This window comes from Malaclemys terrapin, chromosome 4 (assembly GCF_027887155.1).
Source record: "Malaclemys terrapin pileata isolate rMalTer1 chromosome 4, rMalTer1.hap1, whole genome shotgun sequence".
In the NCBI taxonomy this organism is placed as follows: domain Eukaryota; kingdom Metazoa; phylum Chordata; order Testudines; family Emydidae; genus Malaclemys; species Malaclemys terrapin.
The window spans coordinates 7,317,080-7,445,651 of NC_071508.1; the positions used below are offsets into that span (position 1 = coordinate 7,317,080).

Below are 128,572 nucleotides of genomic sequence, written 5' to 3' on the forward strand. Positions count from 1 at the left end.
AACTTGCTCTTAAATATCTCCAATGATGGAGATTCCACAACCTCCCTAGGCAATTTATTCCAATGCTTAACCACCCTGAGTTAGGAAGTTTTTCCTAATGTCCAACCTAAACCACCCTTGGTGCAATTTAAGCCCATTGCTTCTTGTCTTATCCTCAGAGGTTAAGTAGAATATTTTTTCTCCCGCCTTCTTGTAACAACCTTTTATGTACTTGAAAACTGGTATCATGTCCCCTCTCTGTCTTCTCTTTTCCAGACTAAACAAACCCAGTTTTTTCAATCTTCCTTCATAGGTTAGGTTTTCTAGACCTTTCATCATTTTTGTTGCTCTTTTCTGGACTTTCTCCAATTTGTCCACATCTATCCTGAAATGCGGTGCCCAGAACTGGACACAATACTCCAGCTGAGGCCTAATCAGCGCAGAACAAAACAGAAGAATTACTTCTCATGTCTTGCTTACAACACTCCTGCTAATACATCCCAGAATGATGTTTGCTTTTTTTGCAACAGTGTTACACTGTTAACTCATATTTAGCTTTTGATCTACTATGACCCCCAGATCCTTTTTCGCAGTATGCCTTCCTAGGCGGTCATTTCCCATTTTGTTTGTGTGCTTCCCAAGTGGAGTACTTTGCATTTGTCCTTATTGAATTTCATCCTATTTATTTCAGACCATTTCTCCAGTTTGCCCAGATCATTTTGAATTTTAATCCTATCCTCCAAAGTACTGGCAACCTCTCCCAGCTTGGTATCCACCACAAACTTTATAAGTGTACTCTGAATGCCATGTGGCTACAAGCCACAGTGAGTGTGAATACAGCCTGCCTTTCACTGTGGCGTGTAGTTACACATACCCTACACATCACTGCGAGCGTAGACATGGTCAGAATGATATCCCCTTAGACAAAAGGGAAACACCACTTTTAAGAGGGTGTCTGGTATGATAATAAAACTAGGTACAGGAAATAATCCTGTAAAATATAACAGGGCTGTGAGTGAGAAGAGAGGGGTTTCTTCCACACGGTTAACAGAGAGGTGCTGTAGCCTAGTGGATAGGGCTGTGGATTGGGATTCAGAAGATTGGATTGGGTTCTATTCCTGGCATGCCAGCTGATCTGCAGCCACTCATTTCTTCACTCTATGACTGTGTTTCCTTTGTCGATTTAACTTAGAAACACATCAGGGCCATGGCTGCTAAGACCACAGAGCATCACACAGCATCGTGGGACGGACAGACGAGACACCACAAACCAAGCCCGCAAGTGGCTCCAGCTAGCAAGGTGCCGAGAAAAACCCACAGAAACCCCAGTGTCAGACACCTGTCAGGGCACCACTGGGAGGGATGCACATATTTGGATCTGGGAGGTGTGCATACCAATGCAGTGTGGGTTTGCAAGTGAGCTTGGAAAGCACATGTGATGGGGTTCCTGGGACCGCAGTATGGGACTGCGGAGCCCTCTCTCCCACCAACCTGGGGATTCCGTCGCACACTGTGATGTGGATGTCAAGCTACAAACCTTGGATAGGCACTGCACTTACACAGCCATCCACAGGCAGGGACACGCCCAGCTGAGTTACATGAATGATCTCCCAGCTACTCATGAACCATCAATACAGAGGTTCCAGCCAATTGTCCCCAGCCTTGCCCCCAAGAGCTGTACTGTCTTCTTGCCCTGGTCAGAAGCATGACCAGTGTAGGTTCATTACCCAGTCTGCCCCTTATTCAATGTGAGTGGACACACATTAACCTTTGTAACCTGAGCTGAGATCTCCCAAGCACTTCAACCAAAGCACACTGTTTTAGGTAAAATATAAAACAGATTTATTAACTACAGAAAGATCGATTTTACGTGATTAAAAGTAGCAGGCATAGAGATCAAAGTTGGTTATTTAAGAAACAAAAATAAATTCACAGTCTGAGTTCTACAAACTAATCAAGCAGTGTCTCACCCTGACTGATGGTTAGGACCCTTTGTTTTCGGTTTTTATTTTATTTAGATTCCCCCAGGAATTTATTGATGTTTATTACTACAACAAAAACAGGTCAAAATCAGTGGGAAAAAAAATCATATTTTTCTGGGTAAATATTGGAGCTTATTTTGGTGGACGGAAGGACTGGGGAAAAAAGTATTCAGTAGATTAATGCTTTGATAAATGGAATTCAATGTGGTTTACGGCAGAACTAAAACAGAACTCAAAACACAATGCCATCTCTGAGTTTAAGAAAACAATATATCTCTAATCCCCAAATAAAACTTCTCATTTGAATAAACAGTTTACTGCTATAGATTTAGACTTAGTAGCCTATAAATAATATTTACATATAATAATTGGCCCACACGCTTGGCAGCGCATACACTCAACTTCATCCTTTTCTCCTGTTTTTGTTTTTTAAAAGCTTTCGAATACTTCCTTGTGTTCTGAAATGTATTCTGATACAGATTTTCATTTTCTTCCCATTTTAGTGCATCAGATCTTTAAAAAGTTATCTACTAACAGCTTGAAACATGTACGTGGTGGGCATGAGATTCATCAGGACATGCAGATATGCGCACACACCTCAGAGCTTGCATGCGTGCTCATTTATTGTGTGTAGCTTCTAGACTAATACATAGCTTTACTTTAATAGGCAGCTTTGCATATACACACAGACTAATAGATCATCATAATACATATTTGAATGATTCAAAAGTAGGGTGAAAAGCGGAAAAAACTAATCAAGCAGTGTCTCACCCTGACTGATGGTTAGGACCCTTTGTTTTCGGTTTTTATTTTATTTACTTTTTGTAAAATCTGGGAATTTTTTGGGATAAACTGAAAACGAAGGGGCTTACAAATGGTACAAGCAGGATACAGATTCTCAATACATAGGGTGAGACTCTTTCCTGGCCTGGGATCACCCTCCCCCAGTTCAGAGTCTTTGTCCTCCAGATGTTTATTCCAGGTATGAGTTGGGGGGACACAGAGGTGAAGTGATGATGTCACTTTCCCTCTTTTATAGTTTCTTCCAGAGTGCTGGAAAGTCCTTTGCTGTGACATGGGGGTCTGTCCCCACTGGTCAAGCCATCTTCATTGTCTACATGTTCTCTCTGAGAAGTGTCCACTGTATACAGGTCCTGGGATAGTGGATTCTTTTCTTGATGGGTGTTGATGGCCCATTAACCGCTGTCTGGCTACTCCATTGTTGTACGTGAAAGACTGGTTGTGGGTGTTTTCAACTTCACAACATAGTTCAGTAACATATACAGCAATACTTCATAACCTCACCTACAGTGATAGCATATACAATCCAACAGGATATGAATGTTCAACAGACCAAGACCTCACAAGGCATGTTTTGAACAAAGAATCTATAATAATTATATCAGCATGGTGAATATGGAGGTTCCAGGGTGCTGCTTTGAGGTGCAGAGTGTCACAGCACAAGTACCATGACCTGGGTACGCTACAGAGTGCAGACTCGTCCTAAGTTACGCTGGAGGCTGAGCAGAGGATCAGGAAAGGAGCAAGGTGGCTTTTAGCCTCCATCCCCCCCGCGTGCTGAGCACAGCAGGATGGGGCCCACAGATGAGAGGGCACAGCTAGGGCACAGTGAAGAATCAGAGATAATGGAAATACAGGAGAGTGGCCCTGAACTACAGCATCCTCCACAACAGGGAACTGCTCGGGGGCGGATGACACTCGTCACCCATGAGTCTCCTTGGAAGCAGTTCAGGGGTTAGTGTAGACAGGATGAGTTCAGCTCACTGGTCAGTGCCAGCTTCTCCTGATGAGGGGTAAAGAGGTGGCAAGTTTTGAGGGAACGTTGGATCTTGTTCTCAAGAACGTTTCCTAAGTATATGTAAGGCTGATGTAAAGCAGTGTCTATGGGACAAAGTTGTAAAGTCTGTGGATGAGATGTTTTTTTAAGAAGAAGAAAAGGAGCAGGTTGACCCAGAGGTGGATTTGAGTACAGGCTTCTTTATTGCGATACTTGTTCCTCTCGACCCAATTGTCGAGTAAGCACTGGATTAGTTACAGGACACCCTTTTTATCTACCGTATAGACTCGTTCATAAGCCGAATATTTTTGGTAAAAAATGATGCATCAAAGAGCGGGGGTTGGCTTATAAACGGGTCTACACCAAAATGTGATGATTTTAAACTCTATGGAATCATTGAATTGAATATCTAATACATCTAATACATTGTCGTTTTGTTTACCTGGAGCGTCTGCAGGCATGGTGTCACTTCCCGCAGCTCCCATTGGCTGGGAATGGCAAACCGCGGCCAGTGGGAGCTGAGGGGCTCCGTGCCTGTGAATGCTCCAGGTAAACAAAACATCCAGGCCTGCCAGCGGCTTACCCTGACGGGCCAGGAGCCAAGGTTTGCCAACTCCTGAAATATAGGGTTGGCTTATGAAAGGGTCATACAGTTCTTGCTGTTTCTACCTATCCATCTTGGGGGGTTGGCTTATAAACAAATGGGCTAATCAGAGAATATCAAGGTTAGAAGGGACCTCAGGATGTCATCTAGTCCAACCCCCTGCTCAAAGCAGGACCAATCCCCAGACAGATTTTTGCCCTAGATCCTTAAATGGCCCCCTGAAAGATTGAATTTATAACCCTGGGTTTAAGCAAGCCAATGCTCAAACCACTGCGCTATCTCTTCCCCCTGAATGAGTATATATGGGTAAGTTAGTATGTAAACACCTACATCCAGTACAACACCCCAAAACCCCTTATTAAGTAATAGACTCACCCATACAATTAGCATACCCACCCCTATCTATTGTTCACAGCATGTTATACAGGCATTTGTACCTTGAAAATACATTTCTTTGCAATAATCTATTGCTAAAAATGTTCTCTAATCAGCGGTTCTCAGGGGAGGGAGGAAGGGGCCATGAGCCAGGGCTTGTTTATGTAGCTGGGAAAGGAAGGGAAGGGGAGATAACATTTCTTTTACCTTCTTTCACACAAAGGATATTTATTAGACAACTACATTTCTCATGCAGCTGCAGGCCTTATCAGTTCTTACAAGCAACAGGGAAGGGAAAAATATGGAAACTTATTGATCACACAAAGAAATACTGCCTGCTTATGCCTTTATCCCTTAATGCCACATCAGCAACTTCCCAGGTCTTTACTTCACCCTAACATATCCCAACACCTTCAAACAAACTCAAGTGTCTATTGAGGGCAGGCCACACAAAGGGGTTTAAAACTGGTGGGAAGGGAGGATCCCATTTTGCCCCTAGGAAGGGAGAAGCGGGTTGGGAGCCTAAACATTCTCTTACCCAAAAACATCCCTCTACTGCTCACCCTCATCCCAAATCTCCAGTAGAAGCAGAAGAGCCCCAAAGGTGCTATCAGTGTAATGTCACGGATCACCTGAGGAATAAATGCCCTGTGCTAGGAGGAAGCAGGCGACCAATGGCTCATGTTAGTTCTGCTGCCCTCACCACTGAAAGCCCCCAAGCAATTGAAACCGATCATGTTGGTTTTGTGAGATTAGCCTCCACAGAGCCACACAGGGAGCATGTTAAGGTTGTCGAAATTAATGGCAGGGACTACTTGGGGCAGAAGGATACAGGGGCCCAGATCTCTCTGGTTAAGCAGAGTGTGGTCCCAAAGGCCAGTATGTTACCTGGCCAAATGGCAGAGATTGTGGGGGTGGGCGAAAGCAGATTCCTCGTACCACTAGCTAAAATCCATGTGGTTTGGGAAGGTTTGGAAAGTGTTTTGACTGTGGGGTTAATGGAACACCTCCTAGTCGACCTGCTCCTTGGTAACGAAAGTATTTGCCTGCAGCAGGAGGGAGTTTTATGCTGGGACCCCCGAGGGAAAGGGTCAGGTCTCAGGAACTGCTGAAAGAATGGGAGAGAGTCTCCTTGATTCCTCTGCAGCAGGGAGAAGCCACATGCTTCCAGATGGGAGGGTGGCTGAGACCAATTCCTGCACTGCAGCTGGAGGCAACGCCACATCAGGAAGGGATGGGGGTGTAATGCCTGCCAGGGAGAGAACTGCCCCGGTTGTCAAGTATCAGAGGGGTAGCCGTGTTAATCTGGATCTGTAAAAAGTGACAAAGAGTCCTGTGGCACCTTATAGACTAACAGAAGTATTGGAGCATAAGCTTTCGTGGGTGAGTACCCACTTCGTCAGATGCATGTGGGTATTCACCCACGAAAGCTTATGCTCCAATACTTCTGTTAGTCTATAAGGTGCCACAGGACTCTTTGTCACTGCCCAGGTCGTTAGCTGCCAGCAGGTCGCAGCTGAACCAGAGGCCAACCCGACTCTAGGGAGCAGAGAGAAATGTGTCCCAGAGGAGAGCCTAGAGAAGGGGCAGGGGATCTCAGAAACCACTGAGGTGGGTGAGGATTTCTGTGACTCTGTAACAAACAGAAGCAGGGTGCTTTCAAGTATGTGAGGGGCTGAGACTAGCTCCTTTCCAGCAGAAGGCAACATGCCCTCAGGCGCAGAGACAGGAGAAGTGTGGTCAGTGATTAAGGAAACTAGAAACTGTCCCAGTTGTTAGCTGGCAGAGTTTTGCAGATGAACCAGGGACACGACCCTTCCTAGGGAGCACAGAGAAATGTGTCTTAGGAGGGGGCCCAGAGGAGGAACCTGGGGAAGGAATAGTGAGGGTACAGGAATGTCTCCTCACTAGTCACTTGGGGCAGGATGCCTGGGACACTAGGAGGATGGCTGGGTCAGCATCTGTGCACCCAGGCACTCAGCCTGTGACCCAGGTTTTGAGAAGGAACTGTTTAACTGACCTCCTGGAGGGGAGCAGTCACACAGCTGACTTCTCAGGGACAGAGAAAGGGGTGGCGGAGGGTACCCCAATCCAGGTCCCAGTTTTTCAGGATGCCGTTTCTGATAAGTTTTTTGGAAAGTAACCGTGTCTCTTTAAATCAAGATGCAGCTCCAACCCCCATGATGACAGAGGAGTTGAGACCGGGAAATTGCAAGGTGGTACTTTGCCAGAATACAAATGTCCCAACTGACAGAGAAGGGGGTGTTTTCCCCAGGCTGGTGAGACACAGAGAACAGTTATGGGAAAGCTGCTGGGAAAAGGTGAATCTGATCGAAGGGTAAACACACCTAGCCCACAGATCATAGTCCTCTAGGAAAAGGGGGCAGGGAAGGACTCAGTGCTGGGAGGGGGAAACACAGGGTAACCCCGAAAGGGGAGCTGGATTTTCTGCATATGTACAGTCCTGGGGTTGGGAGACTGCTCCCCGAAGGGGCAGCCGATGTGCAGGATCCGCCTGAACACCTGTCTTGCCAGACCCTGAGGCACCAAAATCCCAGAAACATGATTAAATTAAGAGCCCACACAGAGGGGAACACTGGAGGGAAGGAAAAGCCAGTAACTGATTACATGGGAGAGAGTCAAAAGACACCGTGGGTAATGAACAAACTAACCTCAAACTACACTATCTGAACAGAGGGGGATAGTATCATAAAGATATTTGTAAACACCCATCTGTGATAAGAATCTTGGTATTAATGTCAAGTTTTGGGATAAGAATTTTGTTACTGATGCTAAACCATATCTATCTCATAGAGCTGGAAATGACCCTGAAGGGTCATCAAGTCCAGCCCTCTACCTTCACTAGCAGGACCAAGTACTGTTTTTGCCCCAGATCCCTAAGTGGCCCCCTCAAGGATTAAACTCACAATCCTTCATTTAGCAGGCCAATGCTCAAACCACTGAGCGATCCATCCCTCTCGCCTCTGGAAATAGGTTTAAAGCTTATCACAGCAGAGAAACCATAAAAAACCTGGTTTGCTGTGTGTGAATGGGGAAATTGAGGCACACTGCCTCATGGCCTTAATGGCTGGATGCCAAAAGGACTATAACACAAACTGCCTTCGAGATAGTCAGTGACTAACCCTCTTGCAGTAAACTAAGGGGGGAGGTGTGACATTCTGAGCCTCGGGGGGACACCCAGCACCCCCATGTTCATCCTTATAATATGATTGTGTGGTATCTAATGCAGTTTGTCATGTTGGGTGTCTTCAGAAGGCTCATGATGTACTAAGCATTGTTGTTATGGTAATGTTATAGTAATCGTTGTTATAGTAATGTTATAGTAACGTTATAGGTTGTAATTTCATGTATATAGTTATGAGGCTGAAAATGTGTCCTCATGGGTTAAAGCAAGCCCAGGCAAAAACTCTCCAGAAGCAGAGGGGCAGTTCACACCTCATCAGGGCATGTCTGGGACAAACCCAGCCCAGTCTCACAGGAACAAAGGACGCTGGCCTAGGCAGCAACAAAGGATCTGTTGGACTCTCGAGTGAGTCACCCCCTTCCTTTGGTCAGTTTGGGACTGCGATGAGGTAATGCTCACCTGACTCTGAAGCAGCGTGGGGGCAAACCCAAGAGGGAAGAAAGGACAGGATAAAAGGGAGAGACGTTTGCCATGCTCTTCCTCTCTCTTCCACCTCCATCTACAGACATCACCACCAAGCAACTGAAGCGCTGATCAAAGGGGAGAGCCTGGCTGAAGGGCAACCAGCCAGCCTGTGGCGAGAAGCATCTAAGTTTGTAAAGGCATTGAAAGTGTTAAGATCAGCTTAGAATGCATTTTGATTTTGTTTCATTTTAACAAATCCGACTTGTTATGCTTTGACTTATAATCACTTAAAATCTATCTTAATAAATTTGTCTGTATATTCTATCTGAAGCAGTGAGTTTGGTTTAAAGCATGTCAGAGACTCCCCTTGGATAACAAGCCTGGTACATATCAATTTGTTTCTTAAATTGACGAACTCATATAAGCTTGCAGCATCCAGCGGGCATTATTGGACACTGCAAGATGGAGGTTCCTAGGATTGTGTCTGGGACCGGAGATATTGGCTAGTGTCATTCAGTTGCACAATCCAGGGAGCACTTTAAATGCCAAAGGCTGTGTGTGAACAGCCCAGGAGTGGGGGTTCTCACAGCAGAGCAGGGTAAGGCTGGCTCCCAGAGTCAAGGATTGGAGTGACCTAGCAGATCACCGGTCTGAATAACAACAGAGGGGAACATCACAGATACCAATGTGAGATTTCTAAAGTTACAGCACTCAACCCAAGGTTTAAGAATCTGAAGTGCCTTCCAAAATCTGAGAGGGACGAGGTGTAGAGCATGCTTTCAGAAGTCTTAAAAGAGCCACACACCAATGTGGAACTACAGAACCCGAATCACTGAAAAAGAAAAGCAACATTGTGCTGGTGGGATCTGACTCAGATAATGAAAATGAACATGTGTCAGTCCGCACTGCTTTGGTTTCTTATTGAGCAGAACCCGTCGTCAGCATGGATGCATGTCCCCTGGAATGGTGATTGAAACATGAAGGGACATATGAATCTTAGTGCATTTGGCACGTAAATATCTGGTGATTCCAGCTACAACAGTGCCAAGAGAACGCCTGTTCCCACTGTCAAGTGACATTGTAAACAAGAACAGGGCAGTATTATCTCCTGCAAATGTAAACAAATTTGTTTGTCTGAACAAGAAGTAGGACTGAGTGAACTTGCAGGCTCTAAAATTTTACATTGTTTTATTTTTGCATGCAATTTTTTTGTACATAATTCTACTTTTGTAAGTTCAACTTTCATGATAAAGAGATTGCACTACAGTACTTGTATGAGGTGAATTGAAAAATACTATTTCTGTTGTTTTTTTACAGTGCAAATATTTGTAATCAAAAATAAATATAAAGTGAGCATTGTACACATTGTATTCTGTGTTGTAATTGAAATCAATATATTTGAGAATGTAGAAAACATCAAAAATATTTAAATAAATGGTATTTTATTATTGTTTAACAGTGCGATTAATCGTGATTAATTTTTTTAATTGCTTAATTTTGTTAACAGCCCTAGTTAAAACACAACCACAACCACAAACTCCTGTGGCTCATTGGCCACATCTACGCTAGGAGAAAAGGTGTGTTGCGACGTGTTAGCTAGCCTGTTATTATCCTTGGCTGTTTGTTTTGTGGTTGTGCTTAGGAGCCCCAGTCATGGGCCACGACTCCATTGTGATAGGTACTGTACATTATGTATTAGGAGTATTACAGTAGTTTCTAGGAGTCCCAGTCATGGCATAAGAGTCAGACCCCATTGTGCTAGGCTCTGTACATTATTATGAGGTGTATTATGGTAGTGCCTAGGCAGCCCAGTCATGGCCGAGGACACTGTGCTAGGTGTTGTACATTATTTATTAGGTGTATTATGGTAGTGTTTAGGAGCCCCAGTGATGGCCCAGGTCGTCATTGTGCTGGGCGCTGTATATTATTTATTAAGTGTATTATGGTAGCACCGAGGCGCCCCAGTCATGGCCCAGGACACTGTGCTAGGCTCTGTACATTATTTATTACATGTATTACGGTAGCACCGAGGCGCCCCAGTCATGGCCCAGGACCCCATTGTGCTGGATGCTGTACGGCCAAAGAGCAAAAAGAGGGTTCCTACCCCAGAGAGCTGACAATCTAAATCCAACCCGTGTTCAAACCATAGTGTGTTTTAACCGGTGGTCGCTGGTCGAGGTAAACACTGGCTCCCCAGGAGGGTTTACACTAACACCTGTTCACACTGCAATCGCATGGCCAGAGTGTAGCTAACCCGTGTCCCAAACCCACTTTCCCCCTGGTGAGACACGGCAAGGGGTAGGGTTGCCAGTTTTGGCTGGCCGTATTTCTGGAGGTTTTGTCACATGGCATAATCTTTAATTAAAAGATTAATCTTTAATTCCTGGAGACTCCAGGACAATCCTGGGAGGTTGGCAACCCTACTCAGGGGAGCTCCTCAGAGGGTCTCAGCTCCATCCCGGAGCCGGGACGGCCAAAGGAGGCTTTGAGAAGCAGAGGGAGCTCCAAGAACGGCGGGAATTAGGACTCTAAGGCACAGCTAGCCCCTAAGCCACACTGCACTAGAACACACCGGCTGGCCCTGACTCGGGCCGGGGCTGCAGTGTAGCTGGAGCCTGGGATCTGTGACCTTCCCCCTTTGCAGGGTCCCAGAGCCCGGGCTCCAGCCCGAGGGTGAATGTGTCCCCTGCAATTTCACAGCCCAGCAGCTCTAGCCCAGGTCAGCGGATCCAGGCCAGCTGCAGAGGGTCTTTTGCAGCGTAGACATATGCAGAGCGGCCCGCTGGCCCCAGAGCAGCCCTGGCTTGTGGCATCACCCTGCTGGGCACTGCAGCAGCAGGCAGAGGACGGGGGGGTGTCCTCAGGCCTGGCCTACCCCAGCCCAGTCTGGTATGTCCTCTGCTCTGGGATCATTCATCAGGTGGGGGGCTGATGCTCGGGGAGGGCAGCCAGCACCAAGGGGACACAGGGCAGCAACCAGCTAGGGCCACAACATGCACACGCTGTGCCCCACACTAGCTTCCCAGAGGCAGGCGCCTCCAGCCAGGGATCCCAATCAGAGCCCTTACCCCTGAGCCTGCCAGGCCGGCCAGGAGGAAGAGGGGTGCGGCAGACAGAGCCGCCTAGGCCTGCCCCATAAAAACAAGCCAAGCCCCGAACCGTCAGTCCCCTGCTCCCCCAGACCTGGGCTCCCCCACACCCAGATCTGCTGGTGCCCCTCACTCCTGACCCCCAGCCTGCTGCTATCCCAGCTCACTGTGGCCTCGCTCTCAAACACCCCCATAATCCTTCAAGGGAGGGCAAGCGTGTGAGCCATGGGGAGGCTGGGGTGCGAGGAGCCGGTGGAGACAGACTGAGGGGGGAGGGAAGGGAGACTGTCAGGAGGAAGGGCCCTTTCTCCCTTCCCCCACCCTGGGCCAGGGTGGCAAGTGCCAGTTTCCTGATTACATCAGTTGGGAAAAGGAGGCGGCAGAACAGCCCATCCTCCCCAGGCCTGCCAGTACCGCGCCCACCTGTGGGCCCAAAGCGGAAGGGCAGCTCCAGATCCTGCCCCACACTTACCGTCAGTGAGAGCGTGTATGAGCAACCCCCCAGCCCCGGGGTACGACTCTTCCTCCACTTCCCTTAGCAAGGAAGGGAGAGGTCACGGGAGCGTTTCAGAGCCCTGGCCCGGGCTCAGCAAAGGGCCTGATTCTGAACTAGGAGAGCAGGGGGCTGTGGGTCAGGATTGAGGGGCACTGGCAGAGCTGGAGCTGCGGGAGGAGCTCAGGGCTGCATATCAGGGGGCGGGGGGTCAGGATTGAGGGGCACTGACAGAGCTGGGGCTGCGGGAGGAGCTCAGGGCTGCATATCAGGGGGCGGGGGGTCAGGATTGAGGGGCACTGGCAGAGCTGGGGCTGCGGGAGGAGCTCAGGGCTGCATATCAGGGGGCGGGGGGTCAGGATTGAGGGGCACTGGCAGAGCTGGGGCTGCGGGAGGAGCTCAGGGCTGCATATCAGGGGGCAGGGGGTCAGGATTGAGGGGCACTGGCAGAGCTGGGGCTGCGGGAGGAGCTCAGGGCTGCATATCAGGGGGCGGGGGGTCAGGATTGAGGGGCACTGGCAGAGCTGGGGCTGCGGGAGGAGCTCAGGGCTGCATATCAGGGTGCGGGGGGTCAGGATTGAGGGGCACTGGCAGAGCTGGGGCTGCGGGAGGAGCTCAGGGCTGTATATCAGGGGGCGAGGGGTCAGGATTGAGGGGCACTGGCAGAGTTGTGGGGTGGAAGAGCCCAGAGCTGGCTTAGCAGGGAGCATAGGCAGAGATTGAGGGGGGGCATGTAGGGGTGTTGTCCCCACAAACTGTATACCAGAGGTTTCAAACTGTGGGGTGCACCCCCTAGTGGGGCACAGAGGAACATTCGTTGGGGCGAGTGGTGATGCCAGGTGGCTCGGGCCAGCTAGCCAGCGCCATGCGGCGGGGCTTGGGGAGGGAGCGCCATCTCCAACCCCCGACAACTCATTAAGTATACTGTCATTTAATACCGCTAACCATTGGTAAATCCGGAATTTAGACCGCTACTTATTATTAATAGTATTAAGCCCCTTGCCCCCAAATAAAGAAGTCAGACGACGCCTATGATATGAAGCTGTGGGTCAGGACTGAGGGGCACCAGCAGAACTGCAGGGGGAGCCCAGGGCTGGAATAGCAGGGGGCTGTGGGTTGGGATTGAGGGGCACTGGCAGAGCTGTGGGGCGTGGGGTAGATCCTTGCAGTTCAGCTTCCTACTTCCCTCCTGGAACCGCAGGTCAGAGAAGGGGAGGGCAGATCCCGCCCGAGCCCCCTGTTGCTGTGACGCAGGCAACAGGCTCCGGCAGCTCCCGGATGGGCGGGGCCGGTGCTGAGCTCCCAGCATTGACTCTCGTTTACGTATTGGAGTGTGCACCTGGGGAAGGAGCGGGGAGTGTTGCTCAATGAGGAGCAGGGAGAATCGTGCCCAAGGGCTGGATCCTCCTGGAGATCCCACTTGACTGCAAGCCCCGCACACATGGCCCCGGGGCTCCCCCCACGGCTCCAGCCGCCCCTTGGCCTCTCTGCTCAGACTGACACCCCAGGGCCAGTGAGGACCAAGTCCCCTACCCTGCCCCCCTGAGTCAGCCAGCGCCCGGCCTTGGCGCCAGATCAGAGCCAGTGCCCTCTAGAGGTGAAAGGCCCCGTGTCCCATTCTCCGCCCCCATGAACCAGCCAGCGCTCCGCTCTGGGGCCAGATCAGCGTTGGCGCCCCCTAGAGGGGAAAGGCCCCATGTCCCATTCCCTGCCCCTCTGAGCCAGCCAGTGCCCCATCCTGGGCCCAGATCAGAGCTGGTGCTCCCTAGAGGGGAAAGGCCCCATGTCTCATTCCCTGCCCCCCTGAGCCAGCCAGTGCCCTGCCCTGGGGCCAGATCAGAGCCAGTGCCCCCTAGAGGGGAAAGGCCCCGTGTCCCATTCTCTGCCCCCTGAGCCAAGCAGTCCTCCACCCTGAGGCTGGATTGGAGCCGGCACCCCCAGAGGGGAAAGGCCCCGTATTCCATTCTTCACCCCCATGAACCAGCCAGCGCTCCGCTCTGGGGCCAGATCAGCATTGGCGCCCCCTAGAGGGGAAAGGCCCCGTATTCCATTCTTCACCCCCAGGAACCAGCCAGTGCCCCGCTCTGGGGCTGGATTGGAGCTGATGCCCCTTAGAGGTTAAAAGCTCCTGCCATGGCCCATCAGCTATGTTCCCTGGTGTCTCTAAAGTGGACGCTATTCACCCATTCCTCTTGCCTGCCAGCAGAGAGCCAACCACGGAGGGCTGGTTGGAAACCTGACCCTGTCTGATTTTCTTGCCCCCAGGAGATGGGTCCTTTCCCGACCACATAACCAGTGGTCACTTCGGCAGTGCCAATGGAAACTGTCTGGGTACAACTGTACTGGCTCCCCCAGCTGTGTACAAGCTGCAGAATCCCCTTTATTCTTCTTATCTGTTCCCTCGCTAGCTCCTATCTTCCTCCCCCCATGCCTGGGACACCCCCGTCTGCTCCCCCCACCCAGTCCTCAGGGTACCTATGTCTGCTCCCCTTAGCACTTGGGATGCCCCCCTCTGCTCCCCTGCTCGTCCTTGGGACACTCCCATCTGCTCCCCCCAGTGCCGGAGATGCCCTGTCTGTGCCCCCTGGGAGCCCAGGAGACCCATCTGCTCCCCCTGGGATGCCCCCATATGCACCCTCCCAGCACTCAGGATGCCCCCGTCTGCTCCTGCCAGCACCCAGGATGACCCCCCCTCTGCTTCCCCCCCAGTGCCCAGGATGCCCTGTCTACACCCTCCTGGTCCTTGGGATGCCCCCGTCTGCACCCCTTGGCTCCCAAGGTACCCCATCTGCTCCCCCAGTTTGTAGCTCTGCTGATGGCTTGTTTTGTTGGGCGCTGTCTGCACCGGGGCTCACACACAGTAGCAGCGTGTCTGTGGGTGGGTGCAGCTCTGAACTGATGCCCAGGTTCATCCCTTCCCCTGCCCCCTGGCTCATCCCGCCCATGCCCCCCATCCCTCCATGGTGATAACCCAACGGTTTCTGCAGCCAGTTCTTCCGCCTCCACTCCAGCTTCCCCAGGACTTTCCTTGCCGCGCTGAGGAACTGGGATTCCTAGGAAGCTGGTGAGTCACAAGGCCTGGGGGTATGATCTGAGCCAACAGGTGGGATATAAAAGCCCTAGTCAAGCTGCAGGTAGATGATCGCGGCGCCTCCTAGAATTGCCCTGAAGAACACAGGATGAGGCTGCGTGAGTAAGGGCTGCTACAGGGGAAGGCGGGTTACGTTCCACTGCGCCAGTGGCTGTGCTGCTCCCCAGCATCAGTCGCACAGGCTGCTGGTGTGAGGAGTTTGTCTGTGCTCAGCTGGAGGGGAAGGATTCACCCCAGCATTACATAGAGGCTGGGCACGCCAGTGGAGCAGGGCTTAAGGGAAGGGACTGTCACTCCAGGGCTTTCACTCGGGGCTGGGTGGTCGAAGGAGCTCAGCTCTCCTAGAGGCACCTGACTCAGCGCTGCCTTCAGGACGCAGGTTTCTCCTCCTAGACTTTAGTGCATTTGACCCATCATTAGAACGGGGCATAGGGCTGCAGAACTGTGAAGGGGGAATCCCAGGGCTGGGTTAGCAGGGGGCAGTGGATTGGGACTGAGGGGCAGGAGGGCATCATGACCCCGCTCTGGGATCGTGCCAGGGCTGTGTTCCTTCCTTCCTTCCTGGTGCAACGGGCAGGGATTGTCCTGTGCAGGGGAGCCAGGACTGGCACTTCTGTAGGCACCCATAGGCAAAGCAGCTGCCCTGCTCTGGGTGGGTGCTGTGATCTCACCTTGGCTGGGGCAAGAGGCTGTGATCATGCAGGATCCCATTGGGCTGGGATCCGCTCTCCCCAGGAAACCCTTCTATGGTGAGCCCATGCCATCCCTCAGTGGGGAGGGGTCAGGCAGGTGTGGAAGACAATAGATGAGTCATGGAATAACCAAGAGGTACCTCCCTGCAGCCACCAACTTATAGATGACGGGCCTGATCCTGTGTGAGCAGCTCAGGATCGGGCCCATAAGGGCCAGATTCTTTTCTCAGCCCCTCCTTCGCCCCCAAAAGTCAGTGGATTTGCCTGGGCCCATGAATGAAATGCCACGTTGTGGGGCTCTCCCAGAAATGCTCCCTCCCCATTTGGCCCATGCTCCGGCTCCCTGGGGGAGGGAGAGATGTGTGCTGTGAGAGTGGGGGCAAGGCTGGCAGGTGAATTCCTCATAGCTGGTGCAAATGGCCCATTCATACCAGCTGGGGATCTGGCCGCATTGACTCCGATGGAGCTATGGGCTTCTGAAGACCTGGGTTCCGATCCCAGCTTTGACCTTGGGTAAGGTCTGAATCTTCCTTGTGCCTCAGTTTCCCCTCAAGCTGTAGAGCAGAGAGAATCTGTTGCTGTCTCACAAGTGACTAAATCTATTTCTGATTGTGACGTGCTCTGATGCTACAGCTAGGCAGGTTGTAAAAGTATCTAGAGCAGGGGTCTCAAACTCAAATGACCACGAGGGCCACATGACGACTAGTACATTGGCCGAGGGCCACATTACTGACACCTCCCTGCGCCACCCTTGGCCCCGCCCCCACTCCACCCCTTCCATGAGGCCCTGCCCCCATTCCAACCCCTTCCCTGAAATCCCCACCCCAACTCTGCCCCCTTCCTGCCCCCAGGGAGGGCAGGAGGGGTGTAGGGTGTGGTGGGGGCTCAGGGCAGGGAGTTGGGGTGTGGGATGCAGGAGGGATGTGGGGTACAGCAGGGGGTTGAACTGCAGGAGGAGTGCGGGGTACAGCAGGGGGTTGGGCTGCAGGAGGGCCTCGGGGGGCGGGCTCCGGCCCGACATGCACCGGGGGCAGGACAGGCCGCCTGCCTGCCTGTCCCCACACCACTCCGGGAAGTGGCCGGAACCTGGAGGAGGAGGGGCACAGGGGTCTGTGTGTTGCTGTTGCTTCAAGGACCACCCCCAGCAGCTCCCATTGGCAGGGAACGGGGAACTGCAGCCAATGGGAGCTGCTGGGGGCGCTGCCTGAAGCAAGAGCAACACACAGACCCCTGTGCCCCCCCTTCCCCATGTTCTGATTGCTTCCCGGAGCGGCAGGGGGCAGGGCAGGCAGGGAGCCTGCCCTTCCCCTGGTACGCATCGGGCTGGAGCCGTTCTAGGTAAACGCTGGGGGAGGGGCGGGGGGGCCACGAGGAGCTCGCGGGCCGCAAAAAACAACCTCCCGGGCCGCGTGTTTGAGACCCCTGATCTAGAGGGACGTGCACATAAAAATTACTCAGGCCAGGGAGTTAAGATACAGAAAGATTCCTTACTTCTCTCTCTGAAACTTCTGCTGCATGGGTCTGTCTCTCTGCTGTGAATAACCGTTAACGATCCAAGATGCTGGATTTGCATGGGACACAGATGTCTGGGACTATGATGGAGGTAGTGTGAAAGTCAGGGCTGTGACCCATCGAGAAATGAAGCACAGTAGTCAAATGGAAAGAGCTGGTGTAATACATACAAGGGAGACCTAGAGGCCTCAGAGGGGAGGGGAGAGGCCAAGCAAACCAATGTGGCCCTGCTCTCTTTTGTTCTGTGTCTGTGCAGCACCAGACACAATGGGACCCTGGTCCCAGACTGGAGCCTTTCAGGCCCTACCACAATACAGATAATTAATATCAGATCAGAAGAGTTGGCAGCACTGGGCTTCTAAATGGCTCAGAAAAGTTATCCCAGAATGTGGGTTAGATTTAGCCTGCTAAAATCTTTCTCAACTCATTCATGTTGACTTTAATGAGGTTATAAGACAGGGTTTAAACCCAAATCTTTCCCCTTTTTGCCATTCAGAAAGCCAAGATAATTGTCTGCATGAATATCTCATCTACTTTATCTGTCTTATCGAACGACGGCTCCATCCCACATTTGTCAGCAAATGTAGCTCTGTTAATATCATTGATCTCAATGATAATAATCACCACTATTATTCTGACAGCACCCAGCCATGTGCTACATGCTGAGTCATTACCTAAGTTATAGCAACACCTGAGATTGCTAAAACTGAATGAGATAGAAAAAATGGAAAAGGCATTTCTCTCTTTGTTTTCTTTCTATCTTTTGGGGCTTTATGTATGCTAGTCAGTTTCACTCCTGCATTGTGAGTCAATTTCACTTCTTGCAGTTAGGGGAGATAGGAGAGCTGCTTCCATGTTTGGTTGGCTGTGAATATTTATGATCCTCTTCCCTGAAATCCCTTCACTGGTGAATTTTCCACAATGGCCACCCTGAGCCTTCTCGGGGGCAGGTGGGTGGGTGAGCAAGATGTCATCTAAAATCAACGAGATGAAATATCCTGAGTAAAACTGTTTTCATGGATTGTAAGGCCAGACGGGACTGCAGGATCATCAAGTCCAGAGAACCTCCCCCAGAGACTGCAAAGTAGAAACCTCGGTTTCATTTGTTCTCCTCTGGCTGAGGACAAGGAAATTGCCTGGCTTAGGGATAGAAGGAATCCACATCTGCCCGGGGTAACAGAATGTTAATCGGGGATCAGAGGGAAGGAGGTGGAAGAAACCCACCCCTGCAGATAGACACCAGTTATTATGGTGGAAATCAACACAGACGTTTATGACAGGTGGTGAGCCGGGGCTAGAATTTGCATCCTTCTGCCCCAAAATCACAGGCCTCTGCCATTGCAAGGGAGCACCTGTAGCTGGCAGCCGTTGCAGGTCCCTTATTCAGTCTGTGCACTCTTGCACTGTTGGCATGTATTGCTGGGCTTTACCGGGAGGTCTCTGGGGCAAATGGAGGGCTGGAAGGGACCTCAAGAGAGATCCCTGACAGGTGTCAGTCTAATCTGTTCTTAAAAACCGCCAAGTATGGGGATGCCACAGGCTCTCCTGAGGCCCTGTTCCAGAGCTTCACTAGCCTTAAGAGATATTCCTAGTATCTAACCTGAATCTCCTGTGCTGCAAACTAAGCCAAGTGCTTCCTGCCCTGGGACACAGGGAACAACTGATCACCAGCCGCTCTAGAACATATTGATGGAAGGGAGCTGTGTGCAGTGGGAGGAGGGAGCATGTGTCTGAGGTCTTGGGGTGGGAGGCAGCTGGAGGGATCTTTTGGGGCCAGGGTGACTGGGGGGATGTAGGGAGATGAGCTGCCCCAGATCAGTTGGATGACTGAAGGGTTGGATGGTGGGAACAGAAGGGAGCTCTTTTATAGCCCTGCCCTCTTTCCCAGCATTCTTTACTGCCTAGCCTACAGCTTCCCATCAGTCCTGGGAACTACGCCTCCCAGAATTCCCTAGGAACAGGCTAGCCTCCCTTAAAGGACCAGTTAAGCCGCTATTCTTCGTCCCCCTCCCTGCCTGATTGAATATGTGTGTGCTCAGTGGGGAGAGGTCCCCAGGGCCCCCTTGGGAGTGATGTCATCAGGTCCAGTCAGCCAATCAGAATATGACTTTGGACTGTGTGTGTTCCCCTCTGGAGGGACAGGGAGGTAACTCCGGTGTGTTGTCCCCTGTGCAGGATGGAATGACGTCTTGTCCCTGACCTCAGTGCTAGCTGTGCTCTGGTCCCTGGCCCAGGGGCGCCCTGGCCCCGCGTGCAATGCCGAGTGGCCCAATGCTCAGGACATCGCAGGACACCTGAAGAACTGCCTGGAACACCTGCATAAGCTGTTCCTGGTACGAGAGGGGCTTGCCATCCCCCCATGGGACCTACCCTCGCTTGGGCCCTCCCCATGGGACCCCCCACCCTGGCCATCTTCCCCCAATGGGCCACCCACCCTGCTCAGATCCCCTCCATGTGATCCCTGCCTTGACCATCTCCATCCCAGGGACCACCCTGCTCAGGCCCTCTGCCCCGCGTGCCCCCCCCACACCTGCCCCCTATGGGACCCTCCCATCCTGGCCATCTCTCCCACTGGTCAGGCCCTCCCCTGTTTCATGGGAACCCCATCCTGGCCATTCCCCGCCATGGGACCCCCACTCTGCTCAGCCCCCCTTTGGGATACTCGCCCTGACCATCTTTATTCCCATGGGGCCACCCTGCTCACGTCCCCCCTCATAGGCCCCCCCCCTCAGACCGTCCTAGGGCCCCCACCCGCCCATCCCCTCATCATGCATCTCCACGCTTGCAGGAAGAGGGTTACAAAGACGGAGAAAAGAGGAGCCGTGTCTGCCTCCCGACGAGCAGCGAGGCCAGTGACGGGGCCACAGAGCTGGTAAGGAGACCCATGGACCTTCCCAGCGCGGGCAGGAGATGCCCGGTGACTTGGAGGGGCAAGGCTGGGCCCTCGGCAGGATCAAGATCTTCCAGGCTAATGCCAGGTCATTGGCCTCTCAGGGGTCGCACTTGGGACCTGCAAGCCCGCACTTCTCCTGCCTGAGCTAAGGGGCCCTGCTGCGTTGTCTGAGACTGCAGCCAATATCTACAGGCAACCCAGCCCTCACAGGTGGGGGTGGGTTACGCTTCCCTTCCCCTGGGTCTGGTAGGCTGCCGGACTCCTGCCTCTTAGCCCATGTCTCCCTCCAAAGGGAGCGGGGTCAAAACACCTTGGGGCTTGGTTCTCCCGCTGGTGCCGCCTCGTATCAGCTCCTGCCATGGGGGAATCGGTCAGAGCCCCGACCCTCCTGTTTTGAAAGGCGGATTGCCTCAGCGCCTGTTTGGCTGGGAGGTATGGGAGGCCCGAGGTGGGGACTGAAGAGGTGCTGGAGGGCTCATTACAGCCAACAAAGCCTCGTTGTGGAATCATCACCCCCTGTTGGCAGAGGGGGAAACTGAGGCATGGGCCGGGATAGGGACTTTCCTGAAGCCATGTGGTGAGCTTGGAATGGAACCCAGGAGTCCTGGCTCAAAGGCCCAATAACTAGACAGCCAATAACTAACCATAAAGCAGGAGCAAGACTCCCCAAAGTGGCCAGTCAGGACTGTGGATCGGGTCCTTTCTGGAGCTCCCTGGACAAGGGCGGGAGCTAACTCTGCGAGTGCTGACCCAGCTCCTCTTCCATGCCACAGGACACGATCAGCACCCGGCTGTGCCAGTACAATGCCTGCTTGAGGCACCTGGCAAACAGCTTCTGGGGGACCAACCAGCTGCCGCTCAGCATCACCAGCGGCATGAGCCTCTGCCAGCGCCAGCTCTCCCACCTCAGAAACACCATCAGCAAGATGAAGGTAAAGGAGCCCGGACCCCTTCCCTGGGACAGTGCTGTAGCCTGCAGATAAACCACGGGAGAAACCATTGCTGTCTTTCGCTGTGGGGGGGAAGCAGAGCTGACATGTCTCTGCAGGTGGTTTATTCTGCATGTGATCATCACTGCGGATGGGTATGCGGCGCGCTGGTGCCTTGTGGATAAAGCCCTAGGCTGGGATCCAGGAGATAGCGGTTCAAGTTTTGGCTCTACCACAGGCTCCCTGTGAGACCTTGATCTCAGGGCTGGATTAAGGCAGCCCTGAATACCCCCCTCTCCCTGTGATGCGGTGGTAAGAAGGGCCTCTCTTGAGAGGGGGTGGAGCCCCCCCCGGCCAGCGGGGTCACTCTCCTTGGGAGCTGGGGAACATGGGCAAAAATAGTCTGTGATCATGTCATCGAAGCCTGTATCATGATGCACATGGCTCAGGGAGCTGAATGAAGGTTTCAGGGGCAGCTTTAATTCTGCTATTTCCTGACTGTTGAATGATTGACTTTGTGACCTTCACATTCTTTTCATGTAGCTTTTATGGATGTAATTTCCTAGGAATTTTAAAAATTACTGGGGGGGGGGGGAAACAGATCTCCCCCCGTGGAACCATTTTGACCCTCGCCTCAGTCATCAGCAGGGTTGGAATGTTCAGCTCCACCACACGGAGCTCTGCCTCTGGAGCTAGCGGAATTGGTGGGTGCAGTGGTAGGCTGTTATCGTCCAAGAGAATCAGGCACTAAGAACATAAGAACGGCCATACTCGGTCAGACCAATGGTCCATCTAGCCCAGTATCCTGTCTTCTGACAGTGGCCAATGCCAGGTGCTTCAGAGGGCATGAACAGAACAGGGCACATATCGAAGGCTCCAGCCCCTGTTGCCCAGTCCCGGCGTCTGGCAAGCAGAGGGTTAGGGACGCCCAGAGCATGGGGTTGTGTCTCTGACCATCTTGGCTAATAACCATCAATGGACCTACCCTCTATGAACTTATCTAATTCTTTTCTGAACCCCGTTCTACTTCTGGCCTTCACAACATCCCCTGGCGAGGAGTTCCACAGCTTGACTGTGTGTTGTGTGAAGAGGGGGTGAGGCCACGTGGCCAGTGGGTTTTACAGCTATTGGATGGCAGCAGAGAAATAGTGAGACTCAGGATGCCTGGGTTCCATTGCAGGCTCTGGAGGGGATAGACCCTACTGTCCTGTCCCCCCTTTGCACCCTCTGACTACTGCAACTTCTTCACCCTATCCACTCTCAGGCGGCTTCTGCCTCCCCCTCCACGATGCCTGGGCACCAACAGGGGACCATGGGGAGTACGGGAGAGACAGGTTCCCTGCTCTCAGTTCCAGCAATGCAGTGGTTCCTGGCAGCCAAGAGCAGAAATTGTAGGGAAAGTGCTGCTTCCCTGGGCTGGTTTGAGCATGCTCAGTGCAGACAGAATCACTGGACATTTTAGCTGCCTAATTCTTAGTCTCTACTGAGCATAAGCAAGATGTATACGTAGGTCAAATTTAGGTGGATTTTCACAGGCACAAAGTCCTGCCCCCTTGCAAGGGCTCCTCTAACCACTAGACCACACGCCTCTCCTAGAGTCAAGAACAGAAGCCAGGAGTCGAGATCACCTAACATTCTCCTGCTGTGTGACCCGCCACGAAGGCTATGCTGTGACGAGAGCTGGGAAGATGATAGATTTTTTTGGTTCATTGGCCACTCGAAAAGTTGGGGAAAAAAGATCTGTGTCAGGTTGGCCCCAAGCCAAACATTTCCAAAATTTGTGGTGGACGGAAAAAAGAAAAGCTTTGTTTTGGGTCAAATCATGCGTTTTGTTCTGACAACGCTGAAACATTTTGTTTTGATTTTGACCATTTTTGAATATTTACAAAATAAAATGAAAGGGCATTTTTTTGATGAAAAGTCTTTTTAAACTGAAAAATCAAAATGTTTTGAGTCGTTGAGCCTTTTTCTCCGTTTTTTCCCCCTAAACGAATGATTTGGTGAAACCAACACAAATTCATGAAATATTTCCGGCTCATTGAATTTGCATTTTTCTCCAGACGAAGAAAGTTTTGGCTGAAAAATATCACCAAGTTCTAGTCAAGCCTCTAGAGTCACTGATTGAATGTTATTGCTGTAACACCTGAGAAAGGGAGCTGTGGGGAAGATCTAAAGCCCAAAGGTTCAAACGTCCATGCCTTCATGGGCGTCATGGGCTTTTCTGTTTCCCCGATTTATAAACCTGGTTTATTTCATTTGCATGACGCAGACTTGCCCTTTCCAAGTGGTTTGATGGCTGGGGAATGTTGTGATCTGTCAGGCATAGGGAGTGACCTGCAGCAAAATCCAGGTGTTCTGTAGTTTGGTGACTTTTGGAGGGGCGACCTCCTGACATTTAATTCTCCATCTCTGTCTCTTTGTTCTGCCCAGCAGCCGCCAGCAGCACCGTACCCGTCCTTCTGCGAAGTGGCCTGGCCCTTTGCTGGCACCGGCTGGAGGGAGATCACCACCGGGCCCCAGCTCTCCAAGGAGCTTCTTGAGTACTTGAAGCAACTGCAATTCCCCTGTGGCTGAAGACGCACTTTTGTGCAGCTAGTGTGTGTGAGTGTGTGCAAAAGGTGGGGATAGGGTGAGTGTGTTTGTGCATTGCTCTGTGTATGTGTGTGCACGTGTGCGCAGGAACAGTTGAGACCTTGGGTCGACTGTTCCAACATGCCTATGTGATGAAGTCATTTCAGCTCCAGGCTTTCATTGATTTCAACAGAAGTGAGACGCCCCCTTTGTGGCTCTGGGCCTAAGTCCCATCTCTGAAAGAGACAGACACAGGTGCTCAGTCCCACTGAATCACTTTTGAAGAGAGGATTTAGGAGCCTGAGTCACTTGGCTGCTTTGGAAAACGCACCCAGTGCTCCAAGCCCAGCTGGAAACCAAAAGCACCTTTGAAGCGAGGAATGTGGCTCACGAGAACAAGAGGACTATGCTCTCCTGCGCCCCTTGGTGCGTGACTGCGCATCTCTACATCCATGCTACTAATAATTATATTTAATATCTATTGCCTCTCTCACCTTCCCACCGGGGTGTGGCCCCACAAGGTGGCTTTGGTGGCGAGTATATTTTTAAATAAAACACACATCTTTTCTAGTACTGCGACCATGGTATACCTGCATCTCATCCCTTTGGCTCATTTGCACACAACACGCCGGCTGGCTGGCTTGATATACCGCAGCGGAATATGCTCAGCCCTCCACTTGGCCAATCCAAGCGCTCCATGCTAATTTCCCCTTGCCTCTGACGCGTACCACTGCAAGGCCAGGCCAATGGGTGGCCGGCCCCCCCAGCTATCAAGCTACTGTTGGGTGGACTATACCACCTGGACGGTGGAGTGGGGCTGCCCCACTGGCTATGGTGCTAAATAAGGGGACTCCTTAGGGCAAAAAGAGAGATGGAGTGGGGGGCAGTGAGGGGCAGAGGGAGGCATCTGCTGGTGTTATGGGATCTCTCATGTACATGTATGTAGATCATACTAAGATCTTGGCCTAGGAAATCCTTGAGTCAGGTCCCTCCAGGGGAATTCAATGTGACAACAACTTGTGTGGGGGGGTAACTAGATCTGGATAATGACCCCTCAAGGCGTTATTTACCCTTGTGCCCCTACATTTACTACCCAGGGAGGTAACCGGACCAGTGGAATCACCCCCTCCACTCCACTTCTGGGTGCAGGCACTCTGGGAGGTGAGAAGGAGAGGCCAGGAAGCCAAAGTTTTCAGACTTTATTTACTGTTGGAAGAGGCAGCGGCTGCTGTGAAGGGGACAGAGTCGAGGGAGTGGGGAGAAGGGACCCCCCACAGATCAGCTCTTCCCTGTACATTTCAGAAGATCCGAGCCTGGGATGGTCACAAGCTACAGACAGTCAAGTGGGGAGAGGGAGGAACAAAGGGGATGAGAAAGGGAGACAGAAGGAAAATCCAGAGAGAACAGACTGTGGCGATGAATGGGATGTATTGGGAGATAGCTAGATAGAGGCTACGTATTGGGGATGCATGGATAGATAATAATAATCCCTAGCTCATCTACAGCCCTTTCTGTCAGCAGATCTTTAGTGCTTTACAAAGCAGGTCAGGATCATTATCCCCATTTTGTGAATGGGGAAAATGAGGCATAGAGCTAGAACGTCTCTTGATCAAGGACGCCTAGCAGCCGAACCTAGGTCTCTGTGAGGCCCAGTCCACTGTGCTAACCACTAGGCTACACTGCCTCCCAGGTCAGTCCCTTGATAGATGCTGTGTGTGGGATTGATAGCGAGGTAGAAGGGAGTACCTGGGGATGCATGGATGGTTATATACGAAGGGGGAGAGAGAGAGAGAGACAGATATTCCCCCCACTCAAAGCGTCACAGCCAAGCAGCACTTCGCGGGTACCCTGTTCAGTGCCTGTGGCACCAGGGCATACCATGCAAGTGACACTGGGCGTGGAGAGGGCTGGTTCACACTCTGGGGTCGTTGACGTGGCCCATGAAGATGGGGAAGCTGTGGTCGTCATTCCACAGCACGAAGAGGAAGGGCTGCTGCACGTCGAAGACCCAGGCAGTGCGGGCCACCGAAAAAGCCGTGGCAGCTGCGGCCTCCACCCCTTCCTCGTTCAGCTCCAGCATGGCCCGGTGCTGGGCGCTCGTCACCAACAGATCTTCTGCCTCTGAGATGCCGCACAAGTTCGAGTCATAGAAAATGCCGTAGTCTGGAGAACAGGCAGAGAAGGGAGGAGGTAGGAGCCACCCCTTAGTGCCCAGGAGTCTGCCCCACTCCTGGAGACCCCCCCCCCCCGGTTAGAGACCAGTGCCAGCGATCAACCATGGAGATGGGCCACTCAGAACCAGGGGAGCCCATGATACGTCCAGTGGTCTCATGGGACCAAGAGACATGGGACTGATCAGCCATGGGAATGGGTCATTCCAAGCCAAGGCAGCCTGTGATGTGTCCAAAAGTCAAATGGAGCCAATAGACATTGGTGTGATGGATCTGCCATGGAGATGGGTCACTCAGAACCAGGCGTCATGATCCACCCAGCAGTCTCACATATCCATCAGACATGGGATACATCAATCAAGGAAATGGGTCACTCAGAATCCGGGCGCTGCAGGGGGTGGGGGTCCATGGTGTGTCCACTGGTCTCACAGACCCAACAGACACTGGCGTGGTGGATTAGCCACGGGAATGGGTCCCTCAGAAGCAGCAGTCTGATGCCACCCCTCAGGAAATGACAGCATTGTTTATCCATTCCCCTCCAGGAAGTGATGTCACAACCCAACATTCCTGCTCTGATGTCCCTTCCTGCCCAGAGGGGGAGTGGGCTCTCTTGCCTCTTCCCCTCCCACCCCTCGTACCTCCCAGCCCCCACCCACCACCTGCCCAGCACCATCCTTACCCATCTCCCCCAAGATGTCCAAGAGGTTCTGGGAGCTGTCCAACTTCAACTTGGGCAGGCTCACCACGGTGGGCTTGAAGGGGGTGCCCATCAGCTTCTTCATCACCGCAGCGAAGGTCTCTTTGGTCAGCTTCTGCTGCACCTCGACGAGCATCTGGGACACAAGCTGGGGCACGATGACTATGAGGCTCACGTTGTGGGACAGCTGCAGCCGGCCAACCTTGGGGGAAGACGACACAAAGGCCTCTCTGTGCTGAGGGCCTGTCCTGAGCCCCAATCAAATGTCCCCTTCTCCCGTCCGTCCCTTCATGTGCCACAGCTGGGTCCTCATCACCCCATCCCCCTATTCCCCTTCCAATGGGACCTCCAAGCCACCTGTGGGCGTGAACCAGCATCATGCCACTGACTGCCATCTTGGTCAGCTGGGTATCAGGCCCTTTGTGCCTACACCTACCCTGCACCACCAACTGCAACCCCTGCGAGCCAGGGAATGGGTACATGGTGCCTTTGATGTCCCACTCCCCATCCCTGGGACAGCATCCATTTCTCCCACATGCTTTTGTGTCCTCAAGTCCCGCCCCCTTCCCGTTCTTGGTCCTGCCCACTCCCACGCCTGGGCAATTAGGGCTGAGACACACTTTTTCATCAAACCGTTTTCTTCCCCAAGAGAGCTGGCATTTTTCAACCACGTTTTCTCCAAAACTTCCCGCCAAACATATTTTTGGACAAAACAGTGGAAAATGAACATTTTCCATTAAATGGTTTCAGGTTTCAAAAGCCAAAAATGTTTCCGTTTTTAAAACTGAAAACCAATATTTTTTGCCAAAATCAAATTAAAAAATGTGTTTAAAACAAAACAAAAAAACCCACTTATTTTTTATGTACACTTTTTTTAACCAAAACCTGTTTTGTTCAAACCAAAAACCAATTTGGTTTCTTACTGAAAATTTCCCCCCTAATAAACAACTGATTTCCTTTTTAACAGAAAACTGATTTTTTTAACCAAAAAGCAATTTGATTGTTGTTCTTGCCAAAAACATGTTTACTTTCTACCCAAAAACTAATTAAAGGGACAAAAAAAAAATTCTTAAAGAAAACCAATTAAAAAAAAATTTCTTGCCAGAAACCAATTTTCTTTCTAAACAAAATGCAGTTGTTTTAGAGCACTAAACTCCGTTTTTTCCTTGCTAACAACTGATTTGCTTTCTAACAAAAAAAAACTGATTTGCTAATAAATTAAAATGTGTTAGTTTCTCATTTAAAAAAGTCAAGGCCAAACAAACAAACGCCCCCCGCCCCCCCCCCACAAAAATCTCTGAAAAATGTGTTGCCTGAAAATCATGAAAGAAACAAATGTTTTTGGACTTTTCCCACAAAAAATCTTGGTGTTTTGTGACCAGTTCAGCATATAATGCTAGGGTCAGTTGGAAATGTGGGACAATAAGGACTTGCATCTCTCTTAGGATCTTATCCCAGCCCCCAATATCTGGGCGCCTTGCATGTAGAACCAATGCTCTGCTGGAGAAAGGACTTCCCAGGCAATGACAGGACCCCCGCTCTATGGAGCAACGGATATTGGATGCCATGAGTTGAGAGTCCTCAGCTTGAGATCCCCATCTGCACCTCGAGCCTGCTATTCTGAGATGCTGGCTTCACACGGATGAGATGGGAGGTGGGGAGGGGAGAGGAGTGTGGAGAGGAGGGGCATAGGGGTAGGGTGACCAGATGTCCCGTTTTTAAAGGGACAGTCCCGTTTTGGGGAACTTTTTCTTATATAGGCGCCTATTATTCCCCACCCCCTGTCCCATTTTTTCACAGTTGCTATCTGGTCACTCTGCATAGGGGACATCACTAAGTGACATTATGGAGGAGATGCGATGGGGTGGAAAACAAGGAGACAGTAGAGAGGAGAAGGAGGGAAAAATGGAGTTGCCGTTGGAAGGTGGGCAAGGCAGGGGCCAAGAGGGGAGGGGTGTGGCACAGAGCACCCACGGGGGCTCACCTTGGCCTGCAGGTTGGGGTCATTGAAGAAGGCCAGCGGGTACTTCTTGCTGGTCATCATGGGCACCTGGATGGAGGCCTGGCCCGGGCGGTAGAACGTCTCATTCACTGTGTTCTTCACTTTAAAGGTCGTCTTCCACTTGGCTGGAGGGCGAAAGGACAGGGAGATATAGCCGGGGAGCACCCTCAGTGCAGGGATGCCACCAGGGGTATCCCAGAGGAGTCCCTCGAGGGCAGGGGGCTTGAGGGGCTGGGCAGCCTGGAGGAGTCCCTCGGAGCAGGGAGCTCCAGGTGGGCTCCCTGGGGGCTCGGCTATCTCAGGGGACCGGTCCCAGTGGGTGCATGGATTGCAGGGGTGGGTCGAACAGGAGTGGCAGCGGGAGCATGTCCCTGGAGACTCGGCTATTGGGGGGCAGGTCCAAGGGACTCGGGTTTCTGGAGGGGATGTAGGGGGCAGGGGAGCGGGTCCTGGGCATGGCGCGGTGCAATGCGCCCCTCCCTTACATTGGAAATAGACAGCGTTGAGCAGCACCAGCTGGACGTCAGGCTCCAGCTCCTTCAGCAGCTTCTTGATCTTGCCCTTGGTCATCACTCTCACCCACTTGTTTATGAGTTGCAGGTCCTGGGTCTCATTGCCGCTGAGCATCTGGGGCCGGCTGTTGTAGAAGTGCAGCGACTGGTTGCGGAAGGCTTCGTTCAGGTGCAGGCCTGCAAGCCGGGACGGCAAGGGGATGAGGAATCCAATGCCACCGCTGCCCTGTGAAGCCCTCAAACTCCCCTCTGCCACCTGGGCAACACCAACCTCCCCTTACTCCTACCCCCTAACCACGTCGCGAACCTTCTTCCTGACCATAGGAAGTTAGACAACCCCTCGCCCCTCCCGTTGCCTCAGTTTCCTCATCTGTACGATCAGCCTCTCTGAGCAGCATTAGATGTCGGGGCCCTGCAGGGGAAATCGCGAAGGGATAACTTGTTTATTTACACTATTTCCACCTGTCTGGAATGGGGTGGTCACAAACAGCACTCTGGCTAATCCCTTCTTTCAGAGATCCCAGTCCAGACTCCAACGCCCACTTCCCAGGAAGCAAGTCTGTCCCCAGAATTGACTCTAGTTACAGACATTAAGGCAGAGAGCAAAGCCTTCTGCTGTTCGTAACAGCTCCTCCCGAAAAGAAGCTGCATTACAAAACTAACAGCAACACAGCGTGTCTCCAAACCCTGAACACTTGCTCGCACGCTAAAAAAAAACTTCTAAGGCTCTGTGCAACAGTGCTGCCTTGGGACCCCTGCCATGACAATATATCCTTCCCTGAAGACATGCTGGGGAGGGGGAGTTGGAAAGTGCTTTGAGATTCTCAGAGGGAAGAGCAAAGCACTGGCATTTCTCTGCTGACCTGAGTGCCGATGTGAAGGCCACACTCCCACTCACCTTGGCGGAGGAAGAGCGCTGAGGCCGAGATCAAGGCCTGGGATTTGAGGAGCCGCTGCAGTGGAGCGTGGACGCAGACGAGATCTGAGGGGTAGGAGAGGATGGACTCCAGCCGCCCTTTGGTTTCCCCTCGGGCCCCTGCGTGAGAAGAACAAGTTCTCAGATGGGAGGATGAGGATTGACAGGGCTGGGGAAAGGGGCACTCCTGCAGGGGGACTGTCCTTGGATAATTCTGTATGTGGGTGGCACTGGGAGCTGGGCTGGAGATTCATCCCCATGGGATTGCTTGGCCTCTGGGGTTTCCTTGGTTGGCCGAGCCTCCCTTTCTCATCAGGGGCTCACAGTACCATTGGTAACACCATCTCATCCCAGCCACCCAGCGGCGTTGCTTTGGCCCATGGCCAATGGGAGAAGGCTCTTGGTGCACCATCCCTGAGGGAGGCAGAGCTGGGCATGGCCCCGTCAAGCTGGGGGTGAGTATGGGGGGGATGGTGGGGTGTGAGTGAAGGGGTGTGTGATGGGTGTTTGTGAGAGAGAGGTGGGTGTGAGCGATGGCTGTGTTTGTGAGGTTGAATGTGTGTGTGATAGTTGTGTGACTGCCTCTGTGTGTGTGGTGGTTTTGTGTGTGCAATGGTTGTGTGTGTGTATGTGTCAGATGGCTGCGTGTGTGCTGACTGGATTTGTGTAATGGTGTGTGTGTGTGCACATACACAGTGGTTGTGCGTGTGTGAAATGGCAGTGTCTGCACATGCAATGGCTTTGTGCACAATGGTTGTGCATACGATGGTAGTGTGTGCACGCAATGGTTGTGCGTGTGCGTGCACGCATGATGGCTATTTGGGCCTGTGATGTTTGTGTGGACATGTCTGGTGACTGTATGTGCGATGACTGTGTGTGTGAGTGATGGTTCTCTGGGTATGTGTGATGGGTGTCTGACAGCTGGATGCATGTGCGATGAGTGTGTGTGATGGCTGTGTGCATGCGATGTGTGTATGTGTGTGAGACGGCTGTGGGTGTGATAGGTTTGATAGTGCACAATGGGGATGTGTGTGATGGCTGTGTGTGTGCGCACAATGGGTTTATGTGTTATGGTTATATGTGTTTGATGAGTGAGTGTGTGCGATGGGTGTTTACACATGATGGGTGTTTTTGTGGTTGCTGTTCGTGAGCATGTATGATGGGTGTGCATGTGCAATGTGCATGTGTATGATAGGTGTGTGTGCAGTGTGTGTGTGACAGCTGTGTGTATGCACTCTGGGTGGGTGTATGATGGTTGTGTGTGTCTGTGATGGGTGTGTGTGTGATGGGTGTTTGTGTGACAGTTGGGTAGGTGTGCATGCACAATGGGGGTGTAGGTGTGACAGGTACATGTGCAGGCTGGGTGTGTGTATGATGTGTGTGTGTGTGCACGCGATGGGTATGTGTGTTACAGCTGTGTGTCTGCATGATGGGTATATGTGTGACAGGTGTGTGTGATGGCTGTGAGTATATGTCAGGGGTTCTCAGACTTTTGCACTGGTGACCCCTTTCACACAGCAAGCCTCTGATTCCGACCCCCCTTATGCATTAAAAACGCTTTTTTATATATTTAACACCATTATAAATGCTGGAGGCAAAGCAGGGTTTGGGGTGGAGGGTGACAGCTCGCGACCCCCCATGTAATAACCTCGCGACCCCCTGAGGGATCCCAACCCCCAGTTTGAGAACCCCTGGTATATGTGATAGGTGTATGTGTGACAGGTATGTGTGCAACATTTGTTGGTTTGCGTGATAGATATATGTATGATGTGTGTGTATGTGTGTGTGTGTGTGTGAGCTGTGCGTATGCATGATGGGTGTATGTGTGACAGGTGTGTGTGAGATAGCTGTGGGTATGTGTGAGAGGTATATGTATGATGTGTGTGTGTCTGTGTGTGACACCTGTGGGTATGTGTTATGGGTGTATGTGTGACAGGTGTGTGTGTGACAGATGATGGTATACATGGAAGGTGTATGTGTGGCTGGTGTGTGTGCAACAGCTGTGGTATGCGTGATAGGTGTATGTATGGCATGTGTGTGTGTGTGTGTATGAAGGCTGTGGATACGTGTAATGGTGTATGTGTCACAGGTGTGTGTATGTGACAGCTGTGGGTATGCATGATGGGTGTATGTGTGACAGGTGTGTGTGACAGCTGTGGGTATGTGTGATGGGTGTATATGTGACGGGGTGTGTGTGTGTGTGACAGCTGTGGGTATGCGTGATGGGTGTATGTGTGACAGGTATGTGTGTGTGACAACTGTGGGTATGTGTGATGTGTGTATGTGTGACAGGTGTGTGTGAGAAACAGCTGCAGCTGCATGTGCGATGACTGTGTGTGTGACTGCTGTGTATGTGTGCACTGCCCTTACCCAGCAAGAGGTGCGAGAGCGCCAGGGCCACGCTGAAGGGCGAGAAGACCACATTGGAGCTAGTGCCTTTCCCCTTGGCCAATTTTGAATAGAACTTCAGTGCAAAATCAGTCAGCGCCGTTGCCACCCTGGGGCTCTCCTCCTTGGCGTCGTCCCCACAGCTTCCCCAGGGGTCACTGGGCGGGCACCGCTGGGGTGTTGTGGTGGGTGCCGTAGTGGCCTCGGTGGTGGGTGCTGCAGTGGGCTCCTTGGTTGGTTCCTCGGCCGACTCCTTTTCGAGCTCCTTGTCTGGCTCCTTGGCCGACTCCTTGTCTAGCCCCTTGGCCGGCTTCTTGGACAGCTCCTTGTCTAGCTTCTTGTCCAGCTCCATGGTACTCTGGTTCTCTGATATATGTCCCTGGCCATGCATGCCAGTAGCCCGATCGGCCTCCCCTTCTCCCTCTGGCACGCTGGAGGCAGCTTTGCAACCTGTGAACTCCTCTCCCCCTGGCCCTTCCTGCACCAGCCCCTGCTGGGTCTCCTGCCCCTCCACCTCTCTCCCATCCTCCGCTCTCTTCCCCGAGGTTTGCTGAGGGCCTTCCCCGGTCTGCTCAGGGCCTTCCCCGGTCTGCTCAGGGCCTTCCCCGGTCTGCTGAGGGCCTTCTTGACAAATCACATGCTCTTGGCGAGTCCCATTGTTGGCATCCTCACCTCCTGTGGAGTTGTGGCCAGCAGCTTGTGGGGGGATCCTGGAAGCAGGACACTGTTTGTCCCCTTCTGCCCCATTCACCCAATCCTGCTGTGCCGACACCATAGAGGAAAGGAGAAGGATCCATCAGATAAGCGAGATCCAAGGCCCAAGGGGTGTGATTGGATCTGGTACCAACTAAGGGGTGATTCACTGCCCCTCACTGCTCAGGAACTGCTTGAATCTCCCCCCCTGGAGATTCAGCTGAGTGGGGAAATCCCCAAGGGGTGGAGCTACAGGGAAGTTCCTAGGAGGTGGAGTTTCCAGGAGGCAGAGCTGGGGGGAAGTTCCCAGGAGGTGGAGCTCTGGGGGAGTGGGTGTGGCCAGAGCACACCACTTTGGTCAATATTCTTTGTTCAAAATGTTTTTTTCAACAACAAATGGCTTTTTAATCAAAATGGCATTTCTGATGGGGGGAAAGCTCCATTTTTGGATGACAGGGGGTGGTTAAAAACCCAATTTTTCAGTTTTCAGCCACCCAAAACTGAAAAATGTCAGGACTTAGGGGAAAGTGTTCAGTGAAAGCAAATATTTCTGTCCAACTAGCTAAAGTTTTTTGCTTTCCAGTTGTCAGAAATAAAAACATTTTCAGTCACCAAAAACCATCATTTTTTCCAGTTTTAGGTTTTGGTTAAATAAATGAAATGTCAGAAAATGTTACAGTTTTCAGCAATGAAAACAAGTAACATCTCAGGTGGAAAACTTTCAATAAACCCCCAAATGTTTGCCCAGGCAGGTGAAAATTTGGGGGTTTCCAGTGCCTTAAACCCCCAAATTTTGGGAACATGGTCTAGTTTTGGTGGCCAAACATGGAATTTATTCCCCCCCCCCTTTTTTTTTTGTTTGTTAATAAAACCCCAAAAGGTTTTGCAGAAAAAATATAGGCAAAAATGAAAGAAAATGGTTGTTTTTGCCAATTGTTTTGCAGGGTTAATAAACCAAACATCCTCCACATCCAGAGTGCTGACCATCCCCAAATGGGCACTTACCAGTTGGCATAGCTCAGAGCAACCCCCAGGCTGCTCCAGTCTGTGCCGGGATTGGGGCAGAGTTGGGCAAAGACCCAGCATGCTATGCTGTGCCCACTGGCTCTGGCCCTATAGTCTGAAGAGTGGGATTTAAGGCAATGGAGCTGGTGCCAGGCTCTGCTATGGGCTTCTTGGGCCTGAGCCCTACCCCATGCCCCGGGCAAAGCAGGTGCATGTGGGCATGTGGTGGCACCAGGCCAGCGGATCCGAGATTCAGATCAGTCCCTGGTTCTGGCTACTTCCTCTGTTTGGGAGCCCAGCTCTGCCCACTCAAGAGGCACTGACTCCCCACTCGGGAACCGACTTTCAGGGCTGTGGGTCACCCACAGCTGCCACTGACATCAGTGCTTGTCCCCTGTATCAGCACCTCTGTATCTCCAGCCCTAGGGTCCTTGGAGCATTCATCTCCAGCACTCAATGGGTTAAACTCCCCACTCCCCAGCAAGGACAAGGCTCCCCCAGCGCGGAGGATGGACTCACGCCTGCAAAGATCGCCAACCACACCAGGATCAACCAGCTCTTCATGGCAACGAATCCTGCCAAAGCAATGCCCAGAAGTCAGTGAAAACCCTGCCCACCTTTGCCCTCTCCTAGCCCAGCTGCCCACAGTGCTGGGCCTGGCTGGGACCCCAGGTGCACCCCCTCCCCACTGAAGTAAAGTGCCCCCTCCTCAGCCTGCTCCGCCCAATGCCCTTTCCATTGCACTCCCTCGGCTTCTGTCTGTCTGGCCACCCCCTCTGTGCCAGTCTGTCTGTCCTATCTCTCTGTCCCCCAGTCTCCACATGTCTGTCTGCTCACCCCCTCTCTGCCTGTCTGCCCCCCAATCTCTTTATCTGTCTGTTTGTCCACTCCCTCAGTCTGTCCATCCACTCTCTCTATGCCTGTCTGTCTGCCCCCCATCTCTGTCTGTCTATCTGTCCACTCCCTTTGTGTCTGTCTGTTTCTTCATCTTAGGGCCTGTCTGTCCCCCACATCTCTATGTCTGTCTGTCCATCCTCCCACTCTGTCTGTCTCCCTCATCTCTCTGCCTGCCTATCCTTCAACACCCTTTGTCTGTTGTTCCCCATCTCCCTGTTTGTCTGTCCATCCCTTCTGTCTGTCTCCCCACTGTGCCTCTCTCAGTTTGTCTTTCCCACCCTTCTGTGTCTGTCTGTCCCCCACCCTCCCCACTTGTCCCTGTGTCTGTTTGCGCACCTCTCTCTGTGCGTCCGTCCGTCTGCCTCCCCCTCTCTGTGTCGGACTCTGGGTCTTCCCATTCTCTCTTTCGCAATCTCTCATCACATGGCCAGTGTGGATGCTAGGTTCACTCCCAGCAGCTCCCCACCCCTGCTGCTGAAAGCCAGGGGCTGAGAGGCTGAGCCAGGGAGTGGGAGGAAAAGACACCAGATGCAGAAGAGAGAGAGAAGTAAGAAGGGCTGACAGAGATGAAAAAGGGCTGCAACAAGCTTCATATCTGACCCCAGACCCAGAGCCCCACCTGCTCCCTGTGTTCTGGAGTGATCAGTGTCCAGACCTGAGCCCAGGCACTCAGGCCACAGAGGGTGGTTGGGGGTGGAGCATGGGGTGGAGGGGATGCACCCATTGGCTGGCTCTGGACCCGGCCCGTTAAAAATTAAGGATGATTGATTCCTGGTGTGATTTCCCGTAAATCAGGGGGCAAGAGGGGTGGGCAGCAGCCGGTGCGGGGGAGGCACTGGGTGGATTGTCCAACTCTGTCAAAGGTGCCAGCTGGAAACCAGGGCCTTAGCCCCTTCCCCCATGAGTATAGCCCCCTCTTCCCACCCTGGGACAGCAACTGGAGGCCAAAGGTACTGGCTTGAAGTGGTTTCCATCATAGCTACCTGTGGGGTAGGGGAAAGGGGGGCTCAGTCCTTTCCCTGTGTGTTTCCCCTGCTCGTTTGGCTGCTCTCCCTGGCAGTCGGGCAGGGCTCGCTCCCTGTCTGGGCTTGGCTGCTGGGGACAGGGGCCAAGCATGCCGGGGGCGGAGGGGGGTCCTGGCTTGCTCTGCCCCTGCCCCTGCCCACAGGGCCCAGGACCCTTGACCGCTTCCCTGCTCCTCGCCTCCGCCCTGGAACTCCCCCTACTCTCCACCCCCTGACAGCGCCGCCCTGGAGCACCAGGTCTGGCAGCGCTATAGCCGTGCCAGCCTGCACAGCCATGCTGCCCAGGCACTGGGGGAACTGTGACTGCGAGGGAGGGAGGGAGGGGAGCTGAAGGGGAGGGGCCAGGTGCTGCTGGGGAGTTGGGTTGGCTCCTCCGCAAGTCTGTCCTGACCCCGCTCCCTGGCAGGAGCTCGGGGCCCAGAGGGAAGGGCCCTGTGGACCGGATGTGGCCCACGAGTCATAGTTTGCCCCCCTCTGATATACAGGGTTTGCAGTTTGGTTCAATGGCTCTCGGCACCCCCATTAAACCAATTGTCCCAGAGCCCCTGCTGGGGTCCCATCTCCAGGGGCTAAGCCCTGTAAAACCCCTGCCTTGTTTAACTGTCCCTGTTTGTTGCTGCTGGGATCCGAGCTCCGTTTTTCTGATTAGGTCAGCAAGCCACAGCCCCGTATGAGTATTTCCGTGCAAGGGGCCCAATTCCCAACCCCCTCCCCTCACTCCCCCGTGTTCATCTGGAAGTCCATGGGATTGCACTGGTGGAATGGGAATCAGGATCAGGCCCTGCTCTCGCATGGGTGAGTCCTTTCAAAGCAAGGGTCTGTGGATAGGGTGGGAATCTCTTCTGTGCCACCCCGACACATTTCCCTCTTGTCCCATCTCTCTTCACTTCTCCGGAGCAGCTCAGGAGCCCAAGAACAAAATGTTGAAGCAGCGTCACAAGAGCAGCCCCGTCCTTCCCAATCCGATTCCAGGGAATGTCATGGGGCACAGAACCTTCTCGCAAATTCCAGGCCCGGCCTGGTTCCGGTTCCCTGTGGAACGCCCCAAAGGCACATTGCTTGTGAACAAACAGCGGGCCCGCATCTGAGCTCGCTCCCAGCCCTGATCCAAAGGGGATCAGTTGGTTGGAAGGCTCTGGATCAGATCAGAGACGCTCCAAATTGAATCCGGATTGAGCTCAGAATCCAATGTGAGGCTGGATCCTGTCTCTGGGCCTCTCCTTGTGCAACTGCTACTTTGACCCTAATGGAAGTGCCCTGGTTTTGATGGCCCTCCTTTCTGAAAACGGGGCCATTGTGACTCAGTGTCTGGAGCTTACAAACAGCTCAACAATGTAAGAACAGCGTGAAAACAAGCATGAGTGTGATAAGGACTCAGGCCTTATCGAGACCCAAAAGCTGCAGCGGGTTGGCCATCCTGGATCGTTAAGGAGTGGGTGCAGTTATACCGGCATATACAGTTTATATCCACTCCTATAAAGGTGCTTATACCAGTATAGACTGGTATAAAGGTACATACACTATTCCTGTGCGGGAAGGGGAATAAACTACACTAGTATAAGATACTCACCACTATGATGTCATTTACACTAGTGGCTGTAGTAGTATAACCATATCAGAAGAAAATCACGCCCCTAACTGATGTAGTTATACCCGTGCAAACCCACCACTGTATGCAGGGCTGGCTCTAGCTTTTTTGCTGCCCCACGCAGCAAAAAAAAGCGCCCTCTCCCCCCCCCCCCCAGCCGAGAGTTGCCGGAACCCCCCCCCCCCGCGCCGCCCCCCCTGCCGAGCGCCGTGCGCCGGAGCCAGACCCCCCCTGCGCCGAGCCCCGCGCCGCCGAAGCCCGCCCCCGCCCCCTGCCGAGCGCTGCCGGAAACCCCCCCTCTGCCGAGCGCCGTGCCGTCAGAGCCCGCCCCCCCCCCCCGTCGAGCGCTGCGCGCCAGAGCCTGCCCCCAGTGCCGAGCGCCGCCGGAACCCCCTCCCCGAGCGCCGAGCCCCGCGCTGCCCCGCCCCCCCGCCGAGCGCCGCCGGAACCCCCCCCCCCAGAGCGCCGCCCCCCCGCCGAGCGCCGCCGCAGCGCCCCCCGCCCGCGGAATGCCGCGCTGCGCTCCCCCCACCGCCCCTTACCAGGTGCCGCCCCAAGCATGTGCTTGGGTGCCTGGTGCCTGGAGCCGGCCCTGACTGTACGTATAGCAGATCTTGCTCAGGAGCGATACACTGACACTTTAAACCTTGAGCTCAAAGAGAATTACCAGACATTTTTATTTGCATCTTGAGAGAGTTGAAGTGTAAGCCCCCTCATGTCCAGAGTTTTTTCTGTACACCTGCCTGATGTCTGTTTCTTCCGGTGAAACTCAGAGAGCCTCATCATAATGTATAAGTGCCCAATCGACATCAAATCACAGAATATCAGGGGTGGAAGGGACCTCAGGAGGTCATCTAGTCCAACCCCCTGCTCAAAGCAGGACCAATCCCCAGACAGATTTTTGCCCCAGATCCCTAAATGGCCCCCTCAAGGATTAAACTCACAACCCTGGGTTTAGCAGGCCAATGCTCAAACCACTGAGCGATCCCTCCCCCCAAATGACATGCTGGTAGGGCTGAGAGTTGGAAGCAAGTCACAGTTGGAGCTTTCTGCCACCTGGGGAAGGCTGGTCCGTGAAAAAGATGGAGCTGTCTTGGTCTTAGGTTGCACTCAAGTCCCCTTTTCTAGCTTTTCTCTAGGACCAAGAAGAGCAAAGACTTACTTTTTTCTTTAAATCAAAGTTGAGATTCTCAGTTAATCACAGGATTCTAGGAGCTGGAGATTTCAGAAATACACGAAGAGTCGTGAGAAAATCACGAGAGTTGGCAAAACAGCTATGGGCCCTAGTCCAGAGAACAGCTAGCAGGAAGAAAAAGGATTGAGAGAGAGTGAGAGGGGAATGATGAGACATGGAGAGTAGAGGTGTGTGAATGATGTATGGAAGAGTGTCACCTCTCTGTCTCTCTGCGAATTTCTCAGAGAAGGTTGGAGTTTCCTCAAATACATTAGAAGCCCCTGTAAATGTCTGAGTAGTTTGATTGGATATCTAAGTCACGTGATGTTATGGTTTGGGCTCCCACTGGTGGGTGTGTGTGTGTGTGTGTGTGTGTGACAACTGAGAAACTGCTGCCCATGTGAGATCAGCAACAGTTGCTGAAAATCCACTGTTACCGGCACAAAATTCTCTTCCTCACACACTCTAGGGCATCCACCTTTACCCAGTTCTTAGGGCTCAAGGCGTAACCCTCTTAATTTAGGTACCCCTACCCTAGGGTTACCATATCCAGCAAATAAAAAAAGAGGACCCTCCACAGGCCCTGGCCCCGCCCATTTCCCCACCCCAGCCCCAACTCCGCCCTAACTCCGCCCCTCCTCCCTCCCACTCCCAGCTACGAGGAAAGGGCTGCCTGAGCGTTACCGGCTTCATGGTTTGCCGGGCAGCCCCCAGACCCTGCGCCCCCGGCCGGCGCTTCCCCAGCGCAGCTGGAGCCCGGGAGGGGAAGCACCCAGCCGGGGGCGCAGGGTCTGGAGGCTGCCCGGCAAACCGTGAAGCTGGTAGCGCTTGGGCTTCGGGCAGCCCCCTTGCCTCCGGACCCTGCACCCCCAGCCGGGCACTTCCCCTCCCGAAGCCGGTAGCGCTCGGCTCTTAAACAGAGCTGAAGAGTCAGGGGAGGAGCAGAGCCGCCATTTTCCCGGACATGTTCGGCTTTTTGGTCATTCCCCCCGGACGGGGGTTTGAGTGCCGAAAAGCCGGACATGTCCGGGAAAAAGAGGACATATGGTAACCCTACCCTACCCTTTCCCAGTTCCTAGGGCTCCAGGTGAAAAGCACCTAACTTTACCCCTCCGTGGGCTTCGGGTTCTACTCCTCCGTGGGCTCCGGGGAAACACCCTTTCCCTGTGGACTCAAGAGCTTAATCTTTTGCAGATTTACGGGATCTTTTACCAGTAATATACTACATAAGCTCTATTTATTAACAATCACCAAAACCAGACTGCACACGCTACACATACAGTGCTCACCACTCCCAATAAGACACATGAACTTTTCTTGATGTCCTGTCAAGATCAGGTCCATCTGGGGGACTCCAGGTTCTGTACGGTTTCATTGGGAGAGAGTTGAGGTCTGGCAGCTCTGATCTTTGGGGATGTGTCCTGGAGTTGGTCCCCAAATAACTTCCTTTGGGACCCCAGTTTATATAGCAAAATTTGAATCCTTTTAAGCTATACCTTAACCAATCATTATATTAAAATTTTACTAACCAATCCTAACATAGTGTAACAAAATTCTTTAACCAATCCTACCCCGCCACCTTAATTAATTTACGCCTAGCAAAATTAATTATGTAACAGACAGAAAAGAACTGGACAGAGACCATACAGATAAACAATAGGGAAGTGGGGACCATAATGACAAAACAATAAAGAAATGAGGATTTCACAACCACAATTATTGATAAGCAAATCGAGGGACGTGATCATTCCCCTCTATTGGCAGTGGTGAGTCTTCATCTGGAGTACTGTGTCCAGTTTTGGTCCCCACACTACAAGAAGGATGTGGAAAAATTGGAAAGAGTCCAGCGGAGGGCAACAAAAATGATTAGGGGGCTGGAGCACATGACTTATGAGGGGAGGCTGAGGGAACTGGGATTGTTTAGTCTGCAGAAGAGAAGAATGAGGGGGGATTTGATAACTGCTTTCAACTACCTGAAGGGGGGTTCCAAAGAGGATGGAGCTCAGCTGTTCTCAGTGGTGGCAGATGACAGAACAAGGAGTGTGGTGGGGGAGGTCTAGGTTGGATATTAGGAAAAAAAAGTTCACTAGGAGGGTGGTGAAGCACTGGAATGGGTTCCCTAGGGAGGTGGTGCAGGGCTGAGGCAGACTAGTCCCTACCTGTCCTGGCTGGCACCGCGCTGCACCTGGAATTGGCCAGGAGGTCTGGTCCTCGGGGTGGTGGCCACGGGGCTCCGTGCGTTGCCCCTGCCCCAAGCACCATCTCCACACTCCCATTGTCGAGGAACCAGCCAATGGGAGCTGGGGGAGACAGTGCCTGGGGGCAAGAGCCGCGCGTGGAGCCTCCTGGCCCCCCCCGCCTAGGAGCCGGTCTTGTTTGGCTGCTTCCAGGGCATGTGCAGCGCGGGGCCAGGACAGGCAGGCAGCCTGCCTTAGCCCTCCCTCCCTCCACTGCGCCATTGACCGGGAGCTGCCCGAGGTAAGCCCATGCCCCAATCCTGAGCCCCCCACAAACCTGGAGTACGCTCCTGCCCCCCAAATTCCTCATCCCTGGCCCCACCCCAGATCCTGCACCCCAAGCCCAGAGCCCGTATCCCCTCCTACACTCCAAACCCCTGCTTCAACCTGCAGCCTCCTACCGCACTCCAAATCCTTCGGCCCCACCCCCCAGCCTTGAGCCCCCTCCTGCACCCCAACCCCCTCATCTCCAGTCCCACCCCCTCCTGCACCAGCCCAGTGAAAGTGAGTGAGGGTGAGGGAGAGTGAGCCACTGAGAGAGGGGGGAATATAATGAGCCAGGGCTCGGGGAAGGGGCAGGGCTAGGCAAACTTTTTGGCCCTAGGGCCACATCAGATACAGAAATTGTATGGAGGGCCAGGTAGGGAAGGCTGGGGGAGGCTATGCCTCCCCAAACAGCGAGGCATGGCCTGGCCCCCTATCTACCACCCCGGAACCTCCACCCCCATCCTACCCCCCCTGCTCTCCACCCCTCCCTGACCGCTCCCGGGATACCCACCCCTATCCAATCTCCCCTGCTCCCCACCCCCTGACAACCTTTCCTGGGGTCCCCATCCAACCCCCCCTGCTCCCCACTCCTGACTGCTCCCGGGATCCCCGCCTCTATCCAATCTCCCCTGCTCCCCACCCCCTGACCACCCCTCCTGGGGTCCCCATCCAACCCCCCCTTGACCGCTTCCAGGATCCCTGCCTCTATCCAATCTCCCCTGCTCCCCACCCCCTGACCACCCCTCCTGGGGTCCCCATCCTACCCCCCTTGACCGCTTCCAGGATCCCTGCCTCTATCCAATCTCCCCTGCTCCTCACCCCCTGACCACCCCTCCTGGGGTCCCCATCCTACCCCCCTTGACCGCTTCCAGGATCCCTGCCCCTATCCAATCTCCCCTGCTCCCCACCCCCTGACCACCCCTCCTGGGGTCCCCATCCTACCCTCCCTGCTCCCCACTCCTGACTGCTCCCGGGATACCCACCCCTATCCAATCTCCCCTGCTCCCCACCCCCTGACAACCTTTCCTGGGGTCCCCATCCAACCCCCCCTGCTCCCCACTCCTGACTGCTCCCGGGATCCCCGCCTCTATCCAATCTCCCCTGCTCCCCACCCCCTGACCACCCCTCCTGGGGTCCCCATCCAACCCCCCCTTGACCGCTTCCAGGATCCCTGCCTCTATCCAATCTCCCCTGCTCCCCACCCCCTGACCACCCCTCCTGGGGTCCCCATCCTACCCCCCTTGACCGCTTCCAGGATCCCTGCCCCTATCCAATCTCCCCTGCTCCCCACCCCCTGACCACCCCTCCTGGGGTCCCCATCCTACCCTCCCTGCTCCCCACTCCTGACTGCTCCCGGGATACCCACCCCTATCCAATCTCCCCTGCTCCCCACCCCCTGACAACCTTTCCTGGGGTCCCCATCCAACCCCCCCTGCTCCCCACTCCTGACTGCTCCCAGGATCCCCGCCTCTATCCAATCTCCCCTGCTCCCCACCCCCTGACCACCCCTCCTGGGGTCCCCATCCAACCCCCCCTTGACCACTTCCAGGATCCCTGCCTCTATCCAATCTCCCCTGCTCCCCACCCCCTGACCACCCCTCCTGGGGTCCCCATCCTACCCCCCTTGACCGCTTCCAGGATCCCTGCCTCTATCCAATCTCCCCTGCTCCCCAGCCCCTGACCACCCCTCCTGGGGTCCCCATCCTACCCCCCTTGACCGCTTCCAGGATCCCTGTCCCTATCCAATCTCCCCTGCTCCCCACCCCCTGACCACCCCTCCTGGGGTCCCCATCCTACCCTCCCTGCTCCCCACTCCTGACTGCTCCCGGGATACCCACCCCTATCCAATCTCCCCTGCTCCCCACCCCCTGACAACCTTTCCTGGGGTCCCCATCCAACCCCCCCTGCTCCCCACTCCTGACTGCTCCCGGGATCCCCGCCTCTATCCAATCTCCCCTGCTCCCCACCCCCTGACCACCCCTCCTGGGGTCCCCATCCAACCCCCCCTTGACCGCTTCCAGGATCCCTGCCTCTATCCAATCTCCCCTGCTCCCCACCCCCTGACCACCCCTCCTGGGGTCCCCATCCTACCCCCCTTGACCGCTTCCAGGATCCCTGCCTCTATCCAATCTCCCCTGCTCCTCACCCCCTGACCACCCCTCCTGGGGTCCCCATCCTACCCCCCTTGACCGCTTCCAGGATCCCTGCCCCTATCCAATCTCCCCTGCTCCCCACCCCCTGACCACCCCTCCTGGGGTCCCCATCCTACCCTCCCTGCTCCCCACTCCTGACTGCTCCCGGGATACCCACCCCTATCCAATCTCCCCTGCTCCCCACCCCCTGACAACCTTTCCTGGGGTCCCCATCCAACCCCCCCTGCTCCCCACTCCTGACTGCTCCCGGGATCCCCGCCTCTATCCAATCTCCCCTGCTCCCCACCCCCTGACCACCCCTCCTGGGGTCCCCATCCAACCCCCCCTTGACCACTTCCAGGATCCCTGCCTCTATCCAATCTCCCCTGCTCCCCACCCCCTGACCACCCCTCCTGGGGTCCCCATCCTACCCCCCTTGACCGCTTCCAGGATCCCTGCCTCTATCCAATCTCCCCTGCTCCCCAGCCCCTGACCACCCCTCCTGGGGTCCCCATCCTACCCCCCTTGACCGCTTCCAGGATCCCTGTCCCTATCCAATCTCCCCTGCTCCCCACCCCCTGACCACCCCTCCTGGGGTCCCCATCCTACCCCCCTTGACCGCTTCCAGGATCCCTGCCCCTATCCAATCTCCCCTGCTCCTCACCCCCTGACCACCCCTCCTGGGGTCCCCATCCAACCCCCCCCGCTCCCCACTCCTGACCGCTCCCGGGATCCCCCCCCCCCGTTCTCCCCGCCCCACGTTACCTGTGGGGTGGGGGAAAGGGGGGGCTCAGTCCTTTCCCTGTGCGTTTAGTCGGGCAGGGCTCGCTCCCCGTCTGGGCTTGGCCACTGGGGGCGGAGGGGGGCCCTGGCTTGCTCTGCCCCTGTTCCCGGCAGCAGGGGCCAGGCCCCTTGACAGCCCCCCCCTGCTCCTTGCCTCCCCCCCGGAGTTGCGGGGGGGGGGGGGGGAGGGACCAGCCTGTCCTGACCCCGCTCCCGGCAGAGCGAAGGGACCCGCGGGCTGGCGTTTGCCCCGCCCCTGCGCTCCCCGAGGAGGCGGGGCAGAGGCAGCGTTCTAGCCCCGCCCCCTCTGTGCTCGGGGGCGGCTCCGCTGTAGCCACCGCCCCCCCGCAGACTCGCTGCTCCGCGCTGAGCCGGCCGGGCTGGGCTCGGGCCGGGAAGATGGCGGCGAGCAGGAGAGTGGGCAAGGTGCGGGGGCCGGGCCGGGCCGGGTCTCTGGCCCGCTCAGCCCCGCCGGGCTGATCGCCCCGGCCCGGGGGGGCTGGGAGTGATGGGGGGCTGCGTGAAGGGGGGGGGGGCTGAGGATGATGGCGGGACCGGGCTGGGGGAGTTGGGGGGCTGGGGGGGAGGCCGTGTGGGGGGCTGGGGGGTGAGGGGGCTGGTTGTGGGGTACAAGGTAAGGCTGTGGTGGGCGCTCTGCATTACTTTCACTTTTGTTTGGGTGCTCCTGGCTAGCCAGGGGGGTGCTGGACCCACCCTAGGTCTCTGATGGCCACCCCATGGGATGCGGGGCACTCCCGGTCCCACTGTGGCTCCAAAGGCCCCCTGCGATCAGGTTAACCCCTTCCTGTGTCGTCGTCCCCAGTCCCCCCTGCATCCCATCACACCTGCCCCTGCCCTTTGCTTGTCATGTGCCTGGAGCCGGATCAAAGGTGCAGCTGTGATCCCTGTGCAAGGGGGGGTGGCGGGGTTGTCTCCCACTCTGGTCAGCATCTGGCTGGACCAGATGGGAATAAAACCCAGACTGAAAAAAAAGACTTGTAACGTATCAAAATCACGCTGGTGGGGGTGGGGTGGCTGGACTGACCTACAGAAAAAAGTGGGGCCCTGGATTCCCCTTAGGGCGAGGTGATGGGGGCTGGCACAGAAGTTCACCCTTTGTGCCCTGGCCAACTTCAGACAAATGCCCGACGCTGGCCCTGGTGGTGCCGGCTTTATAAAGGATCCAGGCCAGATTGCCATGGAGGGGGAGCTGTGCAGGGATGGGGGAGGAGGGGGTTCGGGACCAAAGCGGGGATGAAGCAGGAGGAAAGGAAGCAGTTAATTTTGGGAGCAATGTCTAGTACCAGAACCAGGCAGGTGCTTTCACTTTCTATAGCTGCTGCCTGGGAAAGTCCCTGGCTGGTTTCTCGGAAACCAAAGGTGCAGGGTGAGGATGGATGCGGGCTGAGAGTGACCTGATCTGGGAGACATCCCGCCTCTTGGAGGCACGGGGAGGGGAGCCCTAGAGTAGGGTGAGATGGGGGGACTGGGTAACCCTCCTGTCCCTGGGAGTGAGGTTGCCCCACTAGGGGAGGGGAGCTGGTAGGTTGCTAGCAGCAGGAGGCTCTGTTGTTTATTTGCTTTTGGGAGCAGGAAGTGAGTTTGCCCCGCCCTCCAGTTTCAAGGCGTTTCTGAGAAATGTGCCTGATTCTGGGCCAGCTGCAGAGATGGGCAGAACCCAGCTCAGGCCCTGGTTGCTGTGGCCCTGTTGTGGGGCGAGGGAGGGTGTCTCGCAGTGGTGCCAGTTGCGGGAGCTTCAGGGGATGGGTGAACGCCGCCCCAGGGGTGTTTGCATTTGCTCCGTACTCTCCAGAGCCGGGGGGCCATGGCCGACCACTTTTAAGCAGTGATCCTGTACTAAATCAGTGCAGCTGCTGCCGGAGCAGTGCTCATATTTGCCCCGATTGCCCCTCCGTCCTGACGGGAGGGTGGCCAGGTCATGTTTCAGCAAGTGACGTTGCAACCTGGTGCACAGGGTCACAGTACCAGTCAGATTTGGCCTGGCTGCCCCTCCGTCCAAAGGCTGTGGTTCCCGTTGGCCGTGGTTCCCGGCCAATGGGAGCTGCAGAGTCCGCGCCGGGCGTGAGGACAGCACGCGGAGTTTCCCTGATCACCCCTGTGCCTAGGGGCCACAGGGGCATGCTTCCGGTTGCTGCGCAGAACCGACCAGACTTTTAACAGCCTGGCAATCCTCCCCCCCGCGGGCCTGGCAATCCTCCACCCCGCGGGTCAGCAAGCGGTGCCGTGGGCTAAAGGTTCCCCACCCCTGAGTTAGACCCTGAGCATGCGAGCAGAATCCAGCCTGCTAAGCACCTCTGAGAGAGAATGGTAGATGCCCGACCGCCTGATGTCCCATCTCCAGCTGTGGCCATCCCTGATGCTTCAAAGGAGAGAAAAAACCCTTCCAGAATACATAGAGAGAAATCCCTTCCTGACCCCTGCGGGTGGCTGTGGCTGAAACCCTGAAGCATCAGGAACACAGGACATAAACTGGAACTGAGCCCCAGGGCTGCTGAACCCAGTCCTTACCATCACAAGCAGCCTTGTCATACAACTGCACTTATACATTTACCCAGTGGAGGGGGTGACAAGCAGGTTCCTGGTGTGTGTGTGTCAGGAACTGAAATTCTCCCCCCTCCCGCCCCCGAAGAAAGATCTGAATTGGTGCCACTGGTGCTTTGGTTTGTGCTGCTACATGGGGGTGGATGGGGCTTGCTGGGGAAATGGGAATCTGAGGCCTATTGGGGTGACAATTTTAGGGAGCAGAAGGCTGGGGCCAATTGGGGGGCAGCTCTGAGGTGGGGGTGGTGCGTGGTCACTGATGGTTCGTCTCTGTCCTACTGCAGGAGCTGGATGACTTGAAGAGGTCTGGGTCCCGCTGCTTGAAGGACATTGAGGTGGACGACACCAATGTTCTCCTGTGGAAAGGGCTCCTGGTACCGGTGAGTGTGGGGACTGGGAGATGGGGGGAGGGGTGTCAGAAGGGGCTGCATGCCCCAAGGGGGTCTGTGCTGGGTTCAGATGGGGGGAGCCCCCAGTTCTCCCCAGGGATCAGTGTTTGCTGGCTCTGTAGCTTCCTGCCCTCTCTCTCCTGCCCTATGACCAGGACAATCCTCCCTACAACAAAGGCGCTTTCCGAATCGAGATCAGCTTCCCAGCCGAGTACCCCTTCAAGCCCCCCAAGGTCACCTTCAAAACTAAGATCTACCACCCCAACGTGGACGAGAAGGGGCAGGTCTGCCTGCCAATCATCAGCGCTGAGAACTGGAAACCCGCCACCAAGACGGATCAAGGTACATGCCCCGCTGCCGCACATACACGCCTCCAGGGAGCTAGAGGGGATGTTGCCCAGAAGCGCTGGGCCTGTGGAGTCTGGGGGGTTACAAGGGTGGCAGTGATGTGGCTGCAGGGGTGAGTGAGGACGGCGGCATGCGGCAGTTTGTGTGGCAGGACCAGTGCGGGTGGGTGAGGCTGTTATTCTGTGAGGTAGGTGGCAATGCCAGGGGGAAGCATGGGTGGGTGAGGCTGGTACCCTGTGGGGTGGCTGGGGGTGCTGGGGCCAGTGTGGGGGATCAGGCACAATCTGCCCTGCTCCGTGCCGTGCTGACCCCCTCCTTGCCCCTCTGTGCAGTGATCCAGGCCCTGATCGCGCTGGTGAACGAGCCCGAGCCGGGCCACCCGCTGCGTGCCGACCTGGCCGAGGAGTTCACCCGCGACTACAAGAGGTTCCTGCGCAACGCCGAGGATCACACCCGCAAATTCAGCGAGAAGCGGCCCTGCGAGTGACCCTGCTCCTGCTCTGGCACCCCCTGCCTGCTCCTGGTGGGGAAGACTCGCTGTCCCAGGCAGGGGTGGGGCCTATGCACTCAGTGGGTGAAGTCTAGTGAGTGGGTGGGGCCAAGGTGGCCCCTCCCACCATTGCATGCTGTCATGGCGATGCATCCCATGGAATTCTGGGGCATGTGCCCCACCCCTGCCCGGACTAAGGGGGGACCCAGCACCTCACGGTAACACTGTTGTCACTTGTTGGAGCCCTTCAACTAAGAGGGGGCACTGAAGCCCTGGGTGGGTTTGAAGTTGGGTATGTGTGCTTTCCCCTTCCCTTCATTGATTGACTCCTTTGCTCACCTCGTCTTCACTGGGGGGCTCCCAGGCCTGCCAGGAGTGGTCGGGCCGAAGGCCGCTCCCTGGGCACTGAGCTTTATGCCATGAACCCCATTGCCACTGTTGATCTTGTTTTGGTTTGTTGCCTGGCACTTTAAAACCTCAGCGGCAAAGACCGGAGGGGGGAGAGAGCAGCCCCAAATGCCTTCCCTGCACCCAGCCCATGCAGACAGGAAGTGATGCCTGCAGCTGGGCAGGTGATTGGGGCTGGGGGAGGGAAGGGGGGGTATCAGGCTGGAGGGTGATTCTGGGTTGTAATAGTGTGATGAGAAATGTTTTTTAAAATAGCCCCTTTGTTTGTCGGTGGGGGGGTTTGTGTGTGTGTGTGAAATAACTACCTTTTTCTGATCAATAAAAATGAACCGTGATCCCTCTGCTCCCATGTGCCGATCCCCCCTCGGATGATTTCCCAGGCAGCTGCCTTCCCTGCCCCAACGTGGTGTGGGGCCATTCCCTGGGGCCCTCGGAATATCTCTAGACTCTTTCTCTTTGAGGTGGGATTGGAGCAGATGCCCTGAGGATGAACCATTCTGATCTCCCTCCTCCCGCCCACCCCCTGCTCTGCACTGGAGGGGAAGGGCTCTGGGTCCTGTCCCAGCTCCCTGGGCCAGCCTGTTCCCATGGAGTCGGGTGCTGTTCCTAGCCAGCTCCCCCCAGCCCTCCCTCCTGTTCTCCCCAGTTACCACGGGCTGGCTTGAGGGTCAGACCATGGAGTTGTCCAGCTGAGAGCTGCCAAAGCCATATGTGTGACCCTATAGGGCCCCCCAAACAGCGCGGGGCGGGAAGCTGCATTCCCAGGGGACATAAAACTGAGGTCTTTGTGCCCATTAAAAATCCCACAGGCGGGTGTGTCAGAGCCCCTGCCAGCTTGAGTGATCACACCCTGCCTCTCTCTCTCCTCCCTTGGTATGGTCCACTCCTCCACTTCCTGTCCTAACAGTTGCTGCCTTGTGCCTTGGACCTGGAGGAAGTGACTGCTGTTGGTGCGGTCATCCGTCTGCACCATCCATGATCTAGAGCTAGCAAGACTTTGCCACCAGAGGGCAGCACAGAGCTACGAGGGCTGTAGTTACTGGTTGGAAGGGGGCGGGGGTCTGTGCTCAAGCCTATGACTTCCAGGCCCTCTGCGGGATCTGGCAGCTTGGCAGAGCTGAGTCAAGGCCCAGAGCAGAGGCCTGCATTTGGACAAGGCCCTTCAGAGCTTGGAAGATCATTGGCACCCAGCTGGGTGTCACATTGGCACCAGCAGGAAGGCGGCCCTGGTTCACTGTCACTTGGAGCCGGGCAGCTGCTGTGGGGGTAGCCCTGAGTGCGGGCGCTTGGTTCTAATGGACCCTGGAAGTGCCAGGAGAACCACCCCTGCTGTGGCCAGCCAAAGACGTGTTCCAGGCGCCCGCTGCCAGCTTGGATCCACGAGGAATGCTGGCCCCAGCCCTATGGTGAAATGTGCTCATCTGGTGTTGGCGGGGAGCCGAGGCGACTTCCCACTGCTGATGGGCATCGCTCCTGTCTGGGCTGCAGCCACAGCCACATCTGTTGCACCCTGGCCGAGGAATGTGGCCGGTGCTGAGGGAGCCCTCGACCTACCCGAGCTAACCACAAGAAACCGCCCGGCGTCTGCCTGAGCTTGGAGCAGTTCTGCTTTACTGGATCTGCCAGGGTCTCGTGTGCACACGTGAGCCGCGGGCGGGGAAGGGGGCAGGCAGGAGATGGCTGTGGACGGACGGTTACCAGCGGAGGAGATGCCACTTTGGGGGAGAGCTCCAGGACAGACCTGTTGGGAGAGGGGGAGCAGGTGTTGTGGGGGGCCTTGCTTCAGGAACTCTGCCTTGGAGGGGTCCCTGCCAGCTACCACACACCCCAGTGGGGCATTGGTGGCGCCTATTGGAAGCTTGCTCAGCCTCAGCCAAGGACTGCGGGGGCTGGGAGAGCGGGCAGGGGCGAGGACCGGGTATCCTGCCCGTAGCTGGTCTGCCGAGCAGTGGGCTCCACCGCTGATCGTTGGGCACGAGGCAGAACCAGGCTTGGGGGGGAGGGGCTCTGTTGAAAAGAGGCCACTGGAAAGAATCTGTTATGACCCCCGCCCCCCCCCCCCCATGCCTTCTTCCTTACCTTGGGCAGGGGAGAGAAGATGCCCCTGGAGCTGCCCTGCCCTGCTGGACCCCCCCCACCCCAGGCCTCATGGAGGGGACCGCCACAGGGGCGGTGCTCAGGAGGTTGGGGGAGGGAGGGGATAGCTCCTCCCCATCATGCTCTGGGGTGGGGGTGGGGGGGCAAGGCTTTTCTCCAAAGCAGAAAACCCCCTCCCCACCCATGCCCATTTCTGCCCTGCCCCGATGGGAGTGTTCAGACATAGGCGCTCAGCCAGGCGCTGGGCTAGGCTGACTGGGGCAGGGATGGAGGTGCCCCATCCGGCATGGGCCTGCAGAGAGAACACCCCCCCCCCAACCCGTGATTTGAAAGGGGCCATGGTGATGTCCTGGTGGGGTTGAACTCTGGGCCTTGGTGAAGGTTCTGAAGGGGCTGAGGTGGGCGCAGCACCCCATCACCCGTGGCTAGCCCAATCTGCCCCTCTGGGAGGAGGTGATGCCCAGGCACTGAGACGTCCCTTGCTCCCATGTGAGCAGTGAGAGGGAGGATGGAACGTGTAGAGTGCTCCCATTCCCGGCACCACCCCCTGCTGTTCCTCACCCAGGGCCGGCTCTAGGCACCAGCAAAACAAGCTGGTGCTTGGGGCGGCACATTTTTAGGGGCGGCATAGCCAGCGCCAGAATGCCCCCCCTGCCGCCCCTAAAAATGTGTCCCGGCCGCCCTAACTCACCTCCGCTGTTGCCGCCACTCGTGCACCATGGCGCGCGAAACAGCTGATTCGTGCGCCGCTGCTCACCCTCCCTCCCAGGCTCTCAACCTGGGAGGGAGGAGGAGATCCCGAGTGGCCGTGGCGCGCGAAACAGCTGATTCGTGTGTCGCTGCTCACCCTCCCTCCCAGGCTTGAGAGCCTGGGGGGGAGGAGGCAGGGCTGGGGATTGCGGGAAGGGGTGGAATTGAGGGGGTAGGGTAAGAAAAATGCAGGGGGGGGGCGGCCAAAATTGATTTTGCTTGGGGCGGCAAAAATCCTAGAGCCGGCCCTGTCCTCACCCCTGCCCCCGTGTGCCAGGCTGAATGTCTGGGCGGCCCATCCTCACCCACGTTGCCTGGCGCGCTCTCTGCTCCCCCGGCCAGCTGCTCCCCCCACCTCATTTCTTCTTGGTCTTCACCAGCCCCTTGTCCACCAGGCTGCGGTACAGCTCCTGGACGTAGGTGTAGACGCACTTGGAGTCCGGGACGCTCATGCGCACCATGTCCTCCACCTCCAGCAGTGGGGCGCAATCGGCATGCTGCCTGCGGGGCGAGAGACCAGGGGTCAGCACAGCAGCGTTGCCCTCGGCCAGGGCGCTCGACTCGGCCCCGGGCCCCTTGGTTTGCTCTATGTGTCCCCTGGGCATGGGTGTCCCACTGGCCTCCCCTCCCTCCTGTCCCAAGCTATGGCCCCTCTGCAAACCAGGCAGTGTTTGATGCCAGTGGGCAAAGAGGAAGTGGCCCAGGATGCCCCTGTCGTGAAGGGAGGGGACCGCAGAGCTAGTGCCCTACAGAAGGGCTTGGTGTCCAGTTCAGGCTAGAGGGTGCATCCCTGGAGCTGCTTCCAGGCCTGTCCCAGCAGGACCGTGCCCTGGCCTGGTTGGGTTTGGCTGCGTGGCTGGGCCCGTGCTGTCAGGGTCACTGAGCTCTGGGCTCAGGGAGTTTGGGGACAAGGGCAGAGCTCCCAGGAGCCACAGGGTGGCCAAGCGGCAGAGGGAGTACCGCTAATTAGCTAACAGCCTCAATTATTGGATGCAGCACCCAGCCGGGCCTCCTACTACACCAGCTGACATAGGGTGGGCTGCTACACCCAAGCCCACCTGGGGTTACAGCACCTGCTGCTGGGGAGGGTGGGGCTAGGCAGTGCAGGCTCCTCCTCCTCCCTGGTGTCACAGCTCCACCCCTACTGGGCAACTGCAGATTCCTACTCTGCCTCCAAGCCCCATGTCGGATGTGTGGCAGAGGCCCTTCCCTGGGTGGGGCTGGCTGCCTGGGCATTGGGGGTGGGGTGCACTCACTCAGCAGCGGCAAAAGCCAGGGCAAAGTTCTCCCTGCGGTTGGCCGGGTCGAGGGCCGCGTAGTCGAAGGCATCAGGGAAGAACTTGTGGATGAGGGCGCAGAAGGCCAAGCCGCTGCTCCAGCTGGAGGAGAAGTTCTGGATGTCCACGTGCTGGCAGCCAGGCAGCAGAGCAGGGGCACAGGGAGGGAGAGCCAATCAGCCGCATGAGCACTGGGTGGGCCTTCCCCCTCCCCCACCCCGCAGCCTCTTTGTGGGCACTGCAAGGTCTGGGGGTGCCCGCCCTCGTGGGCTGCCCACCCCTCCCATGCACTAGGAAGAGAGGCTAGGGCAGAAAGTTGGTGGCTATGTTCTCTGGCCGTCTCCACAGTGGACGGGTGGCAGCGCTGTGCCCAGCATGGCGGAGGCCTGCCTGGTGCAGGGGGGCACTTGTGACCCAGGGCCTTGGGGCAGAGCTACTCACCCGGGGATGGTAGAACCGCCCCCCCCCCCATGCTGTACCCCTTGGGCCAGCCGCCTGCCCCAATGCTTCCCCTTGCCATCTTTCCCCCCCCCGGGCCAGGTCTAGTCACCCCCACGAAGATCCGGGTGGCAGTGTGCCCGGCTGGCTGTGCCCCTGCTGACTTATGAGCATGGCAGGCACCCTTGGGCCCCTGCCCCTTCCATCTGACATCCCTCAATCCCCACGGTCATTGCGGGAGTCGGGGGGGGGGGGGGCTAGTATCTACCCTCCCCCGTACTAGGGCCTGCTGTGTGTCCGAGGGGAGGAAGGCTACAGGCCAGGCACCACTTCCCCCTTGCCAGCCTCTCACCTCATAGCCGCGCGTCTTGGCACGACACCACTCCAGCAGCATGTTCTTGATGGTGTTGGCACCTCCAGTCTTCTTGATGTTGGGGGCCGGGCCGCTGGCTGCCCTGCAGGGGGGATGGAGGGGCCGGTGTCACAGGGAGAAGGGACAATGCACATTCTGCTGCAGAGCCCCAGAGCTGGGACAGTGACTGGCCAGGTCCCCTCCCTCCCCCATCCCTGGGCCTTCCCCCTCTGTCCCACCAGCCCCCTGAGCCTGCACGGGGCCAGGAGCTGAAGGGGTTAACCCCCATGGTACCCTTGGTGCCACAAGAGCTGCCCTGAGTGCTTTATCCCTAACGTCCAGTCGCAGGGAGTTCCACCGGTGACAAGATGCCCCTCCCTACACCCTCTCTTGGCGTGTTAGTCTTTAATGGCACTGAGCACCCCTCATTGGTTGACTGACCAGGGCCTATCCTCCAAGCTCCACCCTCTCGTGTGTAGGCTGGCCCATTCGTAGCCCCTGGGGGGAGGTTAATAGGGGATTGCGCACCCCCCAAATTTCTCCACAAGGGCCTTGCGGGACTGGGCCCTGGGTGCCAGGCGGGGTCGGGTCAACTCCCTCCGATCCAGCGCTGGTCTCTTTGGCTTCTCTTTGGGGGGTGCAACTCCTTCAGGTGCAGGGCTCTGCCCGCTGTCCTGCTGGGCTATCTCTCCAGTGCTGCGAAGAGATGGGGAGTGGATCAGAGAATGGGCCAGGAAGAGAGGGGGCGGCGTGCTGTGGGGGTGGTAGGATCTCCCTTCCCCTGGCTGTGTGCCTCCACCTCCCTGCCTGGCACCTGGTGGCGCTGTGCTGGAGGGGCTCTCCCCACCCCCGGCTGTGTGCCTCCACCTCCCTGCCTGGCACCGGGGGTAGGAGTCCCTTATCCTGGTACTGGGGCCCCCGCGGGTGTTCTCACCTGGTGCTGCCACCTGGCGCGGCTTCTCGGCCTTGGGAGGCACCGCCTGAAAGGAATTTACAAAGTTTTGACATTAAAAACAGTCACCAAAGTGGGCTCAACTGAGTATCTGAGATTGGGGGGCTGTGCTCGGGGGGTGACCCTGTGTGAGTGGGAGATGGGACTGGGGGGGCTCTGCTAGGGGGTGCTGTGAGGGGGTGTCCCCTCCCCATATTCTTCCCCCACCCTCATTCCCCGATTCAATTGGCCTTACCCGGCTGGGGGGCCCCAGTCTCCTTCCCAAAGGCAGCGTCCCCTGTGGGGCTGGCCAGCCCCTCGTCGGGGGAGCTGGGTGCAGGCTCACCCCACTCCTCCTCCTCGCCCCCAATCTCTGGGGACAGCGGCTCCTCTGAGGTGCTCCCACCACGCCCCTGGGGGGGGGAACAAAGTCCTTTAACAGGCCCCTGCCCCCCAAATCCCAGACCCCCCGCTGCTGGCCCTGGCTCCTGTCCTCCCCCACTATGGCCTTCCCGCCCCCCCAGGTGGGATTTGAACCCACCTCCCCTGGGGGGTTACCACTGGGGCTGAGTCCCGCAGCCCATTCTGAGCCCTGGGAGCTGCTCCCTGCGATGGCCTGGGCATGCTTGTACCCCCATGGCATCAGGGAGGGCACGTGGGCACCCGCAGCACCTTCCGGGCAAGCTGGCTCCCTAGGGAGGTGTGTGGGGGTTTCCCTCCCCCCATTGCCCCATCTGATCCAAAGGGACACTCACCTCTCTGGCCACGGCACCGCTGGTCCTCTCGACTTCAGCCCCTTGCATCTCTGGCTCGGCCCCTCCAACCCCGTCCTGGGGCTCAAGCCCAGACCCACCTACTGCCTCCCTCTCCTCTGCTCCAGTCCCCTGCCCCTCCTCTGCCCCAGCCCCAGAATCCCCTGCTCCACCAGCCTCACCGCCCTCCTTAGCATCTCTCCCAGAATCCCCTATTCCCCCAGCCTCACTGCCCCCCTTAGCATCTCTCCCAGCATCCCCTGCCCTGCTGACATCACCTTCTCCCTGAGCATCGCTCCCAGAATCCCCTGCTCTGCTGGCCTCACTGCCCCCCTGAGCATCACTCCCAGAATCCCCTGCTCCACCTGCCTCACCGTCCCCCTTAGCATTGCTCCCAGAATCCCCTGCTCCCCCTGCCTCACCGCCCCCCTTAGCATCTCTCCCAGCATCCCCTGCTCTACTGGCCTCACTGCCCCCCTTAGCATCACTCCCAGAATCCCCTGCTCCCCCTGCCTCACTTCCCCCCTTAGCATCTCTCCCAGCATCCCCTGCTCTGCTGGCCTCACTGCCCCCCTTAGCATCACTCCCAGAATCCCCTGCTCCCCCTGCCTCACTTCCCCCCTTAGCATCTCTCCCAGCATCCCCTGCTCTGCTGGCCTCACTGCCCCCCTTAGCATCGCTCCCAGAATCCCCTGCTCCCCCAGCCTTACTGCCCCCCTTAGCATCACTCCCAGAATCCCCTGCTAGCCCAGGTGCAACGTCCCCCTTAGCATCACTCCCACAATCCCCTGCTTTGCTGGCCTCACCGCCCCCCTTAGCATTGCTCCCAGAATTCCCTGCTCTCCCCTTCTCCCCCAGCCCATCCCCACCCTGAGCCGCCTCCTTGGCTCCACTCCCAGCCAGCCCTTCAGCCTCCTTAGCTGCGGCCCCAGGCTCCTCTGCTGTCAGCCTGGGGCGGGGGGCGCCTTCCTGTGCCTCCATCTCTGGAAGGAGACAAGAGGCATGTGGGTCAGATGGGGGCAGCAGGGACCTGGATCGGGGCTGTGAGAGGCCCCCAACTGGCCTGCCCGGGGATTGGCCTACCAGATCCCCCCCAAGGCTCTGACTACCCCCACCCCTGAGCCCCACCATTGCCAAGTTTTGGGGGGGGGACAGGAGGCATCCGGTCGCCCTCTGCTGGCCATACCATGGCATTGTCGGGCCTGCGATGGGGAGCTTACATCAACTCCAATGCAGTTCTTTTTCTCGGGGGGGGGGGAAGGGAATGCAGCCTGGGGGAGAGATTGGGGGACCATAGTGTGCAGGGGGAGGGAGAATGGGGGGCACAAAGATGCCCTGGTGGGGGGGAGAGGAGAATGGGGGGCATACAGAGCCCCTGACATGGGGGACAGACTGGGGAACCCTGGTGTGCGGGGGGAGGGAGAATGGGGGGCACACACATGCCCTGGTGTGGGGGAGGGGAGAATGGGGGGCATACAGAGCCCCTGACATGGGGGACAGACTGGGGAACCCTGGTGTGCGGGGGGAGGGAGAATGGGGAGCACACAGATGCCCTGGTATGGGGGAGAGATTGTGGAAACCTGGGAGGAGAGGAAATGGGGGCACACACAGCCCCCGGTGGGGGGGAGCTGCAGGGTGTCCCTGCAATGGAGGGTTGAACCCAGGGACCTTGTGGGGGGGGGTATGGAGGGGTGCCCCTGCTTCATGCAATGAGCTTGGCCAACACCAGCGAGGTGTGACTATGCAGTAAATACCGTAGGACCTACCTAAACCCAGGAGAGCTGGGGAGGCAGCCGGGGAGAGAGCCCTTGGGGCTGGCTGTGCTGTCAACCCTTTCAAGTGGAATAGGAGGCCAGGCTGGATAATGACCCTTTAAAGCAAGGTGCCCCACCCCCGATCCGGGGGAAACAATCTCCAGGGCCTGGAACAGGACTCTGACTCAGGCACCAAACCTGCAGTGGGGGAGGGCACCTTGGGGAAGGGGCAGGTGACCCCCTCCTCAGCAGCTAAATATACCCCTGACATTTACCGCTCTGCCAGACCCAGGGAATGGGGGACTCGCCAACCGCGGTCCTGCCACCCCCCCGTGGTAAACTGCCTGCAGCCCCAGGCTTCTACCCCAGCTCTGCCAGTGCTCCTCTATCTTGACCCACCACCCCCTGCTAGCCCAGCCCCGGGATCCCCCCAGTGCCCCTCAATCCCAACCCACCACCCCCTGCTAGCCCAGCCCCGGGATCCCCCCAGTTCTTCCAGTGCCCCTCAGTCCCAACCCACCACCCCCTGCTAGCCCAGCCCTGGCTCCCCCCAGCTGTGCCAATGCCCCTCAATCCCACCCCACCACCCCCTGCTAGCCCAGCCTTGGGCTTCCACCCCAGCTCTGCCAGTGCCCCTATATAGCGACCTGCCACCCTCTGCTAGCCCAGCCCTGGGCTTCCACCCCAACTCTGCCAGTGCCCCTCTGTCCTGACCCACCTCTCCCTGTTATCCAGTCCTAGGCTCCCCCCAGTTCTTCCAGTGCCCCCCAATCCCACCCAGCTGCCCCCTGCTACCCAACTCCCCCAGTTCTTCTGGTGCCCCTCTATCTTGACCCACTTCTCCCTGCTAGCCCAGCCCTGGGCTCCCCCCCAGCTCTGCCAGTGCCCCTCAATCCCAACCTACAGCCCCTGTTATTCCAGGCCTGGGCTCCCATGAGTTGCCTTTGATTCAGATGGTCTCCCCCAGTGCCTGAGAGAGGAAAGGGGGTTGGGGTGATTCCAGGGGCTCCCCCAGTGCCTGAGAGAGGAAATGGGGGTTGAGGTGATTCTGGGGGATCCTGAGCCAGGGGCAATGGGCTGTGGACCCTCTCTGCACCTTGAGCCCCATAAGCCAGGGCAGGGGGTGTCTCCAGCCTGACCAAGCTCCCCCTACCTGAGGGGTTCATTCAATGCCCCACTTCCCTCCCTCCCCGCTATGGGCCCTCCCTGCAGTAGGGGTGCTGGCCAGGGCTGCACCCACCTGCTGGCTGCTCCACAGGACGGGCTGGTTCTGGGCTCGGTCCCCGTCTGTCCTGCTTTTTGTGTCACCGCCCCCCTCCCGGGGCAGCGCAGCCTATTTTTACCAGGAGAGGAACAGGTGCCACTTTCATTCATACTCCTCCACTCTGCCAGCTCCCCTGGTCCTCTGGGGGGGCGGGGGTGGGGGGAGCTCCACTCTCCCAGGATCACATGGGTGAGACCCCCTGGGACAAGCCTGAGGGGCTATGGGGGACCTCACCAGGCAGGAAGTGCAGCCACTATCTCTGGCAGGGGACCCTTGTGCTGAGAGGTAGCAAATGGGGGGTGAAGCAAAAGGACAAACAACCACAGGGGATCCCACCCTGACAGCACCTGGAGTCCCTCCCTTCTCCAGCTCAGGGTACTGCCCCTGCTCCGGGGGCACCAGCCATCCAGCTTGGCACCCCGGGGCTGGAGCTAACAGAGCCATGGTGGGCTGCAAGGGGTGCCCAAACACTGGGCAGGGTCCCCCTCCTGAGCCCGTGAGATGCAGGCGCTTGGCTGCTGGAGCATCAGGGATTTGGGGATCGCTCCCCGCTGCCCAGGCAGCCAATCAGGAAGGAGATTACCCCCCTCCCCCATCCTCATGAATGTCTCTGTGGAGCATCCAGGCCACTCGATGTAGTACTGGTCTGTCCCCAGTGCAGCTCTGGGGCCTGGCACGCCAACCCAGCCAGATGCTGGGGCGCTAGGCAGTCACGTGGGCATCATCCATGGGGCAGAAGGAAAAGATGGGGGTAGATCCCACCTAATCCAGGTCCCTGGGTGGCTCCCCTGCAGCCGTTCTCTGCCTCCCCTGGCATCTCAGGCTCAACTGTGCCACTGCCTCCCTTCTAAAGACAAAAGCTACATGCTCCAGCGGGTAGAGCTGGGAACTAGGAGTCAGGAGAGCTGGGTTCTGTCCTGATTCTGAGCTTGGGCAAGTCCCTGCCTCGTTCTGTGCCTCAGTTTCCCCATGTGTAATATGGTGGTGGGGTGTGACAATCTGGACACACACACTGCCTAGGACGAGCTGCCTGGCTCTGTTTAGCAGGTGGCTCAGACCGTCACTGGCTCAGAGGCAGAGGCCCCTTTCCAGGTAAAATCGGCAGCAGAAGAGACAGGCACCACCACAGGGACACTGAGCCCAGGGCATTCGTAAGCAGTGGGCAGGTGATAAAACTGGCAGCCAGGGTAGGGCATGTTCTTGTGATGTGTTTGGGGGGCGATCAGGCAGGGCCTGCTCCAGCCCCGCTGGCTGTGGGATCGGTCCCAGGTGCCACACTGCAGTGCCGCCGCTTCTCCCAGGGGCCCATGGCTGGAGGTGCTGCCTGGGGTCAAAGGGAGAGAGTGGCTGGTGGTGCCCAGCATGATGGTACAGGCTGTGTCTGGGCTCTGGCAGCTCTGCTCCTGTCCTGTTCCTGCTCCAGGTACTGCGGACTCTGGAGGAATACTGCAAATAACAGCAGAGCCCCACTGTCTGCTGGCCCCCACTGTGATCATCCCCTACCCCCTGATCCCCAACATCCCTTGTCACTCCACAGCCCCACTGCCTGACAGCCCTCACAATGAACCCCCTAGTCTAGGCTCATTAGACATCCTAGCTTGTCTAGCAACAGCTAGATCTCCATGGTAACATGGCTGCGCCCATCATCCCGTTGCCCATCCGGTATGTTCTAGCCTAGGTCCTTCACCCGCTCTATGCTCTAATTGGGTTCCCCGCCTTCCTCTGGCGTCAGCTCCTCTCCGCTCTAGCTCCAGTCCAGGCACATCTCTATGGTTTGGAACCGGCCCCTCTAGTCTCCTGCCTAGTTCCTCCCGCTCTCTTGCGGGTAACTCTGTGGTAGCTGAGTCCGCCACATACCGGAAGTGGTTCTCTTCCCCCCTCCCAAACCGGACTCTATGGTACCTTGGAGGAGAGAGGGGCCCATCATGCCGGAAGCGCCTGTTCCCCGCGTGTTTCCGGCTGGCGGCAGGGCGGGGAAAAGTCACGTTACACCCAGGAGAAAGGGGCCGGCCAGGGCCTGGGCCTGGGCCTGACTTCGGGGGGCTGTTGAGCCCTGACCGCGGGGCTCAGTGATCGCCCGAGGAGCGCGGAGGGTGAGGGGTCCCCGCACAGAGCCCGGGGGGGGTCAGCTCTGAGGCGTGGGACGTGCCCCCCCCCGGTGCCCCCCCCAGTGCATTGGCTGGGCTCGGTTGGTCCGGCTCGGCGGTGGCGTCCCCTGGGAGTGTGTCGGGGTGTCCGCACTGGGTGGGGGGCTGCCCTGGGGAGCGGAGTTGCCGCCCTGGGGAGTGGGGGGGGGCTGCCCTGGGGAGCGGAGTTGCCGCCCTGGGGAGTGGGGGGGGCTGCCCTGGGGAGCGGAGTTGCCGCCCTGGGGAGTGGGGGGGGCTGCCCTGGGGAGTGGGGGGGGGCTGCCCTGGGGAGCGGAGTTGCCGCCCTGGGGAGTGGGGGGGGCTGCCCTGGGGAGCGGAGTTGCCACCCTGGGGAGTGGGGGGGGGCTGCCCTGGGGAGTGGAGTTGCCGCCCTGGGGAGGGGGGGAGGGGGCTGCACTGGGGGGCTGCCCTGGTAAGTGGTGTTGCCACCCTGGGGGTGTGGGGTACTGCACTCGGCGGTGGGAGTGGCAGCTCTGACAGGCTGTGTGTGTTTCCAGGAGCAAGTCGCTGCCTCCCGCCCCAAACGCCGGGGACTCGGTGCTCGCTCGCGGTGCGATGGATCCGCTCAGGGCCCAGCAGCTGGCAGCTGAGCTGGAGGTGGAGATGATGGCCGACATGTACAACAGGTAACGACCCCATTGTGGCTGCTCCTTGTCAAGGGCAGGGTCGCAGCTCCCCAGAGTGCGGCGTGCTGGGGTGTCATAGGTTTGAAAGCCAGCAGGGACCATTGTCTTCCTCTAAATTGGAAGGAGTCTGGTGGCACCTTAAAGACCAACAGATTTATTTGGGCGTAAGCTTTCGTGGGTAAAAAACCTCACTTCTTCAGATGCAAATTGGAGACAGTCACAAGAGTCACAAGAATAATTAAAGGATTAGAAAATATGCCTCCTAGTGAGAGACTCCAGGAGCTCAATCTCTTTAGCATAACCAAAAGAAGGTTAAGTGATGATTTGATCAATTGGTAAGTACCTACGTGGGAAACAGATATTTAATAATGGGGTGTTCAGTCTAGCAGAGAAAAGTCTAATATGATCCAATGGCTGGAAGTTGAAGCCATGGGTTGGGATTGAGAGGAATTGGCAGAGCCCAGAACTGCAATAGCAAGGGCTGTGGATTGGGATTCAGGGGCACTGGCAGAACTGTGGGCAGGGTGTGGAGGGAACTCAGGGCTGGGATAGTAGAGGGGTCTGTGGGGAGGAGGCAGGACTGGGGTCACAGGGGCATCTGTGGATTCTCATGCTCTCCCCCTTTGTGGCCCAGAATGACCAACGCCTGTCATCGGAAGTGCGTCCCGCCCCACTACAAGGAGGCAGAGCTCTCGAAGGGGGAGTCTGTGTGCCTGGACCGCTGTGTCTCTAAGTACCTGGACATCCACGAGCGCATGGGCAAGAAACTGACGGAGCTTTCCATGCAGGATGAGGAGCTGATGAAGAGGATGCAGCAGGGGGCGGGGCCAGTGTAGGGACTTCCTCTTGAACATGGACAGCCTGCATGATTGGCCCAGTGGCCCCACCATTGCCTTCCGGACTCAACCCTGTGCCCCCCCCCCCGCCCCCCCATCAATAAAACCTCTTCAGTTGTGTATGAGCTAGGTCTTTGCCTGCAAGGACATTTCAAAGAGCTGGGGCTGGGATACACCAATGGGATGTTCCGCTTCCCCCTCCCACCCCCGCCTTGCTCCATCCCCGAGTGGATAGGATCCCAGTTCTACCCTGTCCAGCTCACCCTCCCATTTAGCAGGCCAGTCCGGGGGGGGGCTAAGAGCCCAGTTCTGTCTTTTTACCACTTCATGGGAGGAAAGGGTTAATCGAGGTCAGTTCCTGCATGGGGAGCAGTTCTGCAGGTGGCCAGGTTGGCATCTGGCTGCTTTTTCCTCTGCGAGTACCCCAGTGTAGCTCTAGGGGGCGCTGTGGTGCTGGAGCAGGGGCATATCCTGGTGCTCTGTAAACAGGGCCGGCTCCAGGCACCAGCGAAGGAAGCAAGTGCTTGGGGCGGCCAATAGAAAGGGGCGGCATGTCTGGGTCTTCGGCGGTGGGTCCCTTAGTCCTTCTCTTCCTCTTTGAGCTGCCGCCGAAATGCCGCCGAAGAGGAAGTGAGGGACTGAAGGACTTGCTGCCGAAGAACGAAGCAGCGCAGTTGAGCTGCCGCCGAGGTGCTGCTGATCGGCTGTGGGTTTTTTGTTTGTTTGTTTTTCACCACTTGGGGCGGCAAAAAAGCTGAAGCTGGCCCTGGCTGTAAAGCTCAGCTCCTCTTTTGCTGTGCACACTAAATTCCCTTGGCACGTTCTCTGGGCTCAGTATGTGAATGGCAGGGTCCTGATCAAATCTGGATAACCTCCCCTCCCCTGCAGTTATCTTTTCACTTCCATTCCCAAACTCTTAGTGGAAGGATGTCACTCTTCCCCTTTAATCACCTCCCACCCCAGAGGTGGCTGCAGATCCATGCATGCCTGTGTGAAGAGCTTGTCTCTTATTTCAACCAACTCATCCTGGCAAGCACAGGTGGCTGATGGTGCATTTTGTGCCCACCAGGGGACGTGCTGCTCCCTGCAGAGCACGTGGCCTTTAATAACCATGTTGGTTTAACAGCTCCGGGCTGTGGTACATGTTTAACAATCCAGAATCTTAATTGGGTTGTTTCCCTTCCTTTGTCTCATTCAGAGTGCTGACCGCAGGTTAATTACATGGCAGCTCTGTTTTGCCAGAGGCTGAATTCTCCCATCCCAGCTACTTAGAGATCAGAAGGGGATTAAAAGACACCAGCTGGGAGTTATTTTTAATTTGCCTGACTTGAGTTTTTGAAGGTTTTGTTCATCTTGGCTGGGTGGTGGCCTCTCCCCGTTTGGGAAAATGCTAGAGGAATGGGCTGTAATAATGAGGAGTCAGAGATTATAAAGTCAGAAGCGACCGCTGTGCTTATCTAGTCTGATCTCCAGGCCTGAGGACTTCCTTGAATTAATTCCTGGTTGAACTAGCAGATCTGTTAGAAAAACATCCCATCTTGATTGAAGAATTGTCAGTGACGGAGAATCTGCTGCAGCCCTTGGTAGATTGTTCCCGGGGTTAATTCACCTCGCTGGTCACATTTTGTGCTTTGTTTCCAGTCTGAATTTGTCTAGCTTCAACTTCCAGCCACGGCCCCTTGTTAGATCTTTGGCTGCTAGGTTGTGGTAACCCCTGGGTGCTGGGGGCTTCCCAGACGTTCAGGAAGGGATAGTCCAATCCCTACTTTGATCACGGTCTGCAGACAGACAGACACAGCTGGGATGGAGGGACAGCCAGACAAACTGGGCATTCATAGTGGTAGCAGAAGCAGCCTTGTTTGCACACACCCCTTTTTCCCCTTTGCGCTGGGGACGGGGTCAGGTATGGAGCTGGGGTGGGGCGGGAGCGGAGCTGGGGACAGGTCAGGGCTGGCTGGCCCTCCCTCACTGTCCCCTGTGGGGGCTGGCCTAGCCCACTGTCCCCCCCCCCCCCCGAACATCTAGGGGCTGCGCCCTACAGTTTAGAGACCTCTGCTGTAGAGGAAGGGGGCTAAGCTGTACTGTTGTAAGGCACCTCTCTATTCTGAGGGTGGTGCTGATATAACAATACTGGCAGCCATGTGGCTGTGGTTATTCTCTCCCGGGATGTGTAGGAGCCGGCCTAGGAGGGCAATAGCCGTGGGCAGGAACAGGGAAGGAGGTACGGCAGGAATGATGCCAGTGTTCCCCAACCCCTTCACAAACCCCACCGCAGTGTTTAACCCTCTGGCATCCAGTGGCGGGGAGTTCCGCAGGCTGTCTTGGGAAGGACAGCTGCCTGTTTCCTTGCAGTTAATACCTTGAGTGTCTCTGGTCACAGGACTGGGGAACTGACCCCCTATAGCTCTTAAACACGGTGACGTTCCCCTCTGGAGTTATCTGGACTGGTGATCTGCTAGGTCAATCCAGTCCTTGACTCTGGGAGCCAGCCTTACCGTGCTCTGCTGTGAGAACCCCACTCCTGGGCTGTTCACGCACAGCCTCTGGCAGGTAAGCTGCTTGGATTGTGCAATCAAATGACACTAGCCAATATCTCTGGTCCCAGACACAACCCTAGGAACCTCTGTCTTGCAGTGTCCAGTTCTGCCCGCTGGACGCTGCAAGCTTATAGGAGTTTGTCAATTTAACAAAGAAATTGACATGTACCAGGCTTGTTATCCCAAGGGGAGTTTCTGACATGCTTCAAACCAAACACACTGCTTCAGGTAGAATAAACAAAACAAATGTATTAACTATAAAGATAGATTTTAAGTGGTTATAAATCTAAGCATAACAAGTCAGAGTTGGTCAAATGAAATAAAATCAAAACTCATTCTAAGCTGATCTTAACACTCTCAATGCCCTTACAAATGTAGATGCTTCTCACCACAGGCTGGCTGGTTGCCCTTCAGCCAGGCTCTCCCCTTTGATCAGCGCTTCAGTCACTTGGTGGTGATGGCTGTAGATGTAGGTGGAAGAGAGGAAGAGCATAGCAAACGTCTCTTCCTTTTATCATGTTCTTTCCTCCCTCTTCGCTTTGCCCCCACCCCCTTCAGAGTCAGGTGAGCATTACTTGGAGTCTCTCCAAGCAAGGTTGAACAATTTCACTGGTGTGGCCTCATGCAGGTGAGTCATTGCATTGTGGCCCCCTTGCTGGACCATGGTTGTTGATGGTTGTTTGACACCCCACCTGGGTCTTGGTTACTTTCCTTGCTGTTGCCTCTGGGGAGCTAATATCTGGCTGATTCCCCCAACTTACAGCATGTTTTGGTGACAACCATACTACACAATCCTCATCACTTCATATGCATTAATGATATACATATATGGATAGAGAAATGACTTTCAGCAGATCATAACCTTTCCCCTGATACCTTACAAGGCATCTTTTATACGTAAGATCACGATTATATGAAAATGAGGAAGATGGGGGTTACAGCACGCTCCCCCTAGGCATAGAATGTCACAAACACCTCCTTTTATGTTGCATTGTTACCCAGTGGGGAAAAAGGACAGTTTGTTCTCTGGACAGGCTGGGAGACATCAGTGTGAATGTTATGTGGCTGCCTGAATGGGTCATTAAAAAGGAAGGACTGGCTGAGGGTGGCCCCCTAAGACGGCAAATCCACTCACCAGGACACGGACACCTAGTAGCCTGCGCCCCAGAGGGGGATGGATTTCGCTCAGCAGGGAGGCTGAGCAAACCCCCCAGCTGGAGAACAAAGGGCTGGGAAAGTGGAAGGTGGGGTTAGGAGCTGGCTGTGGGAAGGAGTCGGGGCTCTCACCTAGGAACTGACCACGGAGGTCAGACTGAGACAGAGCCTGAACAGAGGTGTTCACCGCAGCTTGGCTGGGCTCTGGGCGGAGCAGGACGGACTTGGGCCGGGCTTTAACCTTCATTTCTCTGTGCTCACCTACAGCCCTCCTGTGCTGTGCAACAGCTGACTGCTGAACCCGGCTGTTTTGACAACACTGAGTGTCACCACAAATACGTAATGAGGGGCATTAAGTCTGTGCCGGGAGTCTGTCCCAGCTGGGCTCACTGAACTGAGCTCACAGGGTGAGGCAGGACGGTCAGTCACAGGAGGCGGTAAGGCCCAATGGCCTGCCCTGAAGGAAGCGTGAGACCCTTTGGGGGTCTGGCACACTAAAGGGTTCCTCCAAGAGACTGTTCCAAAGCTGGGGGTGTAGCACCGATTCTGTGGATCCACATCACACAGGGACAGACACACACCATGCACAACCACACATGCAACCACACACCATGCAGTGTCACCCACAACCACAGATACCCCATGCACCCACACAGGGACAGACACACACCTTGCACAGCCACATACAGGCTATCACAACCACACCAGGCACAGCTGCACATGCACAACCTCACACACAAAGCCACATATGCATGTTTACACACAAACACCATGTACAACCACCCACCGTGCACAACCACACACACACACCCACTCTCCATGCACAACCATAGGTACACACACACAATCACACGCACAGCTATACACACACATGAATGTGCACATGCAACACAACCACACAGGCCGGCCAGGGGAGGGGGCAACTGTGGGTGGCACCCGGGGAGTTAAAGGTTGAGCTGTAGCTTGTGTTTGCGCAGCTGGACTCATCACAGCAGCTAAAGGCTGGTCAGTGGCCAATGAGAAACTGGGAGGGGGGAGGGCTCCAACTGCATCAGGGGGCTGTGGGAGACATAAAGGGAAGGGTGAGACACCCCCCCCCCCCCAGTGTGATCCTGATGCTTCTCAAGGGCAACCCACACTGGTGAGATCTGCCTGCTGCCAGTATATGCTCCAGCCAACCTGGTCTTTTCCTCTGTTCTCCCTGCCCCACTTTCTTCTCTTCTCTTCTGTCCCATTTGGAATCTCCACTCTGTTCTTCCCCACATCCTTCTCCCTCTGCTCTCTCCCAGTCTCTCTCCTCTAACCACTCCTTCCTTCTCTCACTCCTTTTTTCAGTTCATTCTTTCCTTTCCATCACTCTTTCTTTCTTTCTCCTTTTAATTTGTTCTTTCTTTCCTTCTCTAATGCATTCTTTTATTTCTATAGTTCATTCTTTAATTCTTTTTCTCACTCATTTCTTTTTCCTTTGCTTTCTTTCCTTAATCCTTCTTTCTTTCATTTATTCCATCTTTCACTTGGTTCTTTCTTTCCTTCTTTAATTCCTTTTCTGTTTTGCTCATTCTTTATTTCATTCTTTTTTTTACTTGTTCATTCTTTCCTTCTTTAGTTCTTTCCTTCATTCCTTTGTTTTTTTCTAACATTTTTCACTCATTTTTCTTTCCTTCTTTAGTTCATCCTGTATTTTGTTTCTTCCGTCTTTTGTTCATTCTTTAATTCTTTCACAGGAGCATAAGCATGGCCAGACTTGGTCAGACCAATGGCCCATCTAGCTCTGTGTCCTGTTGTCCAACAGTGTTCAGTGCTTCAGAGGGAATGAACAGAACAGGGCAATTATCAAGTGATCCTTCCCCTGTCGTCCAGTCCCAGCTGCTGGCAGTTGGAGATCTAGGGACATCCACAGCATGGGGTTGAACCCTTGACCATCTTGGCCAATAGCCATTGATGGGCCTATCCTCCATAAACTTACCTAATTCCCTTTTGAACCCAGTTGTAGTTTTGACCTTCATAACATCGCCTGGCAACGACTTCCACAGGTTGACTGTGCATTGTGTGAAAAAATACTTTCTTTAATTAGGTGACCCCTGGTTCTCATGTTATGCGAACACTTCCTCATTCACTTTCTCCACATCAGTCCTGATACTATAGACCTCTATCATGTCCCCCCTTAATCGTTTCTTTTTTAAGCTGAACAGTCCCAGTCTTTTTAATCTCACCCCATACGGAAGCTGTTCCATACCCCTAATAATTTTTGTTGCCCTTCTCTGTACCTTTTCCAATTCTAATGTATCTTTTTTGAGATGGGGCGACCAGAGCTGCATGCAGTATTCAAGGTGTGGCCGTGCCATGGATTTACATAGCGGCATTATGATATTTTCTGTCTTATTATCTATCCCTTTCCTAACGGTTCCTAACACTGTTCGCTTTTTTGACTGCCAGTTCACATGCAGCAGATATTTTCAGAGAACTACCATGATGACTCCAAGGTCTTCCTCGAGTGGTAACAACTTATTTAGACCCCATCATTTTGGAAAACATAATCTCAACTCTACATACAATGTGCATTATTTTGCATTTATCAACACTGAATTTCCTCCAATTCATTTTTTGCTTGTTTTTTCTTGAATTCATTCTTTTTCACTCATTCTTTCCTTCTTTAGTTTGTTCTTTCATTTCTTCTCTTTCATTTATTCTGTAATTCTTTTGCTCATTCTGTGTTTCCTCCTTCAATGTGTTCTTTGTTGCTGGTTCTTTCTTTAATTCATTTTTTCACTCAGACATTCTTTCCTTCTTCAGTTCGTTCTTTCTTTCATTCTCTTTCATTCTTTTTGTATCTCACTCTTTCCTTCTTTAGTTTATTCTTTCATTTCTTCCGTCTTTCATTCCTTCTTTAATTCTTTCACCGATTCTTTATTTCCTCCTTCAATTCACTTTTTGCCTGTTCTTTTTTTAATTTGGTCTTTCTTTAATTCACTCCTTCTTTGCTCATTCGTTCTTTCAGTCTTTCTTTAACTCGTTAATTCTTTTATTCATTCTTCCATTCCCCCTTTATTTTGTTCTTTGTCTCTTTAGCTCCTTCATATTTCCTTATTCTTCATATCCCTCTCCTGGCTCTCTCTCTCTCTTGCACATACATTCAGAGTTGATGCCCTTATAAAGCAGACTACACATGCTCTTTTCACTTCCTGCACTGCACACACAAGCGCTCTTCAACTCCCGCTCAGCCGTTTATAACCCCAGCTGTTGGCAAACAGCAGGCAAAAAAACAAACTGCTTAGCCAGTGGCTTGAGGCAGAGGGAGAGTTTGCTCGATCCCTCCTTGCCTCCGGATCACCGAGCCCCCGGCCCCGACCCCTTTCGCCAGGAGGGTAAGTTTGGGGGAGAGCTGCCAAGGGGGAGCGGTGGCTGGGGACGGGGCCAGCTGGGCCAAGGGGACTGGAGTGTGTCACACGTGTGTGACTGGGGCAAAGCGATCGTTGTGCAGCCCACGTGGCAGGGCAGCCAGGCCAGGCGCAGCCCAGCCCTGTATTGATTCTGGGCTATTTTTGGGGAGGGGTAGGGCCATGTGGCTGGCTGTGCTGGAGCAGGAAGCGAAGGTGAGGGGGACTCGCGGAGGCTGCTGGGTGGGGGGAGGCCATGCTGGAGAGGGGGCTTGAGTGGATTACAGAGCTGGGCCGTTGGAGGGATGGGGGCTCTGGAGGGGAGACCCCTGCGATGGGGGTACCCCAGAGTGCTGTCAGCTGTCAGAGAAGCCTGTCATGAGAATCCTGGCAGCTGGGGCCCAGTACCTCCACTCCCGCCAGGGGGTCGTGGGACAGCGCAGGGGCAGGGCAAGCCCCTCGGGGCTGATCTTCCCCCAGGGCACAAATCTTTGGCTGGCCCATCCCCCTGTGAGGGAGCAGTGGGGCCCCTGGCCCTTCCCCCGGGGGGTTATTCCCTTTTGAAACCATTTTCCCCCCTAAATTCCTCTTTCTTAACGTTCTCTCATCCCACCTTTGGAGATTTGCAAACTCAGCAGAGCCCCAACCATTTTATCTCCCCTTGGAAATGAGCCCCGTGTAGGGTCAGCCCCGGGCCAAGGCAAGCCTGGGCGGGATGGTGTGGTTTCCAGCCCCATGTCGCTCCGGCCCCTTCACTCCAGGTTCCAAACTTGTGCCTCGTTTCAGGGAGCGCTGCCCCACTCCCCCACCTTGGTCTCCTTCACAGTCTCTGCCCCCAGCCCCGGCAGGGGGGGGGGGGTGCCTGGCTCTGGGATCGGGTTGCTCCAGCTGGATTGGCTGTCGCTTTCCTCAGTACTTAATTTGTGCCAGAGCTCAATTTCCCCCAGTGCTTAATTTGTGCCCCGGCACCTTCGGGCTTGGCAGTTCATGGCCCCCGCATCGCTGGGCTTGGCAGAGCATGGCCCCCACATCGCACCTCTGAATTTGCCTTGTCAGTTAAGAAAGCAAAACAATTGCTTGAGCCCCGGCACCTAATTGCTTGAGCCCTGGCACCTTTTTCGTTACAAATCAAGCACTGGCTTTCCCATGTGAAATCCCGTGTTGGTATTTCAGAGAGTCACAGATCCCAAGGCCAGCCCAGCTCACTGCGACCAGCTCGTCTGACCTCCAGCTGCCCTGACCGAGTTCGTGTTTGAACGAGAGCGAGACCAGGTGGGTGAGGTAACCCCGCTCATTGGACCGACTTCTGTCCAGTTTTCCAGCTCTACAGAGACCAGCACAGCTACTGTGACCCTGCAAACACGGCGGAGCTAGAGCAGATCTAGAAAAACAGTCCGTCTCCATTTCCTGCCCAGGTGGACTAGCTCTCCCGGCCCTGGCGGGTGTTTCCCCGGCCTCACTCGTAGCATCTGTGACTTTCAATAGGAGGAAGGATGGCCCAAGGGTTAGGGTGCTAGTCTGGGACTGGGTAGACCTAGATTCAGTTCCCTGCTCTGCCACAGACCTGGGGCAGGTCACTTGGCCTTTCCATGCCTCAGTTTCCTCATCTGTACAATAGGGATAATTGGCTGGTCTGTGTGAGGATACAAAGGCATTGAGGGGCTGAGACCCAATGGGCCAGGTAAGTCTCTAAGACAGATGGATACTGTGCTGTTTACTCCCTCTTCCAGACTGGTACGGCAGAGGTTAAATAAGACCAGATCCCTGCAGCACCACCCTCCTATGCTTTGCCATTTATTTAGAGAGGGGAGGGGCAAGGAGAGAAAGTGGGAGGGGGCAAGCAGGAGATGGGAGGGGCAAAGAATGAGCCAGTCGCTCTGTGTCCCCAGCCTGTGGAGCCGGGATGGCGCTGACGCTGCAGCAGGCGTACCATCGGCGCTGGTGGATGGCGTGCACCGCCATCCTGGAGAACCTCTTCTTCTCCGCCGTGCTGCTGGGCTGGGGCTCCCTGCTTATCATGCTCAAGCATGAAGGCTTCTACTCCAACATGTGCACAGGTGAGAAGGGCGGGGCACAGAGAGAGTGGGAGGGACCAAGCTGGAGAGGAGAGGGGAAGGTCAAAGAGAAAATGGAAGGGGCCAAACATGAACGGGGAAGGACAATAACATGGGAGGGGCCAAGCAGGAGAAGGGTGGGGGATGATATGAGGAGTGGAGGGCAAAGGGAAGTAATGGGAGTGGGCAATCAGGGGATGAGCCAATATTAGGAGGGGCGTGGCCAAGCAGGGGAGGGGTGGAGCCTGAGATGGGGTGGGTGGAGCCACGGGAAGATGTTGGAATGGGCACGTGTGGGAATGTGGGTGTATTTGGGGCATGGCCAGGGCTCAGACCCTGCAGAGGCTCCACAGAGCTGGGTTCCTCCCCGGATCAGCCAGGCTGGTCCTGGCCCCTCGTCCCAAGTGGGTGGGACAGGCCCTGCGGGGTGGATGGGTCTGACAGGGTCTGGGTCGCTCTGCCTGCCACGAGAGACAGCCAGCCACACACAGCCTGGAGAGGGACAGACGGACCTGTGGGAGATTGACGGGCACCATGCTATTGGCGCCTCCCACCAACCCCAACTGCTTAGGGCCAGGCCCCCCTCAATGGGCCCCGGGCACTGATGTACACGTCTGCCCCGTGCCAGGCTGTTCTGGGACTCATCCTGCCTTGGCCCCCCTGACACCCACCCCATGGGGCTGCAGCATGCCCATGGACAGGGTGACAGCGAGACTGGCGCTTGGCACAGACCCCACCAGGTGTGGCGCCATACAGCATTCCTGAGCCAGGGCTGGGAGGCTGGAGACCCTCAGGGACTCCTCTGCCTCACCCCTGCCCCCAATGGGATCCCGCTCCCCGCATGGGAACCCCTGCCCCTCCCATCCCCCCTTGCCTCCTGTCCCCCCATGGGAATGGTCAAGGCTGAATCCCCACTCTGTCACTCCGAGTGCAGAAATCAGGGGCAGCTCAATGTTTTTTGCCGCCCCAAGCACGGCAGGCAGGTGGCTTTTGGCCTGCGGGAGGTCCGCTGGTAACGCAGATTCGGCGGCATGCCTGCAGGAGGTTCACCGATCCCGCGGCTAGCCGCCGCCGAAGCCGCGGGACTGGCGGACTTCCAGCAGGCATTCCACCGAACTGCTGCCCTCACGGCGACTGGCAGGCCGCCCCCCGCGGCTTGCTGCCCCAGGCACGTGCTTGGTGCGCTGGTGCCTGGAGCCACCCCTGGCAGAAATGGGGGCCCGCATGGATTTTAAAAATTAATATTGGCCACTCCAGGCTTGTATTAAACTCCCAAGATTACAGCTTCTCCCTGACCTTGGCTTGGTAAATGCTGCCACCACCCAAATGCAAAACCCCCCTTTGAACCCAGGAAGGAGCACTTGGGAATTCCTCCCTGTGGGGCACCCTCAAGCCCTTTCACCCCCACTCTGGGGAAGAGCTGAGAAAGGAAACAAAAGAAATTAGCTGTGGCTACCAGCTAATTAAACAACATGCACAAACCTCTTCGGACACCAAAAATCCAATCCTGTTCTTAAACAAGGTAAATTTTATTAAAAACAAAAAGGTAAAAAAATTACATCTGGAACTTAGGCTTTTTGCTAGATCTTAACAAATCAAGCACCCAAAACAGCTTTCTTGGGGGTTCAGCTTAAAGGTTACAAGCAAACAAAAGCATCCGGGGTTAGCACAGAGGAGATCCACAAGCCAAAAGGAAGAAAATAACCTGATCGCGTCTAGCTAAACACTCTGATCTACTTACACATGTGGAGTTCAGAGAAGTAGTTCTAGGCGTGACCTGATGATTTGTGATCATACCTGGCTTAGCTGCTGATAGCACGGCTGCTCTGTCCCTCCAGCCCAGAGAAAAACAGACAAAGGCAAAGTTTCTTTCCCAATTTAAAAAAGTTCTACCTTCTCATTGGCTCTTTTGGTCAGGTGCCCACTTTTTTTTTCTTTACCTGGGGGACTTTTTAACTTTTTGCAGGTAAAGCAAGTAAAGAACAGCTACCAAGAGGGATTTTACAGCTAACTGGCTGGCTGGGAGTCCATCCAAGGGAGCTACCCCCCAACTTTATTTATCACAGGAACCCTGACCCTCCCCCTGAGAGTCCCCTCCTCTCCCTTGCCTCCTGTCCCCCCATGGGAACCCTGACCCTCCACTGAGAGCCCCCTGCTCCTCCTTTGCCCCCTGTCTCCCCATGGGGCCCCCTCAACCCCTAGTGAGACCCCCCACTGAGAGCCCCGCTTGAATCCCATGAAATCTCTTGCCTCCTGCTCTCCCATGGGACCCACCTAACCCCCATGGGACCCCTGTTCCCCCACTGAGAGCTTCCCTGCCCCCCATGAGCCTCCTTGCTCCCTGACGAGACTCTTTGCTCCCCCAATAGCTTCCCCCGTGGGCCTCTGCCCAGCCATGGAGTGAGAGGTGGGTACGGCCCCCGGGGCAAGGGAGGTCAGGGTGGGGGTCTCCCCCCGGGGCTGGGGAGGGTCTGACTCTGCGAATGTCTCCAGGCGAAAACAGGACCAATGGCTCGGCTCTGGGGCTTCCCCCACACCACTGGCCTAGCTGCGTGGAGCAGGAAGAGATGCTGAACCTGGGCTTCACCATCGGGTCCTTCCTGCTGAGCGCCGCCACCCTGCCCCTGGGGGTGCTCATGGACCATCTGGGGCCCCGGCCCCTCCGCCTCCTCGGCAGGTGCGGGGCGGCCCGGGGGTCAGGAACCCCCGGGGGGAGTAGGGGTTCTGTGGAGATGGGGATGGAGGCCATGGATTGGAAGCTGTGGCCCTGAGGAAACAGGGCTGGGTCCTAAGATGGGAGAGGTGGCTGGGAGGGTGCGGGGACAAGGTAAAGGGAGGGGGAGATGTCCACTGGGGATATCCCAAGGTGGGGGGTGCCGGAGGTGCCCATGGTGGGGGCTGAGTCCTGTGGGGGTGGGGGCCTCGGGGATACATGTAGAATGGCTAGATCTCAAGGTGTGGGCACTGGGGGAGATGTCCATGGGAATGGAGGGATCCCAGGGTTGGGGAGGGGCCCATAGGCGGGGAGTGCTCATTACTGCCCTGTGCCCCTGCAGTTTCAGCTTTGCTGTCTCCTGCGCTCTGATGGCCCTGGCTGCCTATGACCCCCCAGGTGAGGTGAGGGCTCCTCCCCACAGCTCCCCACCCCCTTGTCTTCCCAGCAGCCCCACAATCTTCCTGAACCTGATCCATCCCTCCACTGACACAGTCCTCCATCTCCACTGCTTATCTCACGTTCTCCCATCCCCCAAACCCACAGCCCCGCGCGCCTCCACTCTCCTGTCCCCCCAAACCCCCAGCCCCGCGCTCTTCCGCTCTCCCGTGCCCCCAAGCCCCCAGCCCTGCACTCCTCTGCTCTCCTGTCCCCCCAAACCCACAGCCCCGTGCTCCTCCAGTCTCCCATCCCCAAATCCCCAGCCCTGTGCTTCTCTGCTCTCCTGTCCCCCCAAACCCACAGCCCTGCGCTCCTCCGCTCTCCCGTCCCCAAATCCCCAGCCCTGCGCTCCTCTGCTCTCCCATCCCCCCAAACTCCCAGCCCTGCGCTCCTCCGCTCTTCCATCCCCCCAAACCCCCAGCCCCGCGCTCCTCCGCTCTCCCATCCCCCCAAATCCCCAGCCCCGCGCTCCTCCGCTCTCCCGTCCCCCCAAACCCCCAGCCCCGCGCTCCTCCGCTCTCCCGTCCCCCCAAGCCCCCAGCCCCGCACTCCTCCGCTCTCCCATCCCCCCAAACCCACAGCCCTGCGCTCCTCTGCTCTCCCATCCCCCCAAATCCCCAGCCCTGCGCCCCTCCAGTCTCCCATCCCCAAATCCCCAGCCCTGCGCTCCTCCGCTCTCCCGTCCCCAAATCCCCAGCCCTGCGCTCCTCTGCTCTCCCATCCCCCCAAACTCCCAGCCCTGCGCTCCTCCGCTCTCCTGTCCCCCCAAACCCACAGCCCTGTGCTCCTCCGCTCTCCCGTCCCCCCAAACCCACAGCCCTGCGCTCCTCTGCTCTCCTGTCCCCAAATCCCCAGCCCCACACTCCTCCGCTCTCCTGTCTCCCCAAACCCACAGCCCTGCGCTCCTCCGCTCTCCCGTCCCCAAATCCCCAGCCCTGCGCTCCTCTGCTCTTCCATCCCCCCAAACCCCCAGCCCCACGGTCCTCCGCTCTCCCGTCCCCCCAAACCCCCAGCCCCGCGCTCCTCCACTCTCCCGTCCCCAAATCCCCAGCCCCGCGCTCCTCCGCTCTCCCGTCCCCCCAAACCCCCAGCCCTGCGCTCCTCCGCTCCCCAGTCTCCCAATACCCCAGCCCTACGCTCCTCCTCTCTCCCATCTCCAAATCCCCAGCCCTGTGCTCCTCCTCTCTCCCATCTCCAAATCCCCAGCCATGCGCTCCTCCACTCTCCCATCCCCCCAAACCCACAGCCCTGCGCTCCTCCACTCTCCCGTCCCCCCAAACCCACAGCCCTGCGCTCCTCCGCTCTCCTGTCCCCCCAAATCCCCAGTCCTGCGCTCCTCTGCTCTCCCATCCCCAAATCCCCAGACCTGCGCTCCTCCGGTCTCCCATCCCTTCAAACCCACAGCCCTGCGCTCCTCCGGTCTCCCATCTCCAAACCTCCTGCCCTGCGCTCCTCTGCTCTCCTGTGCCCCCAAACCCTGAGCCCTACGCTCCTCTGCTCTCCCGTCCCCCCAAACTCCCAGCCCTTCGCTCCTCTGCTCTCCCATCCCCTCAAACCCCCAGCCCTGCGCTCCTCCGCTGTCCCAATCCCCCCAAATTCCCAGCCCTGCACTCCTCCTCTCTCCCATCCCCCCAAACCCACAGCCCTGCACTCCTCTGCTCTCCCATCCCCCCAAACCCACAGCCCTGCGCTCCTCTGATCTGCCATCCCCCCAGTTCCCCAGTTCAGACTCATCTACTCTCCCTGCCTCTCTCTCCCCCAGTTCTCTCCCCACTGATTTTCCTCGGCCTGTCCCTGAATGGCTTCGGGGGTATCTGCCTGACATTCACCTCGCTGACGGTGAGTGTGGGCACTGTGCCCCCTGGGGGGGAGGGGCTGTGCCTGTCACTGTGGGGCAGGAGGGAGCATTGAGCCTCTTGGGATGGCCGGCAGGGGGCAGCAGAGCGGGGGAAGGGGTACCATGCCAGCCCTCCTCAGGGGCACAAAACATCTTTGGTCCGAAGGCTCCCCCTTGGATGCCCAGAGGGGTCAGTGCCCTAGTCTCCTCCTGGCCCTGGGCCGCGGGGGCCTGAACCCCACAGCTGAGTACCGAGGAGGCAGGTGGCGTGGCAGGACTCTGGCCTGGAGTCACATGGCGGGGGAGTGACTAGCTCCCCTGCCTGTTTCTGGGTCCCCACGGCTCCCTGCCGGGCCCTGCCCTGCCGAGGAGGCCTGCACCCGAGAGTGGGGGTCACAGCTCGCTCAGCCACTCCTGCCCCATGCGGGGCTTGGTCCAGGGGCATGGCGCAGCACCTAGCTCTCAGGGTGGGGCCCAGCCTGGGTCCCCAGTGTGTGGGGAGGGGGCTGTGTGGGTGTGTGTGGTGCTCGCTGGCAGGGAGCTCTGTGCCGTCTCTCACCAACTCCCAGGGCTGGGCATGCTCTCCCCTCCTTGCTTTGGGCTGATGTGCCACTCGCCTGCCTTCCACATCCACAGCTCCCACTGCTCTGGGCCAGGCGCTGAGCCATCTGCCTCCTGGGTGCCTTTGGATGGGCCTGACTGGCGGCTTGCACGGTGCGGGGGTGGGAGGGGGCACTGGCCTGGTGCCCAGCGTGGCTGGGTGGGGCTGGTTGCCCTGTGGGGTAGGGACAGGGCCAAGCTCTGAGCCTGGCACAGGAGGGCCTTGTGCTCCTGCTTGGGTCAGGTGGCGGCTGGGGCTGTGTTCGCCCCATGCCGAATGCTCCTGTCTGCGTTGGTTGCTGAGGGATGGGTAGGTGCGCACTGCAGTCCTGGGCTCACAGGGGAGGCCGGTTGGCGGGAATGTCACTGCAGGGTTTCCGTCAGGGCTGGGTCCCCAGTTGGTGGAGCTGGGCCCCGGAGGACAGGCTGGGGTGTTCTTGGGGGCCATGTCCCCATACCAGCTGCAGGGCCGGGCGTGATCCCGCACACCGCCCGCTCCGTGAGGGGGTCTGACCCAGGGCTTGTGCACATGCTGCACGCAGCGCTCTGAGCCGGGAAGGGTGCCAGCACTGGGTGCCAGCGAGTCCTCGGGGCCAGGCTGCTGGGTGACCTTGGCAAAGGGCTGGGCGGAGCAAAGTGGGCAGCACTGCAGCCTCTGGCATGGGGCACTGCCTGGGTCAGGGGAGGGGGAAATCTCTCCATCCAGCACATGAGGGGTTAGGGTTACACCCTCCCCACCCCCGTGTTGCATCTTGGCACAGGCACAGCCCCCCCGCCCACCCAACCTGCCAGCAGTCACGTGACCTGGGCAGGTAGCTGGCAGCCAATAGGAAGGCAGGATCTCGGCGCACACCCCCTGCCCCAGCGCTGGGAGGGGAGAGGGGGGGCAGGGCATGTGTTGGAGCTGGCCTGTTTTCTAAACCAAGGTGCCCTGCTGCTTGCGGCTGCATCTGGGGGAGGGGAGGAACAGGCCTGATCCCCTCCCCCATGGGGCCCCAACACTGTCCAGAGCTGGGATCCAGCCCTAACCCTCCCCCCATGGCACCCTCACCCTGTATCTAGGATCCCTCCCCAGGGGGAATCCAGGCCTCCTCTCCCCTTCCCCCACCCACTGCTCCTCTAGTGAGACCCCCCCCCTCAGTGGGGGTCAAAGGGAAATGGCTGCCCCCAGGCCTGAGTAGATCTGGGCCCCTCAGGGCAAGTCGGCCTGAGCTGGGCAGCAGGGAGGGCCCTGCAGCAGGGAGAGGTGCTGTCGATGGGCTGGGATGGGGGGAGGGGGGAAGAGATTGGGGAGGGCCAGAGGCCTGTCCTGGTGCCAGGGTTGTCCCCCCCACCCCGCCGCCTCTCCCCACACTAACATCTCTGCTCTGTGTCCTCCCCAGCTGCCCAACATGTTTGGGAACCTGCGCTCCACCTTCATGGCGCTGATGATTGGCTCGTACGCCTCCTCTGCCATCACCTTCCCCGCAGTCAAGGTACGGGGGCCTCTCGATGTGGGGGCAGGTTCAACCCCCCCCTTTCCTGCCCCAGATCAGTGGGTGGCCTTGACTGCTGGATTGGGGGGGGGGCTCACAGAGAGCCTATCAGCGCCTCTGGGTTACGTGGGGAGAAATGAGGGGTATCAGAGTGACCCCTGCCCAAGATGCCAGCCAGACCCTCCCTGTCCCATCTGCCCCACTAACCTCCTGCTCCCCTGCTCCCAGCTGATCTACGATGCCGGCGTCTCCTTCAGCACCATAATGCTGACCTGGTCGGGCCTGGCCTGCCTCATCTTCCTCAATTGCCTGGTCAACTGGCCCAAGGAGTCCTTCCCGGCGCCCGAGGAGGCCAACTACACGTGAGTGAGGGTGGGGGAGCTCCAGCCTTTCCCAGCAGGGGGTGCTGTAGGGAGCAGGGTGGGGGAGCTCCCAGCAGACAGTGGCAGGTCTCCCCCAGCAGGGGGCGCTGTGGGGGCAGTGGCAGGTCTCCCCCAACAGGGGGCGCTGTGGGGGCAGTGGCAGGTCTCCCCCAGCAGGGGGCGCCGGTTCTCCTCTCACCCCCCCTTTCCCGGGTCAGGAAGAAGATCAAGCTGAGCGAGCTGGCACTGGATCACAGGGTGACAGGCGATCGGTTCTACATCCATGTCACCACCGTGGGGCAGCGCCTGAGCCAGAAGGGGTCGTGCCCGCAGGGGGGCAAGGAGCTTTGCCCATCCACACAGGACCTGTGCCACGGGGCCACAGTCCCTGCCGAGTGTGAGTGCCACATGCCCCCTGGGCTCAGGGTGCTAGCTGGGGGCAGGGGAAGTCCTGCTGCAGCACCCCCTGCTGGGCTGTGTGCACCCTGGGTGGGCAAGGTTTGGGGGCTGCTGGGCTTCCCCAGAGTGTGTGCGGGGAGGAGGTTCAAGGTGTATAGGGGGAAGGGCTTCCTGAGGAGGGCAGCGTGACAGGGCCACCCAAGAGTGTCTGAGGGGCTCAGGGTGTCTGATACCCCCTCAGGGGAGCAATATGTATGAGGGGGTTCTGTCAGACTGCGGGGTGCAGGGGGGTGCAGGGCTCTCCCAGGCTAGGGGGTGCAGGGGGTGCAGTGCAGGGCTCTCCCAGACTGGGGGGTGCAGGGCTCTCCTAGGCTGGGGGGTGCAGGGGGTGCAGTGCAGGGCTCTCCCAGGCTGGGGGGTGCAGGGCTCTCCCAGGCTGGGGGGTGCAGGGGGTGTAGTGCAGGGCTCTCCCAGACTGGGGGGTGCAGGGCTCTCCTAGGCTGGGGGGTGCAGGGGGTGCAGTGCAGGGCTCTCCCAGGCTGGGGGGTGCAGGGCTCTCCCAGGCTGGGGGGTGCAGGGGGTGTAGTGCAGGGCTCTCCCAGACTGGGGGGTGCAGGGCTCTCCTAGGCTGGGGGGTGCAGGGGGTGCAGTGCAGGGCTCTCCCAGGCTGGGGGGTGCAGGGCTCTCCCAGGCTGGGGGTACAGGGGACCGTAGAGAGGTGCAGGGCTCTCCCAGGCTGGGGGGTTCGGGGGGTGCAGGGCTCTGCTAGGCTGGGGGTATGTAGGGAAGTGCAGGGCTCTCCCAGGCTGGGGGTACAGGGGGTGCAGGGCTCTCCCAGGCAGGGGGGTGCAGGGCTCTCCTAGGCTGGGGGGTGCAGTGCAGGGCTCTCCCAGGCTGGGGGTACAGGGGACTGTAGAGAGGTGCAGGGCTCTCCCAGGCTGGGGGGTGCAGGGGGTGCAGGGCTCTCCCAGGCAGGGGGGTGCAGGGCTCTCCCAGGCTGGGGGTACAGGGGGTGCAGGGCTCTCCCAGGCAGGGGGGTGCAGGGCTCTCCCAGGCTGGGGGGTGCAGGGGGTGCAGTGCAGGGCTCTCCCAGGCAGGGGGGTGCAGGGCTCTCCCAGGCAGGGGGGTGCAGGGCTCTCCTAGGCTGGGGGGTGCAGTGCAGGGCTCTCCCAGGCTGGGGGGTGCAGGGCTCTCCCAGGCTGGGGGTACAGGGGTATGTAGGGAAGTGCAGGGCTCTCCCAGGCTGGGGGTACAGGGGGTGCAGGGCTCTCCCAGGCAGGGGGGTGCAGGGCTCTCCTAGGCTGGGGGGTGCAGGGGGTGCAGTGCAGGGCTCTCCCAGGCTGGGGGGTGCAGGGGGTGCAGTGCAGGGCTCTCCCAGGCTGGGGGGTGCAGGGCTCTCCCAGGCTGGGGGTACAGGGGACCGTAGAGGGGTGCAGGGCTCTCCCAGGCAGGGGGGTTCAGGGGTGCAGGGCTCTCCCAGGCAGGGGGGTGCAGTCTGGGGCAGCAGGCGGTGTGTGGCGGGGGCTTCCCCAGGCGGTGTGTGGGCGGTGCTAGCCGTGCCCCCGACCGGCCGATCTCTGGCCCGGCAGCTGCTCCGTGCAAGGCCGGGTACCTCGTGCATCTGGCAGTGGCTCTGCAGGCCGCGGGGCGCTGCCTGGGTGTCTGGCTCCACCTGCTGGCGGGATCGGGGAGCTGCACCTTCCCCGGCCCGTCGCGCTGGATTGTACCTGCGGGATCTGGGGCGGCCCTAACCCCGGGGGGAGCGGAGCACGCAGCCCCCACGCGGCCAGCCTCTTGCACAGCTGCTAGGCTGAGCTCGAGTTTGGAGAGAACCCAGGAGTCCTGGCTCCAAGAACCCCCGCCCGCTCTAACCACTACATCGCACTGCCCTCCCAGAGCTGGGCTACCACCAGGAGTCCTGACTTCCACCCCACTCCTCCCCTCCCAGAGCTGGGGTAGAAGCCAGGAATCCAACAGTGCTGAGATTCACCTTTCCCACGCGAGAGCAGAGGTGGGCTGTGACAGGCGCCCCCGTCTGTGTGTAGGGGGGTGATGGGGAGTCTGGGGGTGACTCTGGCTGAGGCGGTCGGGGGGATGGGGTCTCTGATGGGGGGGGAGCCTGGGGGTGACTCTGGCTGAGGCGGTCGGGGGGATGGGGTGTCTGATTGGGGGGAGCCTGGGGATGACTCTGGATGAGGCTGTGGAGGGGATGGGGTCTCTGATGTGGGGGTACTATCGTGTCTGGTGGAGGAGATGTGGGGGTTGTCTGGGGCTGACAGTAACGTCTCCTCCTTGCCTTCTCCCTCCCCCGCCCCTGCCTGCAGACTCGATCCCCTTCCGCCGCAGCGTCTGCTCCCCCATCTTCCTGTGGAGCCTGATCCCCATGGGCATGACCCAGCTGCGCGTCATCTTCTACATGGCAGCGATGAACAAGATGCTGGAGTTCCAGGTGACGGGCGGCAGCCCGGACGGTGAGGGCCCGGTGGGGAGCGTGTCCTGGATCCACTGGTTCTGCTCCATGCCCAGCCTCTCACCAGTCCCTGGCCCCCAAGGCCCCATCCAGTTCCACAGGGGCAGGCCCATGGCCTCTAGGGCCCCAGCGATCCCTGTCTGTCTCCTCGGCTCCCGGGAGGTTTGTGCCCTTCGGGGCGCCGCGCTGTCAGGGATATCTGCAGCGGCAGCAGCCTTCCCAGACACGGGGGAACATTAGCCACCTGGCCCACGGGGTCGGAAAGGCCTTGGGTTAGCACAGAGAGGCAAAGGTTGGGCCATAGTCCAGCCTGGCCAGCCCCGGTGCAATTAGCCAGCCAAGCCGTTATGGTCTCTATCTCTATCTGGCTCCTTGTCAGCCCCGAGGCCTGGCCACCGGCCTCCTTTCCCCTTTGTTCTCCCGCTGGGGCCTTGGGGCTGCTTCTCGGCTGAGGGCTGGGAATGTCTCCTTCCTCCTGGCTGGTGGCTGCTAGGGGTGAACGGCCCGGCCGCTGGGGTTCCCGCTCTCTTGCTGGATTCTCCATTGATGTGGGTTGGTTTACGCCAGTCCTTTGCCGACCCTTCTTCCACCCCAGCCAGCCACGGGGGACACACACCTTGCGACTCTTGCTCTGCCCCAAGAACAGCTGGTTAACCCTTTGCACTCGTGTGTAGAGCAGTGCAAAGCACAGAGGGAAACTGAGGCACGCATGCGCCTCATAAACATAGTACCAAAATTCCCACTTGGTCACAAGGGGACATAGGCCAGGAGGGGGCAATGGGTGGGGTCCTGCTCTCACGGACCCACAGGGTGTGTACTGTGCCCTGGTGTTTCCCCTGCCCCTTGGAGGAGCCCCACAGAGGGCCCCGCTCTTCCTTAAGGGCCAGTCACGCGGCCTCCCCGCCTCTGGGCTCCACCGCGAGCTCTGTCCAGCGATGCCAAGCGAGGCAGGCTCCTGGCCACAGACTCACCCGCTCTTCGTGCCAATGTGATTTTCAGCACAAACCTGCCCTAACTCAGCCCGCCCGGCTCTCAGTCTGTCGTCCAAGGGCTGAGTTTGCCCGTCCGCCTGCAGGAGGGTCCCAGGGATCGCCTCGGGCTCCCACTGGTTTTATGGACCCTCCATCCAGGCCCCAGACTGTTACGGGACCCAACACCTCCTGCCCCCAGAACCGCTTTTAATCCTTTTGTGCCCACAAGTAGCAAGGCAAAGTACAGAGGGAAACTGAGTAATGCATAAAAATATCTCAGAAAATCATCACTTCCTCACAGGAGGGCATAGGGCATCAGGGGAAGCTGTGTGTGTGTGTGTGGGGGAGCTGTGTGTGTGGGAGTTAGGGTAGGAGGGGGAAACCGAGGAGAGCTGGGGGTGGGGGTTGGGGGGAGCTGGGGTAGGAGGGGGGAGGCAGAGGCCAGCAGGAGGAGCTGGGTGTGGGTGTGGGGGGGCGAAGGTGTGGGAGGAACATAGGCTAGAATGGGGGCGGGGACCTTCTCTCCAGACCCTTTATCCCTTGTCTGTGTCTCTGTCCCCCCCATTGACCGCAGTGCCGGAGGAGCTGATGGAGAAGGCTGAGGACACAGGTAGGAGCAGCTAGGGGGTAGCCGAGGCCAGCCCTGCCCCCTGCCCTTCCAGCACTGCTAGCTCCGGCAATGTCCGGAGCGGCCAAGAGACTAGGGAGTCCCGGTACCCTATGGGGCAGGAAGTGGGAGTGGGGTCTCCCACATGCAGTGGCCGATGGAGCGATGCCCTCCCCAGGTGCTGTGCTCTCCGCTATAGGGCAGAGGGATGGGGCCTGGGTGTAGGGTTCTCCCCCTGATGGGGAAGGGCATGGGCATAAGGGTCTCCTCCCTGATCAGGGTCTGGGGGTGGGGACTGGGCACAGGGGTCTCTGCTCTGATGGGGGTGGGGACAGGGCCTGGGAGTCTCCCCGGCAGTGGGGTTGGGGACAGGGCCTGGGCACCGGGTTCTCACCCTCTCCCCGACGGACAGTTGGGTTCTACGCCTCCATCTTCGGGGTCATGCAGCTGCTCTGCCTCGTAACCTGCCCCTTCATCGGCTACGTGATGGACTGGCGCATGAAGGACTGTGTGGACGGGCCGCTGGGCACGGGCGCCACTGTGGCAGCTGGGTGAGAGTGTGTATCCGGGGCACGGATCCAACTTGTGGGCCTGGGGGGGCGAATCCTGGTGCTGGTGTCCCGGGTCGCAGACCCCGCTGGGGGGACTGGGGTGTGTGTGTGAATCCTGGTGCTCATGCCCCGGGGCGCGGACCCCGCTGGGCTGGCTGGTGACTCTTCCCCCTGCCGTTCCCAGGGCCGGGGCTGAGAAGTCACCTGCTAGGCCCCGTTACCGCAAGATCCAGAAGCTCACCAACGCCATCCGGGCCTTCACCTTCACCAACCTGCTGCTGATGGGCTTCGGGGTCACCTGCCTCATCAATAACCTACCTCTGCAGGTACCGCCGGCCCCCTGCTCTGCTCCCCCACAGTGCTCCAGGCGGGTGCCGCCCCTGGCCCACTCCCCCTTGCCCCATGGCCTGCCAGAGTTGGTGCCACCCTGAGTCTCCTGTCCTTTCCCATGTGCCCCAGGCCCAATGGTCATTGTCTGCTGCTGATCCCCCATGGTGCCCCCCCACATTCTGATGCCCCCGTCTCTTCTCTCTGCAGTTTTTGACCTTTGTCCTTCACACCTTGGTACGAGGCTTTTTCCACTCCGCCTGTGGGGGTCTCTACGCCGCTGTGTGAGTCTCCCCCTCCCCCCCCGCTTGCCCCATCCTTCCTGCGTGCCCCTGCCACACTCAGAGCCCGGAGTGCTGGCTGGGGATGCCCACGGGGGCGTGACCCAGCAGCCGGGGACCCCTTAATCTTCCTGGGGGGCCAAGCCCAGCTGGCCAAGGCTGATGGAGTTGGGTGAGGGTCAGTCCTTTTTGATGGCCAAATATATGGGGGGAGGAGTACACACCAGCTGGTATGTGGAACAGGCGGGAGGGGAGATAGGGGGTTGTCCCCTCGATCCCACTCGTTCTCCTGTCTGCTGGGGCCATGGCAGAGGTTTGGGGTCACTAATCAAGGGGGGGGGGGCCTCACTCCTAGAACTTTGGTGGGGGCGGGGCCTGGTTACCTGGAGAGGCGCCAGGTGGGCAGAGCCCTCATTGGCCGCTTGGCCTGTGGTTGACAGGTACCCGTCCAGTCACTTCGGCACGCTAACTGGCCTGCAGTCGCTGATCAGCGCCATCTTTGCTCTGCTGCAGCAACCGCTCTTCATGGTCATGGTGGGGCCCCTGGCCGGCGACCCCTTCTGGGTAAGTGAAAGGGCCGTGACCCCCGGATCCCCTCCCCACAGACCTCAGGCTGGGGAGCCCCCGCCCCCACCCCGTGGAGCTAGCATATGGCAAGGGGCGGGGCAATACCAGTGCCTGACCCCGCCCCCAAGGGCTTAGACTCTGCCCCGCTCCGGGGCTGATCCACCAAGGGGTGAGGGGGGCTGGAGTGGGGGGGGATGGATCTGATGCCCCTTCCCCTGGCTGGGCAGGGGGCTCTGCGGAGGCCCCTGGCCCCGTTAGACCAGAGGTTGCCATTTGTCCCAGCTGAATGCGTTCGCTGACATTGGAGAGATGAGGGGTGGGGCTAGACCCAGGCTCCTCCTACCATTCTGAAAGGGGTCACAGGGACCTCCCTGCCCTTGGAGAAAAGGAGCATCTTTTGGTATACTGGGGGGAAGGAACAGGCTGGCTCAGGGAAGAGGGGAATGGGACATAGGGCCTTTCCCCTCTAGGGGGCGCTGGCTCTGATCTGACCCCAGGATGGGGTCACTGACTGGCTTGGGGGCGGGGGGGAGTGGGAGTCTTTCCCCTCTAGGAAGCGCTGGTCCCTGCGCCTGGCTGGCTTAGGGAGTGGGACAGTCCCTGGTGGGGCAGGTGCCTGTGTGCAGACTGGCAAAGCTGCCCAGTTGGCACTAAAAAGGTCTTGGAGTCCGAGCTCGTTGCCCCCCCGGGGGAGGAGTGCAGGGCTGTGGAGCGGGCCCCTTTCCCAGCATGCTGTGCAGTTAATAGGGGGTGGAGAAGGAACATATTTTGGTGGCTGAATCACTGAGTGGGTAGCTCAGCTGTGAGATGAAATCACTGATTTCCCCCCCTCCAAATCTCTCCCACTTGCCTTGCATCCCCCCCCCCCCCCGCAGGTCAATTTTGGCCTCCTGATCTTCTCTCTCCTGGGCTTCCTGCTGCCCTTCTACCTCTGCTACTTCCGGCGCGCCCTGCTCCGGGATCAGCCGGCGCTGGGAGAGAGCCCGGACCTGGCTGAGGGCGCCCAAGTCAAACTCCAGGACGGCGTGGCCCTCAATGGCATGCTGAGTGCTGACGACACTGCGGCATAGGGGGGGCTGGAGAATGGGGGGGGGGGAGAGCGTGGGTGACATAGAACAAAATGCCAGATCCGCTCATCAGACGATTGCCGAACAGATGGGATGAGACACTAAGAGCAGGAAAAAGAAACACTTGTAGGTTTCAATACGCGGGAGCCATGGAAATAACCGAGCTGCATCGAATTTCTAATAGCTTTTTTTATATATATCGAGAGAGCGAGAGAGAGAGAGGGCTATATATTTTGCAGGGAACTTTATAAAGCTCTATGCTGTAAATAACTAACCAAAGATCGGGGTGCGCTCCTAAGCCCCAAGTCAGGACGCGCCCTTCCCATAAAGATCTGCTGGTGCCGGATCAGGGCATTCAGGATAATCATTTCTAGCACTTACCTAGCCACTTTCATCTGTCAAACTGTGGTGGGTGAGTATCAGAATTCCCCCCCCCCCACACACACACCATGTTCTAGATGGGGAAACTGCCTAGCTGCCGAGTCCTGGGTTTGAATCGTAACTTCCCCCTCCCTGCCCTGCCTGACTGAGTCTTCGCCTATCAGCTAACATGGAGGGGTCAAACTTTCCTCACCCTGTTAGGACGTCCCTCGTTGGCCCACGCTGGGTTGTCGATAAAGTTTCCTTTAAAACAAATGAAAGGAAGTGTTTCTCCACGCAGTCAGCCTAGTGGAACTCTTTGCTGGAGGATGTTGTGAAGGCCAAGACTAACGGGGGTTAAAAAAAGAACTAGATAAGTTTATGGAGGACAGGTCCATCAATGGCTATTAGCCCGGGTGGGCAGGGATGGTGACCCTAACCTCTGTTTGCCAGAAGCTGGGAATGAGCGACAGGGGATGGATCACTTGATGATTCCCTGTTCTGTTCACTCCCTCTGCGGCACCTGACTTTGGCTACTGTCGACAGACAGGATACTGGGCTAGATGGACCTTTGGTCTGACCCTGTACGGCCGTTCTTATATTCTCTTCTAGCATGTCCTGTCTGCCAACGCTGGGATGTCGATAAAGTTTCTTTCTCTTCTAGGACATCCCCTATCTGCCAATATGGGGTGTTGATTAAGTTTCCCCTCCCTTCTCAGGCCGCCCCACACCAAGATACCCTCTATCTGCTAACTCTGGGATGTCAATCAAGTTTCTTTCTGTTATAGACACTCTCTGTCTCCTGACACTGGGGTGTTGATCCAGTTTCCCCTCCCCTATTTTATAAGCTGTGTATGGTGGCGTGGATCCCACCCCACCCCAGCAGAACCAGGCCCTGGGAGGTGTCTGGGGCGAGTGGCTGCCGGGGGTGTATTTCTCAGGTGCTCCGATTGGTCTCTTATTTGGGAGGGCCCAAACGTGAATGTCCACAAATGGTACTAAGGGTGGGTCCGATCCGACCGTGAGTTTTGAGTCTGGCTGCGGACCTCTCGGGGAATGGGTGCAAGGGCCGGGAGGGAGGTGCTTGAAATCACATCTATCGTTCCGGGCAGCGCTGGGGAGCAACCGCAGTTGGCCACCTTCCAGTGACATCGTTGCATCCATTCTCGGTGGTGTTGCCCCCCCTTCCTGGGGACCAGCGAAGGGGTTGCCCAGGAAGGGGTGGGAATGGGCCCCTGCCCCCTCCTCTCTGTAAGCCCCTCTCTCTCCCCACCCCCGTCGCCAGTGCTCCCCAGCCAGTGGGGGATTTAATTTATTGTTCTGTTTGTATGTTTCAGAGGAAATAAAAAGGCAAATATAAGGCTGGTAGTGATTGTGTCTAGGGGATCTGGGCCCCACCCAGTGATATCCCAGCTCTCTTGGGGCTTCCAGGAATCTCAGGACAAGGCCCCTCAGGAGGTGTCGTCTAAAGAACAGGGGCTCAAGTCTTGTCCCAGATCAAAAACGGGCCAAGAGGCAAGAATCGGAGAGCAAGATCAGCCAGGCAGGTTCCATCCTGGCAGAGGGTTAATGCCAGGTCTGCCGGCTCTGCACGGGTTCCCGTGTCTAAGCTCTTCGCGTGCTGGCAGAGAAGGTGAGTGGCAAAGCGGCAGCAGCTGCAACGGAGAGCACACCCAGTGCGGGAGGTCAGTCAAGGTGTAGCGAGGGAGCCCAGCAGGAGCGCTGCCAGCTTTTTTGCCACCCTAGGTGGTGGAAGGTCCCGCCCTGAAATGCCGCCCCCCACAGAGGCGGCGGAAGCTCCCGCCACCGAAATACCACCGCGGTCACCGCCCCCCAAATTGTAGCGCCCTAGGCGACCGCCTAAGTTGCCTAATGGATTTCGCTGGCCCTGGAGCCCAGAGGGACAGGAACGGGCAGCGTGCCGGGAGCTGGAATTCAGTGTCTGCCCAATGCAAGGAGATGGAAGAATTTGAACCCCGCGTCCCACCTGACAGGGGTCTGAAATAACCGTTGCAGCTCAGAAAGGGGCCTGGGTGTCGTTGCAGACAGATCAGTGGAGAGCTCTGCTCAATGCGCAGCCACTGTCAGAGCAGCAAAGCGGCGAGGATGCCGAAGGAACGAGATGGTGAATAATAGTGAGGATATTATAGCGCGTTCATAGCAGTGGATGGCGCAGTCTCCTCCGGACACCATGCGCCGCACAAGTCGGCCCATCTCCAGCAGGATGGTGCGGATCTTGAGGGGTTCAAAGAAGGGTGACCAGAATGATCCGGGGGCCTGGAAACGTGCTCCAGCGCTGAGAGATTGAAAAGATGGGGGATTGTTACCTGAGAGGGGATGTGGGCAGGGACGGGATGGAAGTCTATAAAATACCAAAGGGAGAGCTGGAGACGTGGAAAGGGGGCAAATTCCCACCACAAGAGTGGAAAGGTTTATTTAATACAACACACCGTTCACCGGGGGAACTGCCTGCCGCAAGATTGCAGTGAGGCCAAGAGCAGGGCTCCAAAGAGGGACTGGCCATTTCTGTGGGTAACAAGACTAGGCTGAGTTTTATTGAATGCTGTCTGCATTGGGGCAGGGATATAGGAGCTCCGGCTGTGAGGTTTAAGCCAATCTCTTACTAGTGATGAGGATGAGAGAGAGAGAGAGTGTGTGTGTGTGAGAGAGAGAGATTATCCCACATCGGACCCTGCGGGGTTCTTACATTTTCCAGGGCAGCCGCTGGTTCCCACTACTATTAGAGACGGGAAACCGGGCTAGATGGCCCTGGGCCCTGCTCCGGTCTGCTGGGCTCCGTGTCCTCCATGGTGACTGGCCGTACCACTTGCTGCAGCCTCATGCCACCCTGTGATCACCCAGTCAGAACAGGGTTGGGTCTGGCTAGTGCTGGGATGGGCGTGTGGTGGGTGCTGTCCCCTCGCAGTCAGTACTGGCTCCAATGCCCCAGCGTGGTGCTAGGGGGCGCTGTGCTGCAGGGAGCACAGGTGGGGTGTCACGGATCTACAGGTTCTGTGCTACGCCCTGGCCTGGAAGCCCTCCCTTGGGAAGATGCCGTCAGCACGCCAGGTCCCCAAAGGGTCAGACCTTTCCACCAGGACAGGCCACGTGGCTTCAACGCCTCCAAGACCGAGCCTCTGGGCTCCAGCCCTCCTCCTTCACCCCGCGAACTGCGTCCAGTTGAGTCAGACGCCTGGCCAGTGACCAGCGCGCCTCTACACTTACTGCAGTGACCGTAGCCGCCATCTCCAGGGTCAGCTGGCCCCCCGCGTGGGGCAGCCGGTGAGACAGAGCTCAGCCTGGTCCACGCCGTGCTGCTCTAGGAACCGTCCTTGGCTTCCTGGCTTCGGCTCGGTCCCAGGGGAGAGCGCCAGTGTCTTTGGGAGGCCAATACTCACCACAGGTTCCTGCTCCCGCGCTGATCTGGACGGCACCGGGCTTCGCTGACACGTTCAGCTGTCTCTGCAGGGAGGCGTTCAGCTTCACTTGCCGGGGACGGCGTGTGCAGCAAAACACCTTGCCACCGCGGCTCTTTGGTGGTGGTGGTGGGGGGTCGTTGGGGTTGCCATTGTCTCTGTAGGCGCTGCCAGTGATTGGCGCTGGTGCCAGTCTGCCCTTAACAAGACCTTCAGATCACCCCATGCACTTACACGTGCCAAACGCCTCGGGTCTCCTGCGCTCTACACTCCGTGCATAGCCGCACGGAGCACCAAGGGAAACTGAGGCACGCATTGAGTCATACAAATATGACAAAAATTCCTATATTTGTCACAGGGGGCTCAGTAGGGGGCACGCTTCCCTCCCACTCCAAGCCGGCCCCAATGCCCTACTGGGGTGCTGGCCATGCCATTCTACAAAGAGCAGGGTATGGGCTTTGTAGGGCTTGATCTCGCCTCACAGCCCATGCAGCCCCCAATGCCCCAGGACAGCACTAGGGGGCGCTGTGCTGCAGGGAGTGGGTTGGGGGGACTAGATAGGGGGCGCTCTCCCCTCACAGCGCTGACCCCAATGTGGCATTAGGGGGCTCTGTGCCGTTTTAGGTTCTAGCTTTCAGATGAGACTGAAAAATGAGCCCTGGCCTAGTGCAATAATGGAAGAGCCTGTTGCACTTTCCAAAAGCACAGGGGCATTTCCGCGCTGTCCCCCCCAAACTCCAGCCCTGCCTTCACCTTCTGCCTCCCCTCACTGCCCCCTGGAGTTTCATTTGGGCAGTCCTTTGGTCTGTTTCTTGGCCTAAATGCTTCTGCTGTGGTGTTAATAACAGCTGCTGCGCCTCCCCCCAGAGGTGGCTGCATTTGCGTGCCAAGGGCGTGCGGCCCCTGGAAAGTGCTGTGGGGGATCCTTCGGCCTGCAGTATCAGTGACACGGATGTTATTGCCCCATCCCCTTTGGCGTCTGGCCCTCTTGGTGGAGCTGAAGCCCAGCCCCACGTGATTGCCCAGAGTTGGGGTTGTGTTTAGGGGCTCTGTCCCCCGTTGCTGTCCCCTCAATATCTTGGCAGCCGCAGTACGCTCCCAGCCATGATAGGCGCGGCATCTGGATCCCACTCTGCTGCACGGTGGGCTGCGTCTCTCAGGGCCAGGGACCCGCCAGCAAGCACGATGGGCCCGCCGGCCGAGGGCGAGGCGTGCCAGCAGGCAGGGTAAGGGAAGGAGTGGGGTGGGGGGAGTAAGGCTTCTGGGAGGGCAAGGTAGGGGGCTCCCTCCCGAGCTGAGACTTCTGGGAGGGGGTGAGTAGAGGGGCTCATGGCTGGGGGGCAAGGGGAAGTGGAGGGTGAGGCTCCAACCACAGGGGTCTGTGTCAGGGGGCAGCCGCCAGCCTCTGTCTCCCCAAGCTCTGTGGGGAAATCCCAGCACCTGTGCCAGCCGTGGCGACTCTGGTGGGTCCAGCCACTCCCGCAGCTACACACACGCACTGGTGCCCCTGTGTCTCCGTAGCGGCCAGCTGCAGCAGGGCCGGGGCTGGGGTCAGTCACCTATTCGCCTGTGCACACTGTGGGGTCCCTGGCCCCTTCCTTCCCCTACGCAGGCCCCAACTGCTGGATGCCAGATGCGGGGGGCCGGGGTCTCTCTTTCACATACTCTCACACTCTTTCTCCTGCAATGCAAAGCCAGGCTGGACCGTGCCCTGGTCAGAGCAGCCGAACCCTGCAGGAAGATCCGGGTTAACAGCAGGAGTTTTGCCTAGGGGGAGGGAGGGGAGAATTTCCTTCGTTTTTCTTCTTTTTTCCCCAAATCAAAGGAGAATTCAGTGAGGTAACACCAGCCGTGCCCTCGGCCCGGTGACCCGAACAGTCAGCCCTTAGTAGGGTTTCAGCATATTTCCCTGTGCTGAATACCGGACACCTGGAAACATTATTCGTCTTCAAGCGAGTTCAACAGTAATCGATCAGAACTATGCAGTACAAACGTTCAAATTAACATCAAACTGACTGAGCCCGTTAAAAAGAAATACTGAATAGTTGAATTCTTTTTATTTCTCTTCTTATCTTTAAGCCTTTAAGATTCACATGGGGAGGGGTGATACACACCCCTACCCCCCCCCCCCATGCACACACAGGGAGAGGTAACACACACACACACTCCCATACACCTCTCTCACGCAGTGGAGGTGTCCGACTGACCCAACGCTCCCTTCCCGGTGCTCTCCACCCTCCATGCTTGGCTGGAGCCCCGGGATGGACCTGCCTCTCCTGGTACGGGGCGCCACATCTTCCCGAGGCATCACATGGGGCGGGGGGACACGCAGGGTCTCATGCCCCAGCTCTTCAGATTTCTGCCAGGGTTCACACCAGAATGTGGCCAGCAGCCGCCTTTCGGCTCTGTGCAAGAGGGAAGGGATCAAAACTGCTTCCAGCCACAGGGTAGGGGCGGGGAGGGATGACCTGGCCTGTGTCTTTGTCTCTTCCCCCCCTCCCCTGTGGCTGGAAGCAGCTTGTCCCTTCCTGCCCGCACACTGTCGAAAGGCAGCTAACAGCTCCAGGCCGCTGCTGGCCACCAACATAACCCAGCCCCTTCCTGGCCCCTGGCTACAGCCCTAAGGATGCATTGTGCACCAGGGACCAGGGAGCCTGACTGCCGGGGCTTCAGCGAACCCAGCCAGAGAGATGGCTCAGCAGGTGTCTAGGGGATGGAGCAGCCTGCGCCCCCTGGGACAGGGTCCAGGAAAGTGGGGGGCGAAGGGGCAAAGCAGGGAGAGGACAGTGAGAGGGGAGCATATAAAGGGCCAGTGGGTGGGCAGCAGAGGCGACACGTAACTGGCCACCGCCTAGCGCCTGCCCACCCTCACCAGCCACTGCAGCTCGCAGTGTGCGGCTAGCGCCAGCTGGCAACGGGACGGGGGCTGGAGCCCTGCTGGCTGAGAGCCGGCACGCAGCGGGGGCTGTGCTGACGGACCAGCAGGAGGGGGTGGCCGGCCCCGCATGCTACATATTCATCCCGCCACCAGCCTGGCACACCCACCCACATCAGCGGCCACTGGATCCCCCCTCCCCGCCACTGGTTTTCGGGCAGCTGGCGAGCAGAGATCTGACCAGCAGCAGGACCTGACAGTACAGATTGGGGGGGAGACAGAAAATACAGGACAATTTGCCCATTTCAAAGAAAAAGTCAGGAGGGCCTAAATATGGGACTGTCCCTTTAAAACAGAACATCTAGTCTCCCTAGGCCTGAGACCACCTCACCCTACGCCCATGGCAATCCCAGACCCCTCTCCTGCCTGGTACCGAATCCTCCCGCACGCACTAAATTAAAAAAAAAGGGGTGGGGGAGGGGCTTGCCCATTGCAAGAAGAGGATCAGGGTTAGGAGCAAGGATGTGATACATTGAAGAAGATTAAAGCATTGGGCTGGGGGCCAGGACTCCTGGGGGTCTATTCCTGGCTCTGACCTTTTGGGTGACCCTGGGCAAGTCCCTTCCCCGCTCTGTTCCTCAGTTTCTCCATTTGTCGAAAGGGAGTAATGGGAGGGTTGTGTGGCTAATTTGTTAATGACAAAGAGCTTTGAGCTCTCGGGCCGGAACGGGCTAGAGAGGGGCAAAGGGAAATATGATTTATCGGCTAGGGCTGAGTCTAAATATGATTTATCGGCTAGGGCTGATTCATCTACTGAGGCTGAGGGAACTGGGGTTATTTGGTCTGCAGAGGAGAAGAGTGAGGGGGGATTTGATAGCAGCATTCAACCACCTGAAGGGGGGTTCCAAAGAGGATGGATCTAGACTGTTCTCAGTGGTGGCAGGTGACAGAACAAGGAGCAATGGTCTCAAGTTGCAGTGGGGGAGGTCCAGGTTGGATATTAGGAAACACTATTTCACTAGAAGGGTGGTGAAGCACTGGAATGGGTTACCTAGGGAGGTGGTGGAATCTCCATCCTGAGAGGTTTTTAAGGCCCGGCTTGACAAAGCCCTGGCTGGGATGATTTAGTTGGGGTTGGTCCTGCTTTGAGCAGGGGGTGGGACTAGATGACCTCCTGAGGTCCCTTCCAACCCTAAACTTCTATGATTCTATACGTTAATAGACGCAGCGTTTCTTTCTTTCTTTCTTTCTTTCTTTCTTTCTTTCTTTCTTTGAAGTTCTTGTCTCATGTCTTTTCTCTAATCCAGCACCATGCTGGTGGCTGCCATCTCAGTTCATGCCAATGGATGGCAGGGAGATGCAGCAGGTAGCCTTCCATCAGATGGGGTGGGTGCTCCTATTCGCTGGGCAGGAAGAGGGCACGGTCAGGCCCCACTAACACCTTGGCTGCTTCCCCAACCACAGGGGCAAGAAGGGAACACTCTGCTCCCCTTTCTGGCACTGCTCCGAGGAAATAAGCCCAGGAGTGAGATAGCCTGCTTCACTGCTGGGTTTAATGCACTCACCTGCAGGGAGGGCGGGTTACACAAGGGGCCCAAGGCAAATACCCATGAAAGGAGCTTCCCTGTCCTGCCTGTGGGGTGGGCACATATTGATCTCCTCATGGACCAGATGGGGAAACTGAGGCCCAGAAAGGAGAAGTGACTTACCCAAGGCCAGATAGCATGTCAGTGCGGGAACCAGGAATAGAACCCAGGAGTCCTGACTCCCAGTCCCACTTCTACTCTATCCATTAGACCCCACTCCCCTCCCAGAGCTAATGCTAGAACCCAGGAAGCCTGGCTCCCAGCCCCTCCTCCCACTGTACCCACTAGACACCACTCCTCTCTCACTGGTTGGGTTTCACTAGGCCTTGTGCCCCCACACTAGGGGTGGCTGCCCTCACAGTGACCCCTTGTGTTATACGTCCCTTCTCACCATTGTCTCGCACTGAGGTTATTTCATGTGCCGAGAGGCCAGGATCCTATCCCAGTTCTTCCCAGAGCAGTTGTACCCAGAGCCCATTGGGGATGGGGCACAGAGCCAGTTGCCCATGGGGGCAGTGGGAGCAGGGAACAGGAGCAATGGGCCATGAGTGGCTGGCTGCCAGGGAGATCTCCACCCACAACATCAGCTGGGCAGGGGCAGGGGCTTGGCTGGTGCCCACTCAATCCATGGGTGAGGCTGTGGATGCCAGCGGGTGCATGTCATGCCGGTGGTGCTGCAGCACCATACCAGACCGACCATGCTGCCCATCCTGGGTGGGCCACCTTCCCACAGGCACAGGGGGCTGCCTGCCGCAGCCCTGGGGAGCGCAGACACCAGTTGGGGGAGGTGTGGGGGAGTCTCACCCGGCAGCCTCAGGCCCAGCCTAAGTGGTCGGAGCTTGGCGGCCCGCCTGGCAGTGGAAGCACCATGCTGCTTGTCGGGGACAGACCACCCCGGGGCGTGGCACCATGCCACACCTCCCCGATCTGCAGCAGAGCCGTGGGGAGGCAGCCAGGCAATCGGGGTAGGCCCCCTTCCCACACCGCCCCCCTCCCTCCCCCCGGCCCAGCCAGAACTCTTCACTTCCCTCTCCCTGCCCATGCTAATCCCTGCAGGAGGAAGTAATTCCCCTTGCCGGGAAGATTATTAGAAGAAGCCGGACTGCGCCCCTTCTAATCCCAGCACCCGAGGGGGGGCCATGGGCCAAGTGGGGAGGGGCTGGGGGGGTCAGTGTGGGGGCCCCAGCCCCCCCCCATCTGGGGCTGGCACAGCCACATACGTGGTGTGGTCTCTCGCCAAGCAGGGGCATGAGGAAACTGACCCTCCTGAGGAGGGGGCAATCGGGCTGGGGTCCCCAGGCCACAGGGCACCCCACCCTGCCCCCGGATTGTCTTGGTTCCCTGGGAAGGCAGCCGCCAGTATTAACCCTTGAGGGCTCAGGCCCAGCAGAGCTGGATGTTGGCAGGCAGGGACCAGGAATGGCATCTCCCACTTGGCTGCTGTGTAGACGGGCACCGGCTGCGCTCAGGGCAGGGAGAGATGAGCAGCACTGGGCACTAATGCCTAGGGCACCAGGACGGGCCCCTGTGCCCTTGGGGGTCAGATCAGCCTTGGTGGTTGGTCTCCCTCACAGCAGCATGCCCCCCCACCCCGCTCTGTCTGCCTGCAACCCACACCCTGGTGTCGCAAGGGGACCCCATTCCTGTAGGGACCCCCGATGCTCATTGCAGGGCTGGGAGGGGAGGGCTGGCTGGGGGGAGGAGGGGCTTGGACATGTGGGGAAGGGCCCAGATGTTGTTGGAGTGGGGAGGGCTGAACTCCTCCCCCCAAAGTTGGCATGGGGGCAGGAGGCAGCGATGAGCAAATGAAGGTGCCGGGAGGGTCTAGAAAAGGGAAAGGGGATTTTTGCAGCTAACAGATGCTGCGAAAGGGCTGTGTGTTGGGTGGAACATGGCAAAGGGATTACGGAGGAGGACTGAAGCCAGGGAGCAGGGCTGAGCGCCCCCCACAACACCTCTGCCCCCCCCCCCAAGAATCCAGGGGGTGAGGCTGCCCGCTTTAAGCATCCTCACTTCCCAAGGCTATCGAGATAGGGGTCCTTGAGCAGGGAATCTGAGCCCTCTGGGCACTGCCCTGCCAGTGGGCACTGGGGGGCCCTGATGCAGCTCTGCCAGGGGGAAAACCCTGCCCCACATACACATGGCTCCCTCCCTCCCCGCTCCCTCCACGGCTCTTTCTGCCCGTGCCCCCCAGAGTACCCTGTCCTGGTTGGGAAGGGGGGGCGCAGCTCCCCCCCCCGAGCTCTCTGTGTCATCGCACCCCCTTCCCAGCAAGGGAACCCCCCCCAGCAGCACAGCTGGAGTGGGGTCAGGCAAGGGTTAACACAGGCCAGGCACTGCGAGTGGGAGGTTCTCGCTTAGTCAGGGCTGCAAATGCCTGGCAAGGTGTTGGGCTTGCACCAGGGGGGGGCAGCGTGAGCTGGGGGAAGGGACCATAGAGGGGTGGGAGGCAGGGGGAGGGGCACAAAAGGGGGGAGGGGAGACAATGGGGACCAGGCAGTATCGCAACAGGAGGGCAGGGGCCTGCGTGTGCACGGTGGGCACTTCAGGGGCTGCCAACCCCCTCCTACCCCGCATGGGGCCATGGGTGGGAGAGGGGGGAGGAGAGTGCCCACCAGCGTGCCCTGGGTTCACCCCACCTGCCCAGCACACCCTGCACTAGCCTGCCCATTTCATGGCTGGGATCCTGGGTGGGGGCACCCACCTCAGCACGGCTCCCGGCATGACCCTGCCTTAGCTCCAGCCAGGCCCGGGTCCTGGGTGACAGGGCAGGGGAGGGAGGAGATTCAGCTGCCCCCCCCCCCCACGTCCATCACTTTAGGTGAGGGCCTCTGGAGTCAGGCCCAGGTGCTGCGGAGCCAAGCTGCAGTTGCAGCCCCAGCCCGGGATTCCTGGGTTTGCATCCGGCTCCGCTGGCAGTTAAAAAAAAAGAAGCGAGTTCCTTGCCTTCGGGAAAGGCATCAAATTGTGAGCGATGCAGTGGTCCTGCCTGGGGCTGAACAGAGCCTGAGCCAATCACTGGGAGAGGTGTGAACAACCCTGTGTGTAACTGACACACTGCCTGAGTCTGAACAGAGCCTGAGCCCATCGCTGCAAGTGACATGAACAGCCCCGTGTGTAACTGACACACTGCCTGAGTCTGCACAGAGCCTGAGCCCATCGCTGCAAGTGACATGAACAGCCCCGTGTGTAACTGACACACTGCCTGAGTCTGCACAGAGCCTGAGCCCATCGCTGCAAGTGACATGAACAGCCCCGTGTGTAACTGACACACTGCCTGAGTCTGAACAGAGCCTGAGCCCATCGCTGCAAGTGACATGAACAGCCCCGTGTGTAACTGACACACTGCCTGAGTCTGCACAGAGCCTGAGCTGATCGCTCCGAGAAGGGTAGCACTGTGGGGTGTAAACTTCAGTGTCCTAGGGACATCTCTCCTCCCCAATGTGCCTGCCCCCCGTTTCTCCAGCCTATGCCTCTCCTCCCGCCCTCCCCACACTGAGCAGGCAGGCGCACACTGGCAAGGGGTGTTCTGGGTGCATGGGGTGGGTACCAGAGGTCATGGGGTGGGGGTCAGGCATCCAATAGCATCAATGACTGAGGCTGGTCTTCTCCCCCTCAAAGGGATCGCCTCTTCTTTGACTGCTCCCCCCACCCCTGGAGGGAAGGGTTCTTCCTGGTATGCCCCGACCAGCATGGGAAGGGTTAACTCCCCCTCATCTCCTTTGGGGTGGGGGGGTGCGGGGCCCGTCCATTGTGCTCCCCAGGGGGAGGAGGGCAGGCAGGTGTGTGCCCGGGACAGCGGAGGACAGGCCAGGCTCGGTGTGCAGATCTGGGCAGGATGATGAAGGGACTGTCCCCAGGGAAGAGAAAGAGCTGAGCCCGCAAGACCAGGGGTCACCCCGCAAGGGGGGGGGGCAGGAGAGAGACGGGGGATGGAGAGAGAGGGAAAGGGGGGCATAGAGGGCCCTTGGCTATGTTCTGGACAGGCTGGGCCCTACTGCCCCCCCCCCCCGTTACTTGGGGCAAAATGGTTTCTCTGTGTCCCTGTGTAGGGAGGTTATGGGGAGGGGGGCAGAGACAAGATCGGAGGGTACAGAGGCAGTGGGGGGGGGGCACAGAGATAGGATCGGGAGAGCCCAGAAGCTGGAGGAGGGGCAATGAATCATGGAGGCAGTTGGAGGTGGGCGGCGGGGGGGGGGGGGGGGGGGCTCAGTTGCTTGGTTGTGGGGGGAAGGGCCCAGCTAGAGTGTGTGTGGGGGGGTGTAAGGTGAGTGGCACCTCTAGGGTTTCGGAAGGTCTGACAGGGCCGTGGGGCATTAAACATTCATGCTGGTAACCTGACCCCCTGCATTGTCTGCACAGCCGCTGGCATGGGTCACCTTACAGACTTCAGCTCTGCCAGCTTGCCCACGGCATTGCGAGCTTCCCCACAGCAGTGCCAGCCTGCCTACAGTGCTGCCTGCGATCATCCCCCACAGCAATGCCAGCCTGCCTATGGTGCTGTGAGCTTCCCCGCAGCAGTGCCAGCTGCCCACAGTGCTGTGAGCTTCTCCATAGCAGTGCCAGCATGCCCATGGTGCTGCGATCATCCCCCACAGCAGTGCCAGCTGCCCACGGTGCTGCGATTATCCCCCGCAGCAGTGCCAGCTGCCCATGGTGCTGTGACCTTCCTCACAGCAGTGCCAGCCTAACCACAGTGCTGCAAGCTTCCCCGCAGCAGTGCCAGCCTGCCCATGGTGCTGTGAGCTTCCCCACAGCAGTGCCAGCCTGACCACAGCGCTGCGAGCTTCCCCGCAGCAGTGCCCATTGCGTGTCTCTCCATGTGTGGGCATGTGTATCTAATGTTTCTGAGCGTATCGTGAGTGCGTGTGCATCGGTGTGTGTGTGCATGTCACTGTGTGTGTGTGTCAGTGTGTATCATTGTGTGTGTGCATTGGTGCGTGCGGGAAGTGCCCTGCGTCCCAGGGACCCGGCGCTCGTGGGGCTCGCTGACTGGCTGGAAAGTGGGTCAGTGAGCTGCTGTGATGTCACAGGCGGTGCTGTGCTCTGGGCACAGGGGGCCTGGGAATCTGGGCCAGACACAGGGAGAGCGTGGCTGTAACCTGCCCTGCCAGTGCCCCCTGCCCAGAGACTGCCCCTCCTACACCCCAGCAGTGGGACAATCCAGGCCTCGTCAATCGCTGGGAGAAGTATGGGGCCCATGACACACAGCGGAGGGCAGTGGTGGGCTAACCAAGGGGTTCTCCCCCAGAAGTGAGGAGCGGGAAGCAGGCCCAGTCCTGGGCCACATGATCACAGAGAGGATCATTGGGAGCAGGGGGGTTGACTCTTATTGCAGTGCGTGAATTGGTCGTGGGGGGAGGTGGGATCGGTCTGCCCCTGGGGGCCTGTCTCTTTCCTACACTTCAGCCTGTTACCCTGGGCATGGCACCCCCCGACATGAGCACCCCCTTTCTTCTCCTGCCCAGACTCTGATACCTGATCATCCCAAGGCCTGGCTCCCTGGACTCCTGGCTCCCTCCTAGATGCCCAGGCCGGACCGGACCATTGTGATCCTCTCGTCCGATCTCCTGTGTAAACATGGGCCAGAGACCTGCCCCCAGATCATTCCCAGGGCAGAGCTGAGAAAAGCAGCCCCTCTTGTTTGAAAAATTGCCAGGACTGGAGAACCCACCGCACAAGGTCCAGTGGCTAATTACTGTCTCTGTTAAACACTACCGGGCTGAATTTGTCTCGCTTCAGCTCCCAGCCATTGGATCGGGTTAGATCTTTCCCTGCTAGACTGAAGAGCCCATCAGTAAATATCTGTGAGTACAATTAGGCTGTGATCAAGTCACCCCCATAACCTGCTCTTTGTTAAGCTAAATACCTGCTGTTCCTTTGCCTGTCTCCTCACCCCCCTGTATGGGCATCAGCTGCCCCCAGCCCCATGTGCTTGCTCTCCAGCTCAGAAGCTGGGTGCATGGGCCATTTTTCCTCCCCCCCCCACCCCACAGCTGCCAGCACAGACCCACACTGCCGGGCTAAGAGGCTCCCATCTTCCCCCTTCTCTGAGTCATCCCTCGGCCCCGGCCCCTATAGACCACCTTGGCTTGGTGCTATAGGGCAGGGGAGACCCACACCAGCATGCTGGGCAGGCACCATGCTGCATTCACAGGAGATGTTCTGGGGCGTGAGGGGCGTTGGCTGGGCTGGGCCTGCGCTACGGCTCTTGTTCCCTCACAAGCCCCACCGGGGCGGGGGGATCTACCCCCCTGGTGTTACCACAGGGGGGTTGGTCCCATCAGGCAGCGAGACCGTAGCTTTGATCAGCACCCCTGGCCGGTCCCACCAGCTGCCGGGCTAAGGGGATCCCTACAGTGCCACTGTCTCCCTGAATCGTGTCCCATACTCTCTAATAGCCTTATGGCTTTAAGATATAAAACCATTGAAGATGTTTATCTTTTGCTTTCCTGCCACTTAATCCCCCTGATCCCCGCAGTGAACAGCTGTTCAGGCCGTTAAATTGGAACTTCACCAATGGGAGATCGCATGGCTGCCCAATGGGTTGTGGCAAGGAGGCCAAATTCCCTGATGACCCCCGGTAGAGGCTGCCCGGCTCTCTCCTGTCACAGGGAGTGGGAGAGAACATTACTATTTGCAGCACCTAGAGGCAGCAACCAAAATCAGGCCCCTGGTCATGCCAAGGCACCGTGCAATGACAGGCACTCCGCAGACCATCCCCGAGATCAGGGCCCCCCCTTGTGCCAGGTGCTGCCCAGACCCCCACCAGGGTTGGGGTCCCTGTTGTGCTGGATGCTGCACAGACCTGAGCCAAGATCGGGGTCCTCTTTGTGCCAGGCGCGGCACAGACACACAATGAGAGAGCCCCTGCCTCAAGGAGCTCACAGCCTGAATAGATAAGGAGTGGGAGGGGAAACTGAGGCCCTGAAGTCATGCAGAAGAGCCAGGAATAGAATCCAGGAGTCCTGAGTGCTCTAGCCACTGGGCCATGTTGCCCGTTGGGCTGATCCTGAATGCTCACAGCTCGGTCACACCTTCCCATCTCCTGGCTCTGCGGTGACGTTATTCCCGGGGCTTGGCCTGCCAGAGAACATAGCCACGGAGAGCTGCCTTGGGCCCTTGTGTTATGTGTCTCCCTGTCCCCGATACGTTTCCCAGGCGCTTCTGCACAGCCGGCGCCTGGCCCAGTCTCTGGAGAACAAGGTAGCAGACTGGGAGCCACCAGCTGGGCGGTTACTGGCTTGAGCCGGGCTCTGCATGGCTGAGTGACAGGGAGTTCGATGTGCAGCAGGCACTGGCTATGAAGATCTGCTGGGGGCAGCTTTGGGGTGCTACAGGGACCCCAGATCCCCACTGCTGCTCCCCACGGTATGTGGCTGTGCTCCCTGCTGGCAGGCACTGGGCCTGGCCTTGACCCCAGCTGCAAGCTCCATCCTGTCAGTGGCGTAGTCAGGGTTGCAGCTGAGGAGGAGCAGTGGAGAAAAAAGGCACTGGTTCTTCGGTGGCATTTCGGCAGCCCTGCCCATGTGCCGAAATGCCGCCGGAAGACGGAGTGGCGCATGTGCAGGGCCACCCCGCTTCCCCATCCAGAGCGCTGTCCGGGGCACTGAAACCCGCAGCCACGCTCTCAGGGCTGGAGTCCCAGCTAGAGCACCGGGAGCCCGTGGCCCCGTTCCGCCGGCCGCCCGGAGCCAGCCCACGGCCCCGTTCCGCCGGTGCCACTTTTGGGGAATGTGGTCAGGGGAAGCGGCCGCTTCCCCTGAACCCCGCTAGCTACGCTACTGCATCCTGTCTCACTGATTTAAAGGGTTTAAAGGGCCAGCCCCGTCCTTCCCAGCTTCCTTGCCCATGCCCTCCCCCCTTTAAAGGGCCAGACATATTGCCTTTCTGGTGCCTTCCTCCCCCACCTGATTTTAAGGGCCTGCCTTCCCCACTTCAGCTGCACGTGTGTTCACAGCTGTTGTGCAGGAGTGTGAGACACGGTGGGAGGGACAGGGCGAGGGGGAGTGAATTTGGGGCTGGCAGCGGCTGCCAAAGCAGGGGCTGGGCAGACCTCGCTTACCACTCCACCACGCTGCACTGTGGTTGAGCTGCATCCTCCCAAGTCCCACCCCCCAAACCAAGCCCCACCCCCAGGAGAACAAGTCTCTCTCTATCCTTCCTCTGCTTGCTCACTCACTTTGATCATCAGCAGAGCCATGTTTCATTGGGTTAGCACCACAAGGGTCATCAGTAGGCTCCAGAGTCAACAGAACCCATGTGATGAATCAGGGTGGCTAGTACCCATGCTGGAGCTGTTGTTTCAGGATGCCTGAAGACTCAGGCATGCAGCACTCCCTCTGGTTAGACTCCGTTCCCATTAGCTTCCCACCCAGGGGCATTATTTCAGAAAACTTTCCTTTTGGGGGGAAGGGAATTGCATCCGCACACAGAGCCTTGCTGCACCTCAGTTTCCCTCTGTACAATGGGGAGGATAACCCTGCTGCATGGTAACTGGTAACTACATTACAGATGGAGATGGGAGGGGGCCAGAGATGTGCTGAGAGATACTGATGCACTGAGCTACCTTAGCTGCCCCTCAGCCAAGTGGGGTTTTTTTGGGAGGGGGAAAAGGAGGGGAGAAGCTAGCTCTGGGCTAGAGCCCCTCCCGCGGTGGCTCACACCAGCCAGCTGGCAAGGGGAGGCTGAGCCGGTCCCAGCCCCATGCAGCTTTAATTCCTCTTGTAAACACAAAAGCTGTGCCCCTTTGCTTGCTGTACCAGGCCAGACCCGTCCTCCCGGCTGGCTGGGGAGGGTTGCTCTGCGCTGGGCTCTGTTCTCCCCCCATGGCTGGCCAGGCCCCCTTGAGCCATGTGAGGGGCAGGGTCTTTCACGCAGCCTTGCTCCCGGGCTTGTGCTGCTGTTCTGCAAGAGGGGTCCTGAATATTTCATGAGGAGAATGACATGACCCGGAAAAGCAGAGCCCCCTCCTCTGGCACAGTGCCAGGCCTGCCTACACCTCCACAGCCCAGGGCTCCAGAGAGACCCTGCCTCACCCCATGCCAGCAACTGACCTCTAACCCCCACCCCCATGTGACCACCCCCACCCCATCCCTCACCTCCACCTCACGCTCACCCTGCCCCAACCCCAATAATGAGGGAGACAGAAGTGCAGTGGGGCAAGAGAACATGAGGTCCACGTGTGCCAGCCCCCTGAAGGTGGATGCCTGGCAGGGGGCTTTGGGCAGCAATGCACAAGTTCATGTCATTTGCAGTGTGGTCACCATCATTAGGTTCCAGAGTTAACAGCCTACTCAGCTGAAAGGGAAACCCCCAAGGCAATTGGCTCAGGCTGGCTGCAGACTCAGGCAGCATCACACATGAGTCACGACTCGGTGAGGTTCTCTCTCCAATGCTGAGAGCGAGAGCCTGCAACGGGGATAGTCAGAAGGGGCAAGGAGGTGGGGGGCCACCAGGATCCCCCCCAAATCATTGCCAGCTTCAGGAGACAGAAGCTGCTGTTTTGAAATGAGAGCAGAGATTTGGGGGGCAAGCGCCCAAAAACTCCCAGAGCTGCTCCCCTCCTCTGCCTGCTGAGTCTGTGCCCGCTCTGGAGGGGTGGGGAGAGAGGGGAATCTGTGCCAGCTGGCATGAGGAGCTGGTAAGGAGGGCACCTACCCCATCAGTTCTCAGACCCACCAGTCTTGGGTTTGGCACCCTCCTGGCCTGAGATGGGATCCAGAGAGCGAGCCGGGAGCCAGCAATCTGAACACCCCTGTGCAGCCCAGGCAGGAGCGGCCACGCTCAGGAACTGGACCCCGAAGCAGCTGCTGCCCACGCGCCTGAGTGACTAAGTCCGACAAATGGGTCTAAAATAATAGAATTTTTTTTAATAAATAATTTTCCAACCCCTTTTTTTGCTTGTTAGAAGGGGGCGGGGCGAGCAGCAGAAAAACATCCAGCATCAGACGTGTCGGCAAAGGGGGGGGGGGGTCAGAGCCGCAGAGCACGGTGGGGTCCCCCCCAAACCCCAGACTCGGGGGAGGGAGGGGGAGAAGGAACGAGCTTGCAGCCCTGAGGGCCAGTCCAGGAACATGGAGCTGGGGGAGAGGTGGGGGTGTCCTGTGGGAGAGGGAAAGAAGGGGCTGGGGGCAGTGGGTTGGAGAGGTGCACTGTGGGGGAGGGGACACTGCTCTCTCTGGGTTGGTGTGGGCGGGGGGGAGGCAGTAGCTTGGACTGGGGATTATAGGGGTGCAGGCAATGAGCTGGGGGGACAGTTGTGGGCATGTGGGAGCAGGGGGTGGTGTGGCTTGGAGGGGACAGTGGGGGGATTAGAAGGACACTGATCCCCTCTCTCTCCAGCAGGAGGGGGGTTCTAACTCCTAAGGGCCATGCTGTGGGCCCCTGGGGTGTGCCCTCCTGCACAGCTGGTCACGTAGGAAGTGGGGGGGAGCTCTACCCTGGGTGGAGAGATGGGGCGGGGGAGGGGGAGGCAGTGAGCAACATCAAGGGGGTTGGGGGCTAGCATGGAAAGGTCCATTGGGGGTGGGGGATCAGATGGGGGTGTTGGTGGGTGGGGTTCCCTGGAGGTGTGGGGGCCCAATGGGGAGGGAAGTTGGGGGTGCCAGCAGAGGGTTCCTTGGGGGTCCTGTTTGCCTCCCATCCAAAAGCAGACAAGCAGCAGGAACCCGCTGGGCATTGGGAAAGCCCTCGTTACCCAAACTCCACGTTTCCACGAGCCAGCTGCCTACAAGGGCAGGGGTGTGTGTGGGGAGAAACAAGGCAGGCTCAGTCTCGGCAGGGGGGGCTCAGGGCTGCCCCCCCTCAGTCTCAGTGCCACGGGGGGTTATTGAGGGCCTGTCCTCCCCTCCTCCCATCGTCGCTGTCCTTGCTCAGTCTGGTGGGGCCGGGTCAGAGCCGGGGAGGCCCCAGCAGCAGCAGCAGGAGTGGGGGGAGGGCTGCGGGCAGGATACCTGGCCGACAGGCCCCAGAGTCCAGCGGGGAGCAGCCGGGCCCGGCGCAGCCCTCCTTGAGCCGGCCCTCCTCACTACCATAGCCGGCCCAGTAGTCCACCTCCGTCGGGGAGTCGTACTTGGGGCTGCGGATGTCGCTGGCCGGCAGGTCCCGGTAGAAGGAGGAGGGGTCGGCAGGGGGCGCCCCGCCTTCCCCCAGCCCGTACAGGTGGTTGGAGGAGCTGTTGCTGCGGGGCCGGCCCGCCTCGGCCTCCCCACCCCACTTGGGCTTGGTGCCCCCCGCAGGCCGGGCCGGGGCGTGATTGGCCGGGGGGCAGTCTCTGAAGTCAGCCTGGCTCAGGTGGCGCAGGTCGCGACCCTGGCGCTCCGGCGGGGTGGTGCAGGCCACGGCCGAGCTGGAGACGCGGGCGCGCTCGAACCAGGCCCACAAGGAGCGGGCGCGGCAGTCGCAGGCCCAGGGGTTGTTGTTGAGGCGCAGGAACTCCAGCGAGGGCAGCTCGGCCAGCGTCTCGCCCGGCAGCGTGGCCAGGCTGTTGTTGAACAGGTAGAGGATGGTGAGCTTGGCTAGGTCCCGGAAGGCCCAGCGGTGCACCGAGTGCAGCCGGTTGACGTGCAGCAGCAGCCGGTCCAGCCCCCACAGCCCCCGGAACACGTGCTCCGACAGCACACGGATCTTGTTCCCGTGCAGGAAGAGGTGGCTCAGGTTGGCCAGGTCCACAAACAGGTCATCCTGAGAGATCAAGGTGGGAGGGATGGAGAGCGGGGAGAAAGGAGGGCGGATGGAGAGCCGAGTAGAAAAAAGAAAGAAAGGAGGGGAGAGAGGAGGAGAGAAGGGGTAGAGATGGATAGATGGAGTGGGGGTAGAAGGAAGGAGGGGAGGGATGGAAGGAAGGAGAGATGGACAGAGGGGGGTAGAAGGAAGGAGGGGAGGGATGGAAGGAAGGACAGATGGACAGAGAGGGGGTAGAAAGAAGGAGAGAGGAGGGGTAGAGATGGATGGAGGAATAGATGGGGTAGAAGGAAGGTGGATGGTGGAGTAGAGGAGGAGGAATGGAAGGAAGGAGCCAGGGACGATGGAGGGAGGTGGAAGGAAAGCAGGAGGAGAGGAAGAGAGGACACAGAGGGATGGGGAGAGAGAGAGAGGGGTTGGAGGAAGGGAGGAGGGGCGAGATGACAGCGGGAGGGAGGGATGGTGGTTAAGTCAGATGACATGGCACAAGCTTTGCCCCCTAACCACCCAGCTCCCGGCCCTGTGAGCTCTGCAGGGCAGGGCATGCTATGCTGGAGGCAGTGCTGTCTGGCAGGGACTCCCTCTCCTCGCCTCGCCTCCCCCCACTCAGGCAGGCTGCAGGGCCGGGCTGCTTCTTTCTGTGGAGGAGCCGCAGCGCCCGGGGCCGGATGGACTGTGGTTTGAGAGTAGCTGGCTGGCAAGGCACCAAAGAGCCCCTCTGCTCCCCCCGGCCTGCCTGCAGGAGAGTGGGGGAGGGGAGCTGCATCCGTCGGGCAGCCGGACTCCCAGCGAGAGGACAGGTGGGGAGCTCAGCCTAAGCCCAGAGAATACAGTCCCCAGGACTGGAGCTGGTGCCCCCTAGGGGGAAAGGCCCCATATCCCCTTCCCCACCCCCGGAGCCAGCCAGCGTCCCAGGCCGAGCTGGGTTCCCGGCTGCAGTGGCTGGCGCACGGGCGTCCGCATGTCCAGCCCTGGGGCCGGGCTCCCTGCCCCCACCCACCTGGAGGTAGAGCAGGTTGTTCTCCTGCAGGTACAGGTACTGCAGGCTGAAGAGGCTGCGGAAGAGGGTGGTGGGCAGGTTACTGAGCTGGCAGCGGTAGAGGTGCAGGGACTGCAGACGCTCCAGGCCCCGGAAGGTGTCGGGGTCCAGGTTGCGCAGGTTGCGGTTGTCCCCCAGGTCCAGCTCCTCCAGGGCGGGCAGGTGGCGGAAAGTGCCGGGCTGGATGGAGGAGATGTTGTTGGAGTAAAGCCAGAGGGTGACGGTGCTGGGCCCGAAGGTGCCCGCCCGCAGTGCCCCAATCAGGTTGTTCTGCAGGAAGAGGCGCTGGGCGTTGGGGGGCAGCACCAGGGGCACCGACGAGAAGTTGTTGGCTTGGCAGCTGACCGTGGGTGGGGAGAAGTAGCAGGTGCACAGCATGGGGCAGGTGGGTGCCCCCAGGGGCAAGGTCACCAGCAGCACCAGGAGGCAGAAGAGGGGAGTGACGGAGCCTGCAAAACAGAGAGGCAGGAGGTGAGAGGGGCTGTTGTGCTCCTACCCAAGCAAGCATGTGTGTGATCCCGTGCGTGTGTGTGGGGACGGGGAGGAGAGGGTGTCCTTTGGGCACCTTCCCATATAGAGTTCCCGTTCCCAGGGGGGAACGGGTGGGTATTCCCAGGCCTGGGGCCATGCGTGCTCTTGACCCCAGGCAGCAAACACGCCCGTGTGAACACTTCTGTGCGCGTGTCCCATGTGCAAATGCATGTGCCTAGAGCGTGTGTAGGTGGGCAGCTGACGCCAGAGCAAGTGACACAAGCTGCTGCCATTCCTGTTCACACCACCTCCGCCGCCTCCTCCTCTCCCCTTCCCCACTCAGGACCCACACGTGCTCCTCTCCCCACCAGGCAGCTCCAGCCACACACCCACTGGGCTTGAGAGAGAGTGTGTGTCCTTGCTGGGCTGAGACTCTGTAGCTCACTCGGGGGAGATCCCCACGCTCACATGGGCAGGACCTCCCCCACGCAGACCCCCCAGGCTCAGTCAAGTACAGGACAGTCCTAGAGCTCCCCAAGGACGACCCCAATCACCTCACGCTCTGGGTGTCCCTAGCCTCTGACAACCAGAAGCTGGGACTGAACAGCAGGGGATGGATCACCCGATAATTGCCCTGTTCTGTTCATTCCCTCTGAAGCACCTGGCATTGGCCCATGTCAGCAGACAGGACACTGGGCTAGATGGCCCATTGGTCTGACCCAGTGTGGTAGTGCCTATGAGCATTCCTTGCCCACTCCACCCCCTGTCTCTCACTGAGGGGTGTTGAGAAAGTTCCCCCAGGCCCTGTATGGGGCACTTCCTGTCTCTCTCTGGGAATTTGAGGAGCCGAATTCTGATCCCTTAATCCTGCTCAGAGGATTAAGCAGTGTCCCCTTAGCACTGGTCTAGCAGTGCCTCCTTAACACTCCTCTGGGGCTGGGCAGGAGTCCAGCAATGCCCAGTGCCTGGGGGGCTGTTCTGGGCCCCCGCCCCTGGCCAGGCAGCTGTAACCCAAGGAGCCTCATCCATAATTCAGGCCTGTGGCTCTCTAAGTGCAGGTTGAGGGAGGGAGGAGGGGGAGGAGGGCTGGAAGATTCTCAGCCTACCCCCCGCTACTCCTGTATGGCCATCAGCATGGTTTGTGCCCCTGGGCTCCTCTCCCTCAAGGCCTGCCCTATTCTCTCTCCCTGCCCCAACCCCCTACCCTTCCCCCCCTCAGATCCCCCTCTCCCAAGTCCTCATACCTGCCCTAGTTGGGCTGCCCCCTCCATTCACTCCCTGCTACCAGCCAGTGGGCAGGGGTCCCTCATTGGAGTCCGACTCCACTCCTCAAAGGGAGGCCAGGATAGCACCCCTCACCCAGTCTGCATTTCACCAGCCTTCCTGCCCCATCAGCGCCTGGCCCTGGGGTGGGGTGGGGGTTTGGCACAGCTGCCACCTCTCCCCTTCTGCTTACCCGGTGGGCCCCATGCCAGCACCCCAGATGCCTGCCCAGGCATATGCCACAGGCCCTTCCCCAGGACTTTCCAGATCTCCAGACCTCCAGCGACTTTCTTGGCTCTTTGCAGTGATGGGGCTGTCCAATCCCCCTCTTTCCCCTGCTGGGGCAGCATCTGTGACCCACCAGCTCATGCCCAGTTGAGCATCTGACCAGCCAACAGGGGAACCACCGACTCAGGAAGTGGAACTGGGGAGCGGGGTCCCCAGGATGTGGCACTTGGCCATGGTAAGAGGGGAGCAGGGAGGTGGGTATAGAATCTGCTGGGCATGGGGGGGGGGGGGGGGCAACACCAGGGCAGTGAGCCCTGGGGTGAAGGGGATCAGAAAAAGGGGAGGGGAAATGGGGGGGGGTGGAAACGGCATATCTAAGGCCTGGGGGAGCAGTCCAGCCTCCCACGGAGGAAGAGGGGGGGGGTGGAGGGTGGGAGCAGTGCAGAGATGGCTGCTGATGGGAACGAAGGTGAGGGGTGGTCCCCATTGGATCAGATGCTCAGACAGATGTGGGGGGGGGCCCTAAGAGGAGGCGGCTGGCTGGCAAAGAAGGTTCCACAGCCAAGGGGCCCCCCCGAAGAGGAGCATGGTGGGGAGGATGAAGGCTCTAGGGAGCAGAAGGGGAGGGGGCAATACCCCAGGAACATCCGCCCCGCCCCCCAGCAGGGCGAAGGCTGGCAGGGAGGCTGTGGGGTGGTGACGCAGCGAGTGATGCAGGCGAGGGGGCTCCGGGCTGCTGGGAGCTGCTCCGTGCTGGTCCATAATTTAAGACCCCCAAAATAAGCTGCCGGCTGCGCTGGGAGCTCTTCCGTAAAGCAACAGCTATAAACGGCATCAGTCGCCTGGGGCACCAGGACCAAGCCAGCAGGGGGCAGCGCTGCCAAGCCTACCCCCACCCGCCAGTGCCAGGGGAGCGGCAACCCCAGACCCACCCCTTGTGTGCTCAGCGCCTCTGATCCTCGCTTCGCCCCCTTGTATCCCCCCTGCCAATCCCTCCCCATCTGCCCCCTCCCTCGACCCATCTGTTTCACTCCCCCTCTCATCAGCTGAGTCAGCGCTGGAGTCACCAGCCCCTGGGCACCAAATACCCCAGAGAAGAACATGCCCCCCATCCGCCCCAGCCCTGTCCTGCAGGGGGCACAGCTGGAACTCCCCCCACCAGATCCATGCATTTGGGGGTCAAGGAGAACACCCCCCAGCCAGCCCCTCATCTCCACAGCTGAATCAGAGCCAGTGCCCCCTAGAGGGGAAGGCCCCATGTCCCATTCCCTGGCCTGCCCCCCCCCCAGGGAACTAAGCAGCTGGGTGTGTGGCGAGGAGGGTGGCACCACCCCTGGTGCTCAGCTCCCCCCTTCCCTGTCCTTGTGCTCGCAGGGTGGGGGGAGACAGAGTGTGGACTGACCTGCTCTGGCTTCCCCCTCCCCTCCCCATCACACTGCCCTGCACCTCCCACCGCCCCACCAGGGCAGGAACAATCCCCACCCACCCCAGGGCTTGTCTTGCTCATTCACCCAATGCTGTATCTCCTACTGCCCCCTGGCACCCTCTCGGCCACAGCTGCCCCACACCCTCCCATCCTCTCCCCGGCTCTCCTCTCCCATGCCCGTCCAGGGTGCTTGTGTCCCCCCGACCCCACCCCAGGAAGCTGTGCTGTCAGTTCCTGGGCACTGTTACCTCCATCCCTGTCACGTGCCCCCCCAAGGGTGCTGTGTCCCCCACTCAACAATGTCTCACCTGTACCCCCACAGCACTATCCCTCTCCCCCTGCCAGCACTCGCCTGTCCGTGTCCCCCTCACCCAGGGCTCTGTGTCCTCCCACCCCGACACCACCTCATCTGTGCCCCCCCAGCATTGCCCTCCACCTGGTACCACCCCTCAGCACCTTCCCATCCCCCCCATGCTGCCAAGCCAGCAGCGGCTCCCAAGCTGACCCATCGGGTCCCACCGGCCCCGGGGTGAAGCCTAGGTGCCCTCTGGTAATGGCGCTTACCGTGCAGAAGGCGGACCGGCCAGGGCAGCATGTTGCCAAGGTGAGAGGAAAAGGGCAGATGGACGGAGCAGGGCAGGGGCAGATCCAAGCCTCAGTGACGCCCAGCCAGCAGCACGCAGGTGCCCAGCACCGATCCAGCTGGACGGGGGGGTTGCCAAAGGCCAGCCTGCAGGGGTTCAACACCAATGCCCGGGGGACACAGTCCAGTGCCGAGTCCGCAGGGCTCACTGGTGCCCGGGCGTTGGGTTCTCAGGCCACAGTGCTCGCCGCTCGGTTCTGTGCCAGTGCCCAGTCTGGTGCTGGCACCTAGGTAGGGGGCACTCCACACACAGCGCTCTCCGATGCCAGTGCCTGGTGCGCTCCGTCCGGTGCTCGGGGGAGCGCAGTCCGGTGCCCGCGCCTGGGCAGGGGCGCAGAGCGCACAGCCCTCTCCGATGCCGGTGCCCGGTGCGCTCAGCCCGCTGGCACCCGGCGCCCTCGGAGGGCACCGTCCCGCCTTAGCCCCCGCTGCGCCGGCGACAGCGAGCGCACGGCGGCCTCATGCCGGTGGGGGCGCGGACGGGGCGGGGCGGGGGCGCTGCGCTCCGGGCTCGCTGAGCTGCGCTCCTGGCCGCTCGCGGGGAGAATGAGCCCTGCGCGCCACGGAGCCTTATCCCGGCCCGGCGGCTCCTCCCCTTGCCGCGGGGCCGCCGCTTAACCCTTGAAGGGCCGGGCTCCGCCCCGCCCCGCCCCACCGGGGGCAGCCCAAGGGCTCTGGGCTCCAGATGCCAACAAAGGGCGGGGAGTGGGGCAGCCAGTGCCCCTTGCAACAGGCGAGATCGGGGGGCAGGACACCTACCCCAGCCCCTCCCCATCCTTGGGGGGGGGGGGGCATCACCGCGGGGCAGATGGGAGCCGGCGCTCCCACAGGGAAAAGGCCCCACGTCCCATTCCCCACCCCCCTGAGCCAGCCAGTCCCCTGCTCTGGGTGGGATCAGGGCCAGCGCCCCACAGAGGGGAAAGGCCCCGTGCCCCCTTCCCAGCCCCCCTGAGCCAGCCATCCTGGGGGCTGGGCTGGCTCGGGCTGGCTCGCCGTCTAGCCGGGCAAGGGAGCTGGGGGCTGAAGGCGGGGCTTAAGGTGGGAAGTGGGAGGAGCCACGAGAGGGATTCCCCCCCCCCCGTCCAACCCCTCCCTTGCTCTGGGTCTCTGACGGGCACATCTGGGAGCAGAGCTGGGTGGGAGGGGAAGGAGAAGCCGCTGCCAGAGAACTGGGAATGGGCACCAGCTGGTGCTGGCGTTGCCAGGGACTCATCTGCCAACAGGCAACACGCTCCCAGGAAACCAACCAGCAACTCTGGCCCTGTGCCCACCCTGCCCCCCCTTCTTCACTCATCTTGCCGTGTCGGGGCAGTTCTGGAACCATATGCCCAGCGGAAAGTAGAGGGATCCATGCCCAGGGGCACCTACCAGGATTCACACTCCCAGGCCCCCAGTGGGGTCCATGCCCTGTGGCACCAGCACCAGGATTCACAGTCCCAGCCCCCCCTCCAGCCCAGCAGTCTATGCCCCGAGGGGTTGATGGCCCATGAGCTGTGCCCTGTGGCTGGCAGGGCTGTGTGCCTCACCATGGCTATGTTGCCCAGGGCTGGGCAGGGGGGGCGGGGGCTGGTTTGGTGGGCTATGCCAGGCTGCTGCGGCACAAGCTGGCGCAGGATTTGTTTGCTGCACTGCCTCCGGCGCATCTCCCGGGGAGCGAAATATCACAAGATGGAGAGACAGACGCTGCGGGTGCGGGTGGGCGGTGGGCGCTGACTCAGGGGGCTGTCATCCGCTGCTGGCCATGTGCTCCGTGCCCGAGGGGGACCCACAATGCACCAGGGGCCCAAGCAGGGATGGGCCATGCAGAGGCTGGGTGCTTCCCAATGCCCTCCATGCCCCCTTTTCCAGCATACCCAATGTTCCACTATGCCCCCATCCCTAGAGCTACCCACCCCCTCCAGCATACCCAACTCCCCACTGTGCTACCCCCTCCAGCATACCCAACCCCCACTGTGCCCCCCACCCCACATAGCTACCCACCTTCTCCACACACCCCCATTCCATGTCTGGCCCCCAATGGGTTATTTGTCTGGGAGAGATAAAATCCCCTTGCTTCCCAGCATCCTTTGGGAGCCTGGTGTGGGGCAGAGATGTCCTCACCCTCACATGCAGAGCCTCATGCTGTCTTCCTCCTGCCCCCTAGAGGGGAGCAGGCTGTGGAGCTGGGCACCCCAGAGGCAAGGTGGGGAGTGTGTCATGGTGGGGACCCGCAGTCTCTGGCACTGTAGCCACGCCCCTAGCACCAGGGCAGGTATGGCCTGGTCTCTGCATGGATGGGAAAGGCCCAAGTGCAATATCCTGGGGATAGCTCAGTGGTTTGAGCATTGGCCTGTTAAACCCAGGGTTGTGAGTTCAATCCTCCAGGGGGCTATTTAGGGAACCAGGGTAAAAATCTGTCTGGGGATTGGTCCTGCTTTGAGCAGGGGGTGGGACTAGATGACCTCCTGAGGTCCCTTCCAACCCTGATATTCTATGATCATGGGGTGAGGGATAATGCCCCTGAGAGGATCCATGGCACTGACCTCTGACCCCTGCGTCAACATGAGGTGAGCTGTCCACCAGTACCTGAGCTGGACACAGACAGACATGTATGGGATAGGTCAATATAGAGAGAGGAGGTATAAGGGGGGGAGGTGAATGCTACAGTTAGAAGTTATAGCTAGACAGGTGTGTATGGGGTAGGTAGATTTATTGTCGTGTTTGGGATGGATAGATGTGCACGTGACTGATAGTTGGATAGAAAGATCGATGGATGGATAGCTATGGAGATAGATGGAGCAGTGGACTGATACTGCACATGATGCTCTCTAACACCATACACTCACTTAACCTTCACTAACCCCACAGCTCCCACCTCACTGCTGACGTACACAACTCAGCCCTAAAATGAGGCAGATCAGATCTCCCCAAGTGCACATGCACCACTCCTGTGATCACACACATGGGGGGGCAGGGAGAGGGGCTCACATACACCCCCAGAGGGACACAGCCCCCCAGGGCACCTCTCCTCACAACCACAGCTCTGCCAAGCTGCTTCAGCCAACCCCTTCGCCATTCAGTACAGCGACACCTAGCCCAGCGACTGCAGCCGGAGTGCATGCAGAGAATGGCCAGCGACTCCAGCTGGCTCCAGGGGTCAGAGTTATGGTTGCAGGGGCGTTTACCTTCACACTGTAGCTGCGGTTTGCTGAGATTTAAGTTTACCTGAACTTGAAGTTCTGCAAAGCATGAGATAGCACTGGGCATGCGTCACTCTGCATTAACGAAGAGTTTTGCTATTTAATAGCTAGGCAGGCAGACAGTCGTGGAGCACCAGCGCTGCTGTAGTTAAGATTAAGACCAGCATTCTGTTTACAGCTCAACATCTGTAAGTGCTCTGAGGGCCACACATCCTCAGATTGCCTCGAAATTTGGTGTCCCCCTGGGGTGGGGGTGGTGCAGAGTTCAGTTACTGAGCCAAATTGGGGGTTATTTCATAGACTCAGAGAGTCCAAGCCCAGAAGGGACCACCGTGATCATCTAGTCTGACCTCCTGGATAACACAGGCCAGGGAGCGTCCCAAAATCATTCCTAGAGCAGAGCTTTTAGGGAAACAGCCCATCTTGACTTAAAAATTGTCAGCGATGGAGAATCCATCAGGAGCCTTGCTAAATTGTTCCAATGGGTAATTACCCTCCCTATTAAAACGTTTACACCTTGTTTCCAGCCTGAATTTGTCTAGTTTCAACTTCCAGCCATTGGATTATCTCAGTCATTTCTCTGCTAGATTGAAGAGCTCATTGTTAAATATTTGTTCCCCATGTGGATACTTAGAGACTGTGATCAAGTCACCCCTTAACCTTCTCTTTGTTAAACTATATTGAACTCTTTCAGTCTACCACTATACAATTTCATTTCTTTTCTTTTCTTTTCTTTTCTTTTCTTTTCTTTTCTTTTCTTTTCAAGTTTTTGTTATTTTTTAGAAAAATGTATAGAAAAAACAAACATCACAAAACATACATAAACTTCTCATAATATATTAACCACTTGCCACCTAACTGTTGTGATACGGCAGACATTTAATAAGGCAGGTTTTCTAGTCCTTTAATCATTCTTGGGGCTCTTCTCTAACCCCTCTCCAATTTCCCAGCGCCTGTTGGAGGTTTGCCATTCCAGGAGAGCCAGGTCCATGGCTGGTTAGTTGAGGAGATCTGAGGAGATCACAAGGCAATGTGGTGGCAGATTGACCCTGGGGGTCCTGAGATACAGCCCCAAAAAATCTTGTCTTAAAGTTGACGTGTTTTGTCAATTTTTTTTTGTAGATAGCTGGAGATCAAACCAGAGTTGAGATCATCACACCAGGGTCTCAAATGCTCTAGAGTTACCCCAACTGAGTGCACGGTACCCCCAGCCCTGGGGAGGGGAATCAAATTACAATGTTCTGAGTCAAAGGGTTTGGTTCTCCTGCTAGGTGCATGCCTAGCAGGGCTAAGGCCATGTCTACACTTACAAGCGTACAGCGGCACAGCTGCCTGTATCGACACCACTGTGCTGTTGTCAGAGCGCTCATGTAGCCGTGTTATGTCAACAGGACAGAGCTCTCCTGTCGACATCATAAAACCAGCTCAACGAACAGCGGTAACATTGTTTGCAGGAGAGCATCTCCCGGCGACACAGTGCTGTGCACACGAGTGCTTATGCCGGCAACACTTATGTTGCTCGGGGTGTGTGTGTGTTTTTCACAGCCCTGAGCGACAGAAGTTTTGCCAACGTAAATGCTAGTGTAGGCCTGGCCTAAATGGATAGCGCTGTGCATTTGCGGAGAGAGCGGCTAAGGGGGTGGAAATGTGGCGGCGATCTGTTGTGTGTGAGTGGCTCAAGGGGGACTGTTGTGGCGGCTAAATCTCAGTGTCACCCAGGCACTAAGAGTTCAGTTCTGCCCCGGGCAGAAATCTGAAATGAAGAAAGGAGGCACCTTGCTCCAAGATGGGCACAGGGTTTTGATTGGGGGGGAAATGTAATCGGAAGGCTGCTAAATATTCAGAAGGTGTTGGCACTATTTTTGATCCTCCCCCCCCCCCCAAACATGCAAATGTTGGCTGGGAGGTGATTGGGGGTGGAGGAATAGGTGGGAATAGTGGGAGAGGGTTTGGGGTTCAGTGAAGGGAGGGACTCTAGGAAGGGGGGTACATAGAGCTGGATGGGTAGGAGAGAGTTGGTGGGTCAGGGGAGGGGAGAGGAGGGGGGTTAGGTGGAGATGGAAGGGAGGGGTCAGGCACTGGGAAGGTGGACATGGGAGTGAGTGATAGGGGGCTGGAGGAGAATAGGGGCAGCTGCCAGCCCCCCATTACCCTCCCATGGGTGTCAGGATATAGGGGCTACCTCTCTTTGGGGGTCTGGGCACCTCTCCCTACCTTTGTGTGTGTCCCAGGATCTGGGGATCCCCATCCCCTGTAGTGGGGTCTGATCCCCCCCATCCATGCCTGCCTCATGTGAGCCAGGATAAGGGAGACTTGCCCCTCTTGGGGTGTCTGAGCCCCTCTCCCTGCCTCTCCCATGGCATTTAGTGTTCCCTGATCCTCTGGGGGTGTCCTTTTACACCTCCATGTCATCTGGGATCTGGGAGATCTTGTCCCTCTATGGGGGTCTGAGCCTGTCTCCCTAAGCCCATGTGTGCCAGGATCGGGGATGCCCTGTCCCTCTGGGTGTGAACAGGCAAACTGGGAGCATGCCCCAAGGACACAGTGCTAAGGAGCTGAGACTGGGGACGCTTGATGCATATCACAGGCTCTCCAGCCCTGTGCACAGGGGGATGGGAACACCTGCTAACATGCAGGGAGCAGTTGAGACCTCTCCGAGCTATTGTTTCAGGCTGTTTTCATCTCCACGGGGTGTTCTCCTTCAGTTGAGAGCGTCACATTGGGAGATGGGCCCCATCCCACCACTCTGAGCCTGCCGTACTGTGGAGAGATGTGTACAGCCCCTTCCCTCAGATCTCCCACTAGTATAGTAAATTGCCAGGTATATGTCTATCAGCGATCAGCTTTCAGTTTAAAGCTCGACTCTCCTAAGTGGTCTAAAATCTGCCCAGCTAGTCAGATTGCCTTGACCTTTGGTGCGCCTCATGTGAGCGAGGGCTAGGGTTAGTAAGTCGAACTTGGGGTCTTTTGAGCTAGAGGTTCCCAAGATATAGTCCCCCCTCAAAAAAAGAGCATTTCACAAAGTTCTACCAACTTCTTTGGTGCACACCTGACTCCTCAAATGCTAATGGCTTAATGGGACAGGCAGAGGAGGGTGAACTGAAACTGTGGGGAGGGGGGTATATGTTGTGAGAGATTGTGGGGGTGGGGAAGAGAGGAGAGCGCCACACCAGTCTTCTCTCACAAGCTTAAAGTTCCTGTAACGATCATGTAATAAATCTGTCAAATTCTTGGGCCATGGACAGGGCCTAAGATTTCTCTCACTGGCCTTTTAGCAGTTACACACGCCAAACATTTCAAAGCACGGCCATTATCTCCATCCCACCATAACAATGTGAGCAGAGGGAGCATGTGTGTGTGTGTGTGGGGGGGGAGGGGCGCATAGCGGTCACATAGCAATGATGTGGCCTAGTGGGGACAATGGCAGACAGGGCCTTGGGAAACCTGGGTTCTGCTACTGACCCTGCCACTGGCCCGTGGGATGACTTTGGCCACATGTGAGACAGGGCTAGGCAACAGCAGTTGATGCTGGTCACTGCAGCTCCAAGTAGCTGCTTGGGAGGAGCCCTGATTCGGCAGACCTGACCTGACTGGTGGATTGGGATGGCCTGAGGAGACCACAAAAGGCTCATGTACCCATTATGCAAGAGGTGGAAAAGGCACAGGAAGGGTGCGCCTGGCAGGTTTTTCAGAGCCAGGAGAGATCTCTCAGGGGGAAGATACCTTCTGTCTCCCCCATCCTTGGCCAAGTGAACTATGGATTGGATGAGATTGTAAATACAGGGCTGCACCAGTTTGTATAGGATGGTGGGGAGAACATGAGGTGTTTGACCAGAAGGTCTCTGAGCGGTTTGTTTCTTGAAAAGAGACAGGAGTGGGACCCCGCCCTGTCACACCAAGACACTTTGCCTCTCTGTGCCTCAGTTTCCCGACCTGTACAATGGGGTTAATGATGTTTCCCTCCTTGAGATCTCCTGATGAAAAGTGCGGTGTAAGAGTTTGGTATTAGTATCATGATCTGGACAGAGAAGTGACCAAACTGCACATTCACATAATAATTACAACTGCCTAAAGAACCGTTATCTCCTACCAACAATGTTTCAATTTCTGCTCAGAAAACTAGGAACTGAAATGGCAAAAAGCTTTGTTAACGTTGCCTGTTGGTATCCTGTGCCCTTCTAGAATGGCGAGTTCAGCAAAACTCAAACCTCTGAAAATGAGGAAATCCAGAGTTAAGGTATGTGCCATGTAACCCTAACTCTGCCCGCTTTGAGCAATGCCCCACAACACCCATAACATGTACTCACACTCTGCCTTTGCCCTTTGTTTAGAAAAGAGATGAATGGGGGGGATATGACAGAGGTCTATAAAATCACGAATGGGGTGGAGAAAGTGCATAGGGAAGTGTTATTTACCCCTTCACACGACACAAGAACCAGGGGTCACCCAATGAAATTAGCAGGTTTAAAACCAACAAAAGGAAGCACTTCTTCACACAACACACTTTTGACCTGTGGTATTTGTTGCCAGTGGGTGGTGTGAAGGCCAAAAGTATAACAAGATTCAAAAAGGAACTAGATAAGTTCATGGAAGATAGGTTCACCAATGGCTATTAGTCAAGATGGTCAGAGATGCTACCCCATGCTCTGGTGTTCCTAAACCTCCAACTTCCAGAAGCTGGGACTGGACGCCAGGGGGTGGATCACTAGATAACTGTCCTGTTCTGGCCATTCCCTCTGAAGCACCTGGCACTGGCCCCTGTTGGAAGACAGGATACTGGGCTAGATGGACCATTGGTCTAACCAAGTATGGCCGTTATTATGTACCAGAGAGGAGCCTCTTACACTCAAATACTGAGCCTGCTCCATTGAAAGAATCCCACAGCTGCTGAATTGTACAACCCCTTCAACCCTTTTTTACTGGCCCTCTCCCTGATGCACACCATGCCATCTACCACTGTACCTTCACTTAACCGTCATTAATCCCACCTCCCATCCGCAGCTCCCACCTCACTGCTGACAATCCCCACGGCAAGATGCCCCGGTGCCCTGCTAGTGACATGATGTACGGAAATGAGGCAGACCAGATCTGCCTCACAGATCTGGACACAGAGATGTCCACACGTGTGCTGGCAGGAATATTACATCTACGTCCGAAGATGGAGAAAGCTACTAGGGGAGAGGCTGTTCTAGATTTGATTTTGATAAATAGGGAGGAACCAGTTGAGAATTTGAAAGTGGAAGGCAGCTTGGGTGAAAGTGATCATGAAATGGTAGAGTTCATGATTCTAGGGAATGGTAGGAGGGAGAACAGCACAATAAAGTCAATGGGTTTCAAGAAGGCAAACTTTAGCAAACTCAGGGAGTTGGTAGGTAACATCCCATGGGGAAAAACAACTGAAGACAGATGGCAGTTTTTCAAAGAGACATTATTAAGGGCACAAGAGCAAACTATCCCACTGCATAGGAAAGATAGGAAATATGGCAAGAGACCACACTGGCTTAACCAGGAGATCTTCAATGATCTACAACTCAAAAAAGAGTCCTACAAAAAGTGGAAATTTGGTCAAATTACAAAGGGTGAATATAAACAAATAACACAAGTATGTAGGGACAAAATTAGAAAAGCCAAGGCACAAAACAAGATCAAACTAGCTAGGGACATAAAAGGAAACAAGAAAACATTCTACAAATACATTAGAAGCAAGAGGAAGACCAAGGACAGAGTAGACCCATTACTCAAGTAGGAGGGAAAGACAATAACAGAAAATGTGAAAATTACTTTTTTTTTTTCGGTTTTCACCAAGAAGGTTGGTGGTGATTGGACGTCTAAAATAATGAATGCCGGTGAAAATGAAGTGGCATCAGAGTCTAAAATAGAGAAAGAGCAGGTCAGAAATTACTTAGACAAATTAGATCTCTTCAATTCACCAGGGCCTGATGAAATGCATCCTAGAATACTCAAGAAGCTGACTGAGGAGATATCTGAGCCATTAGCAATTATCTTTGAAAAGTCATGGAAGATGGGAGACATTCCAGAAGACTGGAAAAGGGCAAATATAGTGCCCATCTATAAAAAGGAAATAAGGACAACCCAGGGGATTACAGACCAGACAGCTTAAATTCTGTACCCAGAAAGATAATGGAGCAAATAATCAAGCAATTAATTTGCAAACACCTAGAAGATAATAAGGTATAAATAACAGTCACCATGGATTTGTCAAGAACAAATTCTGTCAAACCAACCTGATAGCTTTCTTTGACAGGGTAACAAGGCTTGTGGATGGGGGGAAGCGGTAGACATGATATATCTTGACTTTAGTAAGGCTTTTGATACTGTCTCGCATGATCTTCTCATAAACAAACTAGGGAAATACAACCTAGATGGAGCTACTATAAGGTGGGTGCATAACTGGCTGGAAAATCATTCCCAGAGTAGTTATCAGTGGTTCACAGTCATGCTGGAAGGGCGTAACAAATGGGGTCCCTCAGGGACTGGTTCTGGGTCCGGTTCTGTTCAATATCTTCATCAATGATTTAGATAATGGCATAGAGAGCACGCTTATAAAGTTTGCAGATGATACCAAGCTGGGAGGGGTTGCAAGTGCTTTGGAGGATAGGATTAATATTCAAAATGATCTGGACAAACTGGAGAAATAGTCTGAAGTAAATAGGATGAAATTCAATACGGACAAATGCAAAGTACTCCACTTAACAAGGAACAATCAGTTGCACACGTACAAAATGGGAAATGACTGCCTAGGAAGGAGTACTGCGGAAGGAGATCTGGGGGTCAGAGTGGATCACAAGCTAAATATGAGTCAACCGGGTAACGCTGTTGCAAAAAAAGCAAACACCATTATGAGATGTATTAGCAGAAGTATTATAAGCAAGACATGAGAAATAATTTGTCTGCTCTACTCTGCGCTGATTAGGCCTCAGCTGGAGTATTGTGTCCAGTTCTGGGCGCCACATTTCAGGATAGATGTGGACAAATTGGAGAAAGTCAAGAGAAGAGCATCAAAAATTATTAAAGGTCTAGAAAACATGACCTATGAGGGAAGATTGAAAAAATTGTATTTTTTTAGTCTGGAGAAGAGAAGACTGAGAGGGGACATGATAACAGTTTTCAAGTACATAAAAGCTTGTTACAAGGAGGAGGGAGAAAATTTGTTCTTCTTAACCTCTGAGGATAGGACAAGAAGCAATGGGCTTAAATTGCAGCAAGGGTGGTTTAGGTTGGATATTAGGAAAGACTTCTTAACTGTCAGGGTGGTTAAGCACTGGAATAAATTGCCTAGGGAGGTGGGAATCTCCATCATTGGGGATTTTTAAGAGCAGGTTGGACAAACACCTGTCAGGGATGGTCTAGATAATCAGAGGCAACTCTAGCTTTTTTGCTGCCCCAAGCACGGCAGGAAGGCTGCCTTCGGCGGCTTGCCTGCGGGAGGTCCGCCGGTCCCGTGGATTCAGCAGCATGCCTGCGGGATGTTTGCTGGACCCATGGCTCCGGCGTACCCGCCGCCCAATTTCCACCAAATCCGCGGGATCAGTGGACCTCCCATAGGCATGCCGCCGCAGGCTGCCTGACTGCCACCCTCGCAAGGACCGGCAGGCGGCCCCCCGTGGCTTGCCGCCCCAGGCACGCGCTTGGAGCACTGGTGCCTGGAGCTGCCGCTGTAGATAATTCTTAGTCCTGCCTTGAGTGTAGGGGACTGGACAAGATGACCTCTCGAGGTCCCTTCCATTTCTATGATTCTATCGCTCTTACCCCAACGCAGATTGTGTGGGGTCTCTGCCGACAGCGACGGTCGAGCTGATTGCCATGGTTATTGCGAGACGTTTGTCCAGGAAACACCTGTAGAGTTACAGAACACTCGGATCTTGTGTTCCAAATCTGACACCTGGGAGCGAAACCTAGCACCTGAAGAGGGGAGGTCTGCCAAGCCACTTAGCGCGCAGAATCTGCGTAGCTGTAGCGCTGTAAAAAAACCACCCCAACGAGAGGCGCAGAGCTTTCTACGCCGGGGCTACAGCGCTGAGGTGCTAGTATAGACACTGTGATCGATTACAACACTGTGATTGGCCTCCGGGAGGTGTCCCACAATTCCTGTTCTCTCCTCTCTGGTCATCGGTTTGAAGTCTACTGCCCTGCCCTCAGGTGACCAAGCGTCATCCCCACCCCGTAAATTCCTTTGGAATTTTGAAAGTCCCCTTCCTGTTTGCTCGGTGACGTGTGCAGTGGTCACAGCGCATCTTTCCAGGTGGCCTTGCCTGCTCCACGCAGGACTGAACAAAGTATTTACCCCACCTGCTGTTTGCATACAGAGAAGTGCCCCAGGAATCCACAGGGTTTTCCCCATTCAAGTTGCTGTATGGGAGGAGAGTGAGGGGACCCCTGGACTTGATGAGGGACGGATGGGAGGGGAAGGCCTCTCCCGATGGAGAATCAGTGGTGGCGTGTGTACTGACCTTCCGGGAAAAGCTCGCTGAGCTCATGGGCTTGGCCAGGGGAAACCTAGCCAGGGCACAGAGGAAGCAGAAGGTCTGGTAAGACCGCTCAGCATGTGCCCACTCCTATGCTACCGGGGACCCGGTGATGCTTCTCATCCCCGTGAGGAAGAATAACCTGCCTGGGACGGCCCCTTCAAGGTCATCAGACAGGTAAATAGGTGAACTATGTAGTGCAACTGTCCAACTGGGCACACAGCCACTGGGTGCACCATGTAACATGATGAAGCCATACTGGGACAGGGAGAAGTTGGTGCTGGCTGTGTGTGGGCAGTGGGAGAAGGGAGAGGATCCCCTAGTGGGACTCCTCCCTGAGTCTGGGGCTGACCCCTCACTGGAACCAATTCCCCTCTCAGACCAGCTAACCCCTGCCCAGCAGGCAGAGATCAGAGGGGTGCTGCATTCATATTGGCAGCTGTTTTCCAATTGACCTGGGCTCACGAACCTGGCTGTTCACTGGGTGGAGACAGGAGCCAACCCTCCCATCAGGTGTTCCCCATTCAGGGTCACTGGGAAAGCAGCCCAGGACCTGGAGAGAGACGTCGGGGACATGCTGGCTTTAGGCGTGATCCAGCCGTCCTCCAGCCCCTGGGCCTCTCCCGTGGTGCTGGTCCCCAAGAAGGACGGGTCGATCCGGTTCTGTGTGGAATATCGGAAGCTTAATGCCATCAGTGTGTCTGATGCCTACCCCATGCCTAGGACTGACGAAATCCTAGATAAGTTGAGGGCTGCCCAGTATCTCACTACCATGGATCTCACCAAAGGCTACTGGCAAGAGCCTTTGGAACCAGAAGCCAGGGCAACGTCTGCCTTCACCACCCCAATAGGGCTCTTTGAGTTCCTCATCCTGCCTTTCGGCCTTAAGGGGGCACCTGCCACCTTCCAGAGCCTGGCAAATCAGTTACTAATGGGGATGGAGGACTTTGCTCTAGCGTATATTCACAATATCAGTGTATTTAGCCAAACCTGGGAGGATCATGTGTCCCAGGTGAAGAGGGGGCTGGGTCACCTCCGGGATGCAGGACAGACTATAAAAGCTGGAAAGTGCAAGGTGGGGATGGCAGAGGTGTCATACCTGGTCCACAAGGTGGGGAGCAGCCACCTGAAGCTGGCTAAAGAGGAGGCAATCAAGGATTGGCCCGCTCCCCCGACTAAGAAGCAGGTCCAGGCTTTCACTGGGATGGTGGGGTACTACCGGAGGTTTGTGCCACACTTTAGCTCCCTGGAAGATCTCCTGATGGAGCTTTGTAGGAAGGGAAAGCCGGACAAGGTGGTCTGGACCGAGCAGTGCCAGATGCTCTCTGTGCACTGAAGGGGGCACTCATCCAAAGCCCAGTGCTGGTGAACCCGGATTTTATCAAACCCTTCCTGGTGCTCACCGACGCCTCAGACACAGGGCTGGGTGCGGAGCTGATGCAAACTGATACTAAGGGGGAGAGACACCCCATTGTGTATTTGAGCAAGAAGCTGCTGCCCCGGGAGCAGCACTATGTGGCCATAGAGAAGGAATGTCTCCATGGTGTGGGCCCTTAAAAAGCCGCAGCCAGATCTATTTGGGTGACGCTTCACTGTGTACACTGACCATTCACCCCTGACGTGGTTACACCAAATGCCAAGCTCCGGAGATGTGGCCTGCTCCTGCAGGGTTATGACATGGAGGTGGTCCATAAGAGGGGGCGTGCCAATGTTATAGCCCAGAGGGGGGCAAACTACGGCTCGTGGGCCACATCCGGCCTGCAGGGCCCTTCCCTCTGGCCCTCAAGCTCCTGCCAAGGAGCTGGGTCAGGACAGGCTTGCGGAGGAGCCAACCCAACTCCCCGGCTGCGCCTGACCCCTCCCCTTCTGCTCCCCTCCCTGCCTCCCTCGCAGTCACAGTTCCCCCAGCGCCTGGGCAGCGTGGCTGCAGCTCCAGCCGGGCGGCATCGCTATAGCGCCGCCAGACCTGGTGCTCCAGGGCGGCGCTGTCAGGGGGCGGGGAGCAGGGGGAGTTCCGGGGGGGAGGAAGTTGCAGGGGGCGGTCAAGGGTCCTGGGCCCTGCTGGCAGGGGCAGGGGCAGAGCAAGCCAGGGCCTCCCTCCACCCCCAGCGTGCTTGGCCCCTGTCCCCAGCAGCCAAGCCCAGACAGGCAGGGCCGGCTCCAGGCACCAGCCCACCAAGCTTGTGCTTGGGGCGGCACCTGGAGGGGAGTGGCGCGGTGCGGCGGCTCCGGCCGCCGAGGAGAGTGGAGCCGCAGCGGGCTCGCCGCCCTCCCCCCGGCGCTCCGGTCGGGGAGAGCGGCCCACGGCTAGGCTCGGCACCCTCCCCTGCCGCGCTGGGGGGGTGGGCGGGGCGGGGCAGCGGGAGGCTTTTTTGCCTTGGGCGGCAAAAAAGCCAGAGCCGGCCCTGCAGACAGGGAGCGAGCCCTGCCCGACTGCCAGGGAGAACAGCCAAAGGAGCAGGGGAAACGCACAGGGAAAGGACTGAGCCCCCTTTCCCCCACCCCACAGGTAACGTGGGGCGGGGAGAGCAGGGAGAGTTGGATGGGGGACCCCAGGAGGGGTAGTCAGGGGGTGGGGAGCAGGGGAGATTGGATAGGGGCAGGGAGATTGGATAGAGGCGGAGATCCCAGAGACAGTCAGGGGTGGAGAGCAGAGGGGGTTGGATGGTGGTGGGGGTTCCAGGGGGCAGGATAGGGGGCCAGGCCACACCTCGCTGTTTGGGGAGGCATAGTCTTCCCCAGCCTTCCCTACCCGGCCCTCCATACAATTTCTTTATCTGATGTGGCCCTAGGGCCAAAAAGTTTGCCCACCCCTGTTATAGTAGATGCTTCATCACGGAGTGGGGCCCCTAACTTCCCTAGGTCACTGGCTAAGTGACAATGCTCAGTTCAGACTCGAAGCAGGGAGAGATGTGACGAACTGGGGGATTTTCTTGGTTTTTTCTATGGTTTGCATGGAGAGGGGGTGGGACTCAGTTTCCCTGGGCGTTACTAGTTTAACGAGGTGATGGGAAAGGGAGTTGTTGTTACAGAGGACCAGCGACAGAACTTGGGACCCCAGCCAATGGCCAGGAGAATGGATACCCCAGTGACCTGGAGGTCCAGCTCGGATGCCACAGCCAGTTCTGGCCAGTGGGAGGATAATGGACTGTGGAGAGAGGACCCCGGTGACCTGACCAGCCGGTTCCAGCCAGTGGGGAACAAAGGATGTCTGAGAGGAGAGGAGGCCCAGGCGACCCTGTTTACCTGGACAGAAGACGATTGACAGAGGCGGGGCTTGGGGGAGGTGATAGCAGATGCCCAGCTGGGAAGCGCGGGGTCTCTGGACTGGGGAGAGGGAGCAGGCAGAGCCCACCTGGATGCAGGGGAGACTTAGATGTGCCTGTGCTGAGGGAGGCCAGGCCTCAGGGCCCTGAGAGTTTCCTATGCTGTGTTCAAACGCTCAATAAACCCTCCTGTTTTATGCTGGCTGAGTGTCACTCCAGTCTAGAGAACAGGGTTGCATTATTCCCTTTGGGAGTGGAGGCCCTGGGGGTCCAGAGCGAGTGGACTCCCTGAGGGGGCCCACGGCGAGAGGCAGGCGTGCTAAAGCTCAGAGGTGCGGCTCCAGGAGGCGGAGGGGCTTAACCCCTGAGAGAGAGTGGACCCCCGAGAAGGGCTGTCACACTGAAGGGGGTTCCCCCTAGGGACCCTACGGGGCCAAGAGTGGGCACGACCTGTGAGTCCGTGACACCATGTACCATAACAAGAAAAGGACTCGTTAATAAGTACAGCCTATTGATTGTGTCTGATGTTTTTCATTTTCCTGTAACCTGATGCTTCCAACTCCTTACACCTGCTTTTATTTGAATCTTTCCCGCTAGCTCTTTTAATAAACTTCAGTTTGGTTCTGCTCTAAACCGGTCGAAGTGCCCTGTGCTAAGGAGAGTGTTGAACCAAATCCAGTGCCCTGGGGCAGCAGATCGGTGCGCATGGCGGGTGTCCAGAAGACAGGGGACTGGGCACCCGAGTGTAGCAAAGTGAGGTGTGTGACAGGTTGAATCACAGAAACCCCTTTGGGACTGCCACCTGCTGTGCTGAGACTACCTCTGAGCCTGTTTTCCCTGCCAGCCTAGGACTTCAGGGCCCTGCCTGGTTTGAGCCAGACACGCTAGCCTGCTGCAAACACAGACCCAGGTCTGAACTACGTCCCCTAAAAGCTGCAGGCTTAACTGAAAACAGCTTAAGAAGTGTTCCTGTCTCGAACACTCAGATGCCCAGCTCCCAATGGGGTCCAAACCCCAAATAAATCCGTTTTACCCTATATAAAGCTTATGCAGGGTAAACTCTTAAATTGTTTGCTCTCTATAGCACTGATAGAGAGATATGCACAGCTGTTCCCCCCCTCCCCCCCCCCGGTATTAATACATACTCTGGGTTAATTAATAAGAAAAAGTGATTTTATTAAATACAAAAAGTAGGATTTAAGTGGTTCCAAGTAATAACAGACAGAACAAAGTGAATTACCAAGCAAAATAAAATAAAACATGCAAGTCTAAGTCTAGTACAGTAAGACAATTGAATACAGATAAAACCTCACCCTCAGATGTTTCAATAAGCTTCTATCACAGACTGGACACCTTCCTAGATAGATGATTGTATATGGAGATAGACAGATAAAGGGTTAGAGAGATATGGAGCCCATGGGACTGGCTCCCATGGGGCGCTGCAGGCCTGGAGCCCCTTGGCAGGGTGACCCAGACTCAGCACTCCAGGACTCCGGTGGGATTGTAGAGACAGAGCTGGGGGTTAGAGGCAGAACAGTCCAGGGTCTAAATCACTAGCCTGCTGCTCAGGAGACTGGGTTCTAGTCCTGCCTCTGCTGGGTGACTGTGGGCAAGTCACTGCCATGCTCTGTGCCTCGGTTTCCCCATCTGCCTTGGCTATTTGGAGTGTGAGCTCTTTGGGGCAGGGCCTGACTCACTGTGTCTGTGCAGCACCTGGCACAATGGGACTCTGATCTCTGGGTGCTACTGAAATAGAAACAGCAGCCAAGTGGCGGATGCCCTCAGAGCCCAACAAATTGTCGTTTACTGTGAGCATTTCCATCAGCCCCAATCACGGGGGAGCCGTCTGCAGGGCTGTGACCAGGAGGCTGGTGGGAATCCAGGCAGGGCCACCCACACAGTGCAGTTTGTGATCCCTGTTTGGGGGCTCATGCGACGTGGCACGAACACAGCGATCGCCAGCGCCATGAAGACGGGGCCCGTCGGGAAACCAGATGTTTGTGCCAGCAGAGCCCTCGGCGACTCAAAGGGACCGGGAGCAGGGCGGGGCTGGAATGTGCTTCCATAGTGCCAGGGAGAAGGGTCACAGGATGCCCTGTTACCCCCCTCACCCTCTATCTAGCCCATATGCACCCACTAGCCTTCCACCCTTCTGTTCGTCTATTCTAGCCGCACCTTCCAACCCCACACTCTGCACCTGTCCCATAATCTCTATCTCTCTTCATAGATTCCCAGGCCAGAAGGAATCACGGTGATCAGCTAGCCTGACCTCCTGTCTAACAGGCCAGAGAGCTTCCCCAAATCAGTCCCAGAGCAGAGTTTTTAGAAAAACATCCTCTCTTGATTTAAAAAATGTCAGTGATGGAGAATCCACCATGAGCCCTGGTAAGTTGTTCCAATGGGTATTTACTCTCACTGTTAAAAATTATCCCTTATTTCCAGGCTGCATTTGTCTAGCTTCAGATTCCAGCCTTGGATGGTGTTAGACCGAAGAGCCTATTATTAAATATTTGTTGCCCATGTAGGTACTTATAGACTGTAATCAACTCACCCTAGTGAGAGGGGCTGGATGACTAGCTAGCCAGTGGGTCTGGGGACAGATGGACGGACTGCTCTGGGGATGGCGATGTCCATGGGTAGGAACTGGGGATAGGCGCTCACAGTCACCTTCACCCAGAGGCAGATTTACCATGAAACAAACAGTGCAGTGGCATGGGACCCCCAATAATGGGGGCCCCCAAAATGCAGGACAAATCTCATCTGACAACCTGCCCCTGAATCCCGGCCGGCGGCACAGCAGGGCTCAGTAAGGCAGGCTGCCTGCATGCCGTGGCCGGTGGCCCCTCCCGCCCCAAGCAGATCCACTGCCCCCCTCCCCCAAGGGGCGCGCAGAGCTGTGCCAGCAGCAGTGCAGCAGGGCTAAGGTGGCTCCCTGACTGCTCTGCCTCCCTCCCTCCTTCCGCGCCGCGCTGCTCCCGGAAGCACCCGGCACGTCCCTGCAGCTGCTGGGGCAGCGGGGGTGTGTCTTTGTGTGTTGCCTCCAACCTGAGCGCTGACTCCACAGCTCCCATTGGCTGGGAACTGTGGCCAATCGGAGCTGTGGAAGCGGTGCGCAGAGACACCCCCCCCCACCTAGAAGCCGCTGCCAGAGGGGTGTGCCGGTCGCTTTGGGAGCCGCGCTGCCCAAAGTAAGCACCACCCCCCTGATCCCTACTGCACCCCAACCCCCTGCCCCAGCCCAGAGCCTGCACCCAAACTTCCTCCCAGAGCCTGCACCCCTCACCTCATCCCACACCCCAACCCCCTGCCCCAGCCTAGAGCCCGCACCCATC

At 57.4% G+C, this 128,572-nt stretch overlaps 6 protein-coding genes across 11 annotated transcripts; 3 read left to right on the top strand and 3 right to left on the bottom strand.

Annotated features, from left to right (window-relative positions):
- Nucleotides 1–24,802: 24,802 nt before the first annotated feature.
- Nucleotides 24,803–35,478, bottom strand: SERPING1 (serpin family G member 1). 2 transcript variants are annotated; one of them, XM_054027403.1, is made up of 8 exons: nucleotides 35,236–35,478; nucleotides 34,522–34,577; nucleotides 32,287–33,064; nucleotides 29,899–30,036; nucleotides 28,974–29,177; nucleotides 28,471–28,613; nucleotides 26,469–26,688; nucleotides 24,803–25,781 (listed from the first exon to the last, which is right to left on the bottom strand). In XM_054027403.1, the coding sequence occupies exons 2-8, from the start codon at nucleotides 34,564–34,566 to the stop codon at nucleotides 25,531–25,533; spliced, it is 1,779 nt and encodes a 592-aa protein (XP_053883378.1). In that variant the 5' UTR covers nucleotides 34,567–34,577; nucleotides 35,236–35,478; the 3' UTR covers nucleotides 24,803–25,530. The 2 variants fall into 2 exon arrangements, with proteins under 2 accessions (XP_053883378.1, XP_053883379.1); XM_054027404.1 differs by having other exon boundaries at nucleotides 32,287–33,061; nucleotides 35,236–35,477.
- Nucleotides 35,479–38,165: 2,687 nt separating this feature from the next.
- On the bottom strand, nucleotides 38,166–57,967 carry SMTNL1 (smoothelin like 1). Of its 4 annotated transcripts, XM_054027002.1 has the most exons (10): nucleotides 56,666–56,772; nucleotides 54,903–55,882; nucleotides 54,404–54,560; nucleotides 54,151–54,196; nucleotides 53,745–53,912; nucleotides 53,217–53,319; nucleotides 52,406–52,557; nucleotides 51,505–51,650; nucleotides 50,001–50,043; nucleotides 38,166–38,647 (listed from the first exon to the last, which is right to left on the bottom strand). In XM_054027002.1, exons 2-8 carry the CDS (start codon nucleotides 55,878–55,880, stop codon nucleotides 51,506–51,508), a joined length of 1,749 nt encoding a protein of 582 aa, XP_053882977.1. In that variant the 5' UTR covers nucleotides 55,881–55,882; nucleotides 56,666–56,772; the 3' UTR covers nucleotides 38,166–38,647; nucleotides 50,001–50,043; nucleotide 51,505. The 4 variants fall into 4 exon arrangements, 2 of the variants coding, with proteins under 2 accessions (XP_053882977.1, XP_053882978.1); XM_054027003.1 differs by lacking the exons at nucleotides 38,166–38,647; nucleotides 50,001–50,043 and adding an exon at nucleotides 39,519–40,496 and having other exon boundaries at nucleotides 56,666–56,773; XR_008444812.1 differs by lacking the exons at nucleotides 38,166–38,647; nucleotides 56,666–56,772 and adding an exon at nucleotides 57,894–57,967 and having other exon boundaries at nucleotides 48,710–50,043; nucleotides 51,455–51,650.
- On the top strand, nucleotides 44,405–48,637 carry UBE2L6 (ubiquitin conjugating enzyme E2 L6). Its single transcript, XM_054027004.1, has 4 exons — nucleotides 44,405–44,531; nucleotides 46,952–47,047; nucleotides 47,212–47,398; nucleotides 47,737–48,637. The coding sequence occupies exons 1-4, from the start codon at nucleotides 44,505–44,507 to the stop codon at nucleotides 47,889–47,891; spliced, it is 465 nt and encodes a 154-aa protein (XP_053882979.1). The 5' UTR covers nucleotides 44,405–44,504; the 3' UTR covers nucleotides 47,892–48,637.
- Nucleotides 57,968–59,931: 1,964 nt separating the features above from the next.
- Nucleotides 59,932–61,651, top strand: TIMM10 (translocase of inner mitochondrial membrane 10). Its single transcript, XM_054026695.1, has 3 exons — nucleotides 59,932–60,010; nucleotides 60,562–60,690; nucleotides 61,325–61,651. Exons 2-3 carry the CDS (start codon nucleotides 60,620–60,622, stop codon nucleotides 61,524–61,526), a joined length of 273 nt encoding a protein of 90 aa, XP_053882670.1. The 5' UTR covers nucleotides 59,932–60,010; nucleotides 60,562–60,619; the 3' UTR covers nucleotides 61,527–61,651.
- A 6,763-nt stretch (nucleotides 61,652–68,414) lies between these two features.
- Nucleotides 68,415–87,037, top strand: SLC43A1 (solute carrier family 43 member 1). Of its 2 annotated transcripts, none has more exons than XM_054027933.1 (16): nucleotides 68,415–68,583; nucleotides 69,769–69,867; nucleotides 70,485–70,652; nucleotides 73,143–73,326; nucleotides 73,706–73,761; nucleotides 75,566–75,642; nucleotides 77,623–77,715; nucleotides 77,944–78,077; nucleotides 78,296–78,474; nucleotides 80,801–80,947; nucleotides 82,492–82,527; nucleotides 82,937–83,075; nucleotides 83,260–83,401; nucleotides 83,613–83,686; nucleotides 84,124–84,247; nucleotides 85,126–87,037. In XM_054027933.1, exons 3-16 carry the CDS (start codon nucleotides 70,499–70,501, stop codon nucleotides 85,318–85,320), a joined length of 1,734 nt encoding a protein of 577 aa, XP_053883908.1. In that variant the 5' UTR covers nucleotides 68,415–68,583; nucleotides 69,769–69,867; nucleotides 70,485–70,498; the 3' UTR covers nucleotides 85,321–87,037. The 2 variants fall into 2 exon arrangements, with proteins under 2 accessions (XP_053883908.1, XP_053883909.1); XM_054027934.1 differs by lacking the exon at nucleotides 68,415–68,583 and adding an exon at nucleotides 68,789–68,811.
- Nucleotides 87,038–103,404: 16,367 nt separating this feature from the next.
- On the bottom strand, nucleotides 103,405–110,792 carry RTN4RL2 (reticulon 4 receptor like 2). Its single transcript, XM_054026916.1, has 3 exons — nucleotides 110,231–110,792; nucleotides 106,240–106,727; nucleotides 103,405–105,239 (listed from the first exon to the last, which is right to left on the bottom strand). The coding sequence occupies exons 1-3, from the start codon at nucleotides 110,259–110,261 to the stop codon at nucleotides 104,448–104,450; spliced, it is 1,311 nt and encodes a 436-aa protein (XP_053882891.1). The 5' UTR covers nucleotides 110,262–110,792; the 3' UTR covers nucleotides 103,405–104,447.
- Nucleotides 110,793–128,572: the final 17,780 nt, after the last annotated feature.

Bases quoted from the DNA above. Each gene is read 5' to 3' on its own strand.
- SERPING1 (XM_054027403.1), bottom strand. From the start codon at position 34,566: ATGAAGAGCTGGTTGATCCTGGTGTGGTTGGCGATCTTTGCAGGC. The intron at 28,614-28,973 runs GTAAGGGAGGGG...TTCGCCCTCCAG, and splicing joins CAACGCTGTCTATTTCCAAT to CCAAGTGGAAGACGACCTTT. The intron at 26,689-28,470 runs GTGAGCCCCCGT...TCTTCCCCCAAG, and splicing joins ACCCCAACCTGCAGGCCAAG to GTTGGCCGGCTGCAGCTGTC.
- UBE2L6 (XM_054027004.1), top strand. From the start codon at position 44,505: ATGGCGGCGAGCAGGAGAGTGGGCAAG. The intron at 44,532-46,951 runs GTGCGGGGGCCG...GTCCTACTGCAG, and splicing joins CGAGCAGGAGAGTGGGCAAG to GAGCTGGATGACTTGAAGAG. The intron at 47,048-47,211 runs GTGAGTGTGGGG...CCCTATGACCAG, and splicing joins GGAAAGGGCTCCTGGTACCG to GACAATCCTCCCTACAACAA.
- SMTNL1 (XM_054027002.1), bottom strand. From the start codon at position 55,880: ATGGAGGCACAGGAAGGCGCCCCCCGCCCCAGGCTGACAGCAGAGGAG. The intron at 54,561-54,902 runs GTGAGTGTCCCT...TCCCCCCCCCAG, and splicing joins GCGGTGCCGTGGCCAGAGAG to GGGCGTGGTGGGAGCACCTC. The intron at 51,651-52,405 runs GTGAGTGCACCC...CTCGCCCCGCAG, and splicing joins CTGGCTTTTGCCGCTGCTGA to GCAGCATGCCGATTGCGCCC.
- TIMM10 (XM_054026695.1), top strand. From the start codon at position 60,620: ATGGATCCGCTCAGGGCCCAGCAGCTGGCAGCTGAGCTGGAGGTGGAG. The intron at 60,691-61,324 runs GTAACGACCCCA...TTTGTGGCCCAG, and splicing joins ATGGCCGACATGTACAACAG to AATGACCAACGCCTGTCATC.
- SLC43A1 (XM_054027933.1), top strand. From the start codon at position 70,499: ATGGCGCTGACGCTGCAGCAGGCGTACCATCGGCGCTGGTGGATGGCG. The intron at 77,716-77,943 runs GTACGGGGGCCT...CCCTGCTCCCAG, and splicing joins TCACCTTCCCCGCAGTCAAG to CTGATCTACGATGCCGGCGT. The intron at 83,076-83,259 runs GTGAGAGTGTGT...TGCCGTTCCCAG, and splicing joins GGCGCCACTGTGGCAGCTGG to GGCCGGGGCTGAGAAGTCAC.
- RTN4RL2 (XM_054026916.1), bottom strand. From the start codon at position 110,261: ATGCTGCCCTGGCCGGTCCGCCTTCTGCACG. The intron at 106,728-110,230 runs GTAAGCGCCATT...TCTGTTTTGCAG, and splicing joins GCCGGTCCGCCTTCTGCACG to GCTCCGTCACTCCCCTCTTC. The intron at 105,240-106,239 runs GTGGGTGGGGGC...TTGATCTCTCAG, and splicing joins ACAACCTGCTCTACCTCCAG to GATGACCTGTTTGTGGACCT.